The sequence below is a fragment of the Centropristis striata genome, chromosome 13 (genome assembly GCF_030273125.1).
Source record: "Centropristis striata isolate RG_2023a ecotype Rhode Island chromosome 13, C.striata_1.0, whole genome shotgun sequence".
NCBI lineage: Eukaryota > Metazoa > Chordata > Actinopteri > Perciformes > Serranidae > Centropristis > Centropristis striata.
The window spans coordinates 37139365-37274557 of NC_081529.1; the positions used below are offsets into that span (position 1 = coordinate 37139365).

Here is a 135193-nt window from a genome sequence, read left to right on the forward strand (position 1 = left end):
AAGTTTTTAAAATGAATTAATAAAGCTGGACCAGTTGATCCCGGTCTCTGGGTTTGTCCCAGTTGATTCTGGTCTCTGGGTCTGTACCAGCTGATCCGGGTCTCTGGGTCTGTCCCAGTTTGCCCTGGTCTCTGGGTCTGTCCCAGCTGATCCTGGTCTCTGGGTCTGTACCAGCTGATCCGGGTCTCTGGGTCTGTCCCAGTTTGCCCTGGTCTCTGGGTCCGTCCCAGCTGATCCTGGTCTCTGGGTCTGTCCCAGTTTGCCCTGGTCTCTGGATCTGTCCCAGCTGATCCTGGTCTCTGGGTCTGTCCCAGCTGATCCTGGTCTCTGGGTCTGTCCCAGCTGATCCTGGTCTCTGGGTCTGGCCCAGCTGATCCTGGTCTCTGGGTCTGGCCCAGCTGATCCTGGTCTCTGGGTCTGTCCCAGCTGAACCCAGTAGCAGTATAAAGGTGAGTCCTCATTGGGAGAGGACAGGTCCAGACCTCTCATGGTCTGTGTCTCCATCTGGTGGTTGGATGTCTCTGTTGCACCTCTCAGGAACACGTGTGAAGGTCTGACTCTGTTGTTGCACTGATCCAGAGTAATAATAGTAATTTATCATAAAAATAACTGGAAACATTGAAAGTAAACTTGGAACAAACCAACTAAAGTCCCTTAATCCTGGGAAGCTGAGTGGTCACATGACTTCAATGATTCCAGTTACATGATCTCTCTCCACATGACAGATTTAATAGATTATCCGGCTGGTTCAAGTGTTTTAATACATTTTCTCTCTTTGCTGTTGTTTTCTCTCTTCTTCTTCTCCTGAGGTCTTGTGTGTCTCTGACTGCAGCGTACCAGAACTAGAAAAGTAGCGATGTGGGAGGCATCACTGTGTCTGTTAACAGCCGCTCAGAGAGCCGCACCACGGCAGAAGGAAGATAAAGTGGTGTGACATTCATCTGAGTTCAGGGACGTTTTAATGTAGTCCATTATACACGTATCATCCTGGGCCAGTAAAACACTCCCTCTGAACTCCACCGTCTATCTCCTGCAGCACCAACAGAGCAGACACAATCATGTTTACTCATCAGTTTATAAGCCACACTTTGCCTTCACCTTGTCGTCTGATTAATCATCACATACGGGATCAATTCTACAGCTCACCTGAGTTATTCTGATGCATTTCCCAGCCACATGTTGTTCCTCCAGAGAGAGATCTGTACGTCAACAGCTCCGAGTTAAAGGAAAGGGGAACAGAGATTCAGGCTTAATGTTGGTATCTGTGAAACATTTCTTTCACTAGCTTTATACTGCGCTCCATATTAATCAGAATCAGAAAAACTTTATTGATCACCAGAGGGACATTCGGTTTCTCTCCAGTTACTCCAACAAGAATAGAAAGACATCGTATAGATATGAATATATAAGTAAATATGTATAAAATGCATAGTTTCTGGCCATATTATGATCTAAAATGAATAAACAGACTATAATTGACCCATTTGGAGCCTTTTTAGGGATTTGAAAATTTAACCATTTTCAACAAAAAATGACACGTTATACTTTGTGCGGCTCATTTTTTTACATCTCAAAAAATGGTGGGGTTTTTTGGGTTATTTCTACAAAAGCCACCCTACTTCATGCATCAACAGACTATAAGAAGATTTTGAGAGTTTTTCATCGTTTGAAAATTTTATGAATTTCCCCCCAAAATATATGACATGCTATAGTATGATTTTTCTGTTTTTGTCCAATTTTTGGACATCCCATAACATGGTGTTTTTCTGTCATTCTATGCTCTAATACAGCGGTTCCCAAACTTTTTTAGCTGTGCCCCCTTTCTATGTCCCAACCGGTTTGACGCACCCCCAATCCCCCACACTTTAAAAAAAAAAAAAAAAATGCAATAAGCTTTTTTATCGCCATATTAAAGGCGGCATGTTTAATCATGCTGAAATGACCAGAACAAACATATAACAAAATAATCACCATCAAAACAATGAGCTCTCACATTTGAATTAATCTGAAACACAGTTTCAACATAATGCAACAAAGTTATGTTCAAGCTTCCATTTTTAAGAGCAAAGAGGATGATGACAGGCTCAGGATCAGAGGCAGAAAGCACATAAGTTGGGAAATGTTATAATATAATATTATGTTAATATAATAATATTTGGAGCCGCGTTGAACAAAACTTGCAGCAAGTTTAAATGACCATGGAGGTTACACAACCACGTAATCATAACACAGGCTGGAAAAATGGAAGAAGATAACTTCTTCTACGCTTCATTTTAAGATGAAGTGCATTTTGAATAATCTGCATTTATTAATTAATTAATATTACAGTTTTTTGATTTTACATTTTACAAGGGAAATGTTTATTTACACGTCTTTATTGTGTGGGGGGAAAAATGTAATGTATTATCAGACCGCCATTACATTTTTCATCTCGCGGACCCCCTAGAGGCAGCTCGTGCACCCCCAGGGGTCCACCCACCACACTTTGGGAACCTCTGCTCTAATATCCATCAACAGACTATAATTGACCCATTTGATGTATTTTTAGGCATTTCAAAATTTCACCATTTTTGACAAAATTCAATATGACTTTTCTGATTTTGTCCAATTTTTGGACATCCCATAATGTGGTGTTTTACTGGCATTTCTGGCCATATTTTGTTCTAATATGAATAAACAGACTATAATTGAACCATTTTTAGCACTTTTAGGCATTTTAAAATGTAACCATTTTTGACAAAAATTGACATGTTATAGTATGACTTTTGTTTTAGCATGTCATTTTTGAACATCTCAAAATATGGTGTTCATTTTTTTTTTTTTTAAAAGCACCAAAACGGGGTCACGCTCTCACAGCCTTAAAGCCTTTTTCTGTCTTTGCTGAGTTTAATGTGAATATAAAGCTCCATTTCTTTCATGAAAACATCAGACACATCAGTTCAGTCATCAGCTTGGCTCACAGCTAAACTTCTGCTCCGGACACTTCTCCGTCAGTTGTGACATTTAGGTAATAAACTGTCCTTTCCAACCGTTGCTTGAGTAAATATCAGGAGTGAGTTCTGCTGGTTAAAAACCTGCATCTATCATGTGTTCTTAGAAATAGAACAAGAACAGCTTTTTGATCTAGAAATGTATTTGATGTATTTTATGACATGTGTCATTTGATGTAGAGAGGTGGAGCCTTGAGCCAACACTATTATTCATGTTGAGCTCTGTTAAACCAATGACCTTCAAGTGTTTCATGTGTAACCATATATGGAGAACTTCCTGTGCTACGCTAAGATATTAGAAGAGGAACACTGAAGGGCTCTGCCTTTTAAGCTTTTTAATTGAGGAAGAATATTTGTCAAGTAACAGCAAACAAGTTGAGCATTTTTAGAGATCTTTTCTTTTTTTTTCATAGGACTGTCATCACCATAGCAACCGTCTGCTGGGCCTTTAAATAAAAACAGACGGTACATTCTACAATGGGATGGAAACCAAAGAGGTTTTGGTCTCTTCTCTGAACGCCACCTTCAACAGCCTCAACACTGACAGTAAGGACTCTTTGGGGCAGGCTGCACATTTTTAGTCCATTTTAATGATGAATTCATATAAAATTGCTGAACTGATTTCAATCAATTACAGAATTGCCAAATGCTAAACTGAACATCTGTCGTTCAACTGAGTGATGATGAGTTAAATATTTTTAGCTATTTGAACTAAAATAAGTGTTTTTCATGTGTACATATTTGATTATAATCTACTGGATTTAAATGCTTTTTTGGCCACTTTTGCCTTAAACTGAGAGTCTGGCTGAAGAGAGACAGGAGTGTTAAATGCTGAGTGTCAGAGCTGCACTTCTGCTTCTCACTCTTTTCAGGAAATTGTGACATTTAGGTAATAAACTGTCTTTTCCAACTGTTGCTTGAGTAAATATCAGAAGCGAATTCCTGGTTAAAAACCTGCATTCATCATGTGTTCTTAGAAATAGAACAAGAACAGCTTTTTGACCATGTTTATGTATCTAGAAATTAATTGGATGTATCTTAAGATATGATTTATATTTGGAGACGGTTTTATTGTTCCAGGTTGTAAATATTTTTATTTCTTCTGTAAAGTTGAACATTTGAACATGAAGCTCTGTGAGGTTTGGCTTCATTTTGCAGCTAGATGATAAACTGCAGCTTTTGGCACTTCCATGTTTGCTTCATTATCAGCCCTGAAGTTTGCCTCTTGGTTACAAGTTAAAAAAGTCTTTGGTGGACATCTATCTTATTGTTCTATATCGACCACCATCTGAAAATGATATGTTCTTAGATAAACTGTCTGCTATACTTCAAACATGTAAAGGTAAAGAAGTGCTACTAATGGGCGATTTCAATCTGAATTGGCTAGATGAAATAAGAAGGAAAAAGCTTAAGGATATTGCTAATAAATTTCACTTAACTCAGCTAATTGAAAATCCAACAAGGATAACAAGGTCTTCAAACACTCTATTGGATTTAATTTATACAAATAAAACCAAACGCATGTCAAAAACATCTAACTTATATAACTGGGTTATCAGACCACAATCTCAGCCTGGTCACAAGGCAGCTGTCAAAGAAGTGACTTAGTAATAAGAATACACCAGAAGGGAAAAATTATATCTCACTTATCCCAAAGAAAGAGATGCAGCACTTCAAAAATTAATTTAGACAAACAAATTGGGTTAATGTTGTGAAGGATAAGAATAGTGAACAGGCCTGTGAAAAGAAAGAAGCAAAAAAAAAAAAAAAAAAAGGAAAAACAAATAAATTATAATAATAAAAATAAAATAAAGTAAAAAAAAGGGAAAAGGAAGAGGGGGAAAAAATGAAAGAAAGAAGGGAAAAAGGGGGAAAAAAATGATGACAATTTCAAACGCACACACACACATTCGTCTACGTATGTACGCATGTATATATCTATCAATATATATATATATTATTTGTTTATTTAGTTATTTATTATTATTTATTTTTTCCCATTTATTTTATTTTTATTCATTTATGTGTGTGGATGTGTGTATATAGGTATATATATGCATATGTTTTCTTTCTCCCTGGGTTTCTTGTTTTTCGGATTTAAATATCTTACTTTTTATTTATTTCATTTATTTATTTATGTATTTATTTATTTTTTGCTCTTCCTTCATTACCATTACAATTAATGTAATTACTATATTATCATCATTATTTTCGTTACTACACTGTAAACCCAACTTATTGTTTCAACTTAAATATTTGAATGTCCTTGCTGCGAAATAATTTTATGTCAAGACAACAAAGACAATGGCGTTAACTCAAATCTCGCTATTTCACTCAATATATTAGGTTAAAATTACTTCTTGCACAAATCTTTGTTGTATTGAAAAGGAAAAATTAGTTATAATAATAAACAAGCAACATTGGGTTTTACAGTGTACTGTGACTATGATGGTAATACTTATTAATATTATCCTCATTTTGTTAATTGTATTTATTGATTTTATCAATACGAATAAGCTTACGACTAAATATTATGATTATGATAGTTAACTCCGTTGTTGCCATTAATATTACTACCATATCATCAACATAACTAAAGTTCCATATCCTATTCAATTATCATATCACCATGAATATAGTCATTATTATCTTATTTGCCTATTATGCAATCATCACAACTATAGCTTCTTATCTTACCTACCTAATTATTATTATTATTATTATGATGATTATTAATATTCTCTTCTAACAACACTCATGATGACGCCTTTGCGACAGGGTACGGGGGGGTGGGGGGAGGGGTGATTAGCCGGGTTGAAGGTGGGGGCTCCAGGTCGGTTCTCTTGGGGCATGGCGTGGCCTCGGATGGAGGCAGGTGAGAAGGACTCTTTCAAACAAAACAAAAACAAACAAAGATTAAAAAAAATAATAATAATAAAACCAAATAAACGCACTCCTCAGCGGGCAGACCTCCTCCCATGGGTCTGGAAGTTGCCCACACCAGGAAGTGCCACAGCAAGATTGGCAACGGGCCAGTAGCTTCCTCCGGGTTCGGCTGCGGCCCAAGGCACAATCAATCAACCAAAAAATAAATAAAAAAGGAGCTCTTGTTTTGTGTTACCTGCCTCCCGCTGGGACGCCCGGCGGTGCTGCTTGGGGCCGGTCTGGGGGTCCCCTGGCCTGCCCCCCCTGATGCTTTGGTCTGGCGTATGTTGTTGTCGTGGCTATCATTGTCATGATGTGTTGGTTTATGTTGGGTCAATTATGTGTATGATCTTGCACATCTTGTTATTGTGTAAGATGTTGTTCTGTATCGCATCAAACTATATTGTGTGGTGATGTCCCCCGTCCCCCTGTTGTTTATTTACGTATGTATGTGTGTATATATATATATATATATATATATATATATATATATATATATATATATATATATAATTATTATTATTTTTTACATATTATCTTTTTTATTTATTTTTTTAGAGCCACCAGATCATCACAGGGGAGATTGTAGCCTCCCAAATCAGAGCACTCAGCTTTCTCTTTTAGAGCTACTAAAGCATGGAACTCTTCCCAGGAATCTAAAAAGTGTTACAGATTTACATGCTTTCTCACGTGAAGTGAAAAAATGGATTTTAAGTAATCATTCTGTACTCTCTGCATATGTCTATTTTTGATATCTTTAATTGATTGTGTGTGTGTGTGTGTGTGTGTGTGTCACCACTGAACTTGCACTTAAGCAAGAGACAAAGCGTGGGCCACAGCAAGGCTCACCAATGAGGCAGCTCAATGGCTTACACTCAAAAGACAAAGGAACAAATGCACTGAATATCATATCAAATTGAAACCAATTTGATATAGTATATCCTGGTCTTGCTGGTCAGCTGCTGTCTCATGTGTCTCCAAACCACCACTGTTCAAACCATACTTCCCTGTTTACACTGCAACATGTTATGTCTTATGCTGTTATCAAAGCACTTCAGGGTTTAGACTGCAAGAAATCAACAGGTGAGGATAAAATAGATATTTTTAAAGCTTGGTGCTCCTCATATAGCAGACTAAATTACATACCTGTTTAATCTGTCAATTTCTTCTGGTGTTATCCCTCAGGTATGGAAATCAGCACATGTTGTCCCACTACATAAGAGTGGTGATAAATCAAACCTCAACAACTATCGACCAATTTCAAAACTGCCCTGTCTCGCTAAAGTTCTAGAATTTCTTGTCAACAATCAGCTCAAAACATTCCTCTCACTCAATTATGTGCCGAGTCCCCTACAATCTGGTTTCAGACCAAAACATACAGTTACTGCTATTACATCTGTTACAAAAAATATTATATGTGCCATGGACAAAGGTAATTATTGTGCCGCCCTCTTTGTAGACTTATCAAAAGCATTTGATACTGTTGACCATGCTCTGCTACTACAAAGACTCAGTAACATTGGCTTTGACTCTAGTTCATGTTAATGGTTCCAGGACTACCTATCCCACAGACAGCAATGTGTGACTCTCGCTCGCTCTGAATTTTAACCATTAACAAAGGGGGTCCCACAAGGTTCAATATTGGGTCCTGTCCTGTTTACAATTTTCATTCACAACATTACATCCACTATAACACACTGTAACGCCCATCTCTACACCGATGAGACAGTTCTGTATTGCACCTCTAATACTGCACATTCAGCCATTGAAACTCTCCAGCAATGTAACGGGTTGTGTATGGACCCAATTGCAGCACACAGGAGGTAGAAACAGGAGGTAACCAGTCTTTTATCACAAGCAGAGGTTCGGTACACAGGAGTTCAGTCAGGCAAGGCAGGCAAACAATCCAAAGGGATAAGGCAGAGGCAGAGTCCAAAAACAGGCAAGAGTCAAAACCGAAAAGCACACTAGAAAAACACAAGAGAGTAGGACACATGGTACACTAACAATCTGGCAGTGATTGTGTGTGAGGCAGGAGTCTTTATAGTGGCTTGATTAGTGATCAAGGGCAGCTGGGTAAACAGGTGAAGAGAGTCTGGCTGATGAGGAGGGAGTGGCTGACAGGTGGAGTGAGGAGGAGGCAGGCTCAGTGGAAAATTACTGGGAGACAGAGCTGAAACTGTGACAAGCAAGCCTTCGACAAACTACAACATTCTCTCCCCAATCTAAAATTAGTTCTCAATTCAGACAAAACCAAATACATGATAGTCTCAAGAGCCAGATATATTGCAGAAGATGGTCTACATATCACCACTTTAACAGGTCACAGCATTGAAAAGGTTTCACAATACAAACATCTGGGTGTCTGGTTAGATAAAAAAAAAAAGACTTTTAAATGTCATTTTGACATCCTTACAAGTATATTAAAACAAAAATACTTATACAGAAACAAAAGAAACTTCCCTCTGTTCTGTAGGAAACGGATCATTCAGGCTGTCTTTTTCTCAGTTCTGGATTATGCTGATGTTATCTATAGACATGCTTCTGCCTCCACTCTCACCTCACTGGACTCTGTTTATCACTCTGCACTCCGATTCATCACTGTTGACAGTTACTCCACCCATCATTGCATCCTATACAACAAGGTGGATGGCACCTTTATCCGTGAGACGAGAGATGCACTGGTTCCTTTTCATTTATAAAGTATTGATAGGCGACATGCCACCATACCTCAGCACTTTATTAAACTGGTCACATAGTAATTATCCAACACGCTCTAGTGATTAATGCTCAATGTTCCCCGGACTAATACTGAATTTGGAAAAACTGCCTTCAGTTTTTCTGCTGCATCTACCTGGAACATCTTACAACATTTGCTCAAACTCAAAACAATTATAACTCTGGGTCAGTTTAAAACTATGATAACCAATAACTCTGCCTTTCACTGTAGCTGTTTGTAATGTTTTTGCATGCGTTTTGTCTGTGCTGTTTCGTGTTTTCTCTGTACTCTCGACATCATTGTAAATGAGGGGTTGCCCTCAATGATTCTTCGAGAAAATAAACAAAGGATAAATGAAAATGAAAGATGACCACATGGCTTACAACAAAGGAGGCTAAAAGAAATATGCTGAAGAGAGGGAAAGTTGATTTTTGAGGTTTAGAGCTCAGAACAAAGGACAGGATGTGACATTAACTTTGAATTTCTCTCCAAACGTGTATGCCTGTGTTGAAAAGTACATTGTTTGTGATCAGTTGTTGCCACATTAGAAATATAATGGTTAGTTGTCATACAAGACCTTGCGTCTACGTGAAGCAAAACTTACCTTTAAGTTGTGTGGTGTGGTAAAACCTTTGATTCCTCTGACTGACTGTGTTTCTGACACTGGTTGGACTGGTTTTCACATCACTTTGTTGTTTGTTTTTAGACTTGGACTGTGAAATTGTGAGGGTGTGATGGCGTCCTCAACTCAGACGCTCACAGACACCAGGACTGACGAGGAAGAAACAAGCAGCTCCTCCACACATGAAGGTGGAAAGTGTCTGGTAGGAAGTTAAATTACAATGACTTGAAAATGATGTTCATGTATTACTGCCATGATTGTCATGTCTAATAAACATAATTTCAATTTCATCTTTCATCATCAGTAAAGAATGTAAAGAATGTCCGAACATGTTGGACAGCAAAGTTAAAACATTTTATCTGCTGTATGTGCATACATTTTGTTTGGGTTTACTCTGCCTCCATTGCAGAGCACCATTGGCCTCAGAGTTCAGAAATCTGTCAAAATGGCTATCCGAATTATAAATAATTCTGTTTTTTTTACCCCCGTAAAATTATTATATTGTCAATTATAAATTTAATTTTTATTATCTATATCAATTACCATAATAATGTTTCGTAAAGGTTGAAGGAATTTGGAGTTATTTGCATCGAAGAGGTTGGCATCAATTACTTGTGTATAACATAAAATGCACAGCATGTGTATTCCAAAAAGCCTTTTATTCACAAGAAAGCAAATTAAAACAAAACACACAATATCTAATCTAAGATAGATTATTTTCTGTTGACCAACGACAGGACGATATTTTTGCTTAAAACTAATAAATCTTCATCATAACTCTAAGTCTATATTGTTAAGGTGACTATTTATTTTTGGTTTGTTTTGGATCTTTGCAGGGAGAAAAAATGGTGACACCTCAAGAGGTCCTCTTCAGAACTTTAGAAGATTTGGGAGCTGAGGACTTTGAAAAATTCAAGTGGTTCCTGCAGCAGAAGGGGGCACTAGAAGGCCTCCCAGCAATCCCAAAGAGTCAACTGGAGGATGCAGACCGCATGAAAACCATAGATCAGATGTTTCAGACTTACAGTATAAACACGATGCAAGTGACCAGAATACTTTTAGTGAAGATAAATCAGAATGAACTAGTGAGGGAATTATCCAACACCTCCTTCGAACCTAAAGGTGAGTCAGAATCATTATTCAATATTAAAATGGATGTAACAAAGATTTAAGTTGTAGATTACAGAGACTTAAACAAACATGAGGTGTGTATCTCTCTGATCTACAAATATAGACATGTTTGTTGTGTTGCACTTTGGATTATAGAACAAGCGACAAAAAACACAACCAGCAGAGAAAGAAAATTAAAGTCTCTCAGAGAACAAAAATGATGAACCAAAGGCAGACAATCCTGTTTTTGCTTGCTTCTAGCTGGTAAAAATGTGCACACACTGAAGTCTGTAAGTTTGTTTGGAAAATATTACTTCCCTCAACTGGACTCGATCTGGACTAGTCTCTGGTTTCACCTTTTCAGGACCAACTGTTGTTATCAATCGAGCTGAACAGATTTCATACAAAAGAAATGTGAAAACTTGTAAGAAAACAAGTTCATGACTCTCATTCACTGTAACAACCCCTCATTGGTTTCATTGTTCTCTTCATTCAGAGATTCTTGCTGAGTGCCAGAGAAAACTCAAATCCAAATTACAAAAGAAGTTCCAGTCTGTGTTTGAGGGGATCACTAAAAAAGCAAACCAGATCCTTCTGAATCAGATCTGCACAGAGATCTACATCTTAAAGGAAGAAACTGCAGAGGTCAACATGGAGCATGAGGTCAGACAGATTGAAACAGCATCCAGGAAACCAGACAGATCAGAAACAACAATCAGACAAGAAGACATCTTTAAAGCCTCACCTGGAAGAGATGAACGAATCACAGTGCTGACAAAGGGAGTGGCTGGCATTGGGAAAACAGTCTTAACACAGAAGTTCACTCTGGACTGGGCTGAAGACAAAACCAACCAGGACATCCACTTCACATTTCCTTTCACTTTCAGAGAGCTGAACGTGCTGAAAGAGAAAAAGTTCAGCTTGGTGGAACTTATTCATCACTTCTTTACTGAAACCAAAGAAGCAGGAATCTGCAGGTTTGAAGAGTTCCACGTTGTGTTGATCTTTGACGGTCTGGATGAGTGTCGACTTCCTCTGGACTTCCACAACACTGAGGTCCTGACTGATGTCACAGAGTCCACCTCAGTGGATGTGCTGCTGACAAACCTCATCAGGGGGAAACTGCTTCCCTCTGCTCGCCTCTGGATAACCACAAGACCTGTAGCAGCCAATCAGATCCCTGTTGACTGTCTTGACATGGTGACAGAGGTCAGAGGGTTCACTGACCCTCAGAAGGAGGACTACTTCAGGAAGAGATTCAGAGATGAGGAGCAGGCCTGCAGGATCATCTCCCACATCAAGACATCACGAAGCCTCCACATCATGTGCCACATCCCAATCTTCTGCTGGATCTCTGCTAAAGTTCTGGAGAAGCTGTTGAAAACCAGAGAGGGAGGAGAGCTGCCCAAGACCTTGACTGAGATGTACATCCACTTCCTGGTGGTTCAGTCCAAACGGACAAACGTCAAGTATCATGGGAAATTTGAGAGAGATCCACTCTGGAGTCCAGAGAGGAGGAAGATGATTGAATCTCTGGGAAAACTGGCTTTTGATCAGCTGCAGAAAGGAAACCTGATCTTCTATGACTCAGACCTGACAGAGTGTGGCATCGATATCACAGCAGCCTCAGTGTACTCAGGAGTGTTCACAGAGGTCTTTAGAGAGGAGAGTGAACTGTACGAGGACAGGGTGTTCTGCTTCGTCCATCTGAGTGTTCAGGAGTTTCTGGCTGCTCTTCATGTCCATCTGACCTTCATCGAGTCTGGAGTCAATCTGATGGCAGAAGCAAGATGGTGGTCCAAAGTCTTCAGAGACAAACCTAAACTAAAACATCTCTACCAGAGTGCTGTGGACAAGGCCTTACAGAGTCCAAATGGACACCTGGACTTGTTCCTCCGCTTCCTCCTGGGTCTTTCTCTGGAGACCAATCAGAACCTCCTACGAGGTCTGCTGACACAGACAGGAAGTAGCTCACAGACCAATGAGGAAACAGTCCAGTACATCAAGAAGAAGCTCAGGAGGAATCTGTCTGCAGAGAGAAGCATCAACCTGTTCCACTGTCTGAATGAACTGAATGATCGTTCTCTAGTCGAAGAGATCCAACAGTCCCTGAGATCAAGAAGTCTCTCCACAGATAGACTATCTCCTGCTCAGTGGTCAGCTCTGGTCTTCATCTTACTGTCATCAGAAACAGATCTGGATGTGTTTGACCTGAAGAAATACTCTGCTTCAGAGGAGGCTCTTCTGAGGCTGCTGCCAGTGGTCAAAGCCTCCAACAAAGCTCTGTGAGTGGATAAATGAACAACATGAAACATGCTTTCTGTAATTCAAGACAATAAAATAATTTTCTGATGTTCATCTCTTTTCCTCTCCAGGTTAACTAGCTGTAAGCTCTCCGAGAGAAGCTGTGAAGCTCTGTCCTCAATTCTCAGCTCCCAGTCCTCTAGTCTGAGAGACCTGGACCTCAGTAACAACAACCTGAAGGATTCAGGAGTGAAGCTCCTGTCTGCTGGTCTGAAGAGTCCACTTTCTGAACTGAAAACCCTCAGGTCAGTATTCATTATCAATCACAGTTGATATTTTAAATCCTTTAAGTTCAATTTAAATGTATTTCCATGTTAATGAAGATGGGCAACTTCTGTAGTGTTTTCCTGCTGAGATAGTGTTCTTAAACCCTGTATTTATGTTATCTCCTTAATTCCAGTCTGTCAGGCTGTCTGATCTCAGAGGAAGGCTGTTCTTCTCTGGCCTCAGCTCTGAGGTCCAACCCCTCCCATCTGAGAGAGCTGGACCTGAGTAACAACGACCTGAAGGATTCAGGAGTGAACCTTCTGTCTGCTGGACTGAAGAGTCCACTATGTGAACTGAAAACCCTCAGGTCAGTATTCATTACCATTCACAGTTGATATTTTAAATCCTTTACGTTCAATTTAAATGTATCTCCATGTTAGTAAAGATGGGCAACTTCTGTCGTGTTTTCCGGCTGAGATAGTGTTCTAAAACCCTTTATTCACGTTATCTCCTTAATTCCAGTCTGTCAGGCTGTCTGATCTCAGAGGAAGGATGTTCTTCTCTGGCCTCAGCTCTGAGGTCCAGCTCCTCCCATCTGACAGAGCTGGACCTGAGCTACAATCATCCAGGAGACTCAGGAGTGAAGCAGCTGAAGGATCCACGATGCAGACTGGATATTCTCAGGTACGGACAGACAGACAGACAGACAGACAGACAGACACTCGCTGGCATGGACAGACAGACAGTCGCAGATATTGACAGACAGACAGACACTCTCAGGTATGGACAGACAGGCACTCTCAGGTATGGACCGACAGGCACTCTCAGGTTCAGATAGACAGTCAGACAGACTGTATGGACACAGACAGACACTCGCAGCTATGGACAGACTGTCTGTCTTTCTGACAGACATTCTCAGGTATGGATAGACAGACAGACAGACACTCTCAAGTATGGACAGACATACATACACTCTCAGGTATGGACAGACAGATATACAGACACTCTCAGGTATGAACAGACAGACAGACAGACAGACAGACACTCTCAGATATGGACAGATAGAAAGACAGACACTCTCAGGTATGGACAGACAGACAGACACTCTCAGATATGGACAGACGGACTGTCTCAGGTTTGGACACAGTACAGTAAGGACAAACAAAACAATTGGCAGAAAATAAAATGTCATACAGCAGTTTTACCGTAAACTTCTTCATTTCAATACTAAATTTAGAAAACCTTGAAAAAAACAGTTAGCAGTAAACATAAAAACATCATTATGATTTTAATTAAATAAAAAAGCTGTTCTATTGTATAGATATTGTTTGGTCCGAGGGTATTCCTTCACTGTTTGGGTTCCTGGTACAGCTACCACTGTAGTCCAGCTTTATTTCTCATTTGCATCATAAGCAGTCTCAATAAATCATGAACCCTCTGTTCATGTGTGAATGCAGGACAGACTGTTTATTGTTTATTGGATCCCCATTAGTTGTCACCATGGTGACAAGTATTCTTCCTGGGGTCCCTAAAAAGCAAGACAAATAACCGTAACATTCACATGCATCATGCATACACAGTACAACATAGTACAAGCACCTACACATACATACTCACACATATACACGGACACATTCAGAGATCAGTTCATTAAGAGCTGTCTCTGTACAAGTTTAAACAAAAAATACAAAATAAGGCACTCTGTAGCTTTACAGATATCAGTCAACTGAATTTAACCTAATTTCTTTACTCAAAACAGCTTTTTTCAATTCCCTTCTAAATCCTGATTTGTTACACTTAAGAATGAAGCAGTACAGAAGTCCATTCGAGTATACAATAGCTCTGTACAATACAGTTCTTTTCAGTGCATTTGTCCTAGGTCTAGGTAGTCTGAAACGACAGCTTAAGGCCTGTCTGGTATCATAATCATGTGTGATCTTGGTAGGTACTAATAGAGAAAACAGGCTGCTGGGTTTACGCAAAGTACAAATATTATTAAAATACAAAAAAAGGCTGCAAGCCAATCTCTCCTCTACTTTCATCCAGGAGAGTTTATCATGCATAGCATTTACATTATTCCTAATAGAACAGTGAAGTGCCAGTCGTGCGGCTCTATTCTGAGCGAGCTGGAGTTTAGCAAGTTCTTTTTTTGAGGTGCCAGACCATATTGCAGGGCAGTAGTCAAGTTGGGACAAGACTAATGATTGAAAAACAAGCTTGAAAGTTGTGTCAGTTAAAAAACATGCACATTTTCTAATGTTTGAAATACTTTTACTCATTTTACTAACTATATTCTTTATATGTATAGACCATGTTAATGTTTCATCTATAGTAATGCCCAGCAATTTGGCTTCTCTAACTTGCTCAATAGCTGCACCATGTAATGAGAGGACCAACTTCTGCTCAGACCGAAGTGAGTAGTTAGACCCAAGTACCATACATTTTGTTTTAGAAATATTCAACTTTAACTTGTTTGCTGTAACCCAATCAGATATCAGTGTTAGCTCATATTGAAGTGTCCTATTAACTTGTTCAGTACTGCTAGCAGATGTAAAGATGGTTGTATCATCCGCGTACATTACTGTACCTGCATTTCTCAATACATATGGTATATCATTCTATAACAAAAATAGAATAGAGGAGAGATCCGAGACAGCTCCCCTGGGGCATACCACACTGAAGCTTCTCTATATGTGAAAAAGCACCATTAAACTTAACACACTGTCTCCTGTCACTCATATAACTTCTCATACAATTAATCACAGAGTTTTTAAAACCATAGGCTGAAAGCTCCAAGAGTAACAGTTCATGGTCAATCAGATCAAAGGCTGCACTGAAGTCCAAAAATACAACACCTACAACTGACTTCCTGTCTATCTGTGTAAGCAGGTCATCAGTAAGACATGTAAGAGCAGTGCTAGTGGAGTAGCCTTCCTTATATGCATGCTGGAAATCAGAGTTCATATTATTTACTTCAAAGTCGTGCTGAATTTGCTTAAACATGATTCCCTCTAACAGTTTGCTTAGTACAGGTAACAGACTTTTTGGCCTGCTGTTATGCCCTGTAAGTGGCTCCCTGCAGTTTTTTGGCAGAGGAGTGACTTTTGCAGTCTTCCATAGATTTGGATAAATCGATTCTTTAAAACATAAATTGAAAATATGACATAGTGGTTTTGCTATTACTTTTGCTGCAAGCTTTAAAAGTTTGCCATCTTAATTATCCAACCCACAAGGTTTGTCACACTTAATTGTAAGAAAAAGTTTTTCAACATCGATCTCTCTGAGAGTTTTAAAGTCAAAGCAACAATCTTTATTAACCATAATGTGATTTATTTTATTAGCTATAGATGGCCTGTAACATCCCGGCAACAGCTGATCCCTAATTGAATTAACTTTTTGTAAAAAATATTTGTTGAAATAGTTAGCTATATCATAGGGTCTGGTAATTAATATCCCATTATGTTCTATAAAAGAAGCTGTTTTACCATTTTTACATATGTATATACATTTTACACATTTCACATGATGGGCCCTCTCAATGGCCATAGCACTGGCATTTAGGTTCAGCTTCTCAGAGATACATTTCTGGACATGCTTCTCTGTGTCCTACCATTTCTCACGGAAAGATTCTTCCAAACCATGGAAAATGAGATTGTTCCTTCTGGATTGGTTCTCAAGGTAGTCAGCTTTAGACTCAAGTGTGACAAGACAGTCACAAATCTTGCGAAAGCCATTCTCCAGAGTGTTGTGATCCATTGAGAGCTTGGGCACTTTGATTTTAATTTCATCAACGTCCTTCTGAGTGTAGTGGATGCTGTCCTTAAGCTCCTGGATATTCCTATTCATAGCATCCAGTCTCTCAAAAAATGTCAGGTTGTCTACCAAGAATGTCCACAAAATGGGATTTCTGTTGTTCTAGTGACTGGGTATCACACATCTCCGCCATCTTTTTAACAATAATCAGTTTATAGATTTTAAGGACCTCATACAGAACCACAGGATTGACAGACATCAATTTTTAAATTACTCACAACTTAAATCCATACTCAAATCAAAAATAGACATAAATGACAACCCACTTGAACCTTCTGAAATAATTCACAACATAATCCTATTTACAAATTTAAATAAACTAACTTCCAAACTATACAGACTATTATTAGCTTCAGATGACTCAATAACACTCCCAATAGACCACTGGAACACTGACTTGAACATCTCTACTTCATCAGACTTTTGGATAGACATAAATAAAAATATATTTGACATGACATCCAATACAAACCTTCAGCTAATCCAATGCAAAACCATTCATCGAATACACATCACACAATACAAAATGCACCAAATGCGATTAGCAACCACAGACATTTGCACACAATGCACAACAGGAACAACAGATAATTACCTTCACGCAATCTGGGCTTGTCAACCGGTTTACTCTTTTTGGAACTCCAGGTCGGTTCTTTTGGGGCATGGCGGGGCCTCGGATGGAGGCAGGTGAGAAGGACTCTTTCAAACAAAACAAAAACAAACAAATAAAGATAAAAAAAAATTAATAATAATAATAAAACCAAATAAACCCACTCCTCAGCAGGCAGACCTCCTCCCTTGGGTCTGGAAGTTGCCCACACCAGGAAGTGCCACAGCAAGATTGGCAACGGGCCAGCAGCAGCCTCAGGGTTCGGCTGCGGCCCAAGGCACAATCAACCAAAAAAAAAAGGAGCTCTTGTTTTGTCTTACCTGCCTCCCGCTGGGACGCCCGTTTGTGGTGCTTGGGGCCGGTCTGGGGATCCCCTGGCCTGCCCTCCTGATGCTCTGCTCTGACCCCGCCCCCTCACTGCGACGTATGTTGTTGTCGTGGCTATCATTGTCATGATGTGTTGGTTTATGTTGGGTCAATTATGTGTATGATCTTGCACATCTTGTTATTGTGTAAGATGTTGTTCTGTATCGCATCAAACTATATTTTAGTTTGTTTATATTTATTTTGTAGGTACGTATTTATATGGGTATATATATGTATATATGTGTATATATATACTTATATATATATATATAATTATTATTATTACTTTTTTAAAATATTATCTTTTTATTTTTATTTTATTTATTTAATTAGTTATTTTAGTTATTCTTGTTAATTTGTTTTCTCTCTTTCTTACCTCCTCCCTCTCTTCTTGTGTTAGCGCTTCTTGCTTTGTTTGCCTATTTATTTTCATTGTGTTATGCATATAAGTGAGCCATGTTATATGTATTTATATATATGTTGTAGCATCTGCCCCTCATCCACATACACACAGGCACATACAGCTGTGATGCCTCTGTGCAAATAGTTTATCATTTACGTTTTTCTTTGTTGTTGTTTGCGCTGTATGTCTGCTGTCTCTACTTGTGGTCCACATGATGTAGTGTATTTGTCTCTCATGTCACCTTGTTTGTTACATCATTTCACTAATAAAAAAAAAAAAGAAAAGGAAATGAGCTTTTTGACAGCATCCATATTGATAATTTCAGACTCACTCTGGTTAGTTGGATGGCAGAATGAACTATCTCTTCCAGTCGCCTCGCAGTTACCTTTATCCCCCCCCCACCGCGAGGCATCCTTCAATATCACAGGTTAGCACACTAGCTCAGTGGTGGTAGTCTGAGCCAGGGCCTGCGCCTGGCCTAGTCCTGGTGGATAGGCTGCAGATGAAGCTCAGGTTGTAGGCTGCAGCAGGAGAATCAGGCTATTAACTTCGCAATTCCACTTCACAGTCACACTTTCACTGTTTTTGTGTTGCAAAAACACTAAACAACTACTGGTGAAACTTTGGTAGAGTAGAAAAAGAGGATTGTGCAGATTTCTGTCAGATTATTTTCCTCAGGTTCAGCAGCAGCAGCAATATTACTGCTGTGGGTATTGGTCCCTGCGGTCGGGTTGGCCTCTGTGCTTATCCTAGAGGCCTCTGTTGATTTTAAGGGACAAGCTTTCACATTGTGTTTGGCCAGGGCTCCCTTGAAAAAGAGGTTCTTAATCTCAATGAGATATTCCCTGGTTAAATAAAGGTTAAATAAAAATATTATGAGGGAGGACAATTCAGTGGTGACTGAGCTCTTAATATTTATACATCACATTATCTTTTTGGCGAGTTTCAGCCTGTTTCTCTGTCACACTGACAAACTGAGGAGCTCTGCTTCATGTTGAACAGCAGTTAGGACTCATGTTGGATAGAAAATCATTGTGACTGTGTTTCTTCCTCCAGGGTGGACCATTGTGGAGAGCACAGGTTAACACCTGGGGTGAGGAAGTGTAAGTGTGGATTACATTTGACTAATGAAGACAAAACAGCTTTAAATACAAAGTTAATAGTTGTGATATTTATCAACATGTGTCATCATTAAACGTTATAGAAATGAACAACATGAGGACACAAAGAAAGAATAAACCCTTCAGATGTGTCTGATGATAAACTGCTGCTGTGTTGTGTCTTTTTCTCTCCATCAGATTTCTGTCAACTCACACTGGACACAAACACAGTAAACAGTTACCTCATACTGTCTGAGAACAACAGGACGGTGACATTTGTTGGAGAGAAACAGTCATATCCTGGTCATCCAGAGAGATTTGGGTACTGGCCTCAGCTGCTGTGTAGAGATGGTCTGACTGGTCGCTGTTACTGGGAGGTCGAGAGGAGAGGACATGTTGATGTAGCAGTGAGTTACAGAGGAATCAACAGGAAAGGATTGAGTGACTGTTGGTTTGGAGGAAATGATCAGTCCTGGAGTCTGGAGTGCTCTGATGTTGGTTACTCTGTCTGGCACAATAACATTAAAACAGTCCTCTCCTCCTCCTCCTCCTCCTCCTCCTCCTCCTCCTCCTCCTCCTCCTCCTCCTCCTCCTCCTCCTCCTCCTCCGGTAGAGTAGGAGTGTATGTGGACTGTCCTGCCGGCTCTCTGTCCTTCTACAGAGTCTCCTCTGACTCACTGATCCACCTCCACACCTTCAACACCACATTCACTGAACCTCTTTATCCTGGGTTTAGGTTCCTGTCCTCTGGTTCCTCAGTGTCTCTGTGTGTTCTGTAGGACGGAGACGACTTCCTGTCCTGTGGTCTGAATGTTGGATGAAGCTTCACTTTGTTTAACATTTGATTCTCTGATTGTTTCTTGTCACAAATGTTTTCTTCTTATAAACGGTGAAATGATCTCAGGGCTGAACTCTGATTTTCTCTTGAATCAAGTTTTTTTTGGAGCAGCGTCTTGTAGCTGCTAATGTCTGTCGTGATTGATCTCAATAAAGGTTTAAAGACTCACGAGAACAGCAGCTTCTAACAAATGTAAATCTGATTCTGTTTTAAAGAGGAATAAAGACATTACCTTCACAATCCAGAGTCATTTTCTTAAAAATAAAAAATAAAAATAAATAAAAGACAATTATGAAGATGATTTGGTGAAATGAATATAAAGGTAAATATATATTCAAATAAATCAAAAACAAATATATTTTTTTCCTATGTAATCTATGAATTCATTTCTTCATTTATTTTGAACATTAATATTTGTACATTTAATGGCATATTAACAGATTTATCATTGACAGAAGATAAATAAATTACAAGAATATTTATGAATGAAAAAATATTAAAAGCAAATGCAGGAAATCATGAATTAATAAAGTTTGACGACGTGAAATTTCTGTTGAAATTTGATTTTTTTTAAATTAACTATTATATGTTTCATTTTATTTATTGATTTGTGATTCATTTTTTTTGATGTTTTAAAAATCTAGAAGTTTTTAGGATGAATTTAAAAAGCTGGACCAGTTGATCCCGGTCTCTGGGTTTGTCCCAGTTGATCCTGGTCTCTGGGTCTGTCCCAGCTGATCCTGGTCTCTGGTTCTGTCCAAGCTGATCCTGGTCTCTGGGTCCGTCCCAGCTGATCCTGGTCTCTGGATCTGTCCCAGCTGATCCTGGTCTCTGGGTCCGTCCCAGCTGATCCTGGTCTCTGGGTCCGTCCCGGCTGATCCTGGTCTCTGGGTCCGTCCCGGCTCATCCTGGTCTCTGGGTCTGTCCCGGCTGATCCTGGTCTCTGGGTCTGTCCCGGCTGATCCTGGTCTCTGGGCCTGTCCCGGCTGATCCTGGTCTATGGGTCTGTCCCGGCTGATCCTGGTCTCTGGGTCTGGCCCAGCTGATCCTGGTCTCTGGGTCTGTCCCAGCTGATCCTGGTCTCTGGGTCTGGCCCAGCTGATCCTGGTCTCTGGGTCTGTCCCAGCTGAACCCAGTAGCAGTATAAAGGTGAGTCCTCATTGGGAGAGGACAGGTTCAGACCTCTCATGGTCTGTGTCTCCATCTGGTGGTTGGATGTCTCTGTTGCACCTCTCAGGAACACATGTGAAGGTCTGACTCTGTTGTTGCACTGATCCAGAGTAATAATAGTAATTTATCATAAAAATAACTGGAAACATTGAAAGTAAACTTGGAACAAACCAACTAAAGTCCCTTAATCCTGGGAAGCTGAGTGGTCACATGACTTCAATGATTCCAGTCACATGATCTCTCTCCACATGACAGATTTAATAGATTATCCGGCTGGTTCAAGTGTTTTAATACATTTTCTCTCTTTGCTGTTGTTTTCTCTCTTCTTCTTCTTCTTCTCCTGAGGTCTTGTGTGTCTCTGACTGCAGCGTACCAGAACTAGAAAAGTAGCGATGTGGGAGGCATCACTGTGTCTGTTAACAGCCGCTCAGAGAGCCGCACCACGGCAGAAGGAAGATAAAGTGGTGTGACATTCATCTGAGTTCAGGGAAGTTTTAATGTAGTCCATTATACACGTATCATCCTGGGCCAGTAAAACACTCCCTCTGAACTCCACCGTCTATCTCCTGCAGCACCAACAGAGCAGACACAATCATGTTTACTCATCATTGATAAGCCACACTTTGCCTTCACCTTGTCGTCTGATTAATCATCACATACGGGATCAATTCTACAGCTCACCTGAGTTATTCTGATGCATTTCCCAGCCACATGTTGTTCCTCCAGAGAGAGATCTGTACGTCAACAGCTCCGAGTTAAAGGAAAGGGGAACAGAGATTCAGGCTTAATGTTGGTATCTGTGAAACATTTCTTTCACTAGCTTTATACTGCGCTCCATGTTAATCAGAATCAGAAAAACTTTATTGATCACCAGAGGGACATTCGGTTTCTCTCCAGTTACTCCAACAAGAATAGAAAGACATCGTATAGATATGAATATATAAGTAAATATGTATAAAATATACAGTAGAAATAGCAAAATATACAGACTTTATAATACTATTATTGCACAAGTAAGCAGCAGTACACAGGTGAAATATAAAATATATTAATAGATAATATTTAGAACGGGTTATGGAGTTTTAGTTCAGATATGAAACATTTTAAATTAACCCTTGTTAGTCCTCCTGTCGACTATCCACTGGTGGTCCTCAGGGCTCAAGAAGGACCCCATGACATTAGACTGGTTTTAGAACATATAGAGAAAAATTATTAACAATTTTTTTTTTCACCTTTTAAGGCAGCTCATGACCAACACATTGATGTATAATTTTCTTTTTTTTTTCATTATTATTGGTCAGTTTTAGTCAAATATACAAAATTAGGCCTCATTTCAAGAGGAAAACAGAACGTGAATATTTTAGATTGACTTTTGTGTTTTTGTCCAATTTTTGGACATCTCATCATGTGGTGTTTTTCTGTCATTTCTGGACACATTATGCTCTAATATGTATCAACAGACTATAAGTGACCCATTTGATTTATCAATAAGCATTTTAAATTTAAAATTTGACCATTATTGAAAAAAAACGACATGCGATAGTAGTACTTTTCTGTTTTTGTCCGATTTTTGGACATCCCATAATTTGGTGTTTTTCTCTCTTTTACAGACAAACTATGCTCTCATATATATATATATATATAAACAGAGTATAATATAATAACTTTTTTAGAATTTTAGACATGACAAAATGTCACCATTTTTGATTAAAAAAAAAAAAACACACCTCATTTTTGGAAATCCCATAATATGGTGTTTTTCTGGCGTTTCTGGCCATATTATGCTCTAAAATTAATAAACAGACTATAATTGACCCATTTGGAGCCTTTTTAGGGATTTGAAAATTTAACCATTCTCAACAAAAAATGACTTGTTATAGTATGACTTTTTTTTGTGCGGCTCATTTTTGAACATCTCAAAATATGGTGTTTTTTTGTTAATTCTGCAAAAGCCACCCTACTTCATGCATCAACAGACTATAATAAGAAGATTTTGAGAGTTTTTCATCGTTTGAAAATTTTATGAATTTCCCCCCAAAAAATATGACATGCTATAGTATGATTTTTCTGTTTTTGTCCAATTTTTGGACATCCCATAATATGGTGTTTTTCTGTCATTCTATGCTCTAATACAGCGGTTCCCAAACTTTTTTAGCCGTGCCCCCCTTCTATGTCCCAACCGGTTTGACGCACCCCCAATCCCCCACACCTTAAAAAAAAAAAAAAATGCAATAAGCTTTTTTATCGCCATATTAAAGGCGGCATGTTTAATCATGCTGAAATGACCAGAACACACATATAACAAAATAATCACCATCAAAACAATGAGCTGTCACATTTGAATTAATCTGAAACACAGTTTCTATATAATGCAACAAAGTTATGTTCAAGCTTCCACTTTTAAGAGCAAAGAGGATGATGACAGGCTCAGGATCAGAGGCAGAAAGCACATAAGTTGGGAAAATATTATAATATAATATTATGTTAATATAATAATATTTGGAGCCACGTTGAACAAAAAATTGCAGCAAGTTGAAATGACCATGGAGGTTACACAACCACGTAATCATAACACAGGCTGGTAAAATGGAAGAAGATAACTTCTTCTACGCTTCATTTTAAGATGAAGTGCATTTTGAATAATCTGCATTTATTAATTAATTAATATTACAGTTTGTTGATTTTGCATTTTACAAGGGAAATGTTTATTTACACGTCTTTATTGTGTGGGGGGAAAAATGTAATGTATTATCAGACTGCCATTACATTTTTCATCTCGTGGACCCCCTAGAGGCAGCTCGTGCACCCCCAGGGGTCCACGCACCACACTTTGGGAACCTCTGCTCTAATATCTATCAACAGACTATAATTGACCCATTTGATGTATTTTTAGGCATTTCAAAATTTCACCATTTTTGACAAAATTCAATATGACTTTTCTGATTTTGTCCAATTTTTGGACATCCCATAATATGGTGTTTTACTGGCATTTCTGGCCATATTTTGTTCTAATATGAATAAACAGACTATAATTGACCCATTTTTAGCACTTTTAGGCATTTTAAAATGTAACCATTTTTGACAAAAATTGACATGTTATAGTATGACTTTTGTTTTAGCATGTCATTTTTGAACATCTCAAAATATGGTGTTCTTTTTTTTTTTTTTTTAAAGCACCAAAATGGGGTCAAGCTCTCACAGCCTTAAAGCCTTTTTCTGTCTTTGCTGAGTATAAAGCTCCATTTCTTTCATGAAAACATCAGACACATCGGTACAGGGCTCACCTGTTGGGATTCCTGTGGCTCCTCTCCGCACTCTGTGGCCGGATAACCTGCGCTGGTGTGCCCCACGAAGCACACCCGTTCGGACTGGCCCGCTGCCACCCTGCCTGCTCTCCCGGACGCTTACCCGCGCCCGCGGACTGCTGTCAACGCGGAGGACGCCGCCTCCCTGCTACACCGCTACCTGACAGTGTTTACCTGCCAGCCGGCTAGCCTGCTGCTAATCCCCGACACCGTCCAACCGGCTTCCCAGTCTCCAGCGAAGCTACAAGCGGCACGCTCCACTCCAGCTGCCTCCACTGCGCTGGCTCTGTGGCTTCACCATAACCACCTGGATCATCTACCGCTGGATCACGTCGCTGCCGATTTCATATCGAGGATTTTTAACCTGCCCCTCTGGACTACGCCATGTCGGACTCTGCATCTCTGCCGCTTCGTTACTCGGTAACGGAGATGTTACGGCTCCGGACCCTCTTAAAGACCCCCCCACCTCAGCTTGCATCCCACTACATCCTCAAACGACCAAGGTACGTCCACCGAGGCTCTGGTCGGAACTTTCAGTACACTCCAAACAACAACACCAATACAAACATCCGCTCCTTCTGGTCCACTTGGCCCCGCCCCCCTCCTCGCACTGCCCGTCCACTCAATCCTGTCAATCACAGTGTACTATCCCCTCTGCTCAAAGCAACCCTCTATACTCCACTCACCTGTCTGAAATTCTGTCTGTTGAACACCAGATCCCTCTGTAATAAAGCTCTGTTGATCGCTGACTTCATTGTTGACCGCAAACTAGACATTCTCTGCCTCACTGAAACCTGGCAACAACCAAATGACTTCTCCCATCTCAATGAGGCTGTCCCACCGGGTTTTTCTTTTATTAGTAAACCCCGTGCTACTGGGAGGGGGGGTGGCCTTGCTCTCCTGCACCGGGATCACATCAAAGTCACTGCTGTCACAGTCCCCCATCACTCCTCTTTTGAATGTCTAGCTGTAAAACTCACAGGCCCTAAACCCACTATCATTGTCACCATCTACAGACCACCAAAACCCTCTGCTGTTTTCCTCAATGAATTCTCATCACTACTAACATCTGTATGTGCAATGTCCCCCACTGTTATCCTCCTCGGCGATTTCAACATCCACATTGACAACCCATCCAATATCTTTGCTAAGGACTTCACATCACTTCTGGACTGTCTTGGTATCACACAACATGTCAACCTCCCAACCCATAACAAAGGCCACATACTGGATTTAATCTGCTGTACTGACATCACTCCCACCAACCTTGATGTCACTGATTTCCCCATTTCTGACCACAAAGCTGTACTTTTTGACATTCGCACCCAATTACACAAAGCCAAGGAACAACGGACCATCTCCTTCAGAAACATCAAACACATCGTCACCACCGATCTCTCCAGCCTGATCAGCTCCTACCCCAGCCCTCCCCCAGCATCCTCCCTGACTGACCTGGTGACTCACTACAACAACTGCCTCTCCTCTTCCCTCACCGCCCTGGCTCCATTGAAAACCCGCTCAGTCTCATTCACGCACACTGCTCCCTGGTTCACCCCTGAGCTCCGCCAGCTCAAAGCCACTGGCCGTCGACTGGAGCGACTTTACAAAAAAACTGGACTCACTGTACACAGCCAAATGTACTTGCACCACCTCCATCACTACAAGAACACCCTCGTCACTGCCAAATCTTCATACTACTCCAACATCATCAACACTGGTACAGGTAACAATAGAGTCCTATTCTCAACAGTCAGCCACTTACTTCAGCCTCCTAAAACCCTCCCTCCAGAAATCTCCACCGACCAGTGCACTGCCTTCTTGGACTTCTTCACCTCTAAAATCAACACCATTCACCAACAACTGGCCTCATCTTGCACCCCCTCAAACGACCCACCCTGGATGACCACCACCGGCCAACCTCACATCAGCCCCCTCTCTGACTTCACCCCAGTATCAGAGCACACCATCGTGGAACTCATCCACAAAGCCAAAACCACCACCTGCCAGCTCGATCCTCTTCCCACCTCCCTTGTCAAAGCATGTCTGCCGTCCATTTCCCCAATGATCACCAACATAATTAATTCCTCCCTCACTACTGGTACTGTACCCCCCATTCTCAAACTGGCTGCCATCACACCCATCCTGAAAAAACCCGGTGCTGACCCAGCTGACCTTAACCACTATCGACCCATCTCCAACCTCCCCTTCATCTCTAAAACACTTGAAAGGGTGGTCGCCGCACAACTACAGTCCCACCTCGATACAAACAATCTTCATGAACCCTTCCAATCCGGCTTCCGTCCAAAACACAGCACTGAAACAGCCCTAATCAAAATCACCAACGACCTCCTCCGTGCAGCCGACTCTGGATTACTCACCATTCTCATTCTCCTCGACCTCAGTGCAGCATTTGACACCATCTCCCACCCCCTGCTCCTGGACCGCCTGGCTGGCATTGGGATCACGGGTGCTGCACTCTCCTGGTTCACATCATACCTCACTGACCGTCAACAATTTGTGCAATTAAGGAACCACAAGTCTGGGTGTCTGGGTGTCTCACTGGGTGTCCCCCAGGGGTCAGTCTTGGGTCCACTTCTCTTCACCATTTACCTCCTCCCCCTGGGCACAATCCTCCGTCACCATGGGGTCCATTTTCACTGCTATGCCGACGACACACAGGTCTACATCTCCTCCAAACCCACCGCTGCCATCCCTCCCACCTCACTCACCACCTGCCTTGAAGACATCCGGAGCTGGATGAGCAGGAACTTCCTCAAACTTAACGGCAATAAAACCGAGGCCCTGCTCATCGGCTCCAAATCCACCCTCACCAAATCACAACGTACCCCAGCTCCACCCATCATCGTCGACGGATTCCCTGTACCCTTCTCCTCCCAAGTTAAGAGCCTCGGCGTCATTCTGGACAACACCCTCTCATTTGCACCCCATATTCAAAACATCACCCGGACTGCATTCTTCCACCTCCGCAACATCTCCAGACTCCGCCCATCACTGACCCAATCCAGCACTGAAATCCTGGTCCACTCATTTGTCACATCACGCATCGACTACTGCAATGCCCTCCTCACTGGACTCCCCACCAAACTCATCAACAGACTGCAAATAATTCAGAACTCGGCCGCCCGGATCATTACCCGTACCAAATCAGCTGACCACATCACCCCTGTTCTCATTCAACTCCACTGGCTCCCCGTACAATACCGCATCCAATACAAGAACCTCCTCCTCACCTACAAAGCTCTCCACAACCTAGCCCCCACTTACCTCTGCGACCTCCTTCAAGAATACACTCCCTCCCGCTCCCTCCGCTCATCCTCTGCTGGACTACTAATCACCCCCACATCACGCCTCAGTACCATGGGTGCCCGATCCTTCAGCTGCTCAGCACCCAGGCTCTGGAACTCCCTCCCCCCACACATAAGACAGTCTGACACCATCACAACCTTCAAGTCACAACTCAAAACTCACCTGTTCAAACTGGCATACACTCTATAACTGGACACTAATTCACTTGCTTTTATCGTATTGTCTTGTTTTTACCATGTCGTGATGTTTTTACCATGTTGTCTTGTTTTTAAAGATGTTTATGATTTTAGACTTTGTAAGGTGACCTTGGGTGACATGAAAGGCGCCTATAAATTAAATGTATTATTATTATTATTATTATTTACATCAGTTCAGTCATCAGCTTGGCTCACAGCTAAACTTCTGCTCCGGACACTTCTCCGTCAGTTGTGACATTTAGGTAATAAACTGTCCTTTCCAACCGTTGCTTGAGTAAATATCAGGAGTGAGTTCTGCTGGTTAAAAACCTGCATCTATCATGTGTTCTTAGAAATAGAACAAGAACAGCTTTTTGATCTAGAAATGTATTTGATGTATTTTATGACATGTGTCATTTGATGTAGAGAGGTGGAGCCTTGAGCCAACACTATTATTCATGTTGAGCTCTGTTAAACCAATGGCCTTCAAGTGTTTCATGTGTAACCATATATGGAGAACTTCCTGTGCTACGCTAAGATATTAGAAGAGGAACACTGAAGGGCTCTGCCTTTTAAGCTTTTTAATTGAGGGAGAATATTTGTCAAGTAACAGCAAACAAGTTGAGCATTTTTAGAGATCTTTTCTTTTTTTTTCATAGGACTGTCATCACCATAGCAACCGTCTGCTGGGCCTTTAAATAAAAACAGACGGTACATTCTACAATGGGATGGAAACCAAAGAGGTTTTGGTCTCTTCTCTGAACGCCACCTTCAACAGCCTCAACACTGACAGTAAGGGCTCTTTGGGGCAGGCTGCACATTTTTAGTCCATTTTAATGATGAATTCATATAAAATTGCTGAACTGATTTCAATCAATTACAGAATTGCCAAATGCTAAACTGAACATCTGTGGTTCAACTGAGTGATGATGAGTTAAATATTTTTAGCTATTTGAACTAAAATAAGTGTTTTTCATGTGTACATATTTGATTATAATCTACTGGATTTAAATGCTTTTTTGGCCACTTTTGCCTTAAACTGAGAGTCTGGCTGAAGAGAGACAGGAGTGTTAAATGCTGAGTGTCAGAGCTGCACTTCTGCTTCTCACTCTTTTCAGGAAATTGTGACATTTAGGTAATAAACTGTCTTTTCCAACTGTTGCTTGAGTAAATATCAGAAGTGAATTCCTGGTTAAAAACCTGCATTCATCATGTGTTCTTAGAAATAGAACAAGAACAGCTTTTTGACCATGTTTATGTATCTAGAAATTAATTGGATGTATCTTAAGATATGTTTTATATTTGGAGACGGTTTTATTGTTCCAGGTTGTAAATATTTTTATTTCTTCTGTAAAGTTGAACATTTGAACATGAAGCTCTGTGAGGTTTGGCTTCATTTTGCAGCTAGATGATGAACTGCAGCTTTTGGCACTTCCATGTTTGCTTCATTATCAGCCCTGAAGTTTGCCTCTTGGTTACAAGATAAAAAAGTCTTTGGTGGACATCTATCTTATTGTTCTATATCGACCACCATCTGAAAATGATATGTTCTTAGATAAACTGTCTGCTATACTTCAAACATGTAAAGGTAAAGAAGTGCTACTAATGGGCGATTTCAATCTGAATTGGCTAGATGAAATAAGAAGGAAAAAGCTTAAGGATATTGCTAATAAATTTCACTTAACTCAGCTAATTGAAAATCCAACAAGGATAACAAGGTCTTCAAACACTCTATTGGATTTAATTTATACAAATAAAACAAAACGCATGTCAAAAACATCTAACTTAATTACTGGGTTATCAGACCACAATCTCAGCCTGGTCACAAGGCAGCTGTCAAAGAAGTGACTTAGTAATAAGAATACACCAGAAGGGAAAAATTATATCTCACTTATCCTGAAGAAAGAGATGCAGCACTTCAAAAATTAATTTAGACAAACAAATTGGGTTAATGTTGTGAAGGATAAGAATAGTGAACAGGCCTGCGAAAAGAAAGAAGCAAAAAAAAAAAAAAGGAAAAATAAATAAATTATAATAATAAAAATAAAATAAAGTAAAAAAAGGGAAAAGGAAGAGGGGGAAAAAATGAAAGAAAGAAGGGAAAAAGGGGGAAAAAATGATCACAATTTCAAACGCACACACACATTCGTCTACGTATGTACGCATGTATATATCTATCAATATATATATATATATTATTTGTTTATTTAGTTATTTATTATTATTTATTTTTTTCCCATTTATTTTATTTTTATTCATTTATGTGTGTGTGGATGTGTGTATATAGGTATATATATGCATATGTTTTCTTTCTCCCTTGGTGTATTGTTTTTCGGATTTAAATATCTTACTTTTTATTTATTTCATTTATTTATTTATGTATTTATTTATTTTTTGCTCTTCCTTCATTACCATTACAATTAACGTAATTACTATATTATCATCATTATTTTCGTTACTACACTGTAAACCCAACTTATTGTTTCAACTTAAATATTTGAATGTCCTTGCTGCGAAATAATTTTATGTCAAGACAACAAAGACAATGGCGTTAACTCAAATCTCACTATTTCACTCAATATATTAGGTTAAAATTACTTCTTGCACAAATCTTTGTTGTATTGAAAAGGAAAAATTAGTTATAATAATAAACAAGCAACATTGGGTTTTACAGTGTACTGTGACTATGATGGTAATACTTATTTATATTATCCTCATTTTGTTAATTGTATTTATTGATTTTATCAATACGAATAAGCTTACGACTAAATATTATGATTATGATAGTTAACTCCGTTGTTGCCATTAATATTACTACCATATCATCAACGTAACTAAAGTTCCTTTTCCTATTCAATTATCATATCACCATAAATATAGTCATTATTATCTTATTTGCCTATTATGCAATCATCACAACTATAGCTTCTTATCTTACCTACCTAATTATTATTATTATTATTATGACTATTAATATTCTCTTCTAACAACACTCATGATGACGCTTTTGCAACAGGGTACGGGGGGGTGGGGGGAGGGGTGATTAGCCGGGTTGAAGGTGTGGGCTCCAGGTCGGTTCTCTTGGGGCATGGTGTGGCCTCGGATGGAGGCAGGTGAGAAGGACTCTTTCAAACAAAACAAAAACAAACAAAGATTAAAAAAAATAATAATAATAAAACCAAATAAACCCACTCCTCAGCGGGCAGACCTCCTCCCATGGGTCTGGAAGTTGCCCACACCAGGAAGTGCCACAGCAAGATTGGCAACGGGCCAGTAGCTTCCTCCGGGTTCGGCTGCGGCCCAAGGCACAATCAATCAACCAAAAAATAAATAAAATAGGAACTCTTGTTTTGTCTTACCTGCCTCCCGCTGGGACGCCCGGCGGTGCTGCTTGGGGCCGGTCTGGGGGTCCCCTGGCCTGCCCCCCTGATGCTCTGGTCTGGCGTATGTTGTTGTCGTGGCTATCATTGTCATGATGTGTTGGTTTATGTTGGGTCAATTATGTGTATGATCTTGCACATCTTGTTATTGTGTAAGATGTTAGTCTCTAGTTCATGTTAATGGTTCCAGGACTACCTATCCCACAGACAGCAATGTGTGACTCTCGCTTGCTCTGAATTTTAACCATTAACAAAGGGGGTCCCACAAGGTTCAATATTGGGTCCTGTCCTGTTTACAATTTTCATTCACAACATTACATCCACTATAACACACTGTAACGCCCATCTCTACACCGATGAGACAGTTCTGTATTGCACCTCTAATACTGCACATTCAGCCATTGAAACTCTCCAGCAATGTAACGGGTTGTGTATGGACCCAATTGCAGCACACAGGAGGTAGAAACAGGAGGTAACCAGTCTTTTATCACAAGCAAAGGTTCGGTACACAGGAGTTCAGTCAGGCAAGGCAGGCAAACAATCCAAAGGGATAAGGCAGAGGGAGAGTCCAAAAACAGGCAAGAGTCAAAACCAAAAAGCACACTAGAAAAACCGCTAGAGAGTAGGACACATGGTACACTAACAATCTGGCAGTGATTGTGTGTGAGGCAGGAGTCTTTATAGTGGCTTGATTAGTGATCAAGGGCAGCTGGGTAAACAGGTGAAGAGAGTCTGGCTGATGAGGAGGGAGTGGCTGACAGGTGGAGTGAGGAGGAGGCAGGCTCAGTGGAAAATTACTGGGAGACAGAGCTGAAACTGTGACAAGCAAGCCTTCGACAAACTACAACATTCTCTCCCCAATCTAAAATTAGTTCTCAATTCAGACAAAACCAAATACATGATATTCTCAAGAGCCAGATATATTGCAGAAGATGGTCTACATATCACCACTTTAACAGGTCACAGCATTTTTTCAACCAGAAAAGGTTTCACAATACAAACATCTGGGTGTCTGGTTAGATAAAAAAAATGACTTTTAAATGTCATTTTGACATCCTTACAAGTATATTAAAACAAAAATACTTATACAGAAACAAAAGAAACTTCCCTCTGTTCTGTAGGAAACGGATCATTCAGGCTGTCTTTTTATCAGTTCTGGATTATGCTGATGTTATCTATAGACATGCTTCTGCCTCCACTCTCACCTCACTGGACTCTGTTTATCACTCTGCACTCCGATTCATCACTGTTGACAGTTACTCCACCCATCATTGCATCCTATACAACAAGGTGGATGGCACCTTTATCCGTGAGACGAGACATGCACTGGTTCCTTTTCATTTATAAAGTATTGATAGGCGACATGCCACCATACCTCAGCACTTTATTAAACTGGTCACATAGTAATTATCCAACACGCTCTAGTGATTAATGCTCAATGTTCCCCGGACTAATACTGAATTTGGAAAAACTGCCTTCAGTTTTTCTGCTGCATCTACCTGGAACATCTTACAACATTCGCTCAAACTCAAAACAATTATAACTCTGGGTCAGTTTAAAACTATGATAACCAATAACTCTGCCTTTCACTGTAGCTGTTTGTAATGTTTTTGCATGCGTTTTGTCTGTGCTGTTTCGTGTTTTCTCTGTACTCTCGACATCATTGTAAATGAGGGGTTGCCCTCAATGATTCTTCGAGAAAATAAATAAAGGATAAATGAAAATGAAAGATGACCACATGGCTTACAACAAAGGAGGCTAAAAGAAATATGCTGAAGAGAGGGAAAGTTGATTTTTGAGGTTTAGAGCTCAGAACAAAGGACAGGATGTGCCATTAACTTTGAATTTCTCTCCAAACGTGCATGCCTGTGTTGAAAAGTACATTGTTTGTGATCAGTTGTTGCCACATTAGAAATATAATGGTTAGTTGTCATACAAGACCTTGTGTCTACGTGAAGCAAAACTTACCTTTAAGTTGTGTGGTGTGGTAAAACCTTTGATTCCTCTGACTGACTGTGTTTCTGACACTGGTTGGACTGGTTTTCACATCACTTTGTTGTTTGTTTTTAGACTTGGACTGTGAAATTGTGAGGGTGTGATGGCGTCCTCAACTCAGACGCTCACAGACACCAGGACTGACGAGGAAGAAACAAGCAGCTCCTCCACACATGAAGGTGGAAAGTGTCTGGTAGGAAGTTAAATTACAATGATTTGAAAATGATGTTCATGTATTACTGCCATGATTGTAATGTCTAATAAACATAATTTCAATTTCATCTTTCATCATCAGTAAAGAATGTAAAGAATGTCCGAACATGTTGGACAGCAAAGTTAAAACATTTTATCTGCTGTATGTGCATACATTTTGTTTGGGTTTACTCTGCCTCCATTGCAGAGCACCATTGGCCTCAGAGTTCAGAAATCTGTCAAAATGGCTATCCGAATTATTAATAATTCTGATTTTTTTACCCCCGTAAAATTATTATATTGTCAATTATAAATTTAATTTTTATTATCTATATCAATTACCATAATAATGTTTCGTAAAGGTTGAAGGAATTTGGAGTTATTTGCATCGAAGAGGTTGGCATCAATTACTTGTGTATAACATAAAATGCACAGCATGTGTATTCCAAAAAGCCTTTTATTCACAAGAAAGCAAATTAAAACAAAACACACAATATCTAATCTAAGATAGATTATTTTCTGTTGACCAACAACAGGACGATATTTTTGTTTAAAACTAATAAATCTTCATCATAACTCAGTCTATATTGTTAAGGTGACTATTTATTTTTGGTTTGTTTTGGATCTTTGCAGGGAGAAAAAATGGTGACACCTCAAGAGCTCCTCTTCAGAACTTTAGAAGATTTGGGAGCTGAGGACTTTGAAAAATTCAAGTGGTTCCTGCAGCAGAAGGGGGCACTAGAAGGCCTCCCAGCAATCCCAAAGAGTCAACTGGAGGATGCAGACCGCATGAAAACCATAGATCAGATGTTTCAGACCTACAGTATAAACACGATGCAAGTGACCAGAATAGTTTTAGTGAAGATAAATCAGAATGAACTAGTGAGGGAATTATCAAACACCTCCTTCGAACCTAAAGGTGAGTCAGAATCATTATTCAATATTAAAATGGATGTAACAAAGATTTAAGTTGTAGATTACAGAGACTTAAACAAACATGAGGTGTGTATCTCTCTGATCTACAAATATAGACATGTTTGTTGTGTTGCACTTTGGATTATAGAACAAGCGACAAAAAACACAACCAGCAGAGAAAGAAAATTAAAGTCTCTCAGAGAACAAAAATGATGAACCAAAGGCAGACAATCCTGTTTTTGGTTGCTTCTAGCTGAAGTCTGTAAGTTTGTTTGGACAATATTACTTCCCTCAACTGGACTCGATCTGGACTAGTCTCTGGTTTCACCTTTTCAGGACCAACTGTTGTTATCAATCGAGCTGAACAGATTTCATACAAAAGAAATGTGAAAACTTGTAAGAAAACAAGTTCATGACTCTCATTCACTGTAACAACCCCTCATTGGTTTCATTGTTCTCTTCATTCAGAGATTCTTGCTGAGTGCCAGAGAAAACTCAAATCCAAATTACAAAAGAAGTTCCAGTCTGTGTTTGAGGGGATCACTAAAAAAGCAAACCAGATCCTTCTGAATCAGATCTGCACAGAGATCTACATCTTAAAGGAAGAAACTGCAGAGGTCAACATGGAGCATGAGGTCAGACAGATTGAAACAGCATCCAGGAAACCAGACAGATCAGAAACAACAATCAGACAAGAAGACATCTTTAAAGCCTCACCTGGAAGAGATGAACGAATCACAGTGCTGACAAAGGGAGTGGCTGGCATTGGGAAAACAGTCTTAACACAGAAGTTCACTCTGGACTGGGCTGAAGACAAAACCAACCAGGACATCCACTTCACATTTCCTTTCACTTTCAGAGAGCTGAACGTGCTGAAAGAGAAAAAGTTCAGCTTGGTGGAACTTATTCATCACTTCTTTACTGAAACCAAAGAAGCAGGAATCTGCAGGTTTGAAGAGTTCCACGTTGTGTTGATCTTTGACGGTCTGGATGAGTGTCGACTTCCTCTGGACTTCCACAACACTGAGGTCCTGACTGATGTCACAGAGTCCACCTCAGTGCTGACAAACCTCATCAGGGGGAAACTGCTTCCCTCTGCTCGCCTCTGGATAACCACAAGACCTGTAGCAGCCAATCAGATCCCTGTTGACTGTCTTGACATGGTGACAGAGGTCAGAGGGTTCACTGACCCTCAGAAGGAGGAGTACTTCAGGAAGAGATTCAGAGATGAGGAGCAGGCCGGCAGAATCATCTCCCACATCAAGACATCACGAAGCCTCCACATCATGTGCCACATCCCAATCTTCTGCTGGATCTCTGCTAAAGTTCTGGAGAAGCTGTTGAAAACCAGAGAGGGAGGAGAGCTGCCCAAGACCTTGACTGAGATGTACATCCACTTCCTGGTGGTTCAGTCCAAACGGACAAACGTCAAGTATCATGGGAAATTTGAGAGAGATCCACTCTGGAGTCCAGAGAGGAGGAAGATGATTGAATCTCTGGGAAAACTGGCTTTTGATCAGCTGCAGAAAGGAAACCTGATCTTCTATGACTCAGACCTGACAGAGTGTGGCATCGATATCACAGCAGCCTCAGTGTACTCAGGAGTGTTCACAGAGGTCTTTAGAGAGGAGAGTGAACTGTACGAGGACAGGGTGTTCTGCTTCGTCCATCTGAGTGTTCAGGAGTTTCTGGCTGCTCTTCATGTCCATCTGACCTTCATCGAGTCTGGAGTCAATCTGATGGCAGAAGCAAGATGGTGGTCCAAAGTCTTCAGAGACAAACCTAAACTAAAACATCTCTACCAGAGTGCTGTGGACAAGGCCTTACAGAGTCCAAATGGACACCTGGACTTGTTCCTCCGCTTCCTCCTGGGTCTTTCTCTGGAGACCAATCAGAACCTCCTACGAGGTCTGCTGACACAGACAGGAAGTAGCTCACAGACCAATGAGGAAACAGTCCAGTACATCAAGAAGAAGCTCAGGAGGAATCTGTCTGCAGAGAGAAGCATCAACCTGTTCCACTGTCTGAATGAACTGAATGATCGTTCTCTAGTCGAAGAGATCCAACAGTCCCTGAGATCAAGAAGTCTCTCCACAGATAGACTATCTCCTGCTCAGTGGTCAGCTCTGGTCTTTATCTTACTGTCATCAGAAACAGATCTGGACGTGTTTGACCTGAAGAAATACTCTGCTTCAGAGGAGGCTCTTCTGAGGCTGCTGCCAGTGGTCAAAGCCTCCAACAAAGCTCTGTGAGTGGATAAATGAACAACATGAAACATGCTTTCTGTAATTCAAGACAATAAAATAATTTTCTGATGTTCATCTCTTTTCCTCTCCAGGTTAACTAGCTGTAAGCTCTCCGAGAGAAGCTGTGAAGCTCTGTCCTCAGTCCTCAGCTCCCAGTCCTCTAGTCTGAGAGACCTGGACCTCAGTAACAACAACCTGAAGGATTCAGGAGTGAAGCTCCTGTCTGCTGGACTGAAGAGTCCACTTTCTGAACTGAAAACCCTCAGGTCAGTATTCATTATCAATCACAGTTGATATTTTAAATCCTTTAAGTTCAATTTAAATGTATTTCCATGTTAATGAAGATGGGCAACTTCTGTAGTGTTTTCCTGCTGAGATAGTGTTCTTAAACCCTGTATTTATGTTATCTCCTTAATTCCAGTCTGTCAGGCTGTCTGATCTCAGAGGAAGGCTGTTCTTCTCTGGCCTCAGCTCTGAGGTCCAACCCCTCCCATCTGAGAGAGCTGGACCTGAGTAACAACGACCTGAAGGATTCAGGAGTGAACCTTCTGTCTGCTGGACTGAAGAGTCCACTATGTGAACTGAAAACCCTCAGGTCAGTATTCATTACCATTCACAGTTGATATTTTAAATCCTTTAAGTTCAATTTAAATGTATCTCCATGTTAGTAAAGATGGGCAACTTCTGTCGTGTTTTCCGGCTGAGATAGTGTTCTAAAACCCTTTATTCACGTTATCTCCTTAATTCCAGTCTGTCAGGCTGTCTGATCTCAGAGGAAGGATGTTCTTCTCTGGCCTCAGCTCTGAGGTCCAGCTCCTCCCATCTGACAGAGCTGGACCTGAGCTACAATCATCCAGGAGACTCAGGAGTGAAGCAGCTGAAGGATCCACGATGCAGACTGGATATTCTCAGGTACGGACAGACAGACAGACAGACAGACAGACAGACACTCGCTGGCATGGACAGACAGACAGTCGCAGATATTGACAGACAGACAGACACTCTCAGGTATGGATAGACAGGCACTCTCAGGTATGGACCGACAGGCACTCTCAGGTTCAGATAGACAGTCAGACAGACTGTATGGACACAGACAGACACTCGCAGCTATGGACAGACTGTCTGTCTTTCTGACAGACATTCTCAGGTATGGATAGACAGACAGACAGACACTCTCAAGTATGGACAGACATACATACACTCTCAGGTATGGACAGACAGATATACAGACACTCTCAGGTATGAACAGACAGACAGACAGACAGACAGATACTCTCAGGTATGGACAGACAGACAGACAGACAATTACACACTCTCAGGTATGGACAGATAGAAAGACAGACACTCTCAGGTATGGACAGACAGACACTCTCAGATATGGACAGATAGAAAGACAGACACTCTCAGGTATGGACAGACAGACAGACACTCTCAGATATGGACAGACGGACTGTCTCAGGTTTGGACACAGTACAGTAAGGACAAACAAAACAATTGGCAGAAAATAAAATGTCATACAGCAGTTTTACCGTAAACTTCTTCATTTCAATACTAAATTTAGAAAACCTTGAAAAAAACAGTTAGCAGTAAACATAAAAACATCATTATGATTTTAATGAAATAAAAAAGCTGTTCTATTGTATAGATATTGTTTGGTCCGAGGGTATTCCTTCACTGTTTGGGTTCCTGGTACAGCTACCACTGTAGTCCAGCTTTATTTCTCATTTGCATCATAAGCAGTCTCAATAAATCATGAACCCTCTGTTCATGTGTGAATGCAGGACAGACTGTTTATTTTTTATTGGATCCCCATTAGTTGTCACCATGGTGACAAGTATTCTTCCTGGGGTCCCTAAAAAGCAAGACAAATAACCGTAACATTCACATGCATCATGCATACACAGTACAACATAGTACAAGCACCTACACATACATACTCACACATATACACGGACACATTCAGAGATCAGTTCATTAAGAGCTGTCTCTGTACAAGTTTAAACAAAAAATACAAAATAAGGCACTCTGTAGCTTTACAGATATCAGTCAACTGAATTTAACCTAATTTCTTTACTCAAAACAGCTTTTTTCAATTCCCTTCTAAATCCTGATTTGTTACACTTAAGAATGAAGCAGTACAGAAGTCCATTCGAGTATACAATAGCTCTGTACAATACAGTTCTTTTCAGTGCATTTGTCCTAGGTCTAGGTAGTCTGAAACGACAGCTTAAGGCCTGTCTGGTATCATAATCATGTGTGATCTTGGTAGGTACTAATAGAGAAAACAGGCTGCTGGGTTTACGCAAAGTACAAATATTATTAAAATACAAAAAAAGGCTGCAAGCCAATCTCTCCTCTACTTTCATCCAGGAGAGTTTATCATGCATAGCATTTACATTATTCCTAATAGAACAGTGAAGTGCCAGTCGTGCGGCTCTATTCTGAGCGAGCTGGAGTTTAGCAAGTTCTTTTTTTGAGGTGCCAGACCATATTGCAGGGCAGTAGTCAAGTTGGGACAAGACTAATGATTGAAAAACAAGCTTGAAAGTTGTGTCAGTTAAAAAACATGCACATTTTCTAATGTTTGAAATACTTTTACTCATTTTACTAACTATATTCTTTATATGTATAGACCATGTTAATGTTTCATCTATAGTAATGCCCAGCAATTTGGCTTCTCTAACTTGCTCAATAGCTGCACCATGTAATGAGAGGACCAACTTCTGCTCAGACCGAAGTGAGTAGTTAGACCCAAGTACCATACATTTTGTTTTAGAAATATTCAACTTTAACTTGTTTGCTGTAACCCAATCAGATATCAGTGTTAGCTCATATTGAAGTGTCCTATTAACTTGTTCAGTACTGCTAGCAGATGTAAAGATGGTTGTATCATCCGCGTACATTACTGTACCTGCATTTCTCAATACATATGGTATATCATTCTATAACAAAAATAGAATAGAGGAGAGATCCGAGACAGCTCCCCTGGGGCATACCACACTGAAGCTTCTCTATATGTGAAAAAGCACCATTAAACTTAACACACTGTCTCCTGTCACTCATATAACTTCTCATACAATTAATCACAGAGTTTTTAAAACCATAGGCTGAAAGCTTCAAGAGTAACAGTTCATGGTCAATCAGATCAAAGGCTGCACTGAAGTCCAAAAATACAACACCTACAACTGACTTCCTGTCTATCTGTGTAAGCAGGTCATCAGTAAGACATGTAAGAGCAGTGCTAGTGGAGTAGCCTTCCTTATATGCATGCTGGAAATCAGAGTTCATATTATTTACTTCAAAGTCGTGCTGAATTTGCTTAAACATGATTCCCTCTAACAGTTTGCTTAGTACAGGTAACAGACTTTTTGGCCTGCTGTTATGCCCTGTAAGTGGCTCCCTGCAGTTTTTTGGCAGAGGAGTGACTTTTGCAGTCTTCCATAGATTTGGATAAATCGATTCTTTAAAACATAAATTGAAAATATGACATAGTGGTTTTGCTATTACTTTTGCTGCAAGCTTTAAAAGTTTGCCATCTTAATTATCCAACCCACAAGGTTTGTCACACTTAATTGTAAGAAAAAGTTTTTCAACATCGATCTCTCTGAGAGTTTTAAAGTCAAAGCAACAATCTTTATTAACCATAATGTGATTTATTTTATTAGCTATAGATGGCCTGTAACATCCCGGCAACAGCTGATCCCTAATTGAATTAACTTTTTGTAAAAAATATTTGTTGAAATAGTTAGCTATATCATAGGGTCTGGTAATTAATATCCCATTATGTTCTATAAAAGAAGCTGTTTTACCATTTTTACATATGTATATACATTTTACACATTTCACATGATGGGCCCTCTCAATGGCCATAGCACTGGCATTTAGGTTCAGCTTCTCAGAGATACATTTCTGGACATGCTTCTCTGTGTCCTACCATTTCTCACGGAAAGATTCTTCCAAACCATGGAAAATGAGATTGTTCCTTCTGGATTGGTTCTCAAGGTAGTCAGCTTTAGACTCAAGTGTGACAAGACAGTCACAAATCTTGCGAAAGCCATTCTCCAGAGTGTTGTGATCCATTGAGAGCTTGGGCACTTTGATTTTAATTTCATCAACGTCCTTCTGAGTGTAGTGGATGCTGTCCTTAAGCTCCTGGATATTCCTATTCATAGCATCCAGTCTCTCAAAAAATGTCAGGTTGTCTACCAAGAATGTCCACAAAATGGGATTTCTGTTGTTCTAGTGACTGGGTATCACACATCTCCGCCATCTTTTTAACAATAATCAGTTTATAGATTTTAAGGACCTCATACAGAACCACAGGATTGACAGACATCAATTTTTAAATTACTCACAACTTAAATCCATACTCAAATCAAAAATAGACATAAATGACAACCCACTTGAACCTTCTGAAATAATTCACAACATAATCCTATTTACAAATTTAAATAAACTAACTTCCAAACTATACAGACTATTATTAGCTTCAGATGACTCAATAACACTCCCAATAGACCACTGGAACACTGACTTGAACATCTCTACTTCATCAGACTTTTGGATAGACATAAATAAAAATATATTTGACATGACATCCAATACAAACCTTCAGCTAATCCAATGCAAAACCATTCATCGAATACACATCACACAATACAAAATGCACCAAATGCGATTAGCAACCACAGACATTTGCACACAATGCACAACAGGAACAACAGATAATTACCTTCACGCAATCTGGGCTTGTCAACCGGTTTACTCTTTTTGGAACTCCAGGTCGGTTCTTTTGGGGCATGGCGGGGCCTCGGATGGAGGCAGGTGAGAAGGACTCTTTCAAACAAAACAAAAACAAACAAATAAAGATAAAAAAAAATTAATAATAATAATAAAACCAAATAAACCCACTCCTCAGCAGGCAGACCTCCTCCCTTGGGTCTGGAAGTTGCCCACACCAGGAAGTGCCACAGCAAGATTGGCAACGGGCCAGCAGCAGCCTCAGGGTTCGGCTGCGGCCCAAGGCACAATCAACCAAAAAAAAAAAGGAGCTCTTGTTTTGTCTTACCTGCCTCCCGCTGGGACGCCCGTTTGTGGTGCTTGGGGCCGGTCTGGGGATCCCCTGGCCTGCCCTCCTGATGCTCTGCTCTGACCCCGCCCCCTCACTGCGACGTATGTTGTTGTCGTGGCTATCATTGTCATGATGTGTTGGTTTATGTTGGGTCAATTATGTGTATGATCTTGCACATCTTGTTATTGTGTAAGATGTTGTTCTGTATCGCATCAAACTATATTTTAGTTTGTTTATATTTATTTTGTAGGTACGTATTTATATGGGTATATATATGTATATATGTGTATATATATACTTATATATATATATAATTATTATTATTACTTTTTTTAAAATATTATCTTTTTATTTTTATTTTATTTATTTAATTAGTTATTTTAGTTATTCTTGTTAATTTGTTTTCTCTCTTTCTTACCTCCTCCCTCTCTTCTTGTGTTAGCGCTTCTTGCTTTGTTTGCCTATTTATTTTCATTGTGTTATACATATAAGTGAGCCATGTTATATGTATTTATATATATGTTGTAGCATCTGCCCCTCATCCACATACACACAGGCACATACAGCTGTGATGCCTCTGTGCAAATAGTTTATCATTTACGTTTTTCTTTGTTGTTGTTTGTGCTGTATGTCTGCTGTCTCTACTTGTGGTCCACATGATGTAGTGTATTTGTCTCTCATGTCACCTTGTTTGTTACGTCATTTCACCAATAAAAAAAAAAAAAGAAAAGGAAATGAGCTTTTTGACAGCATCCATATTGATAATTTCAGACTCACTCTGGTTAGTTGGATGGCAGAATGAACTATCTCTTCCAGTCGCCTCGCAGTTACCTTTATCCCCCCCCACCGCGAGGCATCCTTCAATATCACAGGTTAGCACACTAGCTCAGTGGTGGTAGTCTGAGCCAGGGCCTGCGCCTGGCCTAGTCCTGGTGGATAGGCTGCAGATGAAGCTCAGGTTGTAGGCTGCAGCAGGAGAATCAGGCTATTAACTTCGCAATTCCACTTCACAGTCACACTTTCACTGTTTTTGTGTTGCAAAAACACTAAACAACTACTGGTGAAACTTTGGTAGAGTAGAAAAAGAGGATTGTGCAGATTTCTGTCAGATTATTTTCCTCAGGTTCAGCAGCAGCAGCAATATTACTGCTGTGGGTATTGGTCCCTGCGGTCGGGTTGGCCTCTGTGCTTATCCTAGAGGCCTCTGTTGATTTTAAGGGACAAGCTTTCACATTGTGTTTGGCCAGGGCTCCCTTGAAAAAGAGGTTCTTAATCTCAATGAGATATTCCCTGGTTAAATAAAGGTTAAATAAAAATATTATGAGGGAGGACAGTTCAGTGGTGACTGAGCTCTTAATATTTATACATCACATTATCTTTTTGGCGAGTTTCAGCCTGTTTCTCTGTCACACTGACAAACTGAGGAGCTCTGCTTCATGTTGAACAGCAGTTAGGACTCATGTTGGATAGAAAATCATTGTGACTGTGTTTCTTCCTCCAGGTTGGACCATTGTGGAGAGCACAGGTTAACACCTGGTGTGAGGAAGTGTAAGTGTGGATTACATTTGACTAATGAAGACAAAACAGCTTTAACTACAAAGTTAATAGTTGTGATATTTATCAACATGTGTCATCATTAAACATTATAGAAATGAACAACATGAGGACACAAAGAAAGAATAAACCCTTCAGATGTGTCTGATGATAAACTGCTGCTGTGTTGTGTCTTTTTCTCTCCATCAGATTTCTGTCAACTCACACTGGACACAAACACAGTAAACAGTTACCTCATACTGTCTGAGAACAACAGGACGGTGACATTTGTTGGAGAGAAACAGTCATATCCTGGTCATCCAGAGAGATTTGGGTACTGGCCTCAGCTGCTGTGTAGAGATGGTCTGACTGGTCGCTGTTACTGGGAGGTCGAGAGGAGAGGAATGGTTACTGTAGCAGTGAGTTACAGAGGAATCAACAGGAAAGGATTGAGTGACTGTTGGTTTGGAGGAAATGATCAGTCCTGGAGTCTGGAGTGCTCTGATGTTGGTTACTCTGTCTGGCACAATAACATTAAAACAGTCCTCTCCTCCTCCTCCTCCTCCTCCTCCTCCTCCTCCTCCTCCTCCTCCTGGTCTGGTAGAGTAGGAGTGTATGTGGACTGTCCTGCTGGCTCTCTGTCCTTCTACAGAGTCTCCTCTGACTCACTGATCCACCTCCACACCTTCAACACCACATTCACTGAACCTCTTTATCCTGGGTTTAGGTTCCTGTCCTCTGGTTCCTCAGTGTCTCTGTGTGGTCTGTAGGACGGAGACGACTTCCTGTCCTGTGGTCTGAATGTTGGATGAAGCTTCACTTTCTTTAACATTTGATTCTCTGATTGTTTCTTGTCACAAATGTTTTCTTCTTATAAACGGTGAAATGATCTCAGGGCTGAACTCTGATTTTCTCTTGAATCAAGTTTTTTTTGGAGCAGTGTCTTGTAGCTGCTAATGTCTGTCGTGATTGATCTCAATAAAGGTTTAAAGACTCACGAGAACAGCAGCTTCTAACAAATGTAAATCTGATTCTGTTTTAAAGAGGAATAAAGACATTACCTTCACAATCCAGAGTCATTTTCTTAAAAATAAAAAATAAAAATAAATAAAAGACAATTATGAAGATGATTTGGTGAAATGAATATAAAGGTAAATATATATTCAAATAAATCAAAAACAAATATATTTTTTTCCTATGTAATCTATGAATTCATTTCTTCATTTATTTTGAACATTAATATTTGTACATTTAATGGCATATTAACAGATTTATCATTGACAGAAGATAAATAAATTACAAGAATATTTATGAATGAAAAAATATTAAAAGCAAATGCAGGAAATCATGAATTAATAAAGTTTGACGACGTGAAATTTCTGTTGAAATTTGATTTTTTTTAAATTAACTATTATATGTTTCATTTTATTTATTGATTTGTGATTCATTTTTTTTGATGTTTTAAAAATCTAGAAGTTTTTAGGATGAATTTAAAAAGCTGGACCAGTTGATCCCGGTCTCTGGGTTTGTCCCAGTTGATCCTGGTCTCTGGGTCTGTCCCAGTTGATCCTGGTCTCTGGTTCTGTCCCGGCTGAACCCAGTAGCAGTATAAAGGTGAGTCCTCATTGGGAGAGGACAGGTTCAGACCTCTCATGGTCTGTGTCTCCATCTGGTCCGTCCCGGCTGATCCTGGTCTCTGGGTCTGTCCCGGCTGATCCTGGTCTCTGGGTCTGTCCCGGCTGATCCTGGTCTATGGGTCTGTCCCGGCTGATCCTGGTCTCTGGGTCTGGCCCAGCTGATCCTGGTCTCTGGGTCTGTCCCAGCTGATCCTGGTCTCTGGGTCTGGCCCAGCTGATCCTGGTCTCTGGGTCTGTCCCAGCTGAACCCAGTAGCAGTATAAAGGTGAGTCCTCATTGGGAGAGGACAGGTTCAGACCTCTCATGGTCTGTGTCTCCATCTGGTGGTTGGATGTCTCTGTTGCACCTCTCAGGAACACATGTGAAGGTCTGACTCTGTTGTTGCACTGATCCAGAGTAATAATAGTAATTTATCATAAAAATAACTGGAAACATTGAAAGTAAACTTGGAACAAACCAACTAAAGTCCCTTAATCCTGGGAAGCTGAGTGGTCACATGACTTCAATGATTCCAGTCACATGATCTCTCTCCACATGACAGATTTAATAGATTATCCGGCTGGTTCAAGTGTTTTAATACATTTTCTCTCTTTGCTGTTGTTTTCTCTCTTCTTCTTCTTCTTCTTCTCCTGAGGTCTTGTGTGTCTCTGACTGCAGCGTACCAGAACTAGAAAAGTAGCGATGTGGGAGGCATCACTGTGTCTGTCACTGTGATACACGTATCATCCTGGGCCAGTAAAACACTCCCTCTGAACTCCACCGTCTATCTCCTGCAGCACCAACAGAGCAGACACAATCATGTTTACTCATCAGTTTATAAGCCACACTTTGCCTTCACCTTGTCGTCTGATTAATCATCACATACGGGATCAATTCTACAGCTCACCTGAGTTATTCTGATGCATTTCCCAGCCACATGTTGTTCCTCCAGAGAGAGATCTGTACGTCAACAGCTCCGAGTTAAAGGAAAGGGGAACAGAGATTCAGGCTTAATGTTGGTATCTGTGAAACATTTCTTTCACTAGCTTTACACTCCTCTCCAATCAGAATCAGAAAAACTTTATTGATCACCAGAGGGACATTCGGTTTCTCTCCAGTTACTCCAACAAGAATAGAAAGACATCGTATAGATATGAATATATAAGTAAATATGTATAAAATGCATAGTTTCTGGCCATATTATGATCTAAAATGAATAAACAGACTATAATTGACCCATTTGGAGCCTTTTTAGGGATTTGAAAATTTAACCATTTTCAACAAAAAATGACACGTTATACTTTGTGCGGCTCATTTTTTTACATCTCAAAAAATGGTGGGGTTTTTTGGGTTATTTCTACAAAAGCCACCCTACTTCATGCATCAACAGACTATAAGAAGATTTTGAGAGTTTTTCATCGTTTGAAAATTTTATGAATTTCCCCCCAAAATATATGACATGCTATAGTATGATTTTTCTGTTTTTGTCCAATTTTTGGACATCCCATAACATGGTGTTTTTCTGTCATTCTATGCTCTAATACAGCGGTTCCCAAACTTTTTTAGCTGTGCCCCCTTTCTATGTCCCAACCGGTTTGACGCACCCCTAATCCCCCACACTTTAAAAAAAAAAAAAAAAATGCAATAAGCTTTTTTATCGCCATATTAAAGGCGGCATGTTTAATCATGCTGAAATGACCAGAAGAAACATATAACAAAATAATCACCATCAAAACAATGAGCTCTCACATTTGAATTAATCTGAAACACAGTTTCAATATAATGCAACAAAGTTATGTTCAAGCTTCCATTTTTAAGAGCAAAGAGGATGATGACAGGCTCAGGATCAGAGGCAGAAAGCACATAAGTTGGGAAATGTTATAATATAATATTATGTTAATATAATAATATTTGGAGCCGCGTTGAACAAAACTTGCAGCAAGTTGAAATGACCATGGAGGTTACACAACCACGTAATCATAACACAGGCTGGAAAAATGGAAGAAGATAACTTCTTCTACGCTTCATTTTAAGATGAAGTGCATTTTGAATAATCTGCATTTATTAATTAATTAATATTACAGTTTTTTGATTTTACATTTTACAAGGGAAATGTTTATTTACACGTTTTTATTGTGTGGGGGGAAAAATGTAATGTATTATCAGACCGCCATTACATTTTTCATCTCGCGGACCCCCTAGAGGCAGCTCGTGCACCCCCAGGGGTCCACGCACCACACTTTGGGAACCTCTGCTCTAATATCTATCAACAGACTATAATTGACCCATTTGATGTATTTTTAGGCATTTCAAAATTTCACCATTTTTGACAAAATTCAATGACTCTATGACTCTATGATTCTATGACTTTTCTGATTTTGTCCAATTTTTGGACATCCCATAATGTGGTGTTTTACTGGCATTTCTGGCCATATTTTGTTCTAATATGAATAAACAGACTATAATTGACCCATTTTTAGCACTTTTAGGCATTTTAAAATGTAACAATTTTTGACAAAAATTGACATGTTATAGTATGACTTTTGTTTTAGCATGTCATTTTTGAACATCTCAAAATATGGTGTTCTTTTTTTTTTTTTTTAAAAAGCACCAAAATGGGGTCAAGCTCTCACAGCCTTAAAGCCTTTTTCTGTCTTTGCTGAGTATAAAGCTCCATTTCTTTCATGAAAACATCAGACACATCAGTTCAGTCATCAGCTTGGCTCACAGCTAAACTTCTGCTCCGGACACTTCTCCGTCAGTTGTGACATTTACGTAATAAACTGTCCTTTCCAACCGTTGCTTGAGTAAATATCAGGAGTGAGTTCTGCTGGTTAAAAACCTGCATCTATCATGTGTTCTTAGAAATAGAACAAGAACAGCTTTTTGATCTAGAAATGTATTTGATGTATTTTATGACATGTGTCATTTGATGTAGAGAGGTGGAGCCTTGAGCCAACACTATTATTCATGTTGAGCTCTGTTAAACCAATGGCCTTCAAGTGTTTCATGTGTAACCATATATGGAGAACTTCCTGTGCTACGCTAAGATATTAGAAGAGGAACACTGAAGGGCTCTGCCTTTTAAGCTTTTTAATTGAGGGAGAATATTTGTCAAGTAACAGCAAACAAGTTGAGCATTTTTAGAGATCTTTTCTTTTTTTTTTTAGGACTGTCATCACCATAGCAACCGTCTGCTGGGCCTTTAAATAAAAACAGACGGTACATTCTACAATGGGATGGAAACCAAAGAGGTTTTGGTCTCTTCTCTGAACGCCACCTTCAACAGCCTCAACACTGACAGTAAGGACTCTTTGGGGCAGGCTGCACATTTTTAGTCCATTTTAATGATGAATTCATATAAAATTGCTGAACTGATTTCAATCAATTACAGAATTGCCAAATGCTAAACTGAACATCTGTGGTTCAACTGAGTGATGATGAGTTAAATATTTTTAGCTATTTGAACTAAAATAAATGTTTTTCATGTGTACATATTTGATTATAATCTATTTAAATTTTTTTTAATTTTAAATGCTTTTTTGGACACTTTTGCCTTAAACTGAGAGTCTGGCTGAAGAGAGACAGGAGTGTTAAATACTGAGTGTGGCAGTTTGGCTTAGAGCTGCACTTCTGCTTCTCACTCTATTCAGGAAATTGTGACATTTAGGTAATAAACTGTCTTTTCCAACTGTTGCTTGAGTAAATATCAGAAGTGAATTCCTGGTTAAAAACCTGCATTCATCATGTGTTCTTAGAAATAGAACAAGAACAGCTTTTTGACCATGTTTATGTATCTGGAAATTAATTGGATGTATCTTAAGATATGTTTTATATTTGGAGCCGGTTTTATTGTTCCAGGTTGTAAATATTTTTATTTCTTCTGTAAAGTTGAACATTTGAACATGAAGCTCTGTGAGGTTTGGCTTCATTTTGCAGCTAGATGATGAACTGCAGCTTTTGGCACTTCCATGTTTGCTTCATTATCAGCCCTGAAGTTTGCCTCTTGGTTACAAGTTAAAAAAGTCTTTGGTGGACATCTATCTTATTGTTCTATATCGACCACCATCTGAAAATGATATGTTCTTAGATAAACTGTCTGCTATACTTATAACATGTAAAGGTAAAGAAGTGCTACTAATGGGCGATTTCAATCTGAATTGGCTAGATGAAATAAGAAGGAAAAAGCTTAAGGATATTGCTAATAAATTTCACTTAACTCAGCTAATTGAAAATCCAACAAGGATAACAAGGTCTTCAAACACTCTATTGGATTTAATTTATACAAATAAAACAAAACGCATGTCAAAAACATCTAACTTAATTACTGGGTTATCAGACGACAATCTCAGCCTGGTCACAAGGCAGCTGTCAAAGAAGTGACTTAGTAATAAGAATACACCAGAAGGGAAAAATTATATCTCACTTATCCCAAAGAAAGAGATGCAGCACTTCAAAAATTAAGTAATTAAAATAAAGTAAAAAAAAGGGAAAAGGAAGAGGGGGAAAAAATGAAAGAAAGAAGGGAAAAAGGGGGAAAAAAATGATGACAATTTCAAACGCACACACACACATTCGTCTACGTATGTACGCATGTATATATCTATCAATATATATATATATTATTTGTTTATTTAGTTATTTATTATTATTTATTTTTTCCCATTTATTTTATTTTTATTCATTTATGTGTGTGTGGATGTGTGTATATAGGTATATATATGCATATGTTTTCTTTCTCCCTTGGTTTCTTGTTTTTCGGATTTAAATATCTTACTTTTTATTTATTTCATTTATTTATTTATGTATTTATTTATTTTTTGCTCTTCCTTCATTACCATTACAATTAACGTAATTACTATATTATCATCATTATTTTCGTTACTACACTGTAAACCCAACTTATTGTTTCAACTTAAATATTTGAATGTCCTTGCTGCGAAATAATTTTATGTCAAGACAACAAAGACAATGGCGTTAACTCAAATCTCGCTATTTCACTCAATATATTAGGTTAAAATTACTTCTTGCACAAATCTTTGTTGTATTGAAAAGGAAAAATTAGTTATAATAATAAACAAGCAACATTGGGTTTTACAGTGTACTGTGACTATGATGGTAATACTTATTAATATTATCCTCATTTTGTTAATTGTATTTATTGATTTTATCAATACGAATAAGCTTACGACTAAATATTATGATTATGATAGTTAACTCCGTTGTTGCCATTAATATTACTACCATATCATCAACATAACTAAAGTTCCATATCCTATTCAATTATCATATCACCATAAATATAGTCATTATTATCTTATTTGCCTATTATGCAATCATCACAACTATAGCTTCTTATCTTACCTACCTAATTATTATTATTATTATTATGATTATTAATATTCTCTTCTAACAACACTCATGATGACGCCTTTGCGACAGGGTACGGGGGGGGTGGGGGGAGGGGTGATTAGCCGGGTTGAAGGTGGGGGCTCCAGGTCGGTTCTCTTGGGGCATGGCGTGGCCTCGGATGGAGGCAGGTGAGAAGGACTCTTTCAAACAAAACAAAAACAAACAAAGATTAAAAAAAATAATAATAATAAAACCAAATAAACCCACTCCTCAGCGGGCAGACCTCCTCCCATGGGTCTGGAAGTTGCCCACACCAGGAAGTGCCACAGCAAGATTGGCAACGGGCCAGTAGCTTCCTCCGGGTTCGGCTGCGGCCCAAGGCACAATCAATCAACCAAAAAATAAATAAAATAGGAACTCTTGTTTTGTCTTACCTGCCTCCCGCTGGGACGCCCGGCGGTGCTGCTTGGGGCCGGTCTGGGGGTCCCCTGACCTGCCCCCCTGATGCTCTGGTCTGGCGTATGTTGTTGTCGTGGCTATCATTGTCATGATGTGTTGGTTTATGTTGGGTCAATTATGTGTATGATCTTGCACATCTTGTTATTGTGTAAGATGTTGTTCTGTATCGCATCAAACTATATTGTGTGGTGATGTCCCCCGTCCCCCTGTGTTATTATATTATATATTGTTTATTTTTTATTTACGTATGTATGTGTCTATATATATATATATATATATATATATAATTATTATTTTTTAAATATTATCTTTTTTATTTATTTTTTTAGAGCCACCAGATCATCACAGGGGAGATTGTAGCCTCCCAAATCAGAGCACTCAGCTTTCTCTTTTAGAGCTACTAAAGCATGGAACTCTTCCCAGGAATCTAAAAAGTGTTAGATTTACATGCTTTCTCACGTGAAGTGAAAAAATGGATTTTAAGTAATCATTCTGTACTCTCTGCATATGTCTATTTTGATATCTTTAATTGATTGTGTGTGTGTGTGTGTGTGTGTGTGTGTGTGTGTCACCACTGAACTTGCACTTAAGCAAGAGACAAACATGGGCCACAGCAAGGCTCACCAATGAGGCAGCTCAATGGCTTACACTCAAAAGACAAAGGAACAAATGCACTGAATATCATATCAAATTGAAACCAATTTGATATAGTATATCCTCGTCTTGCTGGTCAGCTGCTGTCTCATTTGTCTCCAAACCACCACTGTTCAAACCATACTTCCCTGTTTACACTGCAACATGTTATGTCTTATGCTGTTATCAAAGCACTTCAGGGTTTAGACTGCAAGAAAACAGGTGAGGATAAAATAGATCCTTATCCTTATTTTTAGCAGACCAAATTACATACCTGTTTAATCTGTCAATTTCTTCTGGCGTTATCCCTCAGGTATGGAAATCAGCACGTTGTCCCACTACATAAGAGTGGTGATAAATCAAACCTCAACAACTTTCGACCAATTTCAAAACTGCCCTGTCTCCCTAAAGTTCTAGAATTTCTTGTCAACAATCAGCTCAAAACATTCCTCTCACTAAATGATGTGCTGAGTCCCCTACAATCTGGTTTCAGACCAAAACATAGTAATGTTATTGCTATTAAATCTGTTACAAACAATAGTATATGTGCCATGGACAAAGGTAATTATTGTGCCGCCCTCTTTGTAGATTTATCAAAAGTATTTGATACTGTTGACCATGCTCTGCTACTACAAAGACTCAGTAACATTGGCTTTGACTCTAGTTCATGTTAATGGTTCCAGGACTACCTATCCCACAGACAGCAATGTGTGACTCTCGCTCGCTCTGAATTTTAACCATTAACAAAGGGGGTCCCACAAGGTTCAATATTGGGTCCTGTCCTGTTTACAATTTTCATTAACAACATTACATTCACTATAACACACTGTAACACCCATCTCTATGCCGATGACACAGTTCTGTATTGCACCTCTAATACTGCACATTCAGCCATTGAAACTCTCCAGCAATGTAACGGGTTGTGTATGGACCCAATTGCAGCACACAGGAGGCAGAAACAGGAGGTAACCAGTCTTTTATCACAAGCAAAGGTTCGGTACACAGGAGTTCAGTCTGGCAAGGCAGGCAAACAATCCAAAGGGATAAGGCAGAGGCCAAAAACAGGCAAGAGTCAAAACCAAAAAGCACACTAGAAAAACACTAGAGATTAGGACACATGGTACACTAACAATCTGGCAGTGATTGTGTGTGAGGCAGGAGTCTTTATAGTGGCTTGATTAGTGATCAAGGGCAGCTGGGTAAACAGGTGAAGAGAGTCTGGCTGATGAGGAGGGAGTGGCTGACAGGGGGAGTGAGGAGGAGGCAGGCTCAGTGGAAAATTACTGGGAGACAGAGCTGAAACTGTGACAAGCAAGCCTTCGACAAACTACAACATTCTCTCCTCAATCTAAAATTAGTTCTCAATTCAGACAAAACCAAATACATGATATTCTCAAGAGCCAGACATATTGCAGAAGATGGTGTACATATCACCACTTTAACAGGTCACAGCATTGAAAAGGTTTCACAATACAAACATCTGGGTGTCTGGTTAGATAAAAAAATCACTTTTAAATTTCATTTTGACATACTTACAAGTATATTAAAACAAAAAATTGGATACTTACACAGAAACAAAAGAATCTTCACTCTGTTCTGTAGGAGACGGATCATTCAGGCTGTCTTTTTGTCAGTCCTGGATTATGCTGATGTTATCTATAGACATGCTTCTGCCTCCACTCTCACCTCACTGGACTCGGTTTATCACTCTGCACTCCGATTAGTCACTGGTGACAGTTACTCCACCCATCATTGCATCCTATACAACAAGGTGTTATGACACCTTTATCCGTGAGACGAGAGATGCACTGGTTCCTTTCAAAGTATTGATAGGCGACATGCCACCAAACCTCAGCACTTTATTAAAAATTGCTTTCAGTTTTTCTGCTGCATCTACCTGGAACATCTGACAACATTCACTCAAACTCAACACAATTATAACTCTGGGCCAGTTTAAAACTATGAGAACCAATAACTCTGCCTTTCACTGTAGCTGTTTGTAATGTTTTTGCATGCGTTTTGTCTGTGCTGTTTCGTGTTTTCTCTGTACTCTCGACATCATTGTAAATGAGGGGTTGCCCTCAATGATTCCTCGAGAAAATAAATAAAGGATAAATGAAAATGAAAGATGACCACATGGCTTACAACAAAGAAGGCTAAAAGAAATATGCTGAAGAGAGGGAAAGTTGATTTTTGAGGTTTAGAGGTCAGAACAAAGGACAGGATGTGCCATTAACTTTGAATTTCTCTCCAAAGTTGTATGCCTGTGTTGAAAAGTACATTGTATGTGATCAGTTGTTGCCACATTAGAAATAGAATGGTTAGTTGTCATAAAAGACCTTGCGTCTACACATGTTGGACTGGTTTTCACATCACTTTGTTGTTTGTTTTTAGACTTTGACTGTGAAATTGTGAGGGTGTGATGGCGTCCTCAGCTCAAACGCTCACAGACACCAGGACTGATGAGGAAGAAACAAGCAGCTCCTCCACACATGAAGGTGGAAAGTGTCTGGTAGGAAGTTAAATTACATTCATTCATTCATTACCATTAACCGCTTATCCGCAATCGGGTCGCGGGGGGCTGGAGCCTATCCCAGCAGTTAAATTACAATGATTTGAAAACGATGTTCATGTATCACTGCCATGATTGTCATGTCTAATAAACATAATTTTAATTTAATCTTTCATGATCAGTAAAGAATGTAAAGAATGTCCGAACATGTTGGACAGCAAAGTTAAAACATTTTATCTGCTGTAAACTGTCACAGTTGAGTTCTGCTCCCTCCTGCTCATTCCTGTAGCCTCTTGCTTTCTTCCAGTACGTTTACATTCTACCTGCCAGCCATTCTGACCTCACCAGCCCAACTCCACTCACCTGTTCACTCAGCTGCTTCAGATCTCCAATCAAACCAGTATAAAGACTCCTGCCTCACACACATTCATGCCAGACTTTCAGGCGTTTCTTTTTAGACTGATTTCCTGTTGCCAACCCTGCCTGTCACTGACACTCTACTCTTCATTGATTCCTCTGTAAATGCCCCAGCTTTCTCTCCCTGACCACAAGTTTGTCTCTGCTGCTCCTGGTTTCTGTCTGCCTGTTCTATGGCTGTGTGGCGTTTCGCCGGCACTGAGTGAGTCCACCTGAGTGCTTAATTCTGCTGGCTTCTGGATCCCACGTTAGGCTCCTGTCTACTCACCTGCCTCATCTGTGGCTACGCTTCCAGTCCTGCTTCTCAAAGTAAAGCAGTGCAGTTGCTTGTTACTACTACTACTCCCGCTATCTTTTGTGCTGCAATTGGGTCCTCACCACACCCGTTTCAGGCAACCACAATCTGACAACACTGAAACACACTTCATTCCATTTTCTTACCAAATTTTCATCAAAAATAGTTAATTTATAAAGAAATGCATACATTTTGTTTGGGTTTACTCTGCCTCCATTGTAGAGCACCATTGGCCTCAGAGTTCAGAAATCTGTCAAAATGGCTATCCAAGTTATTAATAATTCTGATTTACCCCCCCCCCCCCCCCCCCCCCCCCATTATATTGTCAATTATAAATCAAATTTTTATTAACTATATCAATTACCATAATAATGTTTCATAAAGGCTGAAGGAATTTGGAGTTCTTTGCATAGAAGAGGTTGGCATCAATTACTTGTGTATAACATAAAATGCACAGCATGTGTATTACAAAAGCCTTTTATTCGCAAGAAAGCAAATTAAAACAAAGCACACAATATCTAATCTAAGATAAATTATTTTCTGTTGACCAACGACAGTAAAAAAAAAGGACGATTTTTTGCTTAAAACTAATGAATCTTCATCATAGCTCAGTCTATATTGTTAAGGTGACTATTTTTGGTTTCTTTTGGATCTTTGCAGGGAGAAAAAATGGTGACACCTCAAGAGGTCCTCTTCAGAACTTTAGAAGATTTGGGAGCTGAGGACTTTGAAAAATTCAAGTGGTTCCTGCAGCAGCAGGGGGCGCTAGAAGGCCTCCCAGCAATCCCAAAGAGTCGACTGGAGGATGCAAACCGCATGAAAACCATAGATCAGATGTTTCAGACTTACAGTATAAACACGATTAAAGTGACCAGAACAGTTTTAGTGAAGATAAATCAGAATGAACTAGAGAAGAAATTATCAAACACCTCCTTCGAACCTGAAGGTAAGTCAGAATCATTATTCAATATTAAAATGGATGTAACACGGGGCGTTCCCGGTGGCACACCTGGTAGAGTGCATACCATAGAGGCATTGGCGGCCCGGGTACGAATCCGACTCGAGCCCTTTCCTGCATGTCTTCCCCTCTGTCTCCCCCTTCACTCTGTCCTATCAATAAAAGCCCAAAAATGGCCAAAAAAATATCTTAAAAAAAAAAAATGGATGTAACAAAGATTGAAGTTGGAGATTACAGAGACTTCAACAAACATGAGGTGTATAGTTAACATCTCTCTGATCTACAAATATAGACACGTTTGTTGTGTTGCACGTTTGATTATAGCACAAGCGACAAAAAACACAACCAGCAGAGAAAGAAAATTAAAGTCTCTCAGAGAACAAAAATGATGAACGAAAGGCAGACAATCCTGTTTTTGGTTGCTTCTAGCTGGTTAAAATGTGCACACACTGAAGTCTGTAAGTTTGTTTGGACAATATTACTTCCCTCGACTGGATTTTACACCGTCTGGTTTCTCTTGTTTCACCTTTTCAGGACCTACTGTAGTTATCAATCAAGCTGAACAGATTTCATACATAAAGAAATGTGAACAACGAGTTCATGACTCTCATTCACTGTAACAACCCCTCATTGGTTTCATTGTACTCTTCATTCAGAGATTCTTGCTGAGTGCCAGAGAAAACTCAAATCCAAATTACAAGAGAAGTTCCAGTCTGTGTTTGAGGGGATCACTAAAGCAGGAAACCAGATCCTTCTGAATCAGATCTACACAGAGATCTACATCTTAAAGGGAGAAACTGCAGAGGTCAACATGGAGCATGAGGTCAGACAGATTGAAACAGCATCCAGGAAACCAGACAGACCAGAAACAACAATCAGACAAAAAGACATCTTTAAAGCCTCACCTGGAAAAGATAAACCAATAAGAAGAGTCCTGACAAAGGGAGTGGCTGGCATTGGGAAAACAGTCTTAACACAGAAGTTCACTCTGGACTGGGCTGAAGACAAAACCAACCAGGACATCCACTTCACATTTCCATTCACTTTCAGAGAGCTGAACGGTCTGAAAGAGAAAAAGTTCAGCTTGGTGGAACTTGTTCATCACTTCTTTTCTGAAACCAAAGAAGCAGGAATCTGCAGGTTTGAAGAGTTCCACATTGTGTTGCTCTTTGACGGTCTGGATGAGTGTCGACTTCCTCTGGACTTCCACAATGCTGAGACCCTGACTGATGTCACAGAGTCCACCTCAGTGGATGTGCTGCTGACAAACCTCATCAGGGGGAAACTGCTTCCCTCTGCTCGTCTCTGGATAACCACACGACCTGCAGCAGCCAATCAGATCCCTGTTGACTGTGTTGACATGGTGACAGAGGTCAGAGGGTTCACTGACCCTCAGAAGGAGGACTACTTCAGAAAGAGATTCAGAGATGAGGAGCAGGCCAGCAGGATCATCTCCCACATCAAGACATCACGAAGCCTCCACATCATGTGCCACATCCCAGTCTTCTGCTGGATCTCTGCTGGAGTTCTGGAGGAGCTGATGAATACCGGAGAGGGAGGAGAGCTGCCCAAGACCTTGACTGAGATGTACATCCACTTCCTGGTGGTTCAGTCCAAACGGACAAACGTCAAATATCATGGGAAATCTGAGAGAGATCCACACTGGAGTCCAGAGAGCAGGGAGATGATTGAGTCTCTGGGAAAACTGGCTTTTGATCAGCTGCAGAAAGGAAACCTGATCTTCTATGACTCAGACCTGAAAAAGTCTGCCATCGATATCACAGCAGCCTCAATGTACTCAGGAGTGTTCACACAGGTCTTTAGAGAGGAGAGAGGACTGTACCAGGACCGGGTGTTCTGCTTCGTCCATCTGAGTGTTCAGGAGTTTCTGGCTGCTCTTCATGTCCATCTGACCTTCATTGAGTCTGGAGTCAATCTGATGGCAGAAGCAAGATGGTGGTCCAAAGTCTTCGGAGACAAACCTAAACCAAAACATCTCTACCAGAGTGCTGTGGACAAGGCCTTACAGAGTCCAAATGGACACCTGGACTTGTTCCTCCGCTTCCTCCTGGGTCTTTCTCTGGAGACCAATCAGAACCTCCTACGAGGTCTGCTGACACAGACAGGAAGTAGCTCACAGACCAATCAAGAAACAGTCCAGTACATCAAGAAGAATCTCAGGAAGAATCTGTCTGCAGAGAGAAGCATCAACCTGTTCCACTGTCTGAATGAACTGAATGATCGTTCTCTAGTGGAGGAGATCCAACAGTCCCTGAGATCAGGAAATCTCTCCACAGATGAACTGTCTCCTGCTCAGTGGTCAGCTCTGGTCTTCATCTTACTGTCATCAGAAACAGATCTGGACGTGTTTGACCTGAAGAAATACTCTGCTTCAGAGGAGGCTCTTCTGAGGCTGCTGCCAGTGGTCAAAGCCTCCAACAAAGCTCTGTGAGTGGCTATATGAACAACATGAAACATGCTTTCTGTAATTCAAGACAATAAGATAATTATCTGATGTTCATCTCTTTTCCTCTCCAGGTTAACTGGCTGTAAGCTCTCAGAGAGAAGCTGTGAAGCTCTGTCCTCAGTCCTCAGCTCCCAGTCCTCTAGTCTGAGAGACCTGGACCTGAGTAACAACGACCTGCAGGATTCAGGAGTGAAGCTTCTGTCTGATGGACTGAAGAGTCCACTTTGTGAACTGAAAACCCTCAGGTCAGTTTTCATTATCATTCACAGTTGATCATTTAAATCCTTTAAGTCCAATTTAAATGTATCTCCATGTTAGTGAAGATGGCAACTTCTGTAGTGTTTTCCTGCTGAGATAGTGTTCTTAAACCCTGTATTTATGTTATCTCCGTAATTCCAGTCTGTCAGGCTGTCTGATCTCAGAGGAAGGCTGTTCTTCTCTGGCCGCAGCTCTGAGGTCCAACCCCTCCCATCTGAGAGAGCTGGACCTGAGCTACAATCATCCAGGAGACTCAGGAGTGAAGCTACTGGAGGATCCACGATGCAGACTGGACACTCTTAGGTATGGACAGACAGACAGACAGACAGACAGACGGATAGACAGACACTCTCAGGTATGGACAGACAGACAGACATTCTCAGGTATGGACACAGTACAGTAAGGTCAAACAAAACAATTGGCAGAAAATAAAATATACATACAATATATATACAGCAGTTTTACCGTAAACTTCTTCATTTCAATACTAAATTTAGAAAAACCTTGAAAAATCAAAATCAAAAGTAAAAACAGTTAGCATTAAACATAAAAACATCATTATGATTTTAAGGAAATATATTAAAAAAGCTGTTCTATTGTATAGATTTTTTGGTCCGAGGGTATTCCTTCACTGTTTGGGTTCCAGTTACAGCTACCACTGTAGTCCAGCTTTATTTCTCATATGCATCATAACAGAGAAGCAATCTCATTAAGTCATGAACCCTCTGATCCACAAAACCCCTGGCAGCTTTGACAAGCCAAAATACCCCAAATCATATCCAGAGACTGTAAAAACAACATTATTACTCAGATTTCCAGGTTTCCTATGGTCCTTGAATGAATCATGTGAGATGAACTCTTCTGTCAGAAACAGAAACCAAACAGAAAACTTTAAGTTATTCTCTGTTAACTTTAAAAGTGTTGCTGTAATTTTCACCTGGAAATAAAATCATTTTTTTATGTAGAATTCTCAAGTGAAGTCAGTTTTTTTTATGAAAAACAAATTTAATGGAGGCCTTCCGTTGATGGTGTGTTAGGGTAGACGTGCAGAGGAGAGCTCCCAAGGAAAGTCCGTTTCATTTCTAAATTTACGCCTGTAAAGTGAGCATAAACTGACATCGACGACCTCCCTCTGCGAAACTCCCGTTCGAGATGTCGGACAAAGGCAGAAAAGACAAAACTTCAACCAAAAGCACTGAAGAGGGATGCACCACACACACAATGGCGAGAGAGCTGCTAATGCTAGCCATGTTGGTGACTGAGCTTGAAAACAACCAGATTAACATCACAGAAGAGCTGACAAACCTAATCAAGACATCACTTTTGCCGATTCAGACAACATTGTAAGTTGTTAAACTCCAAGTTGAGTCGTACTAAGTTCGTTTTAACAAAGTGGAGGACACACTCACAGACCACCCGGGCTGGAAACCTCCATGGCAGAGCTGAAGGCCACCGTGCGGGACCTCACGAAGGAAAACAGCGGTTTAAGGGACATGTTGGACGGGTATGAAAATAGGCAGAGGCGTTTGAATCTCAGGGTCCTCGGAGTTGTGGAGGACAGCGAGCAGGGACAATGTCCACTGAAGTTCATGTTTGAACTTTTGGTCAAGGTGCTGTATGACAAAAGCCTCTCAAAACCCCCGGAGCTGGAAAGATGCCACAGAGCGCTGATGCCTAAACCGAGCCTCAACACACGCTTGCGGCCATTTATTCTCTGCTTCCACCGCTTTTAGGAGAGAGAGCGTGTCTTTCAACTGGCAATAAATAAGTGCCAACTCTTTTATGAGAGCAAGAAAATCCTTATTTTCCAAAATCTGAGCTCTGGTGGCAGCCAAGCCCAGCACCTACAAGAGGGTAAAATCACATTTATTTGAGAAGGGGATCAAGTTCGGCCTGCGATACCCTGCAATGCTTGTGATTTACTTTGAGGGATCTCAGCACTCACTCGGCACTGCCTCCCCAGCAGACTGCAGCATATTGTCTTTCAGAATTTGGAGCAATAGTATCATATACAAAAACTAGAAAATTTCCTCTGGGGAAATTCTGAAAGGGCCACGGGGGCTACTGCCAGTGTGTGTACACTATGATGAGATTCTTCAGAGATTTCAAACTATGCCCTTTAACCTCAAAATGTGTGTGTGCGTGCATGTGTGTGTGTGTGTTTGAAGCATGTGTATGCATGTGTGAGGAGTGTGCGTGCTTACGTGCATGTGTGTGTGTGTGTGTGTGTGTGTATCTGTAACTGTAATCACATCAAAGATCAAAGGCAATCAGATCAAAGCAATCAACAGAATTAACTGGCACCTGTTCCAGCACAGTCACAGCAGAGGTGGACAGCCTGGAATTTCTGGCATTTTTGGCAAAACCATAATACCTATCATTGATCCGACTTCATTTGAGTGTCCTGAGTTCTTCCTGAACAGCTACATATGTTTTTTGTGAAAAAAATTAAGAAATAGCTTTGTAAGAGCGATCTTAAATATGGTTTTCTACAGAAATCTTCCTGCGTTTTTAATATGGGAGTCAATGGGGCTGTTGGTGCGTGTTGGTGGCACATCTGTGCGTCCTACGCCCAATCTATAACTCTGACAGCTTTACCAGAGGATTGTGAGAAGACAAATTTTCCTACGTTTCTATGTATAAATTATTTCTGTAGAGTGGAATTTGCGGCCTGGAGCGCAGTTTTCAAATTTATTTTTTGACAATTTTTTCTCTCCCTCTACACTCTGGCTATGATGTCACACTGTGACACGAACATTCTCCAAAAATGATCATGGTCATTGAACAGGAATTGATAAAAAACTATATGACCTATCGAAACGTGGATTAATACACCGATACACAAGACTTGTGTCTACTGTTTAAAGTTTAAATGGAGTCTCTAAGTGAAATTATGCCGGAGAAGTAGACGTTTGAAAATCTCCAATTATTGTTCTTTTTCGCTCATTTTTTTTCCGGCCGTCCCATTCATTTCAATGCAAAATTTTTCAGTTTTCGTATTCCGTAGAGAAAAGTAATAGCACACCGATCCCGATCAAACTGCACGTTTTGATATATAATTCAACAAATTATATACTAGTAGCGGGACGAAATTGTGTCTGGAAGAGGAAGAAAAAAAATCCACAGTATAACAATAGTGCTTGGTGCGATTGCCCCATGCCCCTAATGATTAGTTTGTGACTCAACTATGCGTCTTCAAGTTTGAGTCACTCATTCATTTGTCCCGTGACAGCTGTAGAGGCTCAGCCACATGGCTGTGGGATGAGCAGTAAGCACAGTGGTTCGCTCATCATCGGGGATTCATACCGATCGCTCTTCTGTTCTTTTGTCACGTGACAGCTACCTAGTCACTGTAGAGGATCTAAATGGTTTGTTCAAATCAAATCAAATCAAATCAATTTTATTTATATAGCCCAAAATCACAAATCACAGATTTGCCTCAAAGGGCTTCACAGACTGTACATGGTACGACACCCTCTGTCCTTAGACCCTCACATCGGCCAGGGAAAACTTCCTTTAAAAAACCCTTTTAGCAAGGGAAAAAGAAGAAGAAACCTCAGGGAGAGCGACAGAGGAGGGATCCATCTCCCAGGACGGACAGACGTGCAATAGATGTCGTTGTACAGGGCAGGTCAACAGAGTAGAGTAGAGTAGATAGAGGTGGGGAGGGGGCAATAGAGAGAGAGGGAGAGAGAGAGAGAGAGAGGAGCAGGAGTTCTTGGGGGGTTGGGGGGGCACAGCAGCAGGTGATGATGCGCCACCATTGGCCAGTAGTGATGGTGAGTGTAGAGTGGACCAGGAGAGGAACATTCCCATCTGGGGCCGAACCAGATCCACAGCAGTGAGACCAGCAGGAGTGATGGAGCAGGACCACAGCTCCACACCCTGTGAAGAGAGAGCAGAGAAAAGTGCGAGTATTCTGGGAAAATAAAAGCTTGTGTCATGTATTATTGGGACAGAGAGAAAGAGGGCCCCGGTGTATCGTGTCCCCCGACACATTGGGCCTATAGCGGCATAACTAGGGGCTGGTCCAAGGCCTCGGCCAGCCCTAACTATAGGCTTTGTCAAAGAGGAAAGTTTTAAGTTTACTCTTGAATAAAGAGAGGGTGTCTGCCTCCCGAACTGAGACTGGGAGATGATTCCACAAGAGAGGAGCTTGATAACTGAAGGCTCTGGCTCCCAATCTAGTTTTAAGGACTTTAGGAACCACAAGTAACATAGAATTTTGGGAACGTAGTGCTCTAGAAGGGTAATATGGCATTATGAGGTCTTTAAGATATGATGGTGCCTGACCATTTAGAGCTTTGTAAGTAAGAAGAAGGATTTTGAACTCAATTCTGGATTTTACAGGGAGCCAGTGCAGCGAAGCTAGAACAGGAGAAATATGATCTCTTTTCTTGGTTCTTGTTAGTACACGAGCCGCAGCATTTTGGACTAACTGAAGAGTTTTAAGGGATTTATTGGAGCAGCCTGACAGTAAGGAATTACAGTAATCTAACCTTGAAGTAACAAAAGCATGAACTAATTTTTCTGCATCCTTTTGAGACAGGATGTGTCTAATTTTTGTAATATTACGTAGGTGAAAAAATGCAGTCCTTGAAGTTTGTTTTATATGGGAGTTAAATGACAGATCCTGATCAAAGATAACTCCGAGATTCCTTATGGTGGTATCGGAGGCCAGGGTAATGCCATCGATGCTAATTAAGTCTTTAGATAATGAGTTTCGGAGGTGTTCGGGTCCCAGTACAATCACTTCTGTTTTTTCCGAGTTTAACATTAGGAAGTTGTGGACCATCCAGGTTTTTATGTCTTTAAGGCATGCATTTAGTTTGGCTAGCTGATCAGTTTCACCTGGCTTGATTGATATATATAACTGAGTGTCATCAGCATAAAAATGAAAGTTAATTGAATGTTTTCTAATTAGATTACCTAGAGGGAGCATATAAAGGGTGAATAAAATTGGTCCAAGCACAGAACCCTGTGGAACACCGTGGTTAACATCAGTGCGCACGGAGGATTCATTATTCACATGAACAAACTGGAAACGGTCTAATAAGTACGATTTAAACCAGCCCAGTGCCGTTCCTCTAATGCCAATTACATGTTCCAGTCTCTGTAATAGGATACGATGGTCAATTGTATCAAATGCAGCACTCAGATCTAGTAAGACAAGGACTGAGACAAGTCCATTATCAGAAGAAATTAAAAGGTCATTTGTAATTTTTACCAATGCTGTTTCTGTGCTATGATGAGTTCTAAATCCTGACTGGAAGTCCTCATATAGACTATTGTGTTGAAGAAAATCACAAAGTTGATTTGTGACTGCTTTCTCCAGGATCTTAGAGATGAAGGGGAGGTTAGATATTGGTCTATAGTTTGCTAAAACGCCAGGATCTAAATTAACCTTTTTCAGAAGAGGTTTAATTACAGCTACTTTAAATGATTGTGGCACGTAGCCTGTTAATAATGACAAGTTGATTGCATCTAAGAAAGAAGTACCCGTTAAAGGTAGAACCTCTTTAAGCAGCCTTGTTGGTATGGGGTCTAGGAGACAGGTTGACGGTTTCGATGAGGAAATCATTGAGAATACATAACAATGCTGATCAGCATCCCAGTGGTCCCAGTACTGTACAGTCCCTGGTTTCCACATGGTTTGAATTGGTTGTGACATTATACTTTGTCAACTGAAGCAAATCGTGTTGCCTTCAGTGTTTGAGAACCGCACTCTTTTCTTACATTGGCCTCAAGAGGGCTACAGTGCTGCACTAGTTAAAATGAACGAAATGAAAAAAGATTAGTTCAGTTTACCGTCAGAGAGTCAGTGATCCGAGCCCAGCGCATCAACAGAGAGAAAAGATGGCTGCCATCCGGGGTTTCTCCCTCCTCCCCCTCCTTTTCAATCCCAATCCCTAGTTGCCTCAATGATGCCTGAAGACACAACATATCACATACACCAGCAGCAGCCACACTGATGACACAGGTCCAAGGCCAAGAAACAGAGCAAAAGACCCCACTCTGGGTCCAGACCACTGGGTCCAAACCACTGGTCCAGACCACTGGTCCAAACCACTGGGTCCAGACCACTGGTCCACACCACTGGTCCAAACCACTGGGTCCAGACTGCTGGGTCCAGACCACTGGGTCCAGACCACTAGGTCCAGGCCACTAGGTCCAGGCCACTGGGTCCAGACCACTGTGTCCAGACTGCTGGGTCCAGACCACTGAGTCCAGACCACTAGGTCCAGGCCACTGGGTCCAGACCACTGGTTCCAGACCACTAGATACAGACCACTGGGTCCAGACCGCTGGGTCCAGACCACTGGGTCCAGACCACTGGGTCCAGACCACTAGGTCCAGGCCACTGGGTCCAGACCACTGGGTCCAGACCACTAGGTCCAGAACACTGGGTCCAGACCACTGGGTCCAGACTGCTGGGTCCAGACCACTGATTCCAGGCCACTGGGTCCAGACCACTGTGTCCAGACCGCTGGGTCCAATCCACTGAGTCCAGACCACTAGGTCCAGGCCACTGGGCCCAGACCGCTGGGTCCAGGCCACTGGGTCCAGACCACTAGGTCCAGAACACTGGGTCCAGACCACTGTGTCCAGACTGCTGGTCCAGACCTCTGGTCCAGACCACTGGGTCCAGACCACTAGGTCCAGACCACTGGTCCAGACTGCGGGGTCCAGACCACTGGTCCAAACCACTGGGTCCGGGGTCAGGGGTGCACAAGGGTTAATGTTGAGTGTGAATGAATGAATGTAATTATTGTAATGTTGCAAACTGAATAAATAAACAAAAAGTTGATTACATAAAACCAAAATGAATGATTAATGTCAACATGTGTCCACTCTGTACATCTTCCAACACTTCCTCTCATCATACGCTCAGATTCAAACATGAATGACACAATACAAACTGAATGTGATGGTGGAACTGATCTGAGAACAGTCTGTAAACTGTTCAGCTGTTCATGTGTGAATGCAGGACAGACTGTTGATTTTAAGGGACCAGATTTGTGTCCCTTACACAAACACACTGGCCCTCATTTATCAAACGAGCGTAGAAACCAGCTCAGATCTGATCGTATATTTGGTCTGACGACAGGATCCACGTGTGATTTATCAAACGATCGTATCTCTCCAATCACAGCGTGAGAATGATCAGCTGTCGATAAATGTGGCGGCTCGAAACAAACCTCATTTAAATACCACACCCTAATATATATAATATATATATAATATATAGCTGATTCAGATGGCTCGCCATGAGAGTTTACGACACCGAAAGACACAATACAATACAAAAAAGAGTGTTAATAAAGCTGACTAAAAAAAAAGAAAAGGAAGACAAAGTGCACCGTGACAAATAACAACAGGAGGAAATAGACATTTAACAGAAATGCGAATTTCACGATCGCAGGGTGTATTTATTTTGGATTATGTTTTAATGATAAATGATGAAGTCTAAACATGTTTTGCTTTGTCACCATTAAAAAATTAAAATAGCACAGAGTTTTATCAGCTCCAGGCATCGATACAACAGTCTAAGATCAGTTCTCAGACTCAGACATGTCGACTTCATGCTGACTCTAACCTGCGTAACGAGCTGAGAGCAGACTGACATCTGATCGTACCCTCCGCTCACGTCCACATTGATAAATGCCGAGGCTTGTAGAAATGATCTTACGTCCACTTTACGCTCACTTTCTGTCATACGGTCATTTGATAAATGAGGGCCATGGTGTTTTATTATGAGGGAGGACAGTTCAGTGGTGACTGAGCTCTTAATATTTATACATCACATTATCTTTTTGAAGAGTTTCAGCCTGTTTCTCTGTCACACTGACAAACTGAGGAGCTCTGCTTCATGTTGAACAGCAGTTAGGACTCATGTTGGATAGAAAATCATTGTGACTGTGTTTCTTCCTCCAGGGTGGACCATGATGGAGAGCACAGGTTAAAACCTGGTGTGAGGAAGTGTAAGTGTGGATTACATTTGACTAATGAAGACAAAACAGCTTTAAATACAAAGTTAATAGTTGTGATATTTATCAACATGTGTCATCATTAAACTTGATAGAAATGAACAACATGAGGACACAAAGAAAGAATAAACCCTTCAGATGTGTCTGATGATAAACTGCTGCTGTGTTGTGTCTTTTTCTCCCCTTCAGATTTCTGTCAACTCACACTGGACACAAACACAGTACACAGAAAACTCAAACTGTCTGAGAACAACAGGAAGGTGACATGTGTTAGAGAGGATCAGTCATATCCTGATCATCCAGAGAGATTTGACTACTGTAGTCAGCTGCTGTGTCGAGATGGTCTGACTGGTCGCTGTTACTGGGAGGTCGAGAGGAGAGGAGATGTTACTGTAGCAGTGAGTTACAGAGGAATCAGCAGGAAAGGAGAGAGTGATGACTGTTGGTTTGGATACAATGATCAGTCCTGGAGTCTGTGGTGCTCTGATGTTGGTTACTCTGTCTGGCACAATGACATTAGAACAGTCCTCTCCTCCTCCTCGTCTCGTAGAATAGGAGTGTATTTGGACTGTCCTGCTGGCTCTCTGTCCTTCTACAGAGTCTCCTCTGACTCACTGATCCACCTCCACACCTTCAACACCACATTCACTGAACCTCTTTATCCTGGGTTTGGGGTCTGGTCCTCTGGTTCCTCAGTGTCTATGTGTGATCTGTAGGACGGAGACGACTTCCTGTCCTGTGGTCTGAATGTTGGATGAAGCTTCACTTTGTTTATCATTTGATTCTCTGATTGTTTCTTAAATGTCTCAAATGTTCTCTTCTTATAAACGGTGAAATGATCTCAGGGCTGAACTCTGATTTTCTCTTGAATCAAGTTTTTTTTGGAGCAGCGTCTTGTAGCTGCTAATGTCTGTCGTGATTGATCTCAATAAAGGTTTAAAGACTCACGAGAACAGCAGCTTCTAACAAATGTAAATCTGATTCTGTTTTAAAGAGGAATAAAGACATTATCTTCACAATCCAGAGTCATTTTCTTAAAAATAAAAAATAAGAATGAATAAAAGACAATTATGACAGAAACCGTTTCACCTTCACCTCCTCTGCCAAACTCACCCTTATCAAAATGACAATTCTCCCCATGATTGATTATGGTGACATCATATACAGGTCTGCATGCAAAGGTACACTTTCCAAACTTGACACCCTCTACCATTCCGCCATCCGATTTGCCACAAACGCTCCCTTCAACACACATCACTGCACGCTATACTCTCTGGTCCACTGGCCTTCACTTCACACCCGTCGAAACATGCATTGGTTTACTTTTATTTACAAAACCCTTCTTGGTCTTACACCCCCCTATCTGCATCACCTATTGCACCCTTTGTCTGTCACACACAATACCCGGTCCTCACTCTACATCAAATTAAAAATACCAAAAACCTCCACCTCCATTGGTCTCGCATCCTTTCAATCGGCTGCTGCCGTTGACTGGAATGCTCTGCAAAAAACCCTCAAACTGGACCAGCTCATCTCCATCCCTGCCTTCAAAGCTGCTCTCTCAGACATTCTCACTGACTCCTGCAACTGTTTTTCTACCATGTAATACCACCTCACCATTTTTTCTCCATATTTCTTTTGTTGACTGCTGTTCGTCTGTCTGTCTGTCTGTGTTATTGTTGTAATTTTATATATATGTGTGTGTGTATATATATATATATTTTGTTATCTGTTATTGTTGTTACTGTTGTTGTTGCGTTTTTACGATCCTTGCTGTGTTTTACTCCCTAGCCCACCTCCCCTTCCCTCAAGTGGCCCTTGTCGCTTGTCAGGCCGCCATTGTAAATATAATTTGTTCTTAATGACCTGCCTGGTTAAATATAGGTGAATGAATGAATGAATGAATGATTTGGTGAAATGAATATAAAGGTAAATATATATTCAAATAAATCAAAAACAGAAATATAATTTTTTCACATGTAATCTATGAATTCATTTCTTAATTTATTTTTAATATTAATATTTGTACATTTAATGGCATATTAATTAATTAATTATTTAATTAATTAATTAATTATTAATCATTTATCATTGACAGAAGACGGATAAATTACATATTTATGAATAAAAAAATATTAGAAGCAAATGCAGGAAATCATGAATTAATAAAGTTTGATGACGTGAAATTTCTGTTGAAATTCACAGTATTTTAAATTAACTATTATATGTTTCATTTTATTTATTGATTTGTGATTCTTTTTTTTATTTTTTAAAAATCTAGAAGTTTTTCAAATGAATTTAAAAAGCTGGAACAGTTGATGCTGGTCTCTGGGTGTGTCCCAGCTGAGCCCAGTAGCAGTATAAAGGTGAGTCCTCATTGGGAGAGGACAGGTCCAGACCTCTCATGGTCTGTGTCTCCATCTGGTGGTTGGATGTCTCTGTTGCACCTCTCAGGAACATGTGTGAAGGTCTGACTCTGTTGTTGCACTGATCCAGAGTAATAATAGTAATTTATCATAAACATAGCTGGAAACATTGAAAGTAAACTTGGAACAAACCAACTAAAGTTCCTTAATCTTGGGAAGCTGAGTGGTCACATGACTTCAATGATTCCAGTCACATGATCTCTCTCCACATTACATAACAAAAAATGACTTGCTATAGTATGACTTTTGTTTGTGCGGGTCATCCCATAATATGGTGTTTTTCTGTCATTTCTGGCCATGTTATGCTCTAATATGTATCAATAGATTATATTTGACCCATTTTAAGCATTTTAAAATTTTACCCTTTTTGCCAAAAAAAAAGACATGTTATAGTAGGACTTTAGTCTGAGGGTGTAATTTTTGAACATCTCATAATATGTTTTTTTATTGTTATTTCTGCAAAAGCCACCCTACTTCACACATCAACAGAGTATAATAGGACGATTTTGAGAGTTTTGGATCATTTGAAAATTTTATGGCTTTTCCCCCCAAAAAATGACATATGAGTTTTCTGTTTTTGTCCAATTTTTGGACATCCAATAATATGGTGTTTTTCTGTCATTTCTGGCCATATTGTGCTCTAAAATGTATCAACAGACTAAAATTGACCCATTTGATGTATTTTTAGGCATTTTAAAATTTGACCATTTTTGACAGAAACATTGAGCGTACCTTTACAACATGAATGGTGCCCCGTTTACAATTATCCATAAATGTATTTTCGGACATCCTAAATTCCCTACAACACCATCCTCATGAATACTGTCCTCACACACACTGTCTTCATAAACGCCATAGGAAAGAACTGTCACATAGCGACCCATAGAGACCAATGTTCTTGTTAAAACTGGAGACAATCACATTTTCCACATACACACACTGTCCTAATACACACCTTCGGTAAACATGCTGTCCTTAAATATCTTCTATTTGAGCAGACATAGTCCTTACAAACAATTTCCTAATACAGCATGTGCATCACAGATGTAATAATAATGAATATTAATAATAATTAAGAAGAGAATGATTTGTCCCATTTTGTATGTAAGATTTTCCTTGTAGGAACATAAAAGTCACTGAGTATAAACTGTAATATGAGACCTTTATTGTCCAGCTGATAATGTTTAATACGCTCTGTTAATTTTTGACTTGAGTTCACTCCAAAGTTTAGAGCTGCTCTGTCATCATATTTCCTTAAAGAACACTTGAGTTTGAAGACAAGTTGAGAGAGTTGAGACTGTGTGTGAATCTACAGACCTTTGAAAAGCTCCTGCTGTCAGTTACATGTTTGTTCTTTCTCTGGTTGGTTTGAATTCATTTCACCTTCACTCGTCAGCGTGATGCAGATTATTTTCGCCATCAGAAGGTAACGTAACGACAGTTTTCATCCTGTTTGTGTCAGTGTGAGTTAAAGTGATCTGATAACAGTAGAGATGATGCTGGTAGTGATGTGTTCTGTTGCTCTGTTGACTGAACTGCTGGAAAGAATGAAACACAAGTGGGAACAAGATCGTTTAGTTTGATGAAGATGAAATTCAGCCTGTTGGTTAATCACACTGAGTGACCAGAAAAACAGAAGCACCTCTGTGAAGTTTGAGTTTTGACAATAATTTGAACCTTTGAGTTTTTAGGCTTTTTTTCTGTTTTTAACAGTTTTAACTTTGTGTTTGTAAACGTTTTTCTTGTCAGTTGTGTGTGCCATTAGTGTTACTGTTGGAAAAGTTTTATTGTCCTATCAAAGGTCACCACAAACTGACAAACATTTTTACAACCAGTGCCACTCAGTGATGGATGTTCAGAGTCTGAAGCTGGTGGGTGGTTAGAGATTAACAGGTAATAAAATATCATAAAATATGATACAGGAAGGAATCTCTGATAATGTTTCTATTGATCATTTAACAAGGCTGAGAGCTGTAGCAACTCAAATATTGTTTATCATCTATATTATATTCTATTGTGAATTATAATCAATCAATCAATCACCTTCTGACGTACGCTCGTTTGATAAATGAGGGCCATTATGAATCAAGGTTCAAGGCTCGAATAATTCAACCATAAAATCATGGAAACTTTTATCTGACGTCCTTATCATCCAATACTGGTTAAAGTGCAAAAGTCACACCAAGATAAAGTCACAAAATAACATTAAATATGATACGACTGTAGCAACAATATAAGAAAATAACAGACAAATAATACAGAGATGCTTATATTCATATGTAAACCATGTAAAATTGTGTTTAAAACTTATAATTTATTATTGATTTGCTGTTAGAACAGCTAATTTGATTCCAGAGGAATATGAAGCCTCCCAGATTCATCAACTCAATCAGCGAAAACAAAACAAAAAAATCCTTGAGAAGGGTGTTTAAGTTGTTCCAAATGTTAAATGTTTTTATGGTTCTGTTTGGACACTCTGTTAAAATGGAAAACATCAACAGTGACTTGAAACCTTGTTTTTGGTTTGAACAGCCACCATCCACCTGACCTCTGACCTACAACTTTCATATGATACAAAGTCAGATGAACAGATCTCTCTCATTAGTCCGGTACAGTTTAGTGTCCTGACAAAGCTGACAGATACTATCATTGAGTCAGTATCTTCTGTGTAAAGTAAATGAGAATTTTTGTTTTCTTTGCTTTGGTGACAGATTCTCTATTTACATGAAGACTTCCTGTGGTTTTAAAAAATATATATTTTAGATAAAGCCTGGCATTTATTTTGACAGATATTAATCATCCCTTTTCATCTGCTCATCTGGGGCCGGGTCGCAGGGGCAGCAGTCCTATCAGGGCATTCCAGGTGTCCCTCTCCCCAGCCACAACGTCCAGCTCCTCCTGGACCCCGAGGCGTTTCCAGGCCAGGAGAGAGATATAATCCCTCCACCGTGTTTTGGGTCTTCCCCGGGGCCTCCTACCAGTTGGACGTGCCCAGAACTCCTCTAACGGGAGGCAACCAGAAGGATCCTTACCAGATGCCCAAACCACCTCAGCTGGCTTCTTTTGACGTGAAGGAGCAGCAAAAGTGTCGGGTGCAGTGTAAGTGGGCGTGGCTCTGGGGACTTATAAAACTGTCTTCATCATAACTCAATCTATATTTTTAAGTTGACAATTTCTTTTTGGCATTTTTTGGATCTTTCCAGGGAGAAAAAATGGCGACACCTCAAGAGGTCCTCTTCAGAACTTTAGAAGATTTGGGAGCTGAGGACTTTGAAAAATTCAAGTGGTTCCTGCAGGGGGCGCTGGAAGGCCTCCAAGCAATCCCAAAGAGTCGACTGGAGGATGCAAACCGCATGAAAACCATAGATCAGATGTTTCAGACCTACAGTATAAACACGATTAAAGTGACCAGAAAAGTTTTAGTGAAGATAAACCAGAATGAACTAGTGAAGAAATTATCAAACACCTCCTTCGAACCTGAAGGTAAGTCAGAATCATTATTATTCTAAAAATGGACGTAACAAAGATTGAAGTTGTAGATTACAGAGACTTTAGCAAACATGAGGTGTGCAGTTAACGTCTCTCTGATCTACAAATATAGACACGTTTGTTGTGTTGCACTTTGGATTATAGAACAAGCAACAAAAAACATAACCAGCAGAGAAAGAAAATTAAAGTCTCTCAGAGAACAAAAATGATGAACCAAAGGCAGACAATCCTATTTTTGGTTGATTCTAGCTGTTTTAAATGTGCACACACTTAAGTCTGTATGTTTGTTTGGACAATATTACTTCCCTCGACTGGACTCGATCTGGACTGGTCTCTGGTTTCACCTTTTCAGGACCTACTGTAGTTATCAATCGAGCTGAACAGATTTCATACATGAACAAATGTGAACACTTGTTAGAAGGTTCGAGTTCATGACTCTCATTCACTGTAACAACCCCTCATTGGTTTCATTGTTCTCTTCATTCAGAGATTCTTGCTGAGTGCCAGAGAAAAATCAAATCCAAATTACAAAAGAAGCTCCAGTCTGTGTTTGAGGGGATCACTAAAAAAGGAAACCAGACTCTTCTGAATCAGATCTACACAGAGATCTACATCTTAAAGGAAGAAACTGCAGAGATCAATGATCAACATGAGGTCAGACAGATTGAAACAGCATCCAGGAAACCAGACAGACCAGAAACAACAATCAGACAAGAAGACATCTTTAAAGCCTCACCTGGAAGAGATAAACAAGTAAGAAGAGTGCTGACAAAGGGAGTGGCTGGCATTGGGAAAACAGTCTTAACACAGAAGTTCACTCTGGACTGGGCTGAAGACAAAACCAACCAGGACATCCACTTCACATTTCCATTCACTTTTAGAGAGCTGAATGTACTGAAAGAGAGAAAGTTCAGCTTGGTGGAACTTATTCATCACTTCTTTCCTGAAATCAAAGCAGCAGGAATCTGCAGGTTTGAAGAGTTCCACGTTGTGTTGATCTTTGACGGTCTGGATGAGTGTCGACTTCCTCTGGACTTCTTCAGCTCTGAGGTCCTGACTGATGTCACAGAGTCCACCTCAGTGGATGTGCTGCTGACAAACCTCATCAGGGGGCAACTGCTTCCCTCTGCTCGCCTCTGGATAACCGCACGACCTGCAGCAGCCAATCAGATCCCTGTTGACTGTCTTGACATGGTGACAGAGGTCAGAGGGTTCACTGACCCTCAGAAGGAGGAGTACTTCAGGAAGAGATTCAGAGATGAGGAGCAGGCCGGCAGAATCATCTCCCACATCAAGACATCACGAAGCCTCCACATCATGTGCCACATCCCAATCTTCTGCTGGATCTCTGCTAAAGTTCTGGAGAAGCTGTTGAAAACCAGAGAGGGAGGAGAGCTGCCCAAGACCTTGACTGAGATGTACATCCACTTCCTGGTGGTTCAGTCCAAACGGACAAACGTCAAGTATCATGGAAAATTTGAGAGAGATCCACACTGGAGTCCAGAGAGCAGGAAGATGATTGAATCTCTGGGAAAACTGGCTTTTGATCAGCTGCAGAAAGGAAACCTGATCTTCTATGACTCAGACCTGACAGAGTGTGACATCGATATCACAGCAGCCTCAGTATACTCAGGAGTGTTCACACAGGTCTTTAGAGAGGAGAGTGAACTGTACGAGGGCAGGGTGTTCTGCTTCATCCATCTGAGTGTTCAGGAGTTTCTGGCTGCTCTTCATGTCCATCTGACCTTCATCGAGTCTGGAGTCAATCTGATGGCAGAAGCAAGATGGTGGTCCAAAGTCGTCGGAGACAAACCTAAACTAAAACATCTCTACCAGAGTGCAGTGGACAAGGCCTTACAGAGTCCAAATGGACACCTGGACTTGTTCCTCCGCTTCCTCCTGGGTCTTTCTCTGGAGACCAATCAGAACCTCCTACGAGATCTGCTGACACAGACAGGAAGCAGCTCAGAGACAAATCAGAAAACAGTCCAGTACATCAAGAAGAAGCTCAGGAAGAATCTGTCTGCAGAGAGAAGCATCAACCTGTTCCACTGTCTGAATGAACTGAATGATCGTTCTCTAGTGGAGGAGATCCAACAGTCCCTGAGATCAGGAAGTCTCTCTTCAGATAAACTGTCTCCTGCTCAGTGGTCAGCTCTGGTCTTCATCTTACTGTCATCAGAAACAGATCTGGACGTGTTTGACCTGAAGAAATACTCTGCTTCAGAGGAGGCTCTTCTGAGGCTGCTGCCAGTGGTCAAAGCCTCCAACAAAGCTCTGTGAGTGGCTATATGAACAACATGAAACATGCTTTCTGTAATTCAAGACAATTAAATAATTATCTGATGTTCATCTTTTTTCCTCTCCAGGTTAACTGGCTGTAAGCTCTCAGAGAGAAGCTGTGAAGCTCTGTCCTCAGTCCTCAGCTCCCAGTCCTCTAGTCTGAGAGACCTGGACCTGAGTAACAATGACCTGCAGGATTCAGGAGTGAAGCTTCTGTCTGATGGACTGAAGAGTCCACTTTGTGAACTGAAAACCCTCAGGTCAGTATTCATTATCATTCACAGTTGATAATTTAAATCCTTTAAGTCCAATTTAAATGTATCTCATGTTATCTTCATGTTAGTGAAGATGGGCAACTTCTGTCGTGTTTTCCTGCTGAGATAGTGTTCTTAAACCCTGTATTTATGTTATCTCCGTAATTCCAGTCTGTCAGGCTGTCTGATCTCAGAGGAAGGCTGTTCTTCTCTGGCCTCAGCTCTGAGGTCCAACCCCTCCCATCTGAGAGAGCTGGACCTGAGCTACAATCATCCAGGAGACTCAGGAGTGAAGCTGCTAGAGGATCCACGCTGCAGACTGGACACTCTTAGGTATGGACAGACAGACAGACAGACAGACAGACAGACACTCTCAGGTATGGACAGACAGACAGACATTCTCAGGTATGGACACAGTACAATAAGGTCAAACAAAACAATTGGCAGAAAATAAAATATCATACAGCAGTTTTACCGTAAACGTCTTCATTTAAATACTAAATTTAGAAAAACCTTGAAAAATCAAAATCAAAAGTAAAAACAGTTAGCATTAAACATAAAAACATCATTATGATTTTAATGAAATATATATATATAAAAAGCTGTTCTATTGTATATATTGTTTGCTCCAAGGGTATTCCTTCACTGTTTGGGTTCCAGTTACAGCTACCACTGTAGTCCAGCTTTATTTCTCATATGCATCATAACAGAGAAGCAATCTCATTAAATCATGAACCCTTTGATCCACAAAACCCCTGGCAGCTTTGACAAGCCAAAATACCCCAAATCATATCCAGAGACTGTAAAAACAACATTATTAGTCAGATTTCCTATGGTCCTTGAATGAATCATGTGTGATGAACTCTTCTGTCAGAAACAGAAACCAAACAGAAAACTTTATGTCATTGTCTGTTAACTTTAAAAGTGTTGCTGTAATTTTCACCTGGAAATAAAATCATTTTTTTATGTAGAATTCTCAAGTGAAGTCAGTTTTTTTTATTAAAACCAAAGTTAATGGAGGGCTTCCGTTGATGGTGTGTTAGGGTAGACATGCAGAGGAGAGCTCCCGAGCAAAGTCCGTTTTATTTCTAAATTTACACCTGTAAAGTGTGCATAAACTGACATCGACGACCTCCCTCTGCTAAACTCCCGTTCGAGATGTCGGACAAAGGCAGAAAAGACAAAACTTCAACCAGAAGCACTGAAGAGGGATGCGCACAATGGCGGGAGAGCAGCTAACGCTAGCCATGTTGGTGACTGAGCTTGAAAACAACCAGATTAACATCCCAGAAGAGCTGACAAACCTAATCAAGACATCACTTTTGCGGATTCAGACAACATTGGAAGTTGTTAAACTCCAAGTTGAGTCGTACTAAGTTCGTTTTAACAAAGTGGAGGACACACTCACAGACCACCCGAGCTGGAAACCTCCATGGCAGAGCTGAAGGCCACCGTGCGGGACCTCACGAAGGAAAACAGCGGTTTAAGGGACATGTTGGACGGGTATGAAAATAGGCAGAGGCGTTTGAATCTCAGGGTCCTCGGAGTTGTGGAGGACAGCGAGCAGGGACAATGTCGACTGAAGTTCATGTCTGAACCTTTGGTCAAGGTGCTGTATGACGAAAGCCTCTCAAAACCCCCGGAGCTGGAAAGATGCCACAGAGCGCTGATGCCTAAACCGAGCCTCAACACACCCTTGCAGCCATTTATTCTCTGCTTCCACCACTTTCAGGAGAGAGAGCGTGTCTTTCAACTGGCAATAAATAAGTGCCAACTCTTTTATGAGAGCAAGAAAATCCTTATTTTCCCAAATCTGAGCTCTGCTGGCGGCCAAACCCAGCACCTACAAGAGGGTAGAATCACATTTTTTTGAGAAGGGGATCAAGTTCGGCCTGCAATACCCTGCAATGCTTTTGGTTTACTTTGAGGGATCTCAGCACTCACTCGGCACTGCCTCCCCAGCAGACTGCAGCATAAAACAACACACTACCACCACAGACTGATAAAACATCTGCAGCATCTTACTACAGATGTCAAGAGATCTGAGCTTCAAGAAGAAAAAGAGGCGGCTCTGCCCCTTTTTGTAGAGAGCATCTTTGTTTAGTGACCAGTCCATCCTAATATCCAGGTATACACCTTGATACTTAGAACTTGGCACCACCTCCATGTCCACCCCACAGGTATTCACTGGCTGAAGGGGGGGCTTGAACCTATGGAAATATATGATAATTTCCTTAGTCTTTGAGTTGTTCAGGATGAGATAGTTCTTGTGATTCCAGTCACTGAAGACTTTTATCAGATCCCTATATTCAGATTCCTGTCCATTCCTGATACACACCACAATAGCAATGTCGTCCGAGTACTTCTACATGTGGTAGGACTCAGAGTCCTCCAGATGAGCAAGGGCATGTTGAAGCATGTAGAGGACAGCATCATTCACTCCCATGTGTTGTTTGTATGCAGACTGCAGGGGGTCGAGTTTGTCTTTGACTTCAGCTCTCAGTAGGCATCGAATCAGCCGCTCCAAGGTCTTCATGATGTGAGAAGTGAGGGCTTCTGGTCTGTAGTCATTAAGTTCAGCTGGACATTTTAGTTTCGGTACCGGCACAACACAGGAAATTTTCCACAGTGCCGGCACATGCCCCAACTGTAGACTAAGATTGAAGATCTTGTGGAGAGGTTGACACAGTTGGGCAGCACAGTCTTTGAGCAGCCTTGGACACACACCATCTCTGCCTTCCCAGAGCAAAGTCTTTCCAGTTCCAACCTCACCCCCATCTCTGTGACGGACAAGGGTGGAGGCTCAGGTGTAAGGGGGGGTGGATGCTGCTTTGGAGATGTACACATATAGAAGAAGAGGAGGAGGAGGAGGAGGAGGAAGAGAATCAACATTTGAATTGGGTGAGGCCGCTGCATTGAATCTGTTGAAGAACAGGTTGAGTTCATCAGCTCTTTATACATCACCCGCCACTGGCTGTCTTTTCTTGTTGTTGTAATCAGAGATGGTGTTGATTCCTCTCCACATTTCACGGATTTTGCTGTTCTGTAGATTTCTCTCCAGTTTCTTCTTCTTTTCCACCTTTGCCATCTTTAGTCTCTTCTTCAATTTATTTTGTACTTGTTTGAGCCGTGCTTCATCATCTCTAAAGCTGCCTTCTTCTCATTGAGGATTGCCTTTAAATCACTAGTAATCCAAGGGTTGTTATTGTGGAAGCAGCGTACAGTCCTTGTAGGTATGACAAACTGTGTAAATCCAGTCAGGTGGGAGGAGAGGGAAACATGGTTGAAGTATCCTGATATTATCAAGAATGCTTCTGGGTGTTTAGTCTGTATCCTAGCAACGAGGTCAATTAGAACTTCACATGGAACTTCAGCAGTTGCCTTGGGTGGAATGTATACAAGTATTGTTATGATATGACTGAACTCTCTTGGTACATAATATGGTCTCATACTAACTGCCAATAATTCAATGTCTGGACAGAACATCTTCTCCTTGACAGTAACATGTGCAGGACTGCACCATCTCTGGTTCACAAATAAAGCCAAGCCCCCACCTTTTTTCTTGCCACTAGCTTTAGCATCTCTGTCTGATCTTACGAGAGTGAAACCAGGTAGATCCATATTGGAGTCTGAGATGTTTTGATTCAACCACGTTTCCGTAAAACACAAGAGACTACACTCACGGTATACTTCCTGAGTGTTCACCAATATCTCCAGTTGACATTCCCCATGATGACTGATGGCAGAAAAGGCTTATGTCTCCATTTCCGAGCCTTACTTTTGCACCAGCACGGCAACCTCGAAAACACCTCTTCAACTCAGCTGGAATAGGGTGATGGTGTCCTCCAGACTTGCTCCGTTTCAATGAAAAAACCTCCTCTCTTTAATAAACTCATCTCTCCACAGAAGTATCCATCAAAAATATTATAAAAATACATACAAACTTAGCAAATTTGAGCAAAATCAGAGAGCTACCAAACTATGCTGCTCCACCATGAAGCACATTCCGGATTTTTTTATTTTTTTTTATAAGAAGTGTTATTCAGAATTTGGACCAATAGTATCATATACAAAAACTATGATGAATCTAGAGAAATATGTGGACTACAAATCAAAATGGCATAAACACTCCCTTATTTGGTAAATGGTAAATGGGGTGCAATTATATAGCGCTTTTATCCAAAGAGCTTTACACTACACACTACACTCATTCACCCATTCACACACACATTCATACTGGTGCCTGAGGCTACCAGGGCACACTGGTGCCACCTGCCACCATTGGGAATTCATTCACACACCGATAAACGCAGCATTGGGAGAAATTTACACATTTATATACAGGTGGCGAACCCTTCATTTCACAACTGTGGGCTCAACATGGCATCTGGTCATTGGGAGATATCTTATGTCAAAACTCAATTTAAGATTTTCCTGATCTGATGTCCCAGTTTGGTATCCCAAGAAATTCACAGTTCCTCTACTTTAGGGTAAGGTCAGCACTTCATTCACTCTAGGTTCCCTGGGGCCTGAATTGAGGACTCACCCTATAGTATCTCTCATGGTAAGGGCACCCCAAAAGAAAACAGTCTGCTTTATTTATAGCAATCTCATTTCATACACCTCTACAGAATTACCCGGTTATAGATCATGGGAGGCATATATATCTGTAACTGTAATCACATAAAGTGACCTGTGTGTGTGTGTGTGTGTGTGTGTGTGTGTGTGTGTGTGTGTGTCTGTGTGTGTGTGTGTGTCTGGTTCTCTCTTTCTGTGAGAGATGGATGAAAGGCTTTGGGGTCGAGCAGAGCAATCAAAGGAATTAACTGCTGCTGTAGAATGTTCCACCACAGTGACAGCAGCAGAGGTGGACAGACTGGAATTTCTGGCCTCGAACAGAAAGCATTTTTGGCAAAACCATAATACCTATCATTGATCCGACTTCATTTGAGCGTCCTGAGTTCTTCCTGAACAGCTACATATGTTTTTTGTGAAAAAAATTAAGAAATAGCTTTGTAAGAGCGATCTTAAATATGCTTTTCTACAGAAATCTTCCAGCGTTTTTAATATGGGACCCAATGAGGCTGTTGGTGCGTGTTGGTGGCGCATCTGTGCATCCTACGCCCAAACTATAACTCTGACAGCTTTACCAGAGGATTGAACAAATTTTCCTACGTTTCTATGTATAAATTATTTCTGTAGAGTGGAATTTGCGGCCTGGAGCGCAGTTTTCAAATTTATTTTTTGACAATTTTTTCTCTCCCTCTACACTCTGGCGATGATGTCACACTGTGACATGAACATTCTCCAAAAATGATCATGGTCATTGAACAGGAATTGATAAAAAACTATATGACCTATCGAAACGTGGATTAAGACACCAAGACTTGTGTCAACTGTTTAAAGTTTAAATGGAGTCTCTAAGTGAAATTATGCCGGAGAAGTAGACGTTTGAAAATCTCCAATTATTGTTCTTTTTCGCTCATTTTTTATCGGCTGTCCCATTCACTTCAATGCAAAATTTTTCAGTTTTCGTATTCCGTAGAGAAAAGTAATAGCACACCGATCCCGATCAAACTGCACGTTTTGATATATAATTTGACAAATTATATACTAGTAGCGGGACGGAATTTTGTCCGGAAGAGGAAGAAGAAAAAATCCACAGTATAACAATAGTGCTTGGTGCGATTGCCCCGTGCCCCTAATAATTCGTTTGTGACTCAACTATGCGTCTTCAAGTTTGAGTCTCTCATTCATTTGTCCCGTGACAGCTGTTGAGGCTCAGCCACATGGCTGTGGGATGAGCAGTAAGCACAGTGGTTCGTTCATCATCGGGGATTCATACCGATCGCTCTTCTGTTCTTTTGTCACGTGACAGCTACCTAGTCACTGTAGAGAATCTAAATGGTTTGTTCACAATACATAACAATGCTGATCAGCATCCCAGTGGTCCCAGTACTGTACAGTCCCTGGTTTCCACATGGTTTGAATTGGTTGTGACATTATACTTTGTCAACTGAAGCAAATCGTGTTGCCTTCAGTGTTTGAGAACCGCACTTTTTTCTTACATTGGCCTCAAGAGGGCTACAGCGCTGCACTAGTTAAAATGAACGAAATTGAAAAAGATTAGTTCAGTTTACCATCAGAGAGTCAGTGATCCGAGCCCAGCGCATTAACAGAGAGAAAAGATGGCTGCCACCCGGGGTTTCTCCCTTCTCTCCCTCCTTTTCAATCCCAATCCCTAGTTGCCTCAATGATGCCTGAAGACACAACATACCACGTACACCAGCAGCAGCCACACTGATGACACAGGTCCAAGGCCAAGAAACAGAGCAAAAGACCCCACACTGGGTCCAGACCACTGGTCCAAACCACTGAGTCCAGAAAACTGGTCCATACCACTGGTCCAAACCACTGGGTCCAGACCACTGGGTCTGGACCACTGGTCCAGACCACTGAGTCCAGACCACTGGTCCACACCACTGGTCCAAACCACTTATCCAAACCACTGGTCCAGACCACTGGTCCAAACCACTGAGTCCAGAAAACTGGTCCAGACCGCTGGGCCAAACCACTGGGTCCAGACCGCTGGGTCCAGACCAAGGTTATTATAGTTAACGAAAACTAACAAAATAACGAAAACTAGAATTGAAAAAACATTTTCGTTAACTGAAATAAAAATAAAAACTAGAGTTTTTAAAAAAACGATAACTAACTGAAACTGTATTTCGTGGTTACAAAACTAACTAAAATTAACTAAAATTATAGTGGAAATGTCCTTAGTTTTCGTTTTTGTCAACTTTTTTCATTCATAATTCAGTGTTTCTATTTGAACATGCAACACATGGTGAATATGTTTACTGAGACTGGGATGTTTACACTAGAACCAAAATTCAAAACAGTTAATAACCTTATTGGGGCTGAGATGATAAACCAAAGGAAATAAAGGCAAAATGTATTATGACCACTTTGAATCTGGCACCCAACACATAGCCCATTACAAAAAAACTAAAACTAACATTAAAACTAATAAAAACTAAACTAAAACTAAGCATTTTCAAAAACTAAAAACTAAACTAAAACTAGAAAACTCACTCTAAAAACTAACTAAAACTAACTGAATTTGAAAACAAAAATTCACAACGAAATTAAAACTAAAACTAATGAAAAATCCAAAACTATTATAACCTTGGTCCAGACCACTGGGTCCAGACCGCTAGGTCCAGGCCACTGGGTCCAGACCACTGAGTCCAGAATTTAAGTCAGCTTTATTTACAAAGTGCACCGTGACAAATAACAACAGGAGGAAATAGACATTTAACAGAAATACGAAGAAGAATTTCACGATCGCAGGGTGAATTTATTTTGGATTGTTTTCATGATAAATGATGAATGATGAAGTCTAAACATGTTTTGCTTTGTCACCATTAAAAAATCAAAACAGCACAGAGTTTTATCAGCTCCAGGCATCGATACAACAGTCTCATATCAGTTCTCAGACTCAGACGTGTCGACTTCACGCTGACTCAAATTTACGTACACGAGCTGAGAGCAGACTGACATCTGATCGTACCCTCCGCTCACGTCCACATTGATAAATGCCGAGGCTTGTAGAAATGATCTTACGCCCACTTTACGCTCACTTTCTGTTATACGGTCATTTGATAAATGAGGGCCATGGTGTTTTATTATGAGGGAGGACAGTTCAGTGGTGACTGAGCTCTTAATATTTATACATCACATTATCTTTTTGAAGAGTTTCAGCCTGTTTCTCTGTCACACTGACAAACTGAGGAGCTCTGCTTCATGTTGAACAGCAGTTAGGACTCATGTTGGATAGAAAATCATTCTGACTGTGTTTCTTCCTCCAGGGTGGACCATGGTGGAGAGCACAGGTTAACACCTGGTGTGAGGAAGTGTAAGTGTGGATTACATTTGACTAATGAAGACAAACAGCTTTAAATACAAAGTTAATAGTTATGATATTTATCAACATGTGTCATCATTAAACTTTATAGAAATGAACAACATGAGGACACAAAGAAGGAATAAACCCTTCAGATGTGTCTGATGATAAACTGCTGCTGTGTTGTGTCTTTTTCTCTCCATCAGATTTCTGTCAACTCACACTGGACACAAACACAGTAAACAGATACCTCAAACTGTCTGAGAACAACAGGAAGGTGACACATGTTGAAGAGGATCAGTCATATCCTGATCATCCAGAGAGATTTGACTCCTGTTATCAGCTGCTGTGTAGAGATGGTCTGACTGGTCGCTGTTACTGGGAGGTCGAGTGGAGAGGACATGTTGATGTAGCAGTGAGTTACAGAGGAATCAGCAGGAAAGGAGGCAGTAAAGACTGTGGGTTTGGAAGAAATGATCAGTCCTGGAGACTGTGGTGCTCTAATGATGGTTACTCTGTCAGGCACAATAACATTAGAACAGACCTCTCCTCCTCCTCCTCCTCCTTGTTCTCCTCCTCCTCCTCCTCCTCCTCCTCCTCCTCCTTGTTCTCCTCCTCCTCCTCCTCCTCCTCCTCCTCTGGTAGAGTAGGAGTGTATGTGGACTGTCCTGCTGGCTCTCTGTCCTTCTACAGAGTCTCCTCTGACTCACTGATCCACCTCCACACCTTCAACACCACATTCACTGAACCTCTTTATCCTGGGTTTATGGTCTTGTTCTCTGGTTCCTCAGCGTCTCTGTGTGTTCTGTAGGACGGAGACGACTTCCTGTCCTGTGGTCTGAATGTTGGATGAAGCTTCACTTTCTTTAACATTTGATTCTCTGATTGTTTCTTTAATGTCTCAAATGTTTTCTTCTTATAAACAGTGTAATGATCTCAGGGCTGAACAGTGATTTTCTCTTGAATCCAGTTTTTTTTGGAGCAGCGTCTTGTAGCTGCTAATGTCTGTCGTGATTGATCTCAATAAAGGTTTAAAGACTCACGAGAACAGCAGCTTCTAACAAATGTAAATCTGATTCTGTTTTAAAGAGGAATAAAGACATTACCTTCACAATCCAGAGTCATTTTCTTATTTGAAAACCAGATGTCGTCTTATATTTATCTTCAGGATTTCCTGATTTATGAAATGATAAAAGTCAAAAACTTTAAATTAAATTTGTCAACACAATAAATTAATAACAGTGAAATTTGATTTCTCCAATATTCAGATTTATGTCCTGGAAATAGAAGCATAATATTTATTTGAATATATTTAAGTTCACACCTCATCTGCATATTTAAACATCACATTTCAGAAAACTTTAAAGACACAAAATAATTGTTTGTAAGTCAGTAATCAGCTGGATGGAGACAGCAGCAGCCAAAACCAATAATAATAACAATAATAATAATAAATTAATGAATTAATCTTTGCGCGATTAAATTTAACAAAATAATCTTTTTTTTATGTTGGCATTAATTTATTGATGATGCAACATACAGTTAATTTTTTATTTGTTTCAATTTTAGATGTATTTATTTTTAAATTAATTGCATTAAAAATTAATCTAAATAAATAAATAAAAGACAATTATATGAAAATAATTTTGTGAAATATATATATATATATATATATATATATATATATATACACACACACACACACAATATTTTATTGCACAATTAAACTATTATACAATATACACATTCTGGGTTCCTTTTGTGTACAATGAGATATTGTTTGAACAAAAAAAAAGGTTGGAATTGTTCCATTGTTCCATTGTTCATCGTTATAAATTGATCATTTTATTATTAATTTGACACAGGGGCATCTAATTCACATTTTGAAATACTTTCAAATGTGCTTTGATTGCGACGTTAATGTCCAAATCCACCAAAACACACATTCTTGTAGAGTGTACAACAGACTTTTAACAGAAACAGAGAGCTTTCTGTTGATTCTGATTTTGCAGGATTCATCTGAATATTGTGTTTATGTCAACAGAATTAAAGCTGTTCTGGGGTTTTTGCACTTTTTTGTTAAATTGTGAAGAAAGATTAAATTGAGTGAGTTTTTAAAGGGACCAGAGCCAGTCAGCTGTGGAGTCACAGAGAAACATCAGTTTAATGCTGACTGGCCTGATTGATCCTCTTATTAACAGCAATGATTCACTTTTAGTTTTAAATGTAGTTTTAATGTAATTGAACTTTTTATGCAGATTCCTTCAGTCAGCTGTTTCCTGTTGGCTGTTTGTCTTGAACCATCAGTAAACATGAACTTTGTGACGAAGATAAAGTTTCTTCTTCAAAGAATCATTTCAGCGATTAAAGGTCACCAGATATTTATTATTAAATGTTTCATTATTCATGTATTATTATTATTTATGACAACGAAACATTTAAAAAGCTTTAACCAGTTTTTTAATCTCTCTGCTTCACCCTGTAGGGATTTTATGATGACTCATTACCAATAAATGATACCTTAGCTTGGGTTTATCTCTAACAGTCAGGACGCCTCACGCCGGAGCATCAAAAGGTAAAAAAGGGCGTAATCATACATGCTTTCCCTCCCATAAGGATATCAAATATGTGATGATGAACATGAGCAGCACTCGTGTATATTTAGGTGTTTCTTAGTAAAGAGAACAGGAAGGAGACCCAGTTCAAATGTATCAATAAATATAGACATCAATAAGTCATAAATAATCCATGATTAATGTCTGATTAACTAATTAATTAACTAAGTTGATAGAGCTGATAAATATAATTATTATAATTAAATAGGACATAAATGTTTATGATGAATTCATTTCTAAATGTTCCTTTCCTTTATTCTTCCTTATATCTAGTTTTACTGTAAAATAATCAACTTTTCATGTGATAAAAACAGAAACCCTTCTTCAGCTTTGTGAGGGGCATTTTGTGGCATCTTCTCTTCTTTTTGTTGTTGTTGTTGTTGTTGTTGTTGTTGTTTTTGTTGTTTTCAACACAAATCACTGTGTCACGCACTAGAGCAGCTGGAGCCAAAAGCTGCTTCTCCTCCATTTAGTCACTTTTTACTAAAAACCTGCTAAAAGAATCTAGTTGTAGTCTTGTACATAGATTGACAGTCTGTCTAAAATCTCAGTGTGAGACTAGAAACTCTAAACACTAAATGTCTTTAGATGGGAGCAGGTGGGACACCAGAGTTTTACACAAGTCTTTTCCAAATCTTTTAAAGTCTTCTGATCTATTCTGCCCTATTCAGCCCAAAGTCTAACTGCAGTAACTACATATATATAATAACTATATATATATATATATATATATATATATATATATATATATATATATATAGAACTATACATATATATATATTAAACATAAAACCAAAGCAGCAGTCTGCTTTGACTGTGGTGCAGTGTAGTCTTGTATTTCTTCATTTTGTTGAATAGTGAAGATCTAGATAGTGATGAAGTAAAAAAGTGAGATAAAATGATATTTAGACTAAAATAACTTTATAATATTAAATCTAAAATACACAAATCTTTGATTAGAGTTGTTTAAATTTTTAAGATACACGACAAAATCAATTTGAAAATGTTTATTCATTGAATACAAAATATAAAATCTGAAGTTACTGCTCTCTGTTTATCATCACTATTAGAACCTTTTACAGCAAAACCAGAGTGCAGTAACTACATTTTAATGGTCAAAGGTCAAATAAATCATCTTTCCCCAAACCGTCACCAGGCTGAAACACAGTTTTTAGGGCCACGGGGCAATCTCACGGAGCACTACTGTTATACTGTGGATTTCTTCTTCTTCCTCTTCGAAAAAGAACAATAATTGGAGATTTTTAAACGTCTACTTCTCCGGCATAATTTCACCTAGAGACTCCATTTAAACTTTAAACAGTCGACACAAGTCTTGTGTATCGGTGTATTAATCCACGTTTCGATAGGTCATATAGTTTTTTATCAATCCCTGTTCAATGACCATGATCATTTTTGGAGAAATTCTGAGATTATAATGGGTGTGTATTGCACGGAATGTTCGTGTCAGAGTGTGTGACATCATCACCACAGTGTAGAGGGAGAGAAAAAACTGTCAAAAAATAAATTTGAAAACTGCGCTCCAGGCCGCAAATTCCACTCTACAGAAATAATTTATACATAGAAACGTAGGAAAATTAGTCTTCTCCCTCACAATCCTCTGGTAAAGCTGTCAGAGTTATAGTTTGGGCGTAGGATGCACAGATGATCCACCAACACCACCAACAGCCTCATTGGCTCCCATATTAAAAACGCAGGAAGATTTCTGTAGAAAAGCATATTTAACAGTTTTTTAGATCGCTCTAACAAAGCTATTTTTTTTTTTTTCATAAAAATCAAATGTAGACGTTCAGGAAGAACTCAGGACGCTCAAAGTGAAGTCGGATCATTGATAGGTATTATGGTTTTGCCAAAAATGCTTTCTGTTCGAGGCCAGAAATTCCAGTCTGTCCACCTCTGGCTGCTGTCACTGTTCTGGAACATTCTACATCTGCAGTTAATTCTGTTGATTGCTCTGCTCTGATTGGTCGACTGCAAAGCCTTTGATGCTTTGATGTGATTACAGTTACAGATACACACACACACACACACACATACATTTTGAGGTTAAAGGTCATAGGTTGCTGTATAAATAAATACTTGAAAAGGAATGCTTGTTGTAGGTGTGCTCCTTGTATATTATATAGTATCATAACATTACTAGTATTAATTGTTTGAAATCTCTGAAGAATCTCATCATAGTGTACACACACCGGCAGTAGCCCCAGTGGCCCTTTCACTATTACCTCAGAGGACATTTTCTAGTTACTACTGTAGTAGTGAAATAAGGTCAACATCAGATCCAGTCAGCAGTTGGTCCTTTATTATAAAACAGTAACAGAAAGATATGAGGCCACACCAAAGATGCAATCTTGGTAAAGTACAGGACGTCAGTGTTTTTAAAAGCTGTCTGTATAAATCAGATGAATGTCGCCTACCAAACACAGTTGACACAGCAGGAGCTAGAGCAACATGAAGCCACTCCTGCATGCAGAAGACACATCAACATGAACCATGCAGTACGAAGCCACAGGACAAACTGCTCCACTCCACCATCTCTCAACACTTCCTTCTCTGCCTTTCAGTCATGAATCAGGGCTCGAGGAGGTCATCAAGAGAAACAAAGGGACACTGTTGTTATTATTATTATTATACTTTTTTGCTCAACAGTTCATAATTCAGAGCAAACAAGCTGCAAAAAGGTGTTTAAAAACCAGATCAAACAGTAAATCTGAGGGAAATGATCTTGCTGCATGGACAGATAATTTACCTTGACAAGATTTCTTAAATTAAGATTATTAAATCTAGAAATAAGCATGTTGAACACTTAAAATAAGAAATAAACTCTTAAAACAAAAATAAAACCACATACAACCAGTATAAAACCATTGAAAACCAACCAGAATAAAACCATTTAAAACCTGAATAAAACCATAGTAAACCCACATTAAACCAGGATAAAACCAAGAGATTCTGGTTTTCAATGGTTTTATTTTGGTTTTATGTGGTTTTATTCAGATTTTTTTTTTTTTTTTTTGGTGGTTTTATTCTGATTTTAAATGGTTTTAATCTGGTTTCATGTGGTTTTATTCTGGTTTTATGTGGTTTTATTCTGGTTTCATGTGGTTTTATTCAGCTTTTATTCTTGTTATAAGAGTTAATTTCAAATGTAAGTGTTCATCTTATTTCTAGATTTAACAATCTTAATTTAAGAAATCTTGTCAAGTGAAATTATCTGTCCATGCAGCAAGATCATTTCCCTCAGATTTAGTGTTTTATCTGGTTTTAAACACCTTATTTTTTTACAGAGTGTGTGATGGAACCAGATGGCAGAACGTTATGATGACACAGAGGAAGACTCTTTGAACAGACCAGCTCTAGATTGTCCTTTCCAACATAATATGTCCTCCTATACATGCAATCCATGGGGGGTGGGGGGGTCGGAGATGTGGCCAGGGAGGAGTAATAACAAGGTTTACAGCAGCGTGAGTGGTGGACTCGATCATGCAGCTCCTCCAACACCACCTGCTGTCACAGGAAGAAGAACTCCAGCAGACTTTTTATTTGGCAGAGCACTTCTCCTCGAGACTTGTGTGCAGTTATTATCGGCGAATGACGAGAGCCGTGGCTGTGAGCAACACCTCCACTGCTGAACCCTTCACAAAGACTGTCAGATATTTAGAAGACACTAATTATTAGATGTGTGTGTGTGTGTGTGTGAGGAAGCTTTGGCATTTGAATTTGCTGCGGTAACGTCATGATTTGGACATGGTGTATTAGATGGCATCCAGTCTGTTGTGGGTTCAGCTGCTCGTTCAGCCTCTTCAGCCGGCCAACGTCCTCTCTCAGTCCTCTCTGGCTCCTCGCTGCTCAGATATTCTGAGGATTAACATCTGATGCTGCCTCCAACACACTCACTGAGGCTGCAGGTCAGACACAGAAACATGCATACAGTAAGAATGACAATCATGTCACTTCTCTTTGCATAAAAACAAGAAATGGAACAAAGGAAAACTCAACAATCTGCCAGGAACAAACAGAAAAAAAACAGGAATAATCTCCAACGTCAAAACTTTTATATACTCAACAGGCTTCACTCACTAATATATTTGTAGAATGTTCGTAAATTGTGCGCAAAATAACTGGCCAAAATTAGTCTGGGTAATAACCATGCTGCCTTGCATACTCGATTTGGTTTGGAACAGCAAGGCGGCATGGTCTCCATGGCGATTCTTAGCCCTGCTTTTGGTATCCAATCACAGAACGGGGAGGGATGGCGAGACAATGATGCGTACTATTGGATAGAGGGAAGCTTGAGGTTTTCTTATGGATCAACATGGCTGCTACAGACGCCAAGCTCTCTTTGGATCTAGCTGTAGACAGTGTTCGAGATAGTTTAGAGACAAAGTTTGTTTTAAAAGAAGAACAACGTTTGGCTTTACACTCCTGTTTCACCACCAAAAAGGATGTTTTAGCCTTGCTGGGAAACAGGATTTGGCCAAAGCCTGATCTACCAACTAGCCCCGTTAGCGGCTAAGCTAATGGGGTTTAGCGAGACTCCGCTCGTTGTGGTCGTCTCGCCATTGATCGTCTTGATGGAGTCTGTCGTCTCTACATATGTCATCTGGTATAACTGATACGATTGGCTAAGAGTACAGAGCTTATGATAGACATTCATAGCGCGCAATAAACGGCTCTGGACGATCGTAAACCACGCCTCCTCTACGGAAAAGTTAATAGCTGTTCTCCAGAAGAGATCCCATTTGTGATATATTCTGGTGTTGGCCAGACTAGAGTGATCTAGAACAGGGATGGGCAACTTAAATGCTGCAGGGGGCCACAGCCACTGTGATTTCTTTTTTTTTCAGTGCAAGAACAGCAGACCAACATTAATTACAAGAAGTAATTTTGTGCATTTTTACACTGCATTTTTAAGATTTCATGCTCAAATGCATGTAGTTTAGGGATGGGCAACAGGATGTTAAGTTACTGCACTGTAAACATATTTAAATGTCAGTTTCATCATATCTGGTTAGTGATGCTCCTACATGTGGCCCTGTGGTAGTGAACATAAAAAACTGTGGCCCCCTGCAGCATTTAAGTTGCCCATCCCTGATGTAGTTGTACTGGGGGCCCCTCCGGGCCTCCAGTTGCCCATCCCTGTTCTAGAGTATTCTAGTTGAATCTTTAATGGTGTCGTCCAGTCTGTACCTTTGTCCTCAGTGGGGGAGCAGACCCCCGCCACCAGCTCTTTGGCCTCCACAGCGAGTTGAAATGCCGGATCAGGGAGTGGGGAGGGGGTGTCGGGGCTGTCGGTGGCTGGAGAGGACCTGCTGCTCCTGACACACACAACACACAACACACAACACACACAACACACACACACACAACACACAACACAACACACAACACACACACAACACACACACAACACACACACACACACAGGGAGAGTGTTAGAGCTGTGGGAATCATCAAGTCAAGTCAAGTCAAGTTTATTTGTCCCAACTTGGGTAATTTGGTTGCCGTTTATGTGTATAAAAGACATAAAAAATACATTCCAACACACATACATACAACAGATCACAGCCTCCATATATCTATACATCTAAAAAGAAAACAAGACAAAAAGCAACAGTGATGTGGTGTCTCTTACCCTCCTTCTCCTACAAACAGACTGGGAGTCGTCAACACTTTGTGGACGTTCTGAGGACAAAATAAAAGTCGTCAGGTTGGATTAAAACTGTTTTTTCTAAATGAAACTGAACCTCTACAGACATAAACTATTTCATGTTATCAAAGTCACAGTCTGACTGACTGAAGAGTCATTTTGATTATTGAACATCAGCCTTTCACTTGTTGTTTTTGGCAAATTAAGACCAAGGTTATTATAGTAAACGAAAACGAAAGCTAGAATTGAAAAAACATTTTCCTTAACTGAAGTAAAAATAAAAACGTTAACCCATTACAAACGACTAAAACTAATAAAAGCTAATTAACAATTCTCAAATTTACGAGAAAAAAAGTGACACATTTTTGAGAAAAAAATGACACATTTACAAGAAAAAGCGACAAATTTACAAGAAAAAGCGGCAAATTTACAAGAAAAAAGTGACAAATTAACCAGAAAAAGTGACAAATTTACAAGAAAAAGTGACAAGTTTACGGGAAAAAATTGTCAAATTTACAAGAAAAAAAGTGACAAATTTACGAGAAAAAAGTGACAAATTTACAAGAAAAAATTGACAAATTTACAAGAAAAAAGTGACACATTTACAAGAAAAAGTGACAAATTTACCAGAAAAAAAGTGACAAATTTAAAAACTAAACCAAAAAGTAAGCATTTTCCAAAGAATAATAACTAATTAAAACTAGCAAACTCACTCTAAAAACTAATTAAAACTAACTGAATTTGAAAAATTGACACTTTTGAATTAAAACTAATAAAAAATCCAAAACTATTATAACCACAACATGTGTCCTTCCAGAGAAGGTTTAACAGAGGTCTGACTGGTTTATTAATGTTACAGAGAGCTGCAGTGAGTCTGTCAGCCACTGGGGGGCGCACTGGCTCCATTAGAGTTTAAGGGACTTGGAGCACACTGGGATGTTTACAATCATCATCATCATCATCATCATCATGAAGGTCTCGTCCAGTCTAGCAGGTCTGAGATGAGACTAAACACCTGCTGACTGTAACAGGGACAGTTCTGCAGGTTTATTCACTAATTAACTGTTTATATTAATATCTACAAGCACATGAATCATTACAGATCACACATACAGCACAAGTCTCTGTCAGACGTTACACTACAGGCAGAAAATCTGTAAATTATTCATCCACGCCACAGCTGATCTCCTTTTACTGACCTGCTCCTTATTATTATTATAAATATAACGGCAATCAACTGATATGCTTCAAAGTGTATGCAATAGTTTAACAAATCAAACGAAGCATAGCACAATAGCACTATATATATATAGTATTAATATATAGTATTTTGTGTCTTTCTTTGTCATTTTGTGTCTTTCTTTACTAGTTTTCCCTTTTATTTTCTGTTTATTGAGAATGTCTTGTGATATTTGTATAGTATTTTGTCTTGAGTCTTTTTTAAGATGTTAAAGTTTTTTTGATCATTTTGTTTCTTTTTTTGTCATTTTATCATTTTTTTGTCATTTTACGTATATTTTGACCTTTTTACATATTTTTTTAAGTCATTTTATGTCTTTTTTTTGGTAATTTTGAGTCTTTTTTAAAAATCATTTTGTGTCTTTTTTGTAATTTTATGTCCTTTTTTACTCCTTTTCCCTTTTAATTTCTGTTTATTGAGAATGTCTTGTGAGATATATATATATATATATATATATATATATATATATATTAGTTTGTGTCTTTTTTAGTCATTTTGTTTCTTTTTAAGTCATTAAAGTTTTTTTTAAATCAATTTGTTTCTTTTTTTGCTATTTTGTTTCTTCTTTGTCATTTTGTCTTTCTTGGGTCGTTTATGTCTTTTTTTTTGTCATTTTGTGTCTTTTTTAAGTCATTTTATGTATTTTTTTTGTCATTTTACTTATTTTTTTGCCTTTTTACATATTTTTTTAGTCATTTTATGTCTTGTAGTCATTTTCTCTTTTTTAAAAATCATTTTGTATCTTTTTTTGGTCACTTTATGTCTTTTTTTTACTCCTTTTCCCTTTTATTCTCTGTGTCTGTGAGAACGTCTTGTGAGTGTTCCTGCTCTGTCTCTTATTGTTTTTATTTTAATGTCAGAATAGTTTTTATCCTTACGGCATCGTTCTCCTTGTGATTAACTGTTTCTCTGTCCAAGCACTTTGTAGACTGATGTTTTTAAAAGGTGCTATAGGAATAAAGTTATTATTATTATTATTATAGAGATCACTTTTTAATCTCCTGTTAGAAAAATCAAAGCCTACATGATTCTGATGCACAGAATACAATAACTACATGTTCCCATAGTACAGTATTGTGCTTTCCTGAATAATGTATCTAGATTGGGACACGTCCCTATTGTGCATATGAATAGAAACATATAGAGCATCAGCTGACTCGTGGTTTTAAAACAGAAATGAAAGCTGGTTTATTCTCATTAGAATGAATGGGAGAGTTGTACCTGTGCAAAGCCCAGTAGTTTCTTGTTGGAGATCTCCAGATGTTTCCTGCTCAGCTCAGACTTTCTCAGCTGGCAGTCGATAGTGGTGAGCCTCCTGTTCAGCTCCAGCACCTCCTCCTGGTGACACACACACACACACACACACACACACACACACACACACACACACACACACACACACACACACACACATCAATAATGTGTCAGAGTGTTGACAATAAACACGGTGACAGCAGTTAAACCTTTCAAATCCAGCAGATTTTGGTTCAAATGTGTCAACTTCCTGCATTAATTTCTGTCTGTTCAGCATCTTCCAGTCTGTCCTTACATCACATCATGGCTCCTTTTTCTACACACAAACTAGCTATCAGTCAGATTCTACATTTTATTTTAATAACAAAGTATAAAGCTGCCAGGAACCCAAAATACAACAACAAAAGACACAGTTTTCTATGGAAATGTGCCTTTTTTTTTTTTTTTTTACCATTTATACACAAAACAACAAGTGAAAAAACGTTAAATAATAAAACTACAAAAGAGTCTATTTGCATGTAAATTAAAAACAGTAATAGTTTTCATTGTAGAAAGAAAATTCCCATTTTAAAAATGTTCTCGAAACATAAATGTGACACTGTGAAAGCTCCTCTGATTGAACTTTAACTGGCTTTCTCAGCTTGTCTACATATCAGATATAAATAAAGTTATTACTGTCAATAAAACAATAAATAGATGTACTCCAGAGGGTTTGTGACTAAAACGTGTCAGTTTTCAGTTAGTGTGTGTGTGTGTGTGTGTGTTGGGGGGGGGGGGGGGGGGGGGGTAAACCTTTAGATTTACTGTTTGATCTGGTTTTAGACCTTTAGATTTACTGTTTGATCTGGTTTTAGACCTTTAGATTTACTGTTTGATCTGGTTTTAGACCTTTAGGTTTACTGTTTGATCTGGTTTTAGACCTTTAGATTTACTGTTTGATCTGGTTTTAGACCTTTAGATTTACTGTTTGATCTGGTTTTAGACCTTTAGATTTACTGTTTGATCTGGTTTTAGACCTTTAGGTTTACTGTTTGATCTGGTTTTAGACCTTTAGATTTACTGTTTAATCTGGTTTTAGACCTTTAGATTTACTGTTTGATCTGGTTTTAGACCTTTAGATTTACTGTTTGATCTGGTTTTAGACCTTTAGATTTACTGTTTGATCTGGTTTTAGACCTTTAGATTTACTGTTTGATCTGGTTTTAGACCTTTAGATTTACTGTTTGATCTGGTTTTAGACCTTTAGATTTACTGTTTGATCTGGTTTTCGACCTTTAGATTTACTGTTTGATCTGGTTTTAGACCTTTAGATTTACTGTTTGATCTGGTTTTAGACCTTTAGATTTACTGTTTGATCTGGTTTAAGACCTTTAGATTTACTGTTTGATCTGGTTTTCGACCTTTAGATTTACTGTTTGATCTGGTTTTAGACCTTTAGATTTACTGTTTGATCTGGTTTTAGACCTTTAGATTTACTGTTTGATCTGGTTTTCGACCTTTAGATTTACTGTTTGATCTGGTTTAAGACCTTTAGATTTACTGTTTGATCTGGTTTTCGACCTTTAGATTTACTGTTTGATCTGGTTTTAGACCTTTAGATTTACTGTTTGATCTGGTTTTAGACCTTTAGATTTACTGTTTGATCTGGTTTTCGACCTTTAGATTTACTGTTTGATCTGGTTTTAGACCTTTAGATTTACTGTTTGATCTGGTTTTAGACCTTTAGATTTACTGTTTGATCTGGTTTAAGACCTTTAGATTTACTGTTTGATCTGGTTTTAGACCTTTAGGTTTACTGTTTGATCTGGTTTTAGACCTTTAGATTTACTGTTTGATCTGGTTTAAGACCTTTAGATTTACTGTTTGATCTGATTTTCGACCTTTAGATTTACTGTTTGATCTGGTTTTAGACCTTTAGATTTACTGTTTGATCTGGTTTTAGACCTTTAGATTTACTGTTTGATCTGGTTTTAGACCTTTAGATTTACTGTTTGATCTGGTTTTAGACCTTTAGATTTACTGTTTGATCTGGTTTTAGACCTTTAGATTTACTGTTTGATCTGGTTTTAGACCTTTAGATTTACTGTTTGATCTGGTTTTAGACCTTTAGATTTACTGTTTGATCTGGTTTTAGACCTTTAGATTCACTGTTTGATCTGGTTTTAGACCTTTAGATTTACTGTTTGATCTGGTTTTAGACCTTTAGATTCACTGTTTGATCTGGTTTTTAGACTAAACACCTTTTTTTTTACAGTGTTTAAATGTGATCTTTATCAAAAGAAAGGAGGAAACAAAGAGAAATAATGAAAGAGAGAATAAAAGGAGGTAAAAACAGAAAGCAGAGGTTGGATGGAGGTTCTGGTTGTTAGACTCATGTGACCATGAGAGCGTGGACTCAGCAGCTGTCACATCTGTTCTGGCCCTCAGAGCAGAATGGTGACAAGGTTTCAAACACTTTGTCCTCATTTCAGTCATTCTGTCGTCATCGTTGTCACTGAATGGAGCCTACAGCCGGAGGATTTACCACCTGAGATGAGACAGCACAGGTAGCCAGGCACTGAGTCCACAGCCGGAGGATTTGTGTTTGAATACAAAGCTCTCCTTTCATCAGAGCAGGGTGCTGCTGCATGCATTTCACAGAGAAAAGCTGCAGCACACTGATGGAGCAGCAGAGCCTCCAGCACATGACGACCAAAGCAAAAGCTTGGCTCAGTGCTCCTTCAGTTCCACATCACCTCCTCTGCAGGGAGGAGAGGCTTCATGTTGGCTCCGGCTGCAGGTGATACAGGTGCTCAGAGATCCGACAGCAACAAGCCTCAGATATGGAATCAGGCCATATCACAGATATCCATTTAGGCTCCGTTCACACGAGGACGGTCTGAACAGAAGACGCTAAAGTGGCGTCGCGTCTTCACTTTTTATTCCTCGTTTAGACGAGCGTTTTCAGGAGGAAATCTGCTGCATACGGTGACGCAAAAATGTGTGAAATGTGATTGTATGAAGCCAGGCGGCATCACTTAAAGCCATAAGAGCATCTTTGGGCATGCAGAAGTTTTCACGCCACACATTTTCATCAGCTACTCCTTCCACAAAGTTCTCCTCCATCACTAGATCTCCCAGGTCTCGTTCACAGCCGTCTGGCTCCTCCCACCAATCGCTGCATCCAGAATGTGATGGAGGTAATTCCAGATCCTTCTCTGTTCACTAATACTATCTGTACATATCCTGGACATTTGGTGGAAAGACTCCTGTAAGTTTATTAGAGCTGCCAGAGCAGCTTGAAGGTCCCACCATGGAAATAATCCCACGTTTCTTTATTTCCTGTCCTGGAGCATGTATGTGACGTAAACACATACGTGACGTGAGCAGATCAGATCAGAGTTTTGTGTCTTGTCAGTGTAGACGACACGCTACGGAGGAGAGGATTACACTTTTACACTTTGGAGGGTGGTTTCAGATTTTTGCGTCTTTAAGCCCCCAAAACGCCGTCACCGTCTAAACGAAAGGCACTTCACATAAAATATTTTGTCGTTTTTACCCGCAAGCGTCCTCGTGTAAACGGGGCCTTAGTTTAAAAAAAAAAAAGTCTTTCTTTCTGGATAAATGCTGCCCTTACTAGTGTTGTCATATTTAGTTATTCTGTAATGTTCCTTATTCTTTTCTCATATAAATATAAATATTTTTGGCCATATGATGGTCTAAATCAGGGGTCTCAAACTGGCGGCCCGCAGGCCAATTGTGGCCCTCGTGACGATATTTTGTGGCCCCCACCTTGATATGAAAGTTTAATGTGAGTTTTATATGAATGGCACTTTACCGTGTTGTGTGTGGAAGGTCCCTTTAATTACTTTTTTTTTTTAATTTTGTGTCTTTTTTTGGTAATTTTGTGGGGTTTTTTTAAATAATTTGTTTAGTCTTTTTTATAATTTTGTGTCTTTTTTAATAATTTTATGTCTTTTTTAATAATTGTGTGTCTTTTTGGTAGTTTTGTGTCTTTTTTTGGGTCATTTTGTCTTTTTTTAGTAATTTTGTGTCTTTTTTTTGTGTAATTTTGTGTCTTTTTTTGGTCATTTTGTGTCTTTTTTAAGTCATTTATTTATTTTTTTGTAATTTTGTGTCTTTTTTGGTCATTTTGATACTGCCTCCAGCGGCCCCCAGGTAATTTGAGTCTGAGACCCCTGGTCCAATATGTTTCAACAGACTATAATTGACCCATTTGAAGCATTTTTAGGCATTTTAAAATTTGACCATTTTTGACAAAAATTGACACACAATTGATACTATAGTATATATTTTTACCACACATAGGGCTGGGCGATATATCAGTATAAAAAGACATATCAATATATTTTTAAATGTGATCAGAGGCGGTAGTGGGAACACCCTTATTGTGCACTGAGAGTTCAGACTTTTAAAAATGTTTTCTTTGATTATCCACTATGAATTATTATTTGACTAATTATTAACTAATGTTAGTTGCTAGGGCTTCACCTTGGTGGTCTCCAGACCTCGAGCTTGCCTCTTGCTGGCCAGCTGGTTCTTCAGGTCTTTGATCTCGGCCTCCAGCAGCTGGATCACCTCCTCGTAGTCCTGCTCCGCGGTGCTGGCCTGCCGGGTGCCGGCGTCGGCCTCCGCTGCCTGCAGACGGCTCTTCAGACGGGTGTTCTCCTCCACGGTCAGACACGCTTTCTGGAAACAGAAGTAAAGAAATCGTTACAATGGAAACTGGTACAGAATGCTGCAGCGCGTCTTTTAACAGGCAAAGAAACGTGAACACATCTCCCCAGTTCTGGCCTCTCTACACTGGCTTCCTGTCTGTTTCAGAATAGATTTTAAGATCCTGATGTTTGTTTTTAAAGTTTTAAACGGATTGGCTCCAGCATATTTGACGGAACTGATACAGGTTCACAGACTGACTAGAGCTCTGAGGTCTGCAAATGAGTCAAACCTGGTTGGGCCTAAATGCTAAAAACTAAAGGCGATCGCTCTTTTGCAGTGTCTCCCCGAAGCTGTGGAACAGTTTACCGCTGCATATCCGGTCATCAAAAACTTTGGACAATTTTAAATCTTCTCTTAAGACTCATTTTTTCTCCCAGGCTTTCGAACCTGTGTGAGAAGAAAGTTGTTTCTGTATGTTGTGTTGCACATCTCTTGTAATATATTATTAGATCAAATTGTCTTTTTTTTATTTATGAGTTTATTGTTATTCAATTATGTATCTTGTATTGGATTGGATTGGATTTTGGTGTTGTTGTTATTCAGTTATGTAAAGCACTTTGGTCAACCTTGGTTGTATAAAGGTGCTCTAGAAATAAACGTGACCTTGACCTTGTTATGTGGCCACTTGTTGCATCCTACATCCTAAAACTCTGACAGCTGACTTTTTCATCTCATATTTTTTAAGTTGCCATCAGGCAACATTCCCATTTTTGTCCTGTCAAATTTCTACAATGCATGTTTTTGAGTGATGCAATACTTTAAAAAAGAGGGAAGAGTATAGGGAACCAATAGCAATGCTTTAATTTGTCACATGACCTCCAGGAGGCCATATTGAAACACTATTTTGCAGACTTTTCCAAAGGAAACAGCTTTGCCATTTAGCGCCACAAAAAATCACTCAAAACGTCACTTCCTGGCCCTTTTCCATCTGGAAAAATATCTATTCCTACGATAGGAGAGTAAAGCTTCATTTGATAGTTTCAGCCTCTACACATGTTTATTAAATAAATGATGTTAAAATGATTTTTAAAAACTTTCTTTTTCACTTGTGCACCTTTATGTTACAATGTTGTCTATGGACAACAAACCCCAAAAACTTTAAGTTCAGATTATGTTTATTTAGTCTATTTTAAGACAAAAAAACACTCCAAACATTTTTTTCCTAACTGTCATCATAATGCGGACCATAGAGGGTTAACAGGTTTCAACATCTTAGACAGGAACACTTTCATGTCTCACCTCTGACGTCTTCTGCAGCTCCTCCTCCAGGGTTTTCTTGCTGTTCTCCATGTCCTTTAGCATCACCTGCCAAGAGAGGCAGCAGATGAAGCCCAGGAGCTTTTTAGAGCTGGAACTGTTTTATATATCAGGTCCTTCTGTGGCTCCATCAAAGACAACGGTGTTCCTGCTGCCCTCATTCACTTCATTAGACTTTGTTACAGTATAAACATTGTTTTCCTCCCTGAGTTCCAGTGGCTTCTCTGACTCTGACAAACACTTCAGTTGTAATCCTTGTAGAACCTGATAATGTAATAACCCCGATAATGTAATCAAAATCTGCACTTGAGTCCATTGAAAATGTAATAAAACCTGATAATGTAATAACTTCCCGATAATGTAATAAAGTGCATTTCCCAATAATGTAATACACTTTTTACCAATAATGTAATGTAATAAAGTTGATCATTAATGGAAGGTTTTTGATCAAATCAAAGATGGCGGAAAATCCAATATGGCCGAAAACCACCATTGAGGATGCATTGAGCTCTGATTGGCCGAAAGGGTTCCAGTGATACCTCGTTGGTGAAAAACGGATGAACGGGTGAAAAGTTAACAAATATTCAACTTTGACCTGTTGGTGGCGCTAGAGCTCTGAGCTAGAGTTGATACACAGTATCACCACTTGAACCCAAGTAATGGGTGGTCTGCTGTTCAATTATTACAATATTGGGGAATTATTACATTATCAGGACTTGGGAAATGAAGGCTAACCTGATAATGTAATAACCTCCATTAATGTTATACTTTATTACATTATTGGTAAAATAGTGTAGTACATTATTGGGAAATGCACTTTATAACATTACAAGTTATTACATTATCACGTTTTATTACATTTTCAATGGACTCAAGTGCAGATTTTTATTACATTATCAGGTTCTACAATCCTGAATAGTTTATTTTTATGAAGCTTAATTTTATGCAGCACCGTCAGCTGTGAGAGAGAGAGAGAGGGTTATGGGTTCAGTCCTGGCTAGAGGCTCTTCTCTGAGTTTACATCTGTCAGAGTGGTTTTGTCTGATTCTCCGGCTCCCTCCCATCAGTCCCTGTAGATGCCAGCCAACCTGGTTAAATGTCGAGGGTGAGCATCTTTGACAAATACAGCTACATCTCAAAAAATTAGAACATCGTGAAAAAGTTCAATAGTTTTTGTCAATTATTTCAGAAAGTGAAACTCATACATTATAATGATTCATTATGCATAGAGTGAAATATTTCATGCCTGTTTTTCTTGTAATTTTGATGATTCTGGCTTAGAGAGAATGAAAACACAAATCATCTGTATCTGGGGGATGTATGCATATCTGTATATGTGGAAGTTGGAGTGTGTGAGCCTGAGACCCGCCTTTGTCCAGTAACTAATCAGTCAGTCCCGTCTCAGCTCACTGGTATGACAAAAGCGGAAACATAGCAGTTGCTATGGAGACAACCTTCCAAGGCCTCCAGACAGCAGCAGACAGTCAACAGCTGTTGATTGGAGAGTCTCACTGCAGCACTCAATGGAGGAATTTTCCACAAGAGTCCACTTGAGTCAGGGCTGTTTAGGGCAGGCCAGATAAGATTGGAATTTGGGAAAAATGGCAGCCGTTTTCTGCTACTCAATCTAGTCTATAATGTCCATACTGGTCTCCGGATCGATCCTGACGCTTTTCCAGGGCCGTCAGTCGCTCCATGATTTTATCCAGGGTGTGGTTTGAGTTCTGACAGCTCTGCCCATCGTATCAATCATCTCAGCAGCCTTATGGGGCTTTGGACAGCTGTCACTGTTTACTGTGTATCCTGATAAACCAGAGCAAAGCCTGATCCAATCAGCAAGAGCTCTGTTATCAAGGTTCCTAATAGATAAAGATCTTCTACGTCCTCAACGGAGAGAGCTTGAGAAGATTGTGTCAATTGCGTTGAGAGACCAGTTGATCACATCCATGATATTTTAGTTTGGAGAGAAGTTTAGTATAAGACATAAGATCAATAAAAAAAAGGATATTTTAAACACAAATGTCAGGCTTCTGAAAAGTCTGTTAATTTCTCTCCATCAATACTTGGTTGGGCTCCTTTTGAATCATGAATTAGTGCATTAATACTTGGTGGCATGGAGGAGATCAGCCTACAGCACCATGTTGCTTTTATAGCAGCCTTCAGCTCACCTTCCGCTTGACAACAGCCCATAGACTCCTATGGGGAGTTTGCTGGCCAGTCCAGCCCAGTAACACCATGGTCATTGAAGCAGCTTTTGGTACCTTTACCAGTGTGGCCAGGTGCCAAGAAACCAGCAGCATCTCCAAAGAGCTGCTGGAAGCATGAAGACTCTAAAATGTCCTGCTAGATGGACTTCTTCCTCCTCCTCCTCCTCCTCCTCCTCCTCCTCCTCCTCCTCCTCCTCCTCCAAAATGTCCTGCTAGATGGCTGCTATCCAGGACCAGCACATTACACTCACCAGCTATATTCTACTTTTATATGTTTTCATTCTCTCTAAGACACAATCATCACAATTAGAAGAAAAACAGGCTTGAAATGTTTCACTTTATGTGTAATGAATCTATATAATGTATGAGTTTCACTTTCTGGAATGATTGACAAAAAATATTGAACTTTTTCTATGATATTCTAATTTTTTTTAGATGTACCTGGATATGCCAGCCAACCTGGTTAAATGTTCAGGGTGAGCATCTAGTGTCTAATCCAACTGTGGCTGTTTGCAGGTCACATATCCATCCACCACCACTGTGTGTGTGTGTGTGTGTGTGTGTGTGTGTGTGTGTGTGTGTGTGTGTGTGCCTTCACCTTTAGCTGCTTCATCTGGGTTTGCAGCTGCTTCACCTCCGTCTGAAACTGCTCCATCTCCTCACTGCTGTAGCTGCACTCTGACTCATATGTCTGCACACACACGCAAACACACAGACACACACACGGACAGTACAGTAAAAGACATTATTATTATTAGTAATGTTTCTGACATTGTGTTCATGCATCTATAGAGTGTTTATAGTGTTTAACAGGTGATCTTATCAATCTGCACTGTAAAAAGGTCTAAAACCAGATCAAACAGTAAATCTAAAGGTCTAAAACCAGATCAAACAGTAAATCTAAAGGTCTAAAAACCAGATCAAACAGTAAATCTAAAGGTCTAAAAACCAGATCAAACAGTAAATCTAAAGGTCTAAAACCAGATCAAACAGTAAATCTAAAGGTCTAAAACCAGATCAAACAGTAAATCTAAAGGTCTAAAACCAGATCAAACAGTAAATCTAAAGGTCTAAAAACCAGATCAAACAGTAAATCTAAAGGTCTAAAACCAGATCAAACAGTAAATCTAAAGGTCTAAAACCAGATCAAACAGTAAATCTAAAGGTCTAAAACCAGATCAAACAGTAAATCTAAAGGTCTAAAACCAGATCAAACAGTAAATCTAAAGGTCTAAAACCAGATCAAACAGTAAATCTAAAGGTCTAAAACCAGATCAAACAGTAAATCTAAAGGTCTAAAACCAGATCAAACAGTAAATCTAAAGGTCTAAAACCAGATCAAACAGTAAATCTGAGGGAAATGATCTTGCTGCATGGACAGATAATTTACCTTGACAAGATTTATTAAATGAAAGATTATTAAATCTAGAAATAAGCATGTTGAACACTTAGAATAAGAAATTAACTCTTAAAACGATAAATAAACTTCTAAATCTAAAGTTTTTTTTATCTTGGTAAGAACCAAATAATCATCAGGTCACTCTGCTCGGGCCAGTTCATCACTTTAATTTGTCTCTTTTGTACATTTTTTGTCTTTTTTGGTCATTTTGTGACCAAAAGAAGATGTAAAAAGACACAAAATGACCAAAAAAGACACAAAAAGACATAAAATGACCAAAAAAAGACACAAAAAAACACAAAATGACAAAATTACCAAAAAAAGACATAAAAAAGACACAAAAAGACACAAAATTACCAAAAAAGACACAAAAAAGACACAAAAAAGACATAAAAAAGACACAAAAAGACATAAAATGACACAAAAAAGACACAAAAAGACATAAAATGACCCAAAAAAGACACAAAAACAAACAAAATGACCAAAACAGACACAGAAAAAAGACACAAAAAGACATAAAATGACCAAAAAAAGACACAAAAAAACACCAAATGACAAAATGACCAAAAAAGACACAAAAAACACAAAATGACCAAAAAAAAGACACAAAAAACCCACTCTGCTCGGGCCAGTTCATCGCTGCTGGCAGCTTTAATTGATCTTGTTTTAAGAGTTAATTTCTTATTTCTAGATTTAATCATCTTAATTTAATAAATCTTGTCAAGGTAAATTATCTGTCCATGCAGCAAGATCATTTCCCTCAGATTTACTGTTTGATCTGGTTTTAGACCTTTAGATTTACTGTTTGATCTGGTTTTAGACCTTTAGATTTACTGTTTGATCTGGTTTTAGACCTTTAGATTTACTGTTTGATCTGGTTTTAGACCTTTAGATTTACTGTTTGATCTGGTTTTAGATCTTTAGATTTACTGTTTGATCTGGTTTTAGATCTTTAGATTTACTGTTTGATCTGGTTTTAGACCTTTAGATTTACTGTTTGATCTGGTTTTAGATCTTTAGATTTACTGTTTGATCTGGTTTTAGACCTTTAGATTTACTGTTTGATCTGGTTTTAGACCTTTAGATTTACTGTTTGATCTGGTTTTAGACCTTTAGATTTACTGTTTGATCTGGTTTTAGACCTTTAGATTTACTGTTTGATCTGGTTTTAGACCTTTAGATTTACTGTTTGATCTGGTTTTAGATCTTTAGATTTACTGTTTGATCTGGTTTTAGATCTTTAGATTTACTGTTTGATCTGGTTTTAGACCTTTAGATTTACTGTTTGATCTGGTTTTAGATCTTTAGATTTACTGTTTGATCTGGTTTTAGACCTTTAGATTTACTGTTTGATCTGGTTTTAGATCTTTAGATTTACTGTTTGATCTGGTTTTTAAACACCTTTTTTTTACAGTGTGTGTCAGTGTTTGAGAGGCTGAGGACTGCTTACGGGGGAGTGGAAGGCAGACGTGTCCATCAAACTTGCTGCTTCGTGATAGGAGAACATGAAGGGCCCCGCCCCCAGACCCAGCTCCTCCAGGTCCTCCTGGAACGTGTTCCTGGTCGCCTCCACAAAGTCTGAGAGACGGCAGACACACAGACAGAACACGCTACTGATGACAGGAAGGATGGGTTACCATAGCAACCACAACACCAAACAACACGTCTAAACCAGCTATTCTCAACCTTAATCAAATCAAATAGAGAAATACATTTATGTCATACAAAATAATGACACATGTCATGGTCAGACTACATTGAGTTCCCTAGAAAACACCAGTTATTGATATCAAGAGATGTTTCAAATGTTCAGCTGTTGGTGTTCATCAGAGTTGGGCAACTAATTCCCCCAAAGGGCCACATGTGATACTGTAAAGGTTGCAGAGGGCCGGACCAAAACTCTGAAGTTAATTTAGCTCAATATGAATTTAAACGCTCTATAAAATGCAGTAATTACATGTAATTATGTGGTTTTGAGCTGCTTCTTGTAAGAATACATGTAATGGTAAGACTATGTTAATGGAGTAGGTTAAATATAGCAGGAAAAAACAGTAAAAACTCCAATCTTTATCTTACTTTCCCATTTATTTTAAACACAACATGCATTAAAACCACAAAACCAATAAAGAGCATGTATGTTATGCAACAAACCAGCAGGTTACTTATTGCAAAAAGCAAATAGTGTTTTTGACAAGGTAATAAGGTAAGTTGGTGTTTTCCAGGCCAAAAGCTTGGAAGCAAGATCAAATGTGTATAAAAAAGATAGTTTCATTGCTAAACTTTGCAACAAAATAAACCTGATTATTGTATAAAGAGTCACTTATTAGAACACATGTTGACTCTAATTATCAGCTCTTTGGGTTTTTATTGCTTAGACTTTGTGTTTCCTTCTTTCCTTAATGTATAAATCTGAACTCTTGTTTCTTTTGTCAGAGATATGAACACAGTTGAGATTTATTGGCATTTTTGTCTCCAAACTCTCAAAAGACAAAGAGACAAAGTGAATAATGCAAACTGTGATTTGTTTTTTTTAAACTTGTAAACTGAAGTTGTGACTCTTCCTAATCTCCTCCACCCTAAAACTAAGCCCTTCTTTTCTTTTGGTAACATTTATTCACCAATGGTCTGATAACATCAATGTTTACCTAAAGGTCAATGGAGGAAAATGGTTCAATTCAATAAAGGTAAAGTCTGATCATGTAGTAAACACATCCAGAAATACACACAATACACACTGGTTTTAATAAGAAGACATTGAGAACACAACATTAAGTTGCTTCATAACTTTTGGCCTGTAGTGTATGCATGCATGCACATATGTAAAGCACCTTCAAAATAAAAGTACTGTGGTTGTATTGATTTCTAATTTGCGGATGTGGCCTAAAGCCCAGGTCTGGTGTACATTGAGGATAAATAGTTTTACTCAGCTCTTAACAGAGCATCTTGTTCCAGTGAGGAGAGGAAAGTCACATGAATCAATCAGGTTCATGATGGGGTTCAGATAGGCAGAACTATCAAAGGCTCCGTAATTATGCTCCAAAATGAAAGCTCAGTCAGAAGCTTTACTCTGCGAGAATCCTTTTAGAGATTGTAAAGATTAAAGAATACCCTGAATATGGTCCATATCTCCCTCAGCTCTACATCTAATGTTAATGTTAACGAGCACATACTAATAGAACTAAATGATGTGACCAGTCACTGTTATAGGAGGAAGTTAAACACTTCTATGGAAAGCATCATGCAGTCTAATGATTATAATACTTGTTTTATGAAGCGCTATGGCTCCAGCTGGTTTCTTAAACATGATAATGAGTTCACAGTCCACCAGAGCAGCTCTGGGACGTGGTGCAAGGAGAGATTAACATCATGGACGTGCAGCCGACAAATCTGCAGTTGTTATTTTTATCTTTTTTGTGTAACTTCAAATGCTTTACGCCACACATGACATGTATACCTGCATATATGAAAGAAATGGATATCTGATATCTGAGAAATGCAATTCAAACCCAGGTTTCTTGTCCCTTTAATGGATTAAAATTAATATTTCAACATATTAGTAGATTTTAGGATCACTACTTTGTAACGCCTGGAATGCCCTGCTTAGCCTGCTGCCCCCGCGACCCGGCCCCGGATAAGCGGACGAGAATGGATGGATGGACTTTGTAATTAGTATTAACGATAAGCAGATATCATCAGTGGTGGACTCAGACAGTTTGAAGGGTGAAAAAATAAAAAGGGCCCATTCTGCACAACATGGACACCCACCAGCAGCAAAAAGCTCTGATGCTTCATGTATGATGAAATAATCCTCATCCTTGATTAGGATTAGCATTAAATTAAAGGAGATTCAGATCAAAGTAATTAATGATATAATACTGAACCAAACCGAACCATCTAGGGGGGTCCCTAGTTTTTTGTACAGTTTTAAGTAAAATACATCAATCTTGTGCGCTTTGAGAGCTAAATGAGACCAAACACCTCACATAACATTTTTCACAGTTATCAGGGCTTTCCACTAGGACATGGAGCAGCCAACAGGGCTTTCCACTAGGACATGGAGCAGCCAACAGGGCTTTCCACTAGGACATGGAGCAGCCAACAGGGCTTTCTACTAGGACATGGAGCAGCCAACAGGGCTTTCTACTAGGACATGGAGCAGCCAACAGGGCTTTCCACTAGGACATGGAGCAGCCAACAGGGCTTTCTACTAGGACATGGAGCAGCCAACAGGGCTTTCCACTAGGACATGGAGCAGCCAACAGGGCTTTCTACTAGGACATGGAGCAGCCAACAGGGCTTTCCACTAGGACATGGAGCAGCCAACAGGGCTTTCCACTAGGACATGGAGCAGTCAACAGGGCTTTCCACTAGGACATGGAGCAGTCAACAGGGCTTTCCACTAGGACATGGAGCAGTCAACAGGGCTTTCCACTAGGACATGGAGCAGTCAACATGTTTCCACTAGGACATGGAGCAGCCAACAGGGCTTTCCACTAGGACATGGAGCAGCCAACAGGGCTTTCCACTTTGACATGGAGCAGCCAACAGGGCTTTCCACTTTGACATGGAGCAGCCAACAGGGCTTTCCACTAGGACATGGAGCAGTCAACAGGGCTTTCCACTAGGACATGGAGCAGCCAACAGGGCTTTCCACTAGGACATGGAGCAGCCAACAGGGCTTTCCACTTGGACATGGAGCAGCCAACAGGGCTTTCCACTAGGACATGGAGCAGCCAACAGGGCTTTTCACTAGGACATGGAGCAGCCAACAGGGCTTTCCACTAGGACATGGAGCAGCTAACAGAGCTTTCCACTAGGACATGGGGCAGTCAACAGGGCTTTCCACTTGGACATGGAGCAGCCAACAGGGCTTTCCACTAGGACATGGAGCAGCCAACAGGGCTTTCCATTTGGACATGGAGCAGTCAACATGTTTCCACTAGGACATGGAGCAGTCAACATGTTTCCACTAGGACATGGAGCAGCCAACAGGGCTTTCCACTAGGACATGGAGCAGCCAGCCAGTGACTAAAAATAGCTGCTTAGGGGGGTCTGAGTGCATGACCCCCTGGAGATTTTTTTCCCCATAAAAGCCCAAATTTAGAATCCTCTCACACATTCTAATGCCCTTAATCCATCATATACACATATTCTCATTACATATTTTAATGAATTATCTAAAGGAAAATAAGGGTTCTTTTATGCTTTATTTCAGGCACTTTATTTTGATAGCATCCTTGTAAATTCTGTGGTGGATTCTGTTAACACACTGTGCTCTTATTTTGAATGCTGGTTTGCGGCTACTGAACGGCGTAATGTAACAGTGTGTTTGGCCCTCTGACGGCCCAGACAGGTACAGGCAACAAGTAGGAATGTTGACAATATCATGATATGCATTTTTTTTTTTTAATTATACCGGTATAATTGTGAACGATACGATATGAAACACCCCTAACTGCATATATGAAAGAAATGGATGTCTGATATCTGAGAAATTCAATGCAAAGCCAGGTTTCTTGTACCTTTAATGGATTAAAATGAATATTTCAACATATATTTTATGACCCCTTAATTAGTAGATTATAGGATCACTACTAAGTAATTAGTATTAACGATAAGCAGATATCATTACATAATTTTATTCCGTTTATGAACCAGCTCCTGTTGTAACAGACAGTTACAGGTAGGGAACATTAAATGTTAGAGCTGCTTCATGGTGACATCACAGAGTCGAGATTTGACAGCATCTCAACACAGATATTTCACTCTGCTGTTGACACAACTGGAACTGTGTGTGTGTGTGTGTGTGTGTGTGTGTGTGTGTGTGTGGGTGTGTGTGTGTGTGTGTTTCACCTCCATAGGCCACGGTGCCTTGTGGATCTGTGGTCAGACTCTGTCTCAACTTCTTCCTCTTCTCTTCTGTCACATCCAACCCGAGGAAGGACAAAGCCTGACAGACACAGACACAAAGATTCAGTTAGAGATATTCATACCATGGTGCCACTGCAACATCACTTAAGAAGAAGCATTGTCACCAAACTGCAGCACTGTGCAGATTGTGGAGTTATTGTTTTTGTGAAAACACACAAATAGACTATAAATAGTCTTTATTCTTGGTCACACATTCTCCACAACATATTTAAACATGCTAGGTTGGTGTCTGTCAACTGAAAGTATCACATCCGGCTATCAGACTGCATTAGTTTGAGCTTAGTGTACCTCATCAACTGGGATCTGAATGTGTTTCTCTTTATTTTAGTGTAAAACAAGTATTCTCTCTGTATCCAAAGCCAGTCTTTAAGATAAAGGCTGTTTGAGGTTCCAGGATCAGGATCAGGATCAGGCGTCTGTGTTTCTGAGCTGTTCAACATTAACATAGCAGTAAACAACTATTTACCATGTAAATAGACACTACAGGCCAAAAGTTATGAAGCAACTTTAATGTTGTGTTCTCAATGTATTTCTTCTTAAAAACCAGTGTGTATTGTGTGTATTTCTGGATGTGTTTACTACATGATCAGACTTTACCTTTATTGAATTGAACCATTTTCCTCCATTGACCTTTAGGTAAACATTGATGTTATCAGACCATTGGTGAATAAATGTTACCAAAATAAAAGAAGGGCTTAGTTTTAGGGTGGAGGAGATTAGGAAGAGTCACAACTTCAGTTCAAAAGTCAAAAACAAATCCCAGTTTGCATTATTCACTTTATCTCTTTGTCTTTTGAGAGTTTGGAGACAAAAATGCCAATAAATCTCAACTGTGTTCATATCTCTGACAAAAGAAACAAGAGTTCAGATTTATACATTAAGGAAAGAAGGAAACACAAAGTCTAAGCAATAAAAACCCAAAGACCTGATAATTAGAGTCAACATGTGTTCTAATAAGAGACTCTTTATACAATAATCAGGTTTATTTTGTTGCAAAGTATAGTAATGAAACTGTGACTCTATGACTCTAAACTCTTTTTTGTACAAATCTGATCTTGTTTCTGAACTTTTGGCCTGTAGTGTATAGTGTATTTAGTCCTGGCGTCCTAACCATGGGCCTTTTCATCGAAGCTTCTCTGTTCTTTGTCGTCATCTGTATAAACTCTAAACAAGGTTGATGTGTAGTAATATGCATAAACAACTCAGTGTCTCCTGTTCTTCTCTGATAGGCTTCTTGTCCTTTATGACATTTGCTCACCTATTACAGTAGAGAAAGGTTTAACAACAAGTCTAAATATATCCAGAACCATCTTACTGTCTTTCTTCTGCAAATTGTGCGAACAGTGCCTTTGTTAGTTTCAGTTACATTCTCTCTGTCTCTCTGATCACAGTAATAGATTGGTAGATTAAAACCAAAGCTGAATAAAGGAATAAAGAGACAGAAAGCCCAGAGATAGGAGGCTGGATGGAGGGCTGAGAGGAGGAGCAGTGAGGAGAATATGTGCTGAGAGGGAAGAATATTGAACAGTGTGATATAGAGCAAGCAGACAGAGACGGCAAGCACAAGAGAGATCAATAATAAGATGGAGAGAGCTCGGGGGTGAAAAACTTGCAAGCAAGTTCATCAGAATGAGAAGAATTGTAAATGTATTCCATGGACTGGAACATGGAGAAATAGTAGAGTTTTCCTTCCAGGTCACAAGACAGCAGAAAGAGATATTCATAATATTACAACGATTTTAAAGTCTCTGCTGCCTGGTCGCTTCAGAATCGATTCTTCTCCTGGTTTATAAATCTTTTCCTGGTCTTAGTCCAGCCTGTTTATCTGATTTACTTTATCCTGTGGACCCTGGAGGACCCTCAGGTCTCCTGGAGGACCCTCAAGTCTCCTAGAGGACCCTCAGGTCTCCTGGAGGACCCTCAGGTCTTCTGGAGGACCCTCAAGTCTCCTAGAGGACCCTCAGGTCTCCTGGCCCTCAAGTCTCCTAGAGGACCCTCAGGTCTCCTAGAGGACCCTCAGGTTTCCTGGAGGACCCTCAGGTCTCCTGGAGGACCCTCAGGTCTTCTGGAGGACCCTCAAGTCTCCTAGAGGACCCTCAGGTCTCCTGGAGGACCCTCAGGTCTTCTGGAGGACCCTCAGGTCTTCTGGAGGACCCTCAAGTCTCCTAGAGGACCCTCAGGTCTTCTGGAGGACCCTCAGGTCTTCTGGAGGACCCTCAAGTCTCCTAGAGGACCCTCAGGTCTTCTGGAGGACCCTCAGGTCTTCTGGAGGACCCTCAAGTCTCCTAGAGGACCCTCAGGTCTTCTGGAGGACCCTCAGGTCTTCTGGTCTTTTAATAATATTAAAGTTAGAAGTAAAAACCCGCGGAGAGGCGTCGTTTTCTCTCTGTGGTCCACGTTGGTGGAAGACCTGAAGACCTGAGGCCCTCAGAGACTCTTCAGATCTTTTCTTCAGATCTAGTCATTATCTCACTGAACGCTGCCACCAAAGCTTTTATGTTTGACATCATATGAATGTGGATGTGTATGGGTGGGATAATATGTTTAATATGGAAATGTTGTCCTCTGAAAAGTATTTCCATCTTATAACGACTTTTTATCTCAAAATTATGACTTTTTTATCTCATAATTTTGACTTTTTCATTCCATAATTTCAGTTTTTTATCTCATAATTTCGATTTTTTTATCTCATAATTTCGATTTTTTTCATCTCATAATTTCAACTTTTTTATCTCATAATTATGACTTTTTTATCTCATAATTTAAATTTTTTTTATCTCATAATTATAACTTGGGGTGGGAGGTTTTTATGCACTTTTTTAATGTCCATAGTGACTTTTTACTTATTTATTGCTACTTTTGCACTGAACAAGGAATGCACTTAATTTAGTTGTACCTGTTACAATGACAAATAAAGATATTATTATTATTAAGAGCAAACTGAAGACTTACCTTTTAATTTGGCTTTTACTTGAACCATTTTTAAAGATTTTTCTGCTCATGCATCTTGGTGTTACAACATCTTCTCTTTTATTTATTTATTTATTTATATATTTGCTATTAGTCTATATATATTTCTATATGTATATATTTATCATGCTCTACTTTTTGATTATATATTTATTATTTTCATCTTGTTTATCTAGCTCAAGTGTTAAGTGACACAGAAACAGAAACAGTGGATGACCAGAGACGTACTTATTGAGGCAAAAAAACCTAAAGCCAGGAGGACACACCCCTGAGCTCACATAAAACCCTTAAACATAAAAATAAATTCTAAAAAAAATTCATCTGACTGTGTGATCAGAGAACATAACTCACCAAGTCTAATTTGTCTGATTTGAGGCGTATGTAGGGGTCCAGGGTGATCTTAGGTTTGGCCCCCGTTGGTGACCTTTGGCTGGTTGAACCTAAAGGAAGAAGAGAAGGAAGAGCAATTTAAAAAAAAAAGGTGGAAAGCACTAACCCCATTACATGTACATTAACCCATTTAGGCTTAAAATGGCTGTAAAAAAATACCTGTAAAACCTCTGGGAGATTTTAAAATAAGCCTCTAAAACCTGAAGTTTTAGGGGCTGTCACACTGAACAAGGGAAATTATATAATATATAATATAAAAATGCATCACATATGATTTGACAAACACACAGAAATCTGACCAGCAGTCACAGTCTCTGTACAGGAAACTCTTGTTGGTTAAGATCAGAGCAGCTCTGATTTAGGAAATCCCACTGCACCATTTGGAACTAAACAGGAAATCAAGAGACCTTATGCCCGAACATTATGTTTATAGTAACAGAAATAGGAACACTGCAAAAAAGCCAACTTGTATTTTTTGCCTAAAACAGTGATTTAAGTTGGCAAAACTTGGAAATATAAATTATTGACATTTAGAGCAATAATGTAAGTTAGCACAACAAAGGAAGCCAGTTGTCTGCTCAAAAACAAGTTGGTGAGTTGTTGTTACTTATATCTTTAAGTTGGGGTTCACAACAAGGGACAATAGTTCTGATAACTCTTATTTCTTTGTTGGGAAATGCGGGAAAGCGGTGAAATTCGGTCATTAGCGAAAGCTAGCGGCTAACTGATCTTAGCGGCTAACTGATGCTAGCGGCTAACTGATGCTAGCGGCGCTGCTTGTTACAGCTACAAGAGTAGCCATTAGCGTATCAATGCTAACTCAAAATTGTGGTCGCAACATTAGCTGACATTTCATAGCGGCGTTACAATCGTGCCAATTCAGCACATTGCAGAAGTTAGCAGAAGTAAGGATTAAAAGTTATTACAATGTAAAATTATAAGTTAGTACAACTTACAGTTGAGTTGACAAAAATCTGAATTCAGAGTTGAGCAAACTCAAAAACAAAACTTTAATTGTCCAACTTAAAATTTTATTGAAGTTTGTTTCCTTGAAATTTTGAGTTCACCCAACTTTTCTTTTTTTGCAGTGAAACTAGGCAGTTGCAGTTTGGACCAAGGACTGTTCGTGTATCTGTTTTGTGATACTTGCATTAAATCCTGCACAGGGCTGTCTTTCTAGGAAAACTCTTGTCATCTATTAAGATTTTCCACCACAAAGTCATACAAAAAACATTCCACTGTAGAAACTAAACCAGGGATGGCACCTTAAATGCTGCAGGGCCTCAGTTTATCATGTTCACTACCACAGGGCCACATATAGGAGCATCACTAACCAGATATGATGAAACTGACATTTAAACATCTTTACAGTGCAGTAACTTAACATATTTCATGCTCTAATGCATGTTTAACAGTAGAAATAGGAATACAAAAGGTTTGAAGCTAATAAAAAATAACCACTTACTGTGATTTCTTTTTTTCAGTGCAAGAACAGCAGACCAACATTAACTAGAAAATGTCTAAAGAAATTTTGATTGTGTGCTTGCCTCTGGACCATCATTCTCGTGGCTCAAATCAACACTCAAACTAGGACTCTGTCCTGAGTTCACAGACACCTCATACAAGTCTGTAGGACAAACGGTTCACAAGTTAGTAAAAGGGGACGTGGTCACTCAAAGGGGGCGTGGCTTGAATCAGCAGTTAAACAGGGACTCTGTCCTGAGTTCACAGACACCTCATACAAGTATCTAGGACAAACGGTTCATTAGTTATGAAAGGGGGCGTGGCTAATCAAAAAGGGCGGGAATTTATGAAATATTGTTATGTATAAGTGGTCAGTGATGAACCATCATCATGCTTGGCAAGTTTGAGGAAGATTGGACAATGTATGGTCAAGTTATAAGGTCTCATGTTTTATGAAGTCTGTTTACTTAGAGTAAACTGACAGTTATCAGTTAGAATGTCTGTGTTGGAGGAGGGAGGGGGGAGGGGGGGCTTTGGTAGCTAAGCAACCACGTGGCCAGGTGGAGTCGACCAATAAGAGCAGAGCAATCAACTGAAATTAACTGCTGTTGGAGACAGTTCTGTAGACAGAGGTGGACAAACTTGAAATTCTGGCCTCGAACAGAAAGCATTTTCGGCAAAACCATAATACCCATCATTGATCCGACTTTACTTTGAGCGTCCTGAGTTCTTCCTCAACGTCTACATATGTTTTTTTTTAAGAAAAATGAAAAAATAGCTTTGTTAGAGCGATTTTAAAAAACTGTTAAATTTTTTTGGGGAGAAATCTTCCTTCATTTTTAATATGGGAGCCGATGCGGCAGTTGGTGCATTTTGTTTGGGCATCTGTGCGTCCTGCGCCAAAACTATAACTCTGACAGCTTTACCAGAGGATTGTGAGTGAGAGGACAAATTTTCCTACGTTTCTATGTATAAATTATTTCTGTAGAGTGAAATTTGCGGCCTGGAGCGCAGTTTTCAAATTTATTTTTTGACAATTCGTTCTCTCCCTCTACACTCTGTTTGATGACTTCTCCACTCTAGACTCTCCATAGGGTTACATTGGGGGGATTTTTTGACGTGTTTTTGCCCAATAATTTGAAAACCGTATGTCGAAACCCTTATAAAAGTCATAGCACACTTGTCATGGGCGAGCCGGTCGGTTTGATACCTTTTTTGTGTATGTGCGGCCAAAACTCTGGGAGGAGTAGTCGACCGAAAAATGACACGGAAGAAACGGAAGATTAAAAATAACTAGAAAATTTCTAAAGAAATTTTGATTGTGTGCTTGCCTCTGGACCATCATTCTCGTGGCTCAAATCAACAGTCAAACAGGGACTCTGTCCTGAGTTCACAGACACCTCATACAAGTCTGTAGGACAAACGGTTCACAAGTTAGTAAAAGGGGGCGTGGTCACTCAAAGGGGGCGTGGCTTGAATCAGCAGTTAAACAGGGACTCTGTCCTAAGTTCACAGACACCTCATACAAGTCTCTAGGACAAACGGTTCATTAGTTATGAAAGGGGGCGTGGCTAATCAAAAGGGGCGGGGTTATCAATCACCAGTTAAACAGGGACTTCATGCCGAGTAATCTGACACCTTGTATAAGTTTCTAGGACAAACCGTTCATTAGTTATGAAAGGGGGCGTGGCTAATCAAAAAGGGCGGGAATTTATGAAACATTATTATGTATAAGTGGTCAGTGATGAACCATCATCATGCTTGGCAAGTTTGAGGAAGATTGGACAATGTATGGTCAAGTTATTAGGTCTGTTCACTTAGAGTAAACTGAGTTAAAATGTCTGTGTTGGAGGAGGGGGGAGGCTTTGGTAGCTAAGCAACCAGGTGGCCAGGTGGAGTCGACCAATAAGAGCAGAGCAATCAACTGAAATTAACTGACAGTTCCATCACAGTGAGCAGACAGAGGTCGACAAACTGAAAATTCTGGCCTCGAACAGAAAGCATTTTTGGCAAAACCATAATACCTATCATTGATCCGACTTCACTTTGAGCGTCCTGAGTTCTTCCTGAACGTCTACATATATTTTTTTTAAAGAAAGATGAAAAAATAGCTTCGTTAGAGCGATTTTAAAAAACTGTAAAAAAAATTTTGGGGAGAAATCTTCCTGCATTTTTAATATGGGAGCCAATGAGGCAGTTGATGTCTTTTGTTTGTGCATCTGTGCGTCCTGCGCCCAAACTATAACTCTGACAGCTTTACCAGAGGATTGTGAGTGAGAGGACAAATTTTCCTACGTTTCTATGTATAAATTATTTCTGTAGAGTGAAATTTGCGGCCTGGAGCGCAGTTTTCAAATTTATTTTTTGACAATTCGTTCTCTCCCTCTACACTCTGTTTGATTACATCACCACTCTAGACTCTCCATAGGGTTACATTGGGGGGATTTTTTGACGTGTTTTTGCCCAATAATTTGAAAACCGTTTGTCGAAACCCTTAGAAAAGTCATAGCACACTGGTCATGGGCGAGCCGGTCGGTTTGATACCTTTTTTGTGTATGTGCGACCAAAACTCTGGGAGGAGTAGTCGACGGAAAAACAACACGGAAGAAACGGAAGAATAACTAGAAAATTTCTAAAGAAATTTTGATTGTGTGCTTGCCTCTGGACCATCATTCTCGTGGCTCAAATCAACAGTCAAACAGTGACTCTGTCCTGGGTTCACAAATACCTCATACAAGTCTGTAGGACAAACGGTTCACAAGTTAGTAAAAGGGGGCGTGGCTTGAATCAGCAGTTAAACAGGGACTCTGTCCTGAGTTCACAGACGCCTCATACAAGTCTCTAGGACAAACGGTTCATAAGTTATGAAAGGGGGCGTGGCTAATCAAAAGGGGCGGGGTTATCAATCACCAGTTAAACAGGGACTTCATGCCGAGTAATCAGACACCTTATACAAGTTTCTAGGACAAACGGTTCATTAGTTATGAAAGGGGGCGTGGCTAATCAAAAAGGGCGGGAATTTATGAAACATTATTATGTATAAGTGGTCAGTGATGAACCATCATCATGCTTGGCAAGTTTGAGGAAGATTGGACAATGTATGGTCAAGTTATTAGGTCTGTTCACTTAGAGTAAACTGACAGTTATCAGTTAGAATGTCTGTGTTGGAGGAGGGAGGGGGGGGGCTTTTGTAGCTAAGCAACCAGGTGGCCAGGTGGAGTCGACCAATAAGAGCAGAGCAATCAACTGAAATTAACTGACAGTTCCATCACAGTGAGCAGACAGAGGTCGACAAACTGAAAATTCTGGCCTCGAACAGAAAGCATTTTTGGCAAAACCATAATACCTATCATTGATCCGACTTCACTTTGAGCGTCCTGAGTTCTTCCTGAACGTCTACATATATTTTTTTTAAAGAAAGATGAAAAAATAGCTTTGTTAGAGCGATTTTAAAAAACTGTAAAAAAAATTTTGGGGAGAAATCTTCCTGCATTTTTAATATGGGAGCCAATGAGGCAGTTGATGTGTTTTGTTTGTGCATCCGTGCGTCCTGCGCCAAAACTATAACTCTGACAGCTTTACCAGAGGATTGTGAGTGAGAGGACAAATTTTCCTACGTTTCTATGTATAAATTATTTCTGTAGAGTGAAATTTGCAGCCTGGAGCGCAGTTTTCAAATTTATTTTTTGACAATTCGTTCTCTCCCTCTACACTGTGTTTGATTACATCACCACTCTAGACTCTCCATAGGGTTACATTGGGGGGATTTTTTGACGTGTTTTTGCCCAATAATTTGAAAACCGTTTGTCGAAACCCTTATAAAAGTCATAGCACACTTGTCATGGGCGAGCCGGTCGATTTGATACCTTTTTTGTGTATGTGTGACCAAAACTCTGGGAGGAGTAGTCGACCGAAAAATGACACGGAAGAAACGTAAGAATAAGAATAAGCCCGGTGAATAGTAGTTAGTGTGCTTTTGCAAGCAAGCACACAAAATAATAAAAATAGACACGGTGAATAGTAGTTAGTGTGCTTTTGCAAGCAAGCACACAAAATAATAATAAAAATAGTCCCGGTGAATAGTAGTTAGTGTGCTTTTGCAAGCAAGCACACAAAATTACAAGAAGTCATTTTGTGCATTTTTACACTGCACTTTTAAGATTTCATGCTCAAATGCATGTAGTTGTACTGAGGGCCACTTCAAGTGAGGGTGAGGGCCGTATGTGGCCCCCGGGCCTCCAGTTGCCCATCCCTGAACTAGAGACACTATTGTCCTTTAAACAGGATGAAGAGAGTATGTGAGGCCACATCACACTTAGTCAACAACAACAACAACAGGAGGAGAATATGATTGGATAATATCAGAGTGGATGGACAGATACTCTCTCTGGATTTGATGGAAGTGTGTGTGTGTGTGTGTGTGTGTGTGGTGGGGGGATGAAGCAGATGATTAAAGAGGAGTGAAAGGAGGAAAGGTGGATGATTATATAGATGAGAGTGAGGGGAACAGGGCAGACAGCCATGTCTGATATTAATGTGATGAGTTTGTCTGTCCCAGATCTGAGTGGAAACCTTTCCTCTCCGGTGGCAGCCAGCGGCCCCCTGCTGATAGACAGGAATCATCTCAGTGACTCCACGCTTCCTCATCATCCGGAGGATTTACACCCCCCCGCCGCGACAACCCTCTAAACCCTGATACCTCTCCTCCAAATCACACACTTTGGTCTCATTCTAGCATTAAGAAAACACATAAATCAGTCTGAACAGTGGCGGTTCTAGACCAGTTTTACTGTTTCATCAGAAGGGCACATTAGAAAATGGCAAAGATGATATTTAAGCATTCAAAACCTTTATTTTAGCTTATTTAAACATCTCATTTAAGTATATTTGGAAGATACAAACACATTGATTTAACCCTATATCGGGCCAAGAACTATATTTGGTCACTTCAGTGGATATCATATATATATGTATATATATATATATAGATATAAACGGGGTCCCCATGTCTCTCTGTTTGGACTTGTACCAGGAGAACTTGACTACGACGGCATATTAAGGCCAAGTATGAATAAAAATAAAAATGCAAACCGTAGTATCAAATTTACTAGATTAAAGTGCCAAATCTACAAGAAAAAAATGAGCAGATTTAAGACATTTAAAGTGGCAAATCTGCTCGAAAAAAGTTGCAGATTTACGAGACAAAAGTGGGGAGAAAAAAAACAACTTTTTTCTTGCAGATTCACCACTTTAAATCTCATAAATCTGCACATTTTTTCTCGTAGATTTGACACCTTAATCTGGTAAGTTTTTTTCTCCAAATATTACCCCCCCCAAAAAAGACACAAAATTAGAAAAAAAAGACACAAAATTAGAAAAGTCACAAAAAATTACCAAAAAAGGCACAAAATTACAAAAAAAAAGGCACAAAATTACCAAAAAAGGCACAAAATTACTAAAAAAGACACAAACTTACCAAAAAAAGGCACAAAATTACTAAAAAAAGACACAAAATTACCAAAAAAGGCACAAAATTACAAAAAAAATACACAAAATTATAAAAAAAGTCACAAAATTACTAAAAAAAGACACAAAATTACCAAAAAAGGCACAAAATTACAAAAAAATACACAAAATTATAAAAAAAGTCACAAAAGTACTAAAAAAAGACACAAAATTACCAAAAAAGGCACAAAATTACAAAAAAAATACACAAAATTATAAAAAAAGTCACAAAATTACTAAAAAAGACACAAAATTACCAAAAAAGGCACAAAATTACAAAAAAGACACAAAATTATAAAAAAAGACACAAAATTACCAAAAAAGGCACAAAATTACAAAAAAGGCACAAAATTACCAAAAAGGCACAAAATTACTAAAAAAAGACACAAAATTACCAAAAAAGGCACAAAATTACAAAAAAATACACAAAATTATAAAAAGGCACAAAATTACTAAAAAAAGACACAAAATAACCAAAAAAGGCACAAAATTACAAAAAAAATACACAAAATTATAAAAAAAAGTCACAAAATTACCAAAAAAGGCACAAAATTACTAATAAAGACACAAAATTACGTGAAGTGAACTCATTTCTGAACTTCAGTTCTCCAGCTAAACATTGGATCAAAGTTCTTTGTTAACCTTTAGAACAGCAGAATGTTCTCCACCTCTCCAGTAAAGTCTGACCCGAGCTGCATGCGTGACTTTTACAGCCACTCTGATCTCCTTAAAGAGGTTTAACTCCCGCTATGACCCGAAGCTGCTGGTTCTAGAGCAGGTCACTCTGCTGACAGATCAGAGAGGAGGACGAGGGTCAGAGGTCAGGGGTCAGAGGTCAGGGGTCAGAGGTCAGCTGACTCCAGGACATGAGTGCACTGTAAAAAAAATTCTGTTGCTTTTACAGAAAAAAAACTGTCAGCTGTGGTTCCCAGAATAATTCTGCAAAAAAATACAGCACAAATGTAAACAACTTTACAGAACAACTTGTACATTTTACTGGTATTCAGTGTTCAATAAATAATAACTGGATGTTAATTTACTGGTATTCAATGTGCAATAAATAAGCAAAATCTGCATGTAAATGTAGCATAAATAATGAGTATAAAAGCAGCAGCATCCTGTTAAATTAGCAGTAAAGGCCGCTATAATCTACAACTTTAAGATGTATTTTTCTTTAAAATTACTACAGTTTTAAGATGTAAAATGTACAAGTTGTTCTGTAAAGATTTAGTTTGGCTGTGTCAGCTTTTTTTTTATTTTGAAACTACTTTCTAACAAAGAATGAGTCACTGACGAGTCTGGCAATGTTAAAGATCTTCTGGAGTGACAAAATGTCATTTATATATATATATATATATATATATATATCTGGATATCCTGACTAGAAACTGTGGACTCCTAGAGAATAACCTTGACTGGGTAATCCGGGCCAATAGGATTGGGCCGTGGTGTCAGGTGGCTCTGAGCTGGTCTCCATGGCGACCCCATACGTGAGAGCTGCTAGTCTGTTTAAAATCCTTCACTAATATATCACCAAGGGCTTTCCTTTAAACCAACAACTGTCTGTCTTACACACATTCTGAGCGTTCATGTAAATAAAACACAGTCCACTGATGTGGTGAATCATTTTTGACGGACTATGTATTTAATATATTTATATGTTAGAAGTGATAAATACAGTATTTTTTGTCTAATCTCAATAAAAAACCCACGCTTAAACTGAATTTAACGGCTGCTATCCGCTCCAAAAAAGTTGGGACAATGTAGTGATGTCATGTGAGATGGACTATAGCAGGATGTGACGTAGTACGCCACAACAACACGCAACATTTGTAAAAGCTGGTGAAGCAGTGTTGGCAACTTAGCAACTTTGTCGCTAAATTTAGCAACTTTTCAGACCCCCTTAGAGACTATTTTTTTATTTTTTTCTGTCTCTTTTGGTCATTTAACGTCTTTTTGTGTCTTTTTTCTGTCTCTTTGTGTGTCTTTTTGTCTTTTTTGTGTCTTTTTTTGGTCATTTTGTGTCTTTTTACGTCTTCTTTTGGTCACAAAATGACCAAAAAATGTACAAAAGAGATCAAATTAAGCAATCAACTGGCCCGAGCAGAGTGCACTGCAAATTATGTTTCTTACCAAGATAAAAAAAAAACTTTAGAATTTAGAAGTGTTAATTTATCTTATTTTAAGTGTTCAACATGCTTATTTCTAGATTTAATAATCTTAATTTAATAAATCTTGTCAAGGTAAATTATCTGTCCATGCAGCAAGATCATTTCCCTCAGATTTACTGTTTGATCTGGTTTTAGACCTTTAGATTTACTGTTTGATCTGGTTTTAGACCTTTAGATTTACTGTTTGATCTGGTTTTAGACCTTTAGATTTACTGTTTGATCTGGTTTTAGACCTTTAGATTTACTGTTTGATCTGGTTTTAGACCTTTAGATTTACTGTTTGATCTGGTTTTAGACCTTTAGATTTACTGTTTGATCTGGTTTTAGACCTTTAGATTTACTGTTTGATCTGGTTTTAGACCTTTAGATTTACTGTTTGATCTGGTTTTAGACCTTTAGATTTACTGTTTGATCTGGTTTTAGACCTTTAGATTTACTGTTTGATCTGGTTTTAGACCTTTAGATTTACTGTTTGATCTGGTTTTAGACCTTTAGATTTACTGTTTGATCTGGTTTTAGACCTTTAGATTTACTGTTTGATCTGGTTTTAGACCTTTAGATTTACTATTTGATCTGGTTTTAGACCTTTAGATTTACTGTTTGATCTGGTTTTAGACCTTTAGATTTACTGTTTGATCTGGTTTTAGACCTTTAGATTTACTGTTTGATCTGGTTTTAGACCTTTAGATTTACTGTTTGATCTGGTTTTTAGACTAAACACCTTTTTACAGTGTATCCTCAGCAAAGATATGTTGTTTTCATGCGAACTGATTGTTCTACCTGTTACTCTAAAACATACATTTCACTTCATCTAACTTTAAGTTCTTTGAGGTAATGACAGTAATGTTTATTACAGCAGATTCTGTTTGTTTTGTTGATTGCTTGATTGCTTGATTGATTGATTGATTGATTGATTGATTGATTGATTGGTCCCTTAGCAGTTGTCTTTTATTTTATAGGCTGCTTCTGTATCTGTATGAAGGACTCCTTGTTTTATATTAAATATAACATCACTACATACTGTGGGAGCGGGGGAATATACTCGGCTTGGCTGAGTTCCTAAATTATGACCAGGTTACTTAATGACAGGACTGGGTCATTTAAGGATAGGAGAGGTCAGAGGTCAGAGGTCAGGGGAGGTGTGTGGGGGGAGAAGCAGAATAAGGAGGGGGGACAGGATGTGGAGGCTTCAGCAGGCAACAAAACACATAAAGTTTGAAAGATCAGTGAGATGTTAAATCTCCAGATGCTCGGTTAAGGGGTGGTAACCATTAGCCTGGGTATACCCAGAATGCCTTGCGCACTCGAATTTCATTTCGAAACCTCCAGGCAGTCTGGAATCCAGGAAGGATTCCTAGCCCTGTTTTAGGATCCAATCACAGAGCGGGGAGGGACGGCAAGACGATGACGCGTACTACTCGGCACTTGGAAGCTTGTAGTTTTCTTACGGATCCAACATGGCTGCTGCAGACGCGAAACTCTCTTTAGCTGTAGATGGTGTTTTAAATAGTTTAGAGCCAAAGTTGAAAGGCGAAAGGTCTCTCGGCGGCTCCGCTGTCCCCCGGCTCATAGTGAGATCACCGGTGGCGGGGCTATTAGCGGTAGCGGGGCTATTAGCGGTAGCGGGACTATTAGCGGTAGCATTACGGTAGCGGGGCTATTAGCTATTAGCCCCGCTACCGTAACGCCGGTGATCTGGCTCCGAGCCGGGTTTATTGCTTTTGTTTATTGCCCATAAAATCAGTGGATGTGTGGCTGAATGACATGAGGGGGAATAAAGCGTGAAAATAAATAATCTTGCAGAAAGCGAGAACTGGAGAAGCAAAGCAGCAGCAACACTCTCTCACAGACACACACACAACAAACATCCATCTCTGTTGCTCTACTACGTCATCTGGTATAACTGATCTGATTGGCTAAGAGCTACCTACAGACGCTTTGATAGACATTCTAAGCGTCCAATAAACGGCTCCGGAGGATCGTAAACCACACCTCCTCTACGGAGAAATGAACGGCTGGTTTCCAGACTAGATCTCATTTGAGATTAGTCTGGTGTTAGCCAGGCTAGGTAACCATGGCATCTCACAAACAAATTGACCAATTGCGTTAAAGAGCCCACCCATTGGACGGGGTTTCGCCAAAACCCAGGAAGAATATATGTAACATTAAGGGAGTTTGTAATCACTCTGTCTTGTGGGGCCATCACATTTGGCTATGATTCTTTCAATAAATGGTTGACTTTATTCATTTGTTCTGAGTGTTTTGTAAGTTTAGGAGAAAGAACCCGGGTGAGAGTTAGAGGCTGTAAAAGCTTTACGCTCTAACAATACATGTCTTCAGGTATAAAGATAACTCCAAACATATCAGAGCATTATAACCATCCAGGAGGCTTCATGTAGACAGAATTTAATTTGTGTTGAGGCAGCAGCTGTTCTACAGGAACACTGAGGATAAAGGAGTAATAATGAAGTGTTATTACAGTGATACCTCACATTCTGAGGACTCAGAGGTCCCCTACTGTGCTTCCTATTAAATCATCCTCTCCTCTCCACTTTAATCCTAAATCTCTGTGAGGAGCACATGTTCCCCCTTTCTCATCTCGGGTCAGCTGCTTTATCTGATGTCAGGGACTTTGAGGACAAATGACTGAAAATCTCAACTTTGATTGAGCAGGTATTTAATAGTCCTTAAATACCATGTGAGTGTTTTCTTTCATAGTCTGTCGGCTGGTGAACAGGATGTTGGGGAGGGGGAAAAATATATCTATAAAGCAAGAAGCGTGTGTGTGTGTGTGTGTGTGTGTGTTTGTGTGTGTGTGTGTGTGTGTGTGTGTCTTGCTCATGTCACGAAGGTGTGCATCCTCGATTTTGAAGATTTTTGAATACATTTTTCTAAATATCATTATTTACGTGGGATGTGTTGCAGCATTGCACTGTTTCCGATCGGACGCCTTTTAGGGAAGCTCCGCCCCCTTTTAAGGGAGCCCCGCCCCCTTTTAGGGAAGCCTATTGTGTGATAGGCCTCCTCCTGGTCAGTAACACAGTAATTCTCTCTGGATTTCCACCCTGACTCATCTCATCTGAAGTCTATTTAGCCTACATATCTTTAGGAGTTTTAAAGTGGCTACAAGGTTCCATTTAACAATAATATTCACATAGTTTCCAGTGAATATCAATGTTCAATGTGTATGTGCTGGATGGTGGTACCTTATGAAAAGTACGTTTTTTATGGAGTTGCAGACGAATACATACTTCCTACGGAAACTGCACTAGTCTGATAAACACAAATGTTGTAAAAGGGACCAAAAAAGATACAAATGACCATAAGAAGACACAAAATGACCAAAAATGACAGAAAGTGACCAAAAAATGACACAAATGGCTAAAAAATGACACAAAATGACCATAAAAAGACACGAAATGACCAAAAATGACAGAAAGTGACCAAAAATGACAGAAAGTGACCAAAAAATGACACAAATGGCTTAAAAATGACACAAAATGACCATAAATAGACACAAAATGACCAAAAATGACAGAAAGTGACCAAAAAATGACACAAATGGCTAAAAAATGACACAAAATGACCATAAAAAGACACGAAATGACCAAAAATGACAGAGAGTGACCAAAAAATGACACAAATGGCTAAAAAAATGACACAAAATGACCATAAATAGACACGAAATGACCAAAAAATGACAGAAAGTGACCAAAAAATGACACAAATGGCTAAAAAATGACACAAAATGACAAAAAATTATACAAAGTGACCCAAAAAAGACACAAATTGATATTTGTGTACATACTTCCTACTGGCTCTGCACTAGCAACTCCAACGTTAGGCTCCATTTCAGAAGAAACACTGCCATAGCCATTTAAAGGGTCCCTTTACCTCTTGATGTCTGAATGAAAATGGTTCTATGGGACCCCACGAGTCTCCCTCTACAGCCACGCCTACCGTATGTTGATCCCATGCAGGGATTCATTTACAGTTAGAAAACATAGTGCCACACCTATAAGCTGGCCTTTCATTTCTTATTAAGCCTTATTTTCTTTTTTTTTAATCTAAATCCAAAGAGTGTGTGTAATGTAAAATGGTTCTTGATTTTTCCATCAGCCCAGAGGACTCAGAGCCAGAGGAACAGGTTGGATTATAAAGAGGATAGTGTGTGTGTAGTGAGATGTTTTACCAGAAATATGAATATCTGGTGGGCAGATGTCAGGAGAAGGAGAAGACACTGGAGCTGGTTCCTCCGTACAGATCTACAGACAGAACATCATTACATCACACGCTCCACAGCAGGGATTCATTCATCAACAGCTGAAGAGAAGGCAGATCTGGAGAGAACCTTCATTAATAATAATGTCATTCATTTAATCACTCATGAACTGGTAAACTGAATAACCCTCTTATGAATAGTTTAATTACATTTACATTTTGAATTATGCTTGAATTATTCTAAATCACTTTTCAAAACACATTTTTTCAGACTTGGTTTCTAACTTGTGTGGTGTGTATATCCATGTGTATATGTGTATGTATATGTGTGTATATCTGTGTACATATTTGTGTATATGTATGTATATATATATATATATATATATATATAAAATAAGTGTGATTAAAATGCATCAATTTTTTTTAATGCGTTGCATCTTAATTAATGCGTTAAAGTCCCGGCCCAAATATATATATAAAAAATAAAATAAGATATATACCATATATATATATATATATATACATATATATATATATGTGTATGTATATATTTTATTTTATTTCTTATTCTTGCAGGACTTTTATTCATGCTTGTTCTGTCAAAGCACTTTGTGAACGCTGTTTTTAAAAGGTGCTATATTAATGAAGGTATTATTATTATTATTATTATTAATATTATAATAAATGAGAAGTACAACTGTAGCATGAAAAGTGATCAGTAATGCAAATGATCTACTCTAATTACTGATCTGATTCAATTTGTGAATCATCAAGTCAATATTTAAGATGGAATTGCTAAAAGACTCAAATACACTTTAAATTTGTTTAATATTTAGAATTCAACCTTAATTGTTTAAAAGATCATTTAATCATTCCATGTAAAATAAATAGAATAGAATATCTTCATTTGTCATTACGCAATGCATAATGACATTAAGTAAGTAAATAAATAAATAAAAATAATATTTACACCCTGATGATTGTTTCTGCTGCTAGAATAATAAATAAATGTGTGTGTGAGACAGGAAACAGACCTCTGGTGATCTGATGTGGACCTTTAGGCGTCCAGAGTTGCTGTAGTTGTTGTTGCCGGTTGCTCTCTGGACTCCGTTGTGGAGAGACGTGCTGCTGGGGAACAGTCCTTTACCGGGGATGAAGGCGATCTCTACAGAACCGTCCTGGCTGCAGATACAACACACACAAACATTTTATAATTACTGCAACTTTTACATCATTATTTCTCTGAAATAAAGCAACAATTTAAGATAAAACAGACATCAAGTAGTTAATTAGGGCCACGGGGCAATCGCACAGAGCACTATTGTTATACTGTGGATTTTTTCTTCTTCCAAATTATTTATCAAATTGTGCGGTTTGATTGGGATCGGTGTGCTATTACTTTTCTCTCGTCGCAAAAAACTGCCCAAAATTTTGCATTGAAGTGAATGGGACGGCTGAAAAAAATGAGGGAAAAAGAACAATCATTGGAGATTTTTAAACGTCTACTTCTCCGTCATAATTTCAGCTAGAGACTCCATTTAAACTTTAAATAGTAGACACAAGTCTTGTGTATCGGTGTATTAATCCACGTTTCGATAGGTCATATAGTTTTTTATCAATCCCTGTTCAATGACCATGATCATTTTTGGAGAAATTCTGAGATTATAATGGGTGTGTATTGCACGGAATGTTCGTGTCACAGTGTGTGACATCATCGCCAGAGTGTAGAGGGAGAGAAAAAACTGTCAAAAAATAAATTTGAAAACTGCGCTCCAGGCCGCAAATTCCACTCTACAGAAATAATTTATACATAGAAACGTAGGAAAATTAGTCTTCTCCCTCACAATCCTCTGGTAAAGCTGTCAGAGTTATAGTTTGGGCGTAGGACGCACAGATGATCCACCAACACCACCAACAGCCTCATTGGCTCCCATATTAAAAACGCAGGAAGATTTCGGAAAAGAGGAAGATGTAACAGCTTTTTTTAGATCGCTCTAACAAAGCTATATATTTCATTTTTCTTAAAAAAAACCATATGAAGACGTTCAGGAAGAACTCAGGACGCTCAAAGTGAAGTCGGATCAATGATAGGTATTATGGTTTTACCAAAAATTCCAGTCTGTCTACCTCTGGCTGCTGTTACTGTGACGAACATTCTACAGCTGCAGTTAATTCTGTTGATTGCTCTGCTCTGATTGGTCGACCACAAAGCCTTTGATGCTTTGATGTGATTACAGTTACACACACATACACACACCACACACACACACACACACACACACACACATTTTGAGGTTAAAGGTCATAGGTTGCTGTATAAATAAATACTTGTAAAGGAATGCTTGTTGTAGGTGTGCTCCTTGTATATTATATAGCATCATAACATTACTAGTATTAATTGTTATAAATCTCTGAAGAATCTCATCATAGTGTACACACACCGGCAGTAGCCCCCGTGGCCCATTCACAATTTCCCCAGAGGAAATTTTCTAGTTTTTAGTGATAACTCTGCAGTTTGTCGTTATATTACAGTATAAAGCAACACGTACCTGAGTTTGACTTTGTTCAGCATGCTCCTGGCCTCCTCGTGGGTCACTCCTATCAATGACTCCTTGTTCACTGCGATCAGCTGATCTCCAGGACGCAGACGTCCATCCTGCAGAGACAACAGAGACAACAGAGACTTTAGTAATTTCATTTGACTGGTTCTATTAAACAGACTGATCTCCACTGGGCTGAATGTGTCTGAGGGAATAGATGATCATCCCTTTCCCAAACTAAAACTAAACTAAAAACCAGATCAAACAGTAAATCTGAGGGAAATGATCTTGCTGCATGGACAGATAATTTACCTTGACAAGATTTATTAAATTAAGATTATTAAATCTAGAAATAAGCATGTTGAACACTTAAAATAATAAATGAACTCTTAAACCAGATAAAGTAAAGCTGCCAGCAGTGATGAACTGGCCCGAGCAGAGTGACCTGATGATTATTTGGTTCTTACCAAGATAAAAAAAACTTTAGATTTAGAAGTGTTAGATCATTTAGTGTTCTGTATGATTGTATATTCCTTGTTCTTTTTTTTCTTCAATGTCTTCTTATCTTTCTTTTAAAAATGTGCCAAAATGAAATACTTACTAAAACTAATAAAAAAGCGACAAATTTACGGGAAAAAATTGTCAAATTTACAAGAAAATAGTGACAAATTTATGGGAAAAAAGTGAAAAATTAACCAGAAAAAAGCAACAAATTTACGAGAAAAAATTAACAAATATACGAGAAAAAAGTGACAAATTTACAAGAAAAAATGTGACAAATTAATGGGAAAAAATCGTCAAATTTATGAGAAAAAAGTGACAAATTAACCAGAAAAAGTGACGTATTTATGGGAAAAAATTCTCAAATTTACGAGAAAAAAACTGACAAATTTGAAGAAAAAACTGACAAATTTACGAGAAAAAACGTGACAAATTTATGGGAAAAAGTTGTCCAATTTACGAGAAAATAGTGACAAATTTAAAAAACTAAACTAAAACTAAAAAAGAAGCGACAAATTTACGAGAAAAAATTAACAAATTTACGAGAAAAAAGTGACAAATTTACGAGAAAAAATTAACAAATTTACGAGAAAAAAGTGACAAATTTACGAGAAAAAAGTGACAAATTAACCAGAAAAAAGTGACAAATTTACAAGAAAAAATGTGACAAATGTATGAGAAAAAAATGACAAATTAACCAGAAAAAAGTGGCAAATTTACAAGAAAAAAATTTGACAAATTTATGGGAAAAAATTGTCCAATTTACGAGAAAAACGTGACAAATTTAAAAACTTAACTAAAACTAAGCATTTTCCAAAAAAACAAAAATTAATAATCAAAACTAGCAAACTCACTCTAAAAACTCATTAAAACTAAGTGAATTTGAAAACCAAAAAATCAAACTAAAACTCAAACTAATGAAATAGACCCAATAATCTTGGTCCTCACTACGACCAGGAGACCGGATCACATTCTCTTCTCACGTCTTCACATTGTTGGTAGATGAACTCGTTCATGGTGTATTTCTGATTGTAAAGCGTCCAGAGCTCTCTGGTCTTCTGACGGTCCCCAGGAAGCAGGTTTGAGGGGTTTTGTCACCTTATAGCTGCTGCAGCTGATGAATGTTTGGCTGCATAAACCCTCAGCTGACTCATCCCATACAGAGAACCACAGCGCATGAAATAATAAATGCTGGCTGGCTTCCTATATGACACGGGGGATTAAGAGTTGGGATTTAGAGGAAATGGACAACCTGCTTCCATAAGCAGAAGACTGAGACGCTGAGAGAGAGTAGCTGCTGTAATAAATCCAGGCGTGTTGCTTTACTGTGGCCGCTCTAACAGTTGCATGTTGTCGTACTGGCCTGGAGCTTTCACCATCTGTTATTGGGGATTTGAGTCTTTAGCTCCATAATAAAACAAATGGGTGCAAAGAAATCTGGTGCCGACATCCTGCTGAGAGTGGAGAGAGACGCTTCTGGAGTCTGAAATCATGATGTTTTAGTCTGAGATTATAAATGCACGTGTACTAGAGTTTAATGTACATTAACAAGGTACCATGCAACAAGCTGAGAGCACAACTTCTGACTTTGTTCTCCATGACAAATTCATAATTTCATAATTAATGAGGTGATACTAACGGAGACACATCCAGCAGACACAGAGCAACATCCACATTCATTTAGAGCAGCTGTTCTCAACCTTGGGGTCGGGACCCCAATTGGGGTCGGGAGATGATTTCTGGGGGTCGCCAAATCATTTTCAGTCAGCTCTGTCTCCACTGTGTTAAAGTGTTCATGTGTTAATGTGTTTTAGTCTTTTCAGTCATTTCATGTCTTTTTTTGGTCATTTCCGGGTTGTTTTGGTCATTTTGTGGCTTTTTTTTGGGTCAATTTGTGTCTTTTTTCATCATTTTATGTCTTTTTTTGTTCATTTTGTTTCCTTTTTTGGTCATTTTGTGTCTTTTTTCGTCATTTTATGTCTTTTTTTGTTCATTTTGTGTCTTTTTTGATCATTTTGTGGTCAATTTGTGTCTTTTTTGGTCAATTTGTGTCTTTTTTGGTCATTTTGTTTCCTTTTTTGGTCATTTTGTGTCTTTTCTTAGTCATTTTGTGTCTTTTTGTCATTTTGTGTCTTTTTTCAGTCATTTTGTGTCTTTTTTCATCATTTTGTCTTTTTTTTGTTCATTTTGTGTCTTGTTTGGTCATTTTGTTTCCTTTTTTGGTCATTTTGTGTCTTTTTTCGTCATTTTATGTCTTTTTTTTGTTCATTTTATGTCTTTTTTTTATCATTTTGTGGTCAATTTGTGTCTTTTTTCGTCATTTTGTTTCCTTTTTTGGTCATTTTGTGTCTTTTCTTAGTCATTTTGTGTCTTTTAATGTCATTTTGTGTCTTTTTTTAGTCATTTTGTCTTTTTCTGTGTCATTTTGTGTCTTTTTTGGTCATTTTGTGTATTTCTTTGGTCATTTTGTGTCTTTTTTTGATCATTTTGTTTCCTTTTTTTGGTCATTTTGTGTCTTTTTGTGGTCATTTTGTTTGTTTTTTGGGTGATGTGAACTGTTTGTGTGAGATTCTGTTCAGTGAGCCGGGGTCGCGGGCAACATGCATGCAGTTTGTGCAATGAATGCAGCTAAGTACTCAACATGATAATCAGAAAAATGGAACAGAGGACAAAAAAGGCAATAAAATAATTTATATGTGAATTATAAGCAATGATAATCATCAAGGAGAAGCAGATAAACAGGTGGAAGCAGAGGGATGATGGGATATGTGAGGCCTGAGGCGCTGTCTGTGCTTCACTGATGTAAATAAAACCTTGTTGGACATGTGCAACAAGAAACATCTGCTGAGAAACAGCTTTATTCATGTTTTATCTGGAGTCTCTCCTCCATTCTCCTCTTGTCATGATGCCACTGTGACAGTGAGTGGGCGGACGGCGAGGCGAGGAGGATGGGATTGGGGAGAAAGCAGCAGAGAGAGCTGGAAAAAAAATAAGAAGAAGGCAGCAAAATGTGCAAACTGAGGGATGTTTGTGTCTGTTCTCTATTTCCTCCAATCTGTGAGAGGATAACTGACTTATTGCTGTGATCTGAGGGGGTTTCTGCTTTGAAAGCCATTTTTCAGATGTTTATTTGCTGCTGCTTCCTGTCTTTATTTATGGCTATCCCTCCCATTGTATTGTTGTTGATCTTATGGCGTCTTTTTATCAACTGTTATGGTTATATAGATTAGGGTCAAAAGATTGAAAACATCAAATCTGAAACAAGTTTTGATCTTGAATTTTGAAAAATACATCGACGTATTCAAAATAAAAATGAGTAAGTAAGTAAGTAAATTGTATTTATAAAGTGCTTTTTTTTACAGGTAAAAAGCCACAATGTGCTTTACAAGGATATAAAACGACATAAAGCCAGAAAAACACAATCAACAAGAAAACATAATAAAAGCCTGGACGCCAAGGAGACTAGATAACTTCAAAACTTCACTGGGTTTAAATGAGAAACAGAGTTGGGTGTCGTCTGCATATAAATGATAAAAAATTGTTAAAACTGTTTATGATTTGTCGTAGGGGCAGTAAGTACAGTGAGAACAACAGGGGCCCCAGAACTGAGCCCTGTGGGACACCACAGGACATAAGTGTACATATTTTTTACAGGTTAAATACAATTATGATCAACTATTCTTTAGATTTTTTTTTTCATTTTTCACTTTCATATGTTTCTTTCAGTTATATGTTTTATCTTTTCAGATTCAGATCTTATTTTTTACAGTTTAAAAAAAACAACAGTTTCAGATCTGTCTTTTTCAGTTTCAGACTTTTGACCCCAAATGTGGCATGGGGGGCGTGGCATTAACTCGGAGGGGCGTGACATCACTGAGAGGGGCGTGGCATCATGACGGACAGCTCAACCAAAAAGACGAAAGACCTTCCTCTATCACGCTGCCTTCAGGGAACGTAGGATATAAAAGGATTCAGCTACATTTTGGCAGTGAAAGTCTGAAGTCTGAACCTGAAAAAGAAAGATCTGAATTTTTTTTTAACTGTAAAAAATAAGATCTGAATCTGAAAAGATAAAACATAAAGCAACTGAAAGAAACACATGAAAGTGAAAAATGAAAATAATTTATTCCAGAGTTGATCATAATTGTATTTAACCTGGAAAAAATGTGTGCACTTATTTTTATTTTGAATACATTGATGTATTTTTGGAAAATGCAAGATCAAAAATAGATGGATGGATGGATGGATGGATGGATGGATGGATGGATGGATGGATGATGGATGGATGGATGGATGGATGGATGGATGGGTGGGTGGGTGGGTGGGTGGATGGATGGATGATGGATGGATGGATGGATGGATGGATGGATGGATGGATGGATGATGGGTGGGTGGGTGGGTGGGTGGGTGGATGGATGGATGATGGATGGATGGATGGATGATGGGTGGGTGGGTGGGTGGATGGATGGATGATGGATGGATGGATGATGGATGGATGGATGGATGGATGGATGGATGGGTAGGTAGGTAGGTAGGTAGGTAGGTAGATAGATAGATAGATAGATAGATAGATAGATAGATAGATAGATAGATAGATAGATAGATAGATAGATAGATAGATAGATAGATAGATAGTGTGTTCCCTTCACTGTGTCTCAGGCTGCTGCAGCTCATTTATCAGGTTTAACAGCTACTTCCTGTCAGGATGGATGGACTTCTGTGTTTTCTCTCCTCAGCCTTTACTTCAGCCCCGGGCCGGTAGCTAACCTGATGCTGCCACATGGTTGGTTGCCATATTTGGAAACTGTTTGGAAAAGTGAAGACACTGCTGGCAGATGATTGGATGAATCATCTGTCTATTACGGAGGCTGAGAAGGTTCACACGAATAAAACCAGAACCAACACCAGATTACAATGCACCACGGTAACAGCTGTTCATTTATGGAACAAATTGGAGAAAGACTTAAAAACATGCAATACCATTAATTTATTTATTCAAAAAAGCACTTAAAAACAGGATGATTAATTTATATAAGTTAGAGTAATGAGTGGTGGCACGTGCTATGCTGCTGCTATTTTTGTTTTGTTTTGTTCTGTATGTTTGATATTCTTCAATTTTTTATGATTATTATTATTATTTTTTATTATTATTATTATTATCATTCTTTTTTAAGGAAGAAAGGAGGAAGAAAGGAAAGGAAGAGGGGGAGAAGAAAAAAAAGAAAAATCGAGCAGCTTCTTTCTTTTCTCTCTTTTGTGACTGCTTATTTCTTTTATCAATAAATAACAGATTGTACATTTCTAATTTTTAAAGTAACTTGAGTTGTAACAGGCGTAATAAGCTGATTCAGCCTTTACGGTCCAAATATCTATTATCAATTTTCTTTCTCTGTTTACTTATTGTTTACTTTGATCAATGTTTTTCTCTGGTTTGTTACTTCTCTTTTAATGACATGTATTGACCGAAATAAATGGAAACGAAGCGAAACGAATGCAAAAGACACAACAGAAGTGTGCTACAACGGATATTGATGTTGTCCGAAAATCACTTACTACTCATCAACATGACTTCTGTTCACAGAACAAACCTTCAAAGTCCAAAGCTTTCCCAGGGAAACATTAAAAGCTTCTATAAAATGTCAAACTGTTGGGTCAACCCAGGCGGCAACCTCCTGGTCTGAGCAGGGAGGCAAACCAGGAAGTGCCTTACGCTGCATTCTACCAAACATCCCAGCAGGGGGCGCTAAGTTTGGCTGCAGAAGCATTTCTGTCCATTCATTTCAATGCAAAATGAGAAAACTTGTCAGTTGATTTATTAACTCAGAAATGTTTTTCAGGACAACACTATGGTCTCAATCACTAGTAAAAAATAAAACAAGATAAATGATCTAACACTTCTAAATATTAAAGGTTTTTTATCTGATTTTTACCCAGCAGATGGTGAAGGTCAGGTTAGGGGCTAGAGGATTCACTGTTCCAATGAGGGTCCTCACAAAGACAGAAGTACAAGAATGTGTGTGTGTGTGTGTGTGTGTGTGTGTGTGTGTGTGTGTGAAATCTGCAGTGTTTAGCATCTTTAATCCAGCATGAATGACTAAATATTCAGCAGGATTTAATGATCCGACTGGACTGTTTGTGTTTCTCACCTGATGCTAATTATCTGAAAACAGAAAATACTCTTTATATTCTACGTTTAAACAAAAGATAAAACTCTGAACAGCAACAAGCTCCTTTTCTCACGAGAAAATTCTTCGGCTACTCAATTTTTCACAAGTAAAAGCTATTTATCAAAATCAAAGTTTCTTCTCCTAATCTTTCCTTGATCACTTCTACTTTCACATCATTTCCCATTATAATACTGATCATTTTGTTGTTCTGAATTGATATTTTTTAAACCCTATAGTACAGATATACAGTACTGTGCAAAGGTTTTAGACAAGTGTGACAAAAAAAAGACCAGCATTCTTCATGCACTTCATCCAGAAACAACAGAACAACAGAAACGTGGCTG

The 135193-nt window shown here is 39.3% G+C and overlaps 4 protein-coding genes and 1 pseudogene across 4 annotated transcripts in view; 4 read left to right on the top strand and 1 right to left on the bottom strand.

The window, feature by feature from the left end:
- Positions 1-3488: 3488 nt before the first annotated feature.
- On the top strand, positions 3489-44453 carry LOC131983199 (NLR family CARD domain-containing protein 3-like; annotated as a pseudogene).
- LOC131983444 (NLR family CARD domain-containing protein 3-like) lies at positions 9369-20314 on the top strand. Its single transcript, XM_059348152.1, has 8 exons — positions 9369-9458; positions 10093-10378; positions 10863-12651; positions 12742-12915; positions 13071-13244; positions 13400-13561; positions 19126-19172; positions 19368-20314. Exons 1-8 carry the CDS (start codon positions 9369-9371, stop codon positions 19946-19948), a joined length of 3303 nt encoding a protein of 1100 aa, XP_059204135.1. The 3' UTR covers positions 19949-20314.
- Positions 44454-54458: 10005 nt separating the features above from the next.
- Positions 54459-67272, top strand: LOC131983203 (NLR family CARD domain-containing protein 3-like). The gene is made up of 7 exons (XM_059347878.1): positions 54459-54615; positions 55262-55547; positions 56216-58007; positions 58098-58271; positions 58426-58587; positions 66220-66266; positions 66462-67272. The coding sequence occupies exons 2-7, from the start codon at positions 55271-55273 to the stop codon at positions 66986-66988; spliced, it is 2979 nt and encodes a 992-aa protein (XP_059203861.1). The 5' UTR covers positions 54459-54615; positions 55262-55270; the 3' UTR covers positions 66989-67272.
- Positions 67273-71910: 4638 nt separating this feature from the next.
- On the top strand, positions 71911-83739 carry LOC131983204 (NLR family CARD domain-containing protein 3-like). The gene is made up of 7 exons (XM_059347880.1): positions 71911-72181; positions 72675-74466; positions 74557-74730; positions 74896-75057; positions 82596-82642; positions 82837-83197; positions 83276-83739. The coding sequence occupies exons 1-7, from the start codon at positions 71911-71913 to the stop codon at positions 83439-83441; spliced, it is 2973 nt and encodes a 990-aa protein (XP_059203863.1). The 3' UTR covers positions 83442-83739.
- A 4582-nt stretch (positions 83740-88321) lies between these two features.
- The window catches only part of si:dkeyp-72e1.9 (syntaxin-binding protein 4), a 135474-nt gene continuing 88602 nt past the window's right edge, over positions 88322-135193 (bottom strand). The window contains exons 9-21 of the mRNA XM_059347881.1: positions 128191-128297; positions 126676-126823; positions 125613-125685; positions 112242-112330; positions 108843-108939; positions 104440-104567; positions 102189-102281; positions 99366-99431; positions 97899-98096; positions 93375-93491; positions 90899-90948; positions 90454-90581; positions 88322-89165 (exon numbers count right to left, since the gene is read on the bottom strand). Of these exons, the coding sequence (XP_059203864.1) occupies positions 89113-89165; positions 90454-90581; positions 90899-90948; positions 93375-93491; positions 97899-98096; positions 99366-99431; positions 102189-102281; positions 104440-104567; positions 108843-108939; positions 112242-112330; positions 125613-125685; positions 126676-126823; positions 128191-128297 (1347 nt within the window). The 3' untranslated portion in view covers positions 88322-89112. The remainder of the gene's footprint in view (positions 89166-90453; positions 90582-90898; positions 90949-93374; positions 93492-97898; positions 98097-99365; positions 99432-102188; positions 102282-104439; positions 104568-108842; positions 108940-112241; positions 112331-125612; positions 125686-126675; positions 126824-128190; positions 128298-135193) is intronic.

Bases quoted from the DNA above. Each gene is read 5' to 3' on its own strand.
- LOC131983204 (XM_059347880.1), top strand. From the start codon at position 71,911: ATGGCGACACCTCAAGAGGTCCTCTTCAGAACTTTAGAAGATTTGGGA. The intron at 72,182-72,674 runs GTAAGTCAGAAT...CTCTTCATTCAG, and splicing joins CACCTCCTTCGAACCTGAAG to AGATTCTTGCTGAGTGCCAG. The intron at 74,731-74,895 runs GTCAGTATTCAT...CCGTAATTCCAG, and splicing joins TGTGAACTGAAAACCCTCAG to TCTGTCAGGCTGTCTGATCT.
- LOC131983203 (XM_059347878.1), top strand. From the start codon at position 55,271: ATGGTGACACCTCAAGAGGTCCTCTTCAGAACTTTAGAAGATTTGGGA. The intron at 58,272-58,425 runs GTCAGTTTTCAT...CCGTAATTCCAG, and splicing joins TGTGAACTGAAAACCCTCAG to TCTGTCAGGCTGTCTGATCT. The intron at 66,267-66,461 runs GTAAGTGTGGAT...TCTCCCCTTCAG, and splicing joins AAAACCTGGTGTGAGGAAGT to ATTTCTGTCAACTCACACTG.
- LOC131983444 (XM_059348152.1), top strand. From the start codon at position 9,369: ATGGCGTCCTCAACTCAGACGCTCACAGACACCAGGACTGACGAGGAA. The intron at 13,562-19,125 runs GTACGGACAGAC...TTCTTCCTCCAG, and splicing joins TGCAGACTGGATATTCTCAG to GGTGGACCATTGTGGAGAGC. The intron at 19,173-19,367 runs GTAAGTGTGGAT...TCTCTCCATCAG, and splicing joins AACACCTGGGGTGAGGAAGT to ATTTCTGTCAACTCACACTG.